General features: G+C 52.8%; 1 protein-coding gene and 10 non-coding genes across 11 annotated transcripts; 4 read left to right on the forward strand and 7 right to left on the reverse strand.

Moving 5' to 3' along the window:
- Positions 1-28,209: 28,209 nt before the first annotated feature.
- TRNAK-CUU lies at positions 28,210-28,282 on the reverse strand. The gene has a single exon. It is a non-coding gene; the product is annotated as a tRNA-Lys (tRNA).
- Positions 28,283-32,772: 4,490 nt separating this feature from the next.
- On the forward strand, positions 32,773-32,845 carry TRNAF-GAA. The gene has a single exon. It is a non-coding gene; the product is annotated as a tRNA-Phe (tRNA).
- Positions 32,846-37,272: 4,427 nt separating this feature from the next.
- Positions 37,273-37,354, reverse strand: TRNAS-AGA. Its single transcript has one exon. It is a non-coding gene; the product is annotated as a tRNA-Ser (tRNA).
- Positions 37,355-51,124: 13,770 nt separating this feature from the next.
- On the reverse strand, positions 51,125-51,196 carry TRNAA-UGC. The gene has a single exon. It is a non-coding gene; the product is annotated as a tRNA-Ala (tRNA).
- A 1,259-nt stretch (positions 51,197-52,455) lies between these two features.
- On the reverse strand, positions 52,456-52,527 carry TRNAE-UUC. The gene has a single exon. It is a non-coding gene; the product is annotated as a tRNA-Glu (tRNA).
- Positions 52,528-54,988: 2,461 nt separating this feature from the next.
- TRNAT-CGU lies at positions 54,989-55,062 on the reverse strand. The gene has a single exon. It is a non-coding gene; the product is annotated as a tRNA-Thr (tRNA).
- A 1,917-nt stretch (positions 55,063-56,979) lies between these two features.
- On the forward strand, positions 56,980-57,606 carry LOC123360922 (peptidyl-prolyl cis-trans isomerase A). Its single transcript, XM_045001286.1, has one exon. It carries the CDS (start codon positions 57,019-57,021, stop codon positions 57,517-57,519), a length of 501 nt encoding a protein of 166 aa, XP_044857221.1. The 5' UTR covers positions 56,980-57,018; the 3' UTR covers positions 57,520-57,606.
- Positions 57,607-82,410: 24,804 nt separating this feature from the next.
- On the reverse strand, positions 82,411-82,604 carry LOC123360925. Its single transcript, XR_006576095.1, has one exon. It is a non-coding gene; the product is annotated as a U2 spliceosomal RNA (small nuclear RNA).
- A 6,587-nt stretch (positions 82,605-89,191) lies between these two features.
- LOC123360923 lies at positions 89,192-89,355 on the forward strand. The gene has a single exon (XR_006576093.1). It is a non-coding gene; the product is annotated as a U1 spliceosomal RNA (small nuclear RNA).
- Positions 89,356-110,696: 21,341 nt separating this feature from the next.
- On the reverse strand, positions 110,697-110,770 carry TRNAI-AAU. Its single transcript has one exon. It is a non-coding gene; the product is annotated as a tRNA-Ile (tRNA).
- A 112-nt stretch (positions 110,771-110,882) lies between these two features.
- On the forward strand, positions 110,883-110,955 carry TRNAA-UGC. The gene has a single exon. It is a non-coding gene; the product is annotated as a tRNA-Ala (tRNA).
- Positions 110,956-136,843: the final 25,888 nt, after the last annotated feature.

A 136,843-nucleotide genomic window follows, 5' to 3' on the forward strand; every position in this document is an offset into this window, starting at 1 on the left:
GACTTTGATGTTTCCTTCCACAGGCACACCATTTACTTCCGCTACCTCCTCCCTCATGTTTGCATATAACGGATCATCGGCCTGGTCCTGCCCAAAAGTCTCACGTGCAGTACCGAACTGACCTAATTCTAGGGGGCCTATTTCTACTCTTCCCCCTGGGGTGCTCCCACTTGGGCTAGGAACCGCCTCCGAGTCTTCCTTGGCCTGAATTATCTCCTGGTCTCCTGAGCGGGTTCGCCTACCCACAAGGGAAGTTTTTTGATTCTCTGCTAGAATCCTGGTCCCTAATCTTTTATCTGCCCTTTGTTCTCGCCTAGACTTTCGGGGTTTCCCAGGGGCTGAGAATAACTCTGGAGCAAATTCGGCAAACATTGGGGTGAGGCTATCTGTCGTTGCCTCTGTCTCAGCCTGGGGGTTGCTACCCTCCCCTGGCTCTATTGGGGTAAGTAAGCTCTCAAACCCGGGGAAGTCTCTACCAATTAAAACAGGGTAGGGGAGCTTGGGGACCACCCCTGCAGAAACCCTGGTAGTATTCCCCTGGATCTCAATCCGTACCGGAATTGTAGGGTAAAAATTCACAGTGCCATGTATGCACGTTACCCCTGTGGTTTTGGCCCGGGTTAGTTGGTCTGTTCCCACCAACTTCCCTGAGACCAGCGTGACAGCACTCCCGCAATCTATTAATGCTATGGTCTTTATACCATTCATTTTTACTTGTCTGGTATATCCATGTGAGGTCATTGTGACCCCTACCAGGCCGATTAGGCCACATTGCTCCCCGTAATCCCCCAGATTACGCTGCGTAGGTTCTTTCTTGTTGGGGCATTGGGCTGCTATATGCCCCAATTCCCAACACTCATAACACCGCCCCCTTACTCCGGTTGTCACCCTCTGCCTGGGGCTATTTGGCCGGCCCCCCACCTCTTTTCCCAACCCCCCAGGTCCCTTCCTGGCCTCGAGCCATTCCTCGGTGTCTTTCCTCCCAGTTACAGTTCTCCTATAGTTCTCAACAGCCCGGGGCCTTGGGTTTGGGGTTGGCTTCCTGGATTGCCGTGTCTCCCTGCCTGGGATCTAGAACAGTTCACGGGCTGCCAGCTGTCTTTCCACGAGGGAGACCAACTCATCATAGGTAGAGGGATCATTCTGGCCAACCCAAGACCTAAGACCTGGTGGTAGCCCCCTCATATACCGGTCCAATACCAGGACCTCCATCATCTTCTCAGAGCTAAGGGCCTCAGGGCGCAGCCATTTCTGGGTCAGGTGTATCAGGTCAAACAAGTGTGATCGGGGTGTCTTGTCCTCCGTATACCGCCACTCATGGAACCTCTGGGCTCGCAATGTCGTTACTCCGAACCTGGCCAGGATCTCTGCCTTCAGCTGGGAGTAATCTGCTGAAGCCTCTGCAGCCATATCGTAGTTGACCTTCTGGGCTTCCCCACACAGGAATGGGGAAAGGATACCAGACCATTGATCTCGGGGCCAGGCCTCCCGCAGGGCTGCTCTTTCAAAAGCCAGGAGGTATGCCTCCACATCATCCTTCCGTGTCATTTTCTGTAGGCAATGGCTAGCCCGTATGGTCCGGGTCCCTTCACAGTTGCGATTCTGCTCCAAAAGGGCCTTCATCTGGTTCACCAGGTCTTTCAGCAGGGCTTGGTCTTGAGCAGCCTGACTCATCAACAGATGATTGGTCTCCTGCTGCATTCTAGTCGCCTCCTGTTGGGCGATTGCTTGGACCCGGGTAGCCTCCTGCTGGGCCGCGGTGGCTTGTATAAGGGCCTTGACCACGTTGTCCATCTTAAGGAGGGGAACGTTTTGCCTAACCCTGGTCTAAGTCCCCAGCGCACAGATCCCACTCCTGACACCACGTGTGGCAAATTGCCGGTACTGTTATGCTGGGTCTCGCGCTCTCTCTTCTTTGGGGAAGGTGCAGGGCGCCATTGCTTGCCTCTGAATCGGTATTTTAGTTACCCCACTAGTGTCCTTGAGGAGGGGATTGGAGAGGGAGGGACTTGGGCCCGCCCTCTTCTCCAGGTCCCAGCCCAGGGGCCCTGAGGTTAGTGGTGAACCACTTGAACTGGCGGTTCCTTCCCCTGGGCCACTTCCCTCTCCTGCCCTTCAGCTTGTGGAGGGGCTTCTTGCCCTCCTTCTACACAAGCCAGGTGCCCCTTACCTAGGGTTTTTGGATTTCTCAGCCCACTGCAGCACTCCTCCAAACTTTCCTTTTGTCTCTCTTCAAAACTGCTCTCTGCTCCAACCAAACCTTCCTGCTCCAACTCCCACACTGTCTGACTGAAGCAGGGGTTTTTATCACCTGACTGACTGCTGGTGCTCTAATTGGCTTCAGGTCCTCTAGTCCTGTTCCAAACCTTCCTCCCCTTGCAGGGAATAAGGCTCCCTGCTAACACTCTCCTGCTGCCCTCTGGCCATGCTGTATCACAATACCAATATGATGAAATTGCAATGAATCGTGCTATATATACCATGTAAGGAGTCAGTGAAAATGTTATGAGTTTCCAAGTATGATAATCTTGTTTCTATCTTTGTATTGTGAGTTACAGATATGTAGGGTATATCTGTTTTCCAGACTTGTGTAGTGTTTCTGAGTGACACCCCCAGACATATTGGCATCAGCGCTGCCCAGCCTGTTCGATGGCCCAGCCAGGGTCATCAGCCATACAATGAACCCATGGAAAGGATTAAGGGGATACACCTATTGAGTCAGCAAGACATGCAGGGTTATGCCTGTTGTGGCAAATTGCCGTCACTATTATGATCGGTCTTGTGCTTTCTCTTCTTTGGGGAGGGGCAGGGTTCAGGGCACCATTTCTTGCCCCTGAATTGGAATATTAACTGCCCCACTAGTGTCCTAGAGGAGGGGAGTGGAGAGGGAGGGACATGGGCCCGCCCTCTACTCCAGGTCCCAGCCCAGGGGCCCTGAGGATAGTGGTGAACCACATGAACTGATGGTTCCTTCCCCTGGGCTACTTCCCGCTCCTACCCTTCAGCTTGTGGGGGCTTCCTGCCCTCCCTCTGTACAAGCCAGGTGCCCCTTACCTAGGGTCTTGGACTTCTTAGCCCACTGCAGCACTTCTCCAAACTTTCCTCTGCTTCCCTCCAAACTGTTCTCTGCTCCAACACCAATCCCCTCTGCTCCAACTCCTTCCCTGTCTGATTGGAGCAAGGGTCTTTATCAGGTGACTGACTGCAGGTGCTCTAATTGGCTTCAGGTGCTCTAGTTAATCTATAGCAAACTTTCTTCCCTCTACAGGGAATAAGGCTCCCTTCTAACCCTCTCCTGCTACCCTCTGGCCACGCTGTATCACACTGTGTACTGAGAACTCCAAGGCTTTTCCATGCCATGTGCTGTGAAGCTTGTGTTTGGGACACAGGAATTAGAAGCCACTTGGCAAAAGGAATATAAAGGGCAGCTGCATCATCTCCATTTTGTCTTCAATACCTTTTCCTACCTCTGGAGCAACTTCTCTACAAACTGAAGGCTTGAACAAAGGACTGAATAATGTGGACGTTTACCAGAGAGCCTTTCAAGCCAGAAACTCACCAATACTGCTAAGAACCAGATGTATAGATTTCTGAATGTGTCTGACTGTTTTCCCATTTAACAACTCCCTTTTTCTTTCTTTCTTTTATAATAAACCTTTAGTTCAGATGCTTTCTTGCTTATAAACCTTTAGTTTAGATGTCAGTGATTGGCTGGCATCGTAGTATTTTGAGTAAGATCCAAACCTATACTGACCTGGTAATGTGGCTGACTCTGGGGTCAGAAGAACACTTTGTTTATGTGAGCCGGGTTTTTAAATAACCTCTCACTGTGCTGGACCTAGGTGCTGATTGGGAGCCAGAGAACTGGGATGCAATAAAGGGGGCCGTGTGATTTCTTTTTTCAGTTTCTCGATAGCCAGTGTGGGGGATCAGAAGCACAGTTTGTGACTGGTCGGTGAGTTTAACTTCTGTGTTAACCACCAGTTTGGGGAGCCTCTGCTCTCCCTTTTTCAGCCTACCATGGTCTTGGCATTTTCAGTGAGGACTAGCCCAGGCACACCGGGTCACACTAAGTATTAAAGTTAAATTAATAGAATGTTTTTTATGAGAAAGTTTTATGAAATCAACGGAACTCCTTTGTTTTCTTTCATCTGAGCAGGGTTTCCGTTTTCCAAACCTGATGTGATCTCCCAGCTGGAACAAGGGGAAGAGCCATGGGTCTCAGACCTGCAGGGTTCAGAAGGAAAACAGACCCCGAGATCTCCCTGCAGAGGTGAGGAAACATTAAACCAACTCTGAGTGTGCAAGTGCCTGAAGGAAACATCTGGGATGCCCTACAAAGCCCTTGAGAGGTCTCTCAGTTCATTATTGTTGCCGGCAGGGGTCATATCCTCAGGGTAACTATAGCTCATGGCTTCCCGTAGATTCTAGCAGACACCAGGCAGTAGCTTCCTCCCTTCCCCCTGCGTATTTGGATGGCATTTGAAAGCCAGATTGATCCCCTCCTCTCTCCTGTTTTGGGGAAGAGTATGGGGGAGTTCAGTTTGTGATTTTTATTTGTCCTCCCTCCAGCACTTAGTTTGTTTTGGCTTTTCACTTTTCATCCCTGTTTGAGGTTTCTGTCTCTATCACAGCAGGTGATGCAATGGCATGTGAGAAAGAGGAGCAAAATTCTCAGCAGAAAAATGTTCAGCAAGCGGATAAACACAGAGCATTATTGCAAAGATCAAAAAGCCATGTGTCCAGGAGTCATGAGGAGGAAAAATCCTGTGAGATTCAGCACAGACCAGAAAGAGAACAAGGAAACCAGCTGGGGGTGAAAATGGGTAAACGTATTTCCTCTCAGGGAACTCAGAAGGACCTCAAGGAAACTGCAACAAAGCAGGAAATCATCATTGGAAAGAGAAAAAATACATGCACAGAGTGTGGAAAAAACTTATGTGACTACTCAGCCCTTCTTGATCATCAGAGAATCCACACAGGGGACAGGCCCTACGAATGCCGTGAGTGTGGGAAAAGCTTCACTCACAGATCAGCCCTTTCTGTTCATCAGAGAATCCACACAGGGGACAGGCCCTACAAATGCAGTGAGTGTGGGAAAACCTTCACTCAAAGATCAACCCTTTCTGTTCATCAGAGAATCCACACGGGGGAAAGGCCCTATGAATGCCGTGAGTGTGGGAAAAGCTTCACTCACAGATCAGCCCTTTCTGTTCATCAGAGAATCCACACAGGGGACAGGCCCTATGAATGCCGTGAGTGTGGGAAAACCTTCAATCGCAGATCAGACCTTTCTGAACATCAGAGAATCCACACAGGGGAAAGGCCCTATGAATGCAGAGAATGTGGGAAAAGCTTCACTCAAAAATCAGCCCTTCTTGCCCATCAGAGAATCCACACAGGGAAGAGGCCCTATGAATGCCGTGAGTGTGGGAAAAGCTTCACTCACAGATCAGCCCTTTCTGTTCATCAGAGAATCCACACAGCGAAGAGGCCCTACGAATGCCGTGAGTGTGGGAAAAGCTTCACTCAAAGATCAGCCCTTTCTGTTCATCAGAGAATCCATACAGGGAACAGGCCCTACGAATGCCGTGAGTGTGGGAAAACCTTCAATTGCAGATCAGACCTTTCTAAACATCAGAGAATCCACACAGGGGACAGGCCCTACGTATGCAGTGAGTGTGGGAAAACCTTCAAACGCAGCTCAGACCTTTCTAAACATCAGAGAATCCACACGGGGGAGAGGCCCTACATATGCAGTGAGTGTGGGAAAAGCTTCACTAGCAGCTCAGACCTTTCTAAACATCAGAGAATCCACACCAGGGGAAAGGCCCTATGAATGCAGAGAATGTGGGAAAACCTTCTCTTGGCACTCAGCCAATATTAGCCATCAGAGAATCTGCAAGGGCAATGAACACCATAAAAACCTCTAGGGCTATCAATTTTTTTTCTTTAATACTTTTCCTGATTCCCACATAATAACTTTTTAAATCTGTTTGAACTGTTTGCAGCACCGTTATCCCTCAGCTTGGCCAGATGAGTGGCCCATTTATGCCTTTTGTAGTTTGCCTTATTTTGAGGTGGGTCCATTTGTCCTTTCTATCAACTCAATTATCCCACAAGTAACTGGAGTGTGCCCTTCCTATGAGGAACCAGGGAGCGTCACATTTATACCATTCCTCCTATTGCAAAGATATTGTTAGAGTCGCCAGTGATACAGATTGTATCTTTGCCAGTTGTTCTCACATTGCTCTGGGTTGTGCTGAAGAGCAGTTACATTGGGAATTTTTCATATTATAGTTAAATAAAGAGGAGCAGGGGAAAAAAGTGTCATTTCAGCCTCTGTGACACTGGAAGGAGAAGGGGTGGTTCAGAGATTCCCTCCTTCCTCATCACTCCAGAACTGTTACATTTTGGCTTCTCTGTGCAGGGTTTATTTTCATCACATTCTATCCCTCCACTTCTCAAAATGTCATATGAGGAAGAGTTCTCAGCTGTCTGTGCTTGGAGATGGTGTTTTGATTTCTTTCCTCCTATATCAGAGTCGCTATGACTGGAGCTGAAAGTGTCAAAGACCTGGAAGGGGAATTTAAATGGATCCCAAACATAGTGTGATTATTTGGCATTTAAATTCCAGGTTTCATCTATTGGTAAAGCCACTTCTGGCAAGAGGACTATTTTGTCCCCCTGTAAGCGTCCGGTGTAGGGGGCTCAGCCCTCTCAGGAGCGGCCAGGAACCAGGCTGCCTCACTACACGGCCTAAATCCCCAGTTCAGTCTCCAAAGGTCCAAGGGCTCAGACCCTCAGGCAGGGCTGAGGAAAAACAAACAGTCAACGCCCAGCCCCTCAGTCGGGGCTGGGCAGCAAACAGCAGTTCTAGGCTCAGACCCTCAGGCAGGGGCTGAGCACACACAGTCAGTAATTTAAGCCCAGGCCCTCAATCAGGGCGGGGCAGCAAATCAGCAGTTCTAGGCTCAGATCCTTGGGCAGGAGCTGAGCTACACCAATAGTTCAGGGCTCAGGTCCTTGGCAGGAGCTGAGCTACACCAATAGTTCAGGGCTCTGGTCCTTGGCAGGAGCTGAGCTACACCAATAGTTCAGGGCTCTGGTCCTTGGCAGGAGCTGAGCTACACCAATAGTTCAGGGCTCTGGTCCTTGGCAGGAGCTGAGCAACAGCAATAGTTCAGGGCTCAGGTCCTTGGCAGGAGCTGAGCAACCAGCCGGTAAGTCCAGACTTCTGTCTGAGCGCTGGGGTGAGGGGAAGACTGCCACCCGTGAGTGGGGTGGCAGGGGGGACACAGGCCCACCCACTCCACTGTGTCCCAGCCCGGGGCCCTAACAGCGGCAGTTAGTCTGCTGCTGTGTCGGTGGGGTCCTGACCGCAACACACCGACATCGGCTCACAGTCTGCTGTAGCCAGACTGGGGTCAGCTACCCCCGGGCTACTTTCCATTTCCCCCTCCATGGGTACCTGCTCAGTACTGGTGTCCGGCGCTGGGTCCCACACCATGGGCTCCTCGCCGTGCTGAGAGCCGGCTAGCTCGGGCTGCTCCTCAGGACTCGGGTCGGGGTTACGCTCGGGTAGCTCCTCGGGGTACCGGGCTCGGGGAAGGCTCGGCCAGTCCACTTCAGGATACCGGGCTCGGGGAAGGCTCAGCCAGTCCACTTCAGGATACCGGGCTCGGGGCGGGCTCGGTCCAGCAGGAGCTCGGTCAGGAGCATCTGTCCTCCCCGGCCGCCGGGCTGCAACTGAGCGCTGGGCCGGGGCTTTTATACTTCCTGTCCCGCCCCTTGACTTCCTGGGGATGGGGACAGGCGGCCGTGGCTCCGCCCACTGTGGCAGCTGTTCTGGCTCCTCCCTCTCAGGAGCGGCCGGGAACCAGGCCGCCTCACTACACCCCCATTATGGGATGCTGGGATACTTACAATTTTGTAAATAACATAACTGACTATTGAGAGAGTGCTGAGTGAAGCTGCTTTGAATGGACCAGAGGAGAATGTGATGGGAGAATCTCTTGTCCTGATTCTAAATAATCAGATGTAACCTGCTCTGGAATGTCTCTTGATACTTTCATTGTCATGTATTCTGTCTCTCTGTGATGTGGGTTTCTCTCTTTTCTGAAGGCTGTTTGCTCACCCAATTGGATATTAGTTCAGTTCGATAGGACGTAGCTCAGATTTATTGGAGAATTTAAGACAAATGACCATTTCCTAAAGTCCTCATTTGTCACTTCAGCTTTGCTTTTTCCCCACCCCTCCATGATGACACAGAGAAAGTTCAAGTGCAGTTCTGTCAACAGTGGAGAACTCTCCAATTTACTGCACATGCTAACAAAGAAACAGCAGTGATTTAAAATCTCCATTCGGAAATGGTGAACAACAGCAGAACCTCAACTAACTGAAGGAAGTGCATATGAGCACAGTGTAGTTCAATTATTTACGTCAGTATTTTCTCAGATGATTTGGGGAGAGAATTCCACATTAAGTGATTTTTAACTTGGCAAAATGCCCATGTATTTGGTTCCCGAAGCATTTTTGTAACCCATGCCCCACAGAAGATCTTTCCTATTCGGAATGCTCCCCTTCATGATGCAGATGTTGAGGAAAGAGAAGTGGTATTTTTGTTCGATTTATCCTTAATAGATGCTCAAAATGTGTATAAAATGAAATCAATGTTGGAAATCTAATAGCTGCAGAAAAATAGTTCTTTTTAAATAGAAATTCTAGCTCTGGTAACGAAGATTCTGATCCAGGCCTGTATCCAGTCCCTTGCCTGGACCTGTGTCACCAAATTAAAGAAAAGCTGGGCACATTTCTGGAAGCCGTTGCTTATGACACTGCTGAGATTTTGAGTGGTTTTGTAAAGGATTCTACTTCTGAGAAGTGTAAATTTACCCTAAAAAGGGCAAGGAAACAAAGGGCATCAGGAATGTATGCTTTTTCGGATGAGGCAAGAAAAGGGAGTAGCATTGTCCCCCTTGGGTAGCCCCTGTTCAATTCCAGGTCAGAAAGCAAAACTCTTCTGCAAGAATATCCAAAAAATATTGTGTTTCACTTCACTTCATAAGTACAGGTGTGTAGCAATTAAATGATGACCCTAAAATTTCATAAAAGCAAAGAACGCTGAACAAAAAGTGTGGGAAATATGGCTGTATCTGAGAAAATGGCTTGGAATGAAGGAAGACAAAAATTGATCGGTCGAGAGAAAAGGCCCTGTTTCCCCCTAGTTTGGAACTTCTCTCACAACTACTGGAATAGAAAAGCTAAACAAATGGTGTTCTGTTGTTGCAAAGGAGATTGAAGTGAGCCATTTTCTCCAGTTAAAAGAAAATGGTCATGTCAGGAGTGGGATTTGAAACCACGTCTCTATGCAGAAACCAGAACACACAAGAGATAGGAAAAAAGAGTCTTAAAACTGGCACTTTGGACCAGTCCCCAATCCTAACGCTACAAAGAATGTGACTTATCAACCCTAGTTTTCATTAATATTTGATGACACTCTTTAGGGAGGCCAAGATGGCACATCTCTTTCAACTCCTAGAGACCTTCTCCAGCACAGCTGATTTTTAGGCACACTCACCCGGACCTAAAGTTACACGTTTCCTGGAGTTCCATGAGTTCTGCGATGTTGGAATCTCCCTGCTCACGTTTTAAGCGAACAAAAGATGGGTGCTGGCATTCTGAGACCCTCAAAATCCTGGCCTGGGGGCCAGACAGTTAAGCAACCAGCATCCACAACCTCTACTATGATAGCATCCTGTCTGGCAACAACTCACTTATCAATAGCTGGAGTCTGAAATCCTCATTTCTTTCTTGTTCTATCACTGTAGTCTCCACTTTCCTATTGCTTGTCTGTATAATCTCTGTCTGGTTCTGTAATTGTTTGTCTGCTGTATAATTAATCTGGCACAGCCCAGGGGCGGGGCAGCTCCTGGGGGCTGGGATCTCTGGCCTGGAAACCCCCTGGCTGCAGGCCTGACTATAGGCTGAATAGGTGCAGGGTTGCAATGGGGCAGTCCAGGGGAAAGCAGAGGCGGCAGGTCCAAACCCCTTTGCCTGTGATGAGTGGCTCATACTGCAGTCTGCCCCAGTGAATGGGGGCTGGATGGAGACTGGGCAGTAGCCAAGACTGAGGTGACGTGGGGATAGTGGGTGGGGGTTCCCCTGGGAGGGGGAGACCCAGAACTGTGGGGGTACTGCCAGGGGGTACTGCCAGGGTAAAAGGGGCACCGGGGTCCTGGGAGGGACAGGGGGCCAGCTGTGGTAAGGCGGATCACCGGCCTGCAGAGGGCGCTCTGACTGCTGGAGAGCTAATTCCCAAGACGACCAGCAGGAGGTGCCACTGAGTGAGTCTGCCCCCGCTTTCATTGGGGAAGAATGAACATGGTTTTTGTAAAGGAAAATCATGCCTCACGAATCTACTATACTTCTTTGAGGGAGTCAACAATCATGTGGATAAAGGTGATCCCATGGATATAGTATACTTAGATTTTCAGAAAACCTTTGACAAGGTCTCTCCCCAAAGGTTCTGAATCAAAATGGGATAAGATGGAAGGTCCTTTCTGGGATAAATAACTGGTTCAAAGGCAAGAAAGAAAGGGTCTGATTTTCAGAATGGAGAGAGGTAAATAGTGGTGTCCCCCTGGGTCTGTACTGGGACCAGCACTGCTCAACATACTCCTGAGTGATCTGGAAAAAGGGGTAAACAGTGAGGTGGCAACATTTGCAGATGATACAAACCATCTCAAGTTAGTTACGTCCAAAAGAGAGTGCAAAGTGTGACAAAGGGATCTCACCAAACGGAATGACTGGGCAGCAAAAAGGCAGATGACATTCAATGTGGATCAATGCAAAGTAATGCACATGGGAAAACATGATCCCAATTCTACATCTAAACTGATGGGGTCTAAATTAGCTCTTACAACTTAAGAAAGAGATCTTGGAGTCACTGTGGATATTTCTCTGAAAACATCTACTCAATGTGCATCGGCAGTCAAAAAAGCCAACAAAATGTTGGGAAGTCCTTAGGAAAGGGATGGCTAGCGAGACAGAAATATAATATTGTCTGTGTATAAATCTGTGGTATGCCCACATCTTGAATACTGGAGCTGGTCCCGCATCTCAAAAAGATATATCGGAATTGGGAAAGGTACGGAAAAGGGCAACCAAAATGATTGGGGTATGGAACAGCTTCCATGTGAGGTGAGATTAATAAGACTGAGGGGAGTTTTCAGCTTGGAAAAAAGATAACTAAGTGGGGGCTAGGATAGAAGTCTATAAAATGATGATGGGTTTGGAGAAAGTAAATAAGGAAGTATCAGAGGGGTAGCTGTGTTAGTCTGCCTCTGTAAGGAAGTGCTATTTACTCCTCATAACACAAGAACTGGGGTCACCTGATGAAAGGAATAGACAGCAGGTTTAAAACAAACCAAAGGAAGTATTTCTTCACCCAACACACAGTCAACCTGGGGAAACTTTGCCAGAGGATGCTGTGAGAGCCAAGACTATAACAGGGTCCATCAAAGAACTAGATAAGTTGATGGAGAAGAGGTCCATCATTGGCTATTAGCCAGGATGGGCAGGGATACAAAACCATGCTCTTGAGGTGTCCCCAGCCTCTGTTTGCTGGAAGCTGGGAATGGGCCACGGGATGGATTGCTTGATGATTCCCTGTTCTGTTGATTCCCTCGCGGGCACCTGGCATTGGCCACTGTGGGAAGACAGGATTCTGGGCTGGCTGGACCATTGGTCTGATCCAGTATGGCCGTTCTTGTGACCAATAGAGGGCAGTCCCCACCAGCAATATTTATATTTGGTGCACTGAAAGGGCTAACTTTCCAAAGCTGACCCAAAGGTTTAGTAAAAGTGTTTTGGAGAAAAACACTAAACAGAACAATGCGAATGAAAACTGGGAGCTATTGTTTAAGGAGCTTGTTAGATGGGGCATAAGCCACATTGCCTAATTAGCTGAGCTTGCAATGGCCTTCCACTCAACTCCCTGACATTTCTCCGTCTGCAAATGTGGTACCCATTTTAAAACCTAGGTCCAATCAATTGCAACATGTCAGGGAAGATTCTAGGCATCAATGATCTGATCATTGGGTTGATGGTGGTGAACAAGAGATTCCCATAGGGCTCCCTCTTCCCAAGAGCCAACCTCATCCTCTCTCCCCTTTCTGCTCCCGCATCCTCTGCAAACTTTCAAAGACAGATGACTCGTGATGGCCTTTGCTCATGGGGATCTTGCCTCTTGGTCAGGGGTTCGGCTCTTTTGGGGGGAAGGATGCAGCAGATGGCATGGGGGGGAGCCCAGGGCCTCCCATGGGCTCTGACCCAGGCCACTCTGAGGACAACACTTCTTACCACCCGCTATTGTCCTAAGTTCACAGTTTATCACAGGAAGCTCTGAAGGGTGTCAACTCACTGCTTGGTACCTCTTCTCAGCCGGGCGTGGCATGGCAGCTCTCTCCTTAGGGTGGCAGCTGCCTCTGTTATTCTGACAGATCCAGGTTGGTGATGAGGTGGTGGGCAGGATTGAACCGCGGGCCTCTGGAGCTTAGTGTGTGGGCCTCTACAGCATGAACTAAAAGCCACCCAGCTGTTAGCAAAGGCTGTATAGAAGACATGTTTTATTGCTCCCTCTAAGTGATCTCGGTGCCACTAGCTGGGACACCCCACCACACCCTGGAGGTGTGTGGGTTACGTACTTCCCCTAGCTGAGGAAGCGCATCCTGAGCTTTGGAGAGTTCCCAGCTGTAATCCCGGACGACCCCTGTAACGATGCGACCACTGGCAGGACACTACTGGGAGTATCAATTCAGGACAAATTGCTTGGAGCAGGGCAGTCACAGCCCGAGGCTTGGTGCCCTTTACTATTAAAGCACGTTACAGCAGCCATGCAGAGAGGACTTTGGTTTCATCCCACTGTCCAATCGGACGTCATACAAGCAATTCCCTCAGCTATTCCAGTTCCATTGTATCACCACCAGCACCGCTCCTTATGGGGATGAATGGTTATGAAAACCAATACCCCAGTAAAAGAAAATGGGTTCTCTCAAAGGACCCCAAAGGACCAAGCCCCAGATGCAGGTCAATAGACGAGTCAGATCTTACCCACAAATCACGCTCTTGCAAATCCTTTAGCGTTATGGAAAAATTGATCCATGTGTTGTGTTTTCAATCAGATCAGCCTGAGGCCTTTTATTGATTAGAAGCACGCAGGAGAGAACCGTTATGGAAACGGCCTCCCCGAAGCTGGTTACAGATAGCCTTATAAAGCTTAAAACCACAGTCATAATATGCAAGTTACATACATAATTTCCTTATTATTTTGCTAAAAAAATATTGCAAAGTTAATGCTGATTGGAGCAGGAGTAAATTTCTTCCATATTAGGCTTTTCCTGTTCTTACTTATCTGTTCTATGCGGTTACGTGTTGACAGTAGGGGATATTACAAAATTGTTTTTCAGTCGGGGACTGTTAGGACTTTCCACTGTCTCCTCTGTGCCCCCCTACTTGGCTTGTCTGGCCGGCCCTGGCAGCTTGACATGAGGCCTGGGCCTACAAGGCCTTGGATAACACTGGATTTTCCCTTACAGCATCTAAAATATAAAGGTTTATTCATAAAAAGAAAGAAATATAGATGAGAGTTAAAATTTTTAAAGGAATTAATTACACACAGTAATGGCAAAGTTCTTGGTTCAGGCTTGTAGCAGTGATGGAATAAACTGCAGGTTCAAATCAAGTCTCTGGAGTCCATCCACAGCTGGGATGGGTCATTCAGTCCTTTGTATAGAGCTTCAGTTTGTAGCAAAGCCCCTCCAGAGACATGAAGCAGGACTGAAAATAAGATGAAGACGAGGCATCAGCCTTTTATAGCCTCTTGCCATGTGGTCTTTGCTTTCTTTGTCCCAAGGACACACTATCCAGCATGTGGCATAGAAAAACCTTAGAGTTCTGTCCATAGGCAGGTCCCTGCAGACCTTGCTGAGTCACAAGGCGTATCTGCCTTCTCTCAATGGGTCGATTGTATAACTGATGGTCCTTAATGGGCCATTAAGCAGGCGAGGCAGAACTGACACCAACTTATCTGGGGTGTTCCCCAGAAGCAGAGCACAAGTTTGAAGTACGGGCAGCATAGAGCCAATATTCATAACGTCAACTACAAAAATGATACACATCTAGAGATGGCATCATTATAATCAGCCAATCAGAACCTCTCCATAGACCTCTTACACGACAACCTTTCTACAATATTGGCTGCAAATATAGAACAGTGGCCACAACGGTGATCTATACAGTTACAGATTATGTCAATAACGTCACAGGAGGTGACACGGCATCAGTGAGACTGATACTGAAATACTGCCTCCAATTTTGGTGTCTTCATTTGAAAAAGATGTGAAATTGGAGCTGGGGCAGAAAGAGCCACTAAAGGTTCTGAGGGCTGGAGAAAAATGCCTTCTAGTGAGCTATTGAAAGAGCTCAACCTGTTTAGCTGATCAAAAGAAGATTGAAAGGTGACTTCATTGAAGTGTTGAAGTGCCTTAATGGAGAGAAAAGATTGGGTATTAAAGGGCTCTTTAATCTAGCAGAGAAAGGAATAACAAGACCCAATGGCTGGAAGATGAAAAGAGGCAAATTCGTATTACAACTAAGGCACAAAGATTCAACAGCGAGGATGATTCATCACAGAAACAAGCTACCAAGGAAAGTGATGGATTCTCCATCTCTTGATGTCATTTCATGAAGACTAGATGCCTTTCTGGAATGTGTTTGCTCCAAAAGTAGCTCTTGTGTCCTACAGGAGGCCTGTGATACACAGTGGGTCAGATTAGATGCTCTAATGGTCTCTTCTGGCCATCAAGTCGACTAATTTCTGAAAAACTGAGTGTAGCATTGAGAGCAGCGTCTGATGTTTCCCTGTCTAGCCGGCTTGCTGCCTAGAACGAACGCTCCTTGAGTGGGGTGATCCACAGGGAGCAGCTCAAACCTGCAAAGTGCCTGGCCAGCGGCAGGACATTAGCCCAGCAAGGGAGGGGTGTGGCAGTGACATCACAAAGGCCTTTGGCAGGACCTCAGCCTATTGGTCCGAGGTGGTGACCTCAGAGAGAGATGCTGACATCAGCCAGGGAGGACCGGGGCGAGGGGCCAGGGAAACCTCAGAGACCCCTGTGGCTTTGCTCCAGCAAGTCTCCTTCTCCAGGTCTCTCTCTGAGGACTGAGAGAGTATTTGGGTTCACGGACGTGAGCACCAGGAGGAACCTCTTTTGAGTTTTCTCCTTCCCTTTTAGTGATTTTACTAGAAAACAGCCGTCCCTGTTTAGAAGGTAAGAGCCTCCTGTAGGTTTGAAACCTGTTCAGTCTGATCCATCTGGTGACAGTTGAATTCTAAGCATGGAAAACACGAATTTAAAGAGGCAGAATTTTATTGCGCACCTGGGATTTTGTCCCTTAGAATCACTGGGGACATTAGGGTTTGTCCTTTTTGTTTCACCTTTTCCTCCATCCATCCCTCCCTCCCTCCTTTCTCTTCTTCTCTTGCTTATTTTGTTCTTTCTCCTGTTCCGCTCCCAACACCAGGAGGGAGGGGTGTGTGTGTGTGTGTGTGTGTGTGTTGCGGGGGAGGGCTCTGCAGCTCCCACTGTGGGAGGGCCACCCAAAAATGTGGTGCTGAAATAGTGCTCAGGTAGTCAGGGCCAGATTAACCTTCTGTGGGTCCTGGTACCAAACATATTTGCAGGCCCCTATGTAGTCACTATGGGCTCTGAGTATGGGCCTGGTGGGGCAGTGCCATTGGTGCTGTAGGATACCCGCTACTGAACCTCAGAGACATTTTTCATTTTGATCACACACCCCTACATGACTATACGCATTGCCATACACAGCTCCCTCAGCCCCCGGGTTTTCTTATTGAGCTGTACACCCATGTGGGTTTACCAGTGTCCACAGTGAGCAGAACTTTCATAGTGATCAAGGAAACTCCCCACAGATTTATCTCCTTCCTCATTCAGACCTTCTCTAGCCATGTCTCCAGTACCCCCCATGTCACCAGTCACGGCATGTGGTCCTAGTCTCAGCTCAGTTCTAAAGCCAGCAGATACCTGATCAGTTCTGACAGATCCCCCCCTCAGCCCCCATCCTGCCATGTGAGCAAGCCACCTGCAAACACCATCTCCCCAAAGTCAGGACTTAGCCCTTGGGAATCTGAAGCCACCAGCCTCTCTCCCTCTGCTCCCATCTACATGCTAGTCTGCTACCTGGTCACCCCCACTTCTCCCCATACTTGTTTCCTTTCTACTTTGGACATGCTCCCATCCAGCTGGAAGCTCCCTCTGCCAGCCTGACCTGCTCCCTCTTTCCCTGCTCCCCTTGACATTCCTGTCCTACTGGTGACCTCTGTTCCTTGAGGTTAACTCCAGTGACTTTAGCTGCTCTAGCTTAATGGCCCCAGTAGTCACAGAGCCACTTGTAGCTTCTCTGGCTACGGCCTTGGGGCCAGTTCCCAGATGCCAGCCTTAGCCAGCTGCAGCTACTAGCCGCAGGAGGGCTGGCAATGCCAGGGCTGAGCATGCTTGAACCTTGCAACGGCAGCACTAGGGACTCTAAATCCTCAGCGCTGGCCCTAGGCAGCTGCAGACTCTGCAGTTAGGCACTTCCCTCCTCTAGGCCATGGCTTTAAATGCCTGAGATTCCCATCACCTGCAGCAGAGGCCACCAATTCCCACGCCCCCCTCAGCCAGCACCTAGTCATGCAGAAAGTGCAGCCTGAGTGATTTTGGAGGCTGGGGTGGCAGGAGGTTCCCGTCCCTGAGCAGCAGCTCCGCAGCAAGCTCACGTGCTTCCCAGTTGAGACATTAGCCGTTCCTGACAAGGCTTGTCTGTGTTCTTTTTTTTTTATCTCATTGTTAGGTGTGAGAAGTATGAACTGTTCAATAGGTTCCATTAGTTGGTTAATAAGATGTTTATGAAGTAAATCACTGGCTTTAAAATAAGATCCAATCTTGAGCATATGAACTATTGACCCCTGGACTCCATCTCTGAGAGGGGACTTGTTTACCATCAGGACACAGGCTCAAACCAGTCCAAACCGGGTTTTCCCGCCAAAACCAGCCCTCAGCGTTCCATCTCCTCAGCACTTTTCCTGCCACAAAAGTGATATAAGGACGTGCTCAGCGCCTGCGCAGGGCCGTCCCCCCCAGCGATGGCCCGTCCACGGTCGGGTCTTCCCAGGGCTCCCGAGCCGGAGAGTGACGAATCCCCTCGGTCCCGCCGTGAGACTGAGGAACAGGAGGCCTGTCACCCCCATTCCTGCCGTCCTGCATTCCTGGTGTCCAGCCTCCCACGGAGCCCCCGGGAAGTGAGAGACCCCGGGGGGGGGGCACTGGGGCTGGGCAGGAAAGTGACTCTGCCCCGGGGAACCTGGGAGAAGCCTCAGAGCTGCCTCAGCCCCAGTGGAGCTGCATCAGGATCCGCCCCCGGCACCGCTGGGATTTGGGGGGCAGAGACTGGGGCCTGGTGGGGGGGGATCCCCTGTGGTGGTGGGGGAGATGGGGGGTGTCAGGCAGGGGGGGGAGAAGCTGGAGTTGTAGGGAGGGGAAGGTCGGTGGGATGCGGGGGGGTTGAACTGTCTCTGGGCAGCCAGGAAATTCCCAGTGGCGGGGGAAGTGGTGGGTGGGCGAAGGGGGGAGGGGGGTTAATTGGATCCTTCCCCTGTTTGTGCCACTTGCCTCTCGCCCCCGATACAAATTCTCTCTAGTTCTGCCCCTTTTCTCTCTCAGTATCTCACACGGGCTATAAAATCTGGGGCGATTTCCCCCCTTTCCCCTCCAATAATCAGCTCTCCCGTCTCCCCCGATTTCCCCCGTTCTCCCCATGAGGCCTGGTCCACACTAGGACTTTAATTCGAATTTAGCAGCATTAATTCAAATTAACCGTGCACCCGTCCACACCTGGAAGCCATTTAATTCGACATAGAGGGCTCTTTAGTTCGAATTCTGTACTCCTCCCCGACGAGGGGAATAGTGCTAAATTCGACATTGCTATGTCGAATTAGGCTATGTGTGGACGGAAATTGAACTTAGTAGCTCCGTGAGCTATCCCACAGTGCACCACTCTGTTGACGCTCTGGACAGCAGTCCGAGCTTGGATGCTCTGACCAGCCACACAGGAAATGTTCCGGGAAAATTTGAATTCCTTTTCCTGTCTGGCCACTTTGAATCTCATGTCCTGGTTGGACATCGGGGCGAGCTCAGCAGCACTGGCAACAATGCAGAGCTCTCCAGCAGAGGAGTCCAGGCAATCTCAGAATAGAAAGAGGTCCCCAGCATGGACTGACCGGGAAGTCTTGGATCTGATCGGTGTGTGGGGCAATGAGTCTGTGCTTTCGGAGCTGCGCTCCAACAAACGAAATGCAAAGACCTACGAGAAGGTCTCCAAAGCCATGAGAGACAGAGGATACAGCCGGGATACAACGCAGTGCCGCGTGAAAGTCAAGGAGCTGAGACAAGGCTACCAAAAAATCAGAGCGGCAAACGGACGCTCCAGAGCCCAGCCCCAGACATGCCGGTTCTACGAGGCACTGCATGCCATTCTCGGTGGGTCTGCCACCACTGCCCCACCAGTGACCGTGGACTCAGTGGATGGCATAGTGAACCTGGACAGTTCCTCCTCGATGTTCGCCGATGGGGAAGATGAGGAAGGGTCTGTGGAGGACGGCGCAGGCGACAGCGAACACAAAACCGCTTTCCCTGACAGCCAGGATCTCTTCATCACCCTCACAGAGATCCCCTACCAACCCTCCCCGGCCGTTAACCCGGACTCTGAATCAGGGGAAGGATCAGGCGGTAAGTGCTCTAAACATGTAAACATTTATTTTTTATAAAACAGGTATAAAAAAATAGAAATACTATATATAAAATTTTCAATGAAAAACTATATGAAAAGTAGGTCCACACATATAGGGATTGAACAATAATCCTCCAGGGACAATTCAAGAAAGGTCTCATTTAGGTCCTCGAAAAGCCTCCGCAGGAGGTTCCTGGGGAGAGGTGCCTTGTTGGGTGCTCCGTGGAAGCACACTCTTCCGCGCCAGGACATCCTTATGTAGATGGGAATCATCGCCTCGACAAGCATGGCCGCATATGGTCCTGGTCTCTGCAGGGCTTCCCTTAGCATCCGCTCTTTGTGACTCCGAGGGACCCGCATCAGGGTGATCTCATTCATGAAATGCTGCATCTAATTAGGGCAATTAGTGTATTGTTACTGTTGTGAATGGTTGACTTTTACTTTGCATAACAATGACCCTCGCTTAACAGCCACATGTTGTAGGCCACATAGGAAAAGCATACATTGATCTTTCCCGTGCACTGGCGGGAGTGGCTGGAAAAGGGTCAGAGTATATGATTTCCAGATTGCCTTTAGCAAGCCCTGCAGAGAGCCCTCTAGAAGGGGCTCTGTGCATAGATATCCCCAGCGAATTGCATGGGCGCAACACAGGCTCTCGAGTCACAGCAAATTGCAGCCGGAGCAACCTCCTTGCCAATGCCAATAGCCTTTTGATCAACTCCAGACTGAGGATTTGATTCTCTCTAATGCTCTGCTGGAAAGAAGCCTTTTCCTTCACAAGCAATTACTTGGATTGTCAAGGGAGGTCTCTTCTGTTTCCTAGGAAGACACAGGAAAATGTGAGCAGAGGAGACAACAGCTATAGAACAAGGCACCATTGGAAGTTGAACCCAGGTGCTTTAGCCAGCTAAGCCATGGTGCCTTCCCCAAAAGAGCCTTTGCAACCACTACACTTGATAGTCCAAGACTACACCTTCAAATTCCAAAGTACAGACATTCCCCATTTCCTTCAAGACTTGCAGACTTTTTGCTGTCTGGCTCTCTGTGCATGGAAAGCCACAGCTGAGCTGACAGAGGGCTTCTAACATGTGCTTCTCCCACAAGCTGCCATGATCAGATACTGATTAGTGCTCTGTGTTTCACTCACAGCAGCTTCAGCTCAACTTGAGTCATGGTAACCTTTCCATCAGCTCCAGATTTACCACTTAACACTTTCCACAAGACTTAGCTGCAAGGAAGGGTCTCTGTGTCTTGAACAAGGATTGTGCAGTGAGGTCTTTTCTTTTCATGAGAAGAAATAAAAGAAAGGAGCCTGACAGAAAAGCCAGGTTCTGCAAGGAAGAACTGGCAGGCCAAGCCAGGATCTCCTGGTGAGTAGGACGGCTCTTCAGCCAGCTCTTCCCAAAGATCACTATCCAGAGGCCACTTCCCACAGAGACTGATTATGGTTACAGACCCATCCTGAAATTAGAGCAGGATATTTTAAAGCTTATTCTCACAGTAAAGTAACACAATTCAGCCATGTTGGCACAGAGGAGAAAGCACTCCGTCATTTCATAGTTATTGCTACTGATCTCACTGACAAACTTCCTTTTCTCGGGGCTGCTCCCAGCATTTTAGGGAGTTTTCCTCTTCTCCCTTCCAGCTGTGGTGATGGGACTGCAGCAGCTCCCCGGATGGCCGGCTTTGCTCCTTCACTTCTTTGGCTGAAGCTGTGTTTGCCACCAGTTTAATCCATAGCTGAGACCTCAGGTACCAGCAGCTAGTTACAAAAGCTTAATTCCCATCACCATCAGTGGGAGGTTATCCAGGGCTGCCAAGGCTGCAGGATTTGGCCCATGGACAGTCAAGGTGCTACAGCAGCTACATTCTTACGTGGTGAGTCCTGCAGCCTATTACCAAACTGCTCTGTCATAGTCTGCAGGGCAGCTTGACTTTTTGAGACTCTGGCAGAAGGGAAACCCTGGAGGAGAGAAGGAAAATGTCCTCAGCAGTCACAGCCAGCAGGAGCAGCAAAGACTGAGTATCAGACACACTTTTTCACCAGGACAGTAAATGTGCACGACCCCCTGATATATTCTCAGTTCACTCCCCTTCCCAAGGAAGCCCTATTCTGCTCTATTACACTCTCATGGGATGAGAGGGAAGGTCCTCTCATGGGTAAATAACTGGTTACAAGGTAGGAATAAATGGTGAGTTTTCAAAATGGAGAGAGGTCAATAGTGGTGCCCCCCAGGGTGTCTGGGATAAGTGCTATTCAACATATTCATAAATGATCTGGAAAAAGGGGTAAACAGCGAGGTGGCTAAATTTGCAGATGATCCAAAACTACTCAGGAAAGTTAAGTCCAAAGCAGCCTGCAAAGAGTTACAAAAAGATCTCACAAAACTGGGTGAAAGGGCAACAAAATGACAGATTTGTTGGTAAATGCAAAGTGATTCACATTGGAAAACATAATCCCAACTATACATATAAAATGACGAGGCCAAAAATAGTTGTTGCCACTCAAGTGAGGGATTTTGGAGTCACTGCGGATAGTTCTCTGAGAACATCCACTCAGTGTGCAACGACGGTCAAAAAAGCAAAGAGAATCTTGGGAATCATTAAGAAAGGGATAGAGAATAAGACAGAAAATATCATATTGCTTATGGCCCCCCACATGCATTGGCCTCCCCTCAGGCAGGGGGCTTATAGGCTCTTCTGCCAGTTGGTGTTAGCAGCAGCAAGGGCTGGGTTCAATGTCTAGGGGAGGAGAGCAGCAGAGAGGGAGAAGAAGAGAGAGTCCCGAGAGGGAAGCAATGAGAGCAGAGTGCAAACCAACCAGCTGAAAGTCTCACAGGAGTCCTGAAATATCAGTAGCTCCAGGTCCCATCAGGGCTGCCCGGGGGGGGGGGTAAGTGGGGCAATTTGCCCTGGGCCCCACAGGGGCCCCCACAAGAGTTTTTTGGGGCTCCTGGAGCGGGGTCCTTCACTAACTCTGGGGGCTCTGGAAAACTCTCGTGGACTCCGGGCCCCTGGAGATTCTTCAGCTCTGGGTCTTCGGTGGCAATTCGGCGGTGGGGGGTCCTTCATGAATGAAAAGTGACTTCACTGAAGTGTTGAAGGGCCTTAATGGAGAGAAAAGGTTGTGTATTAAAGGGCTCTTTAATTGAGCAGAGAAAGGCATAACAAGACCCAATGGCTGGAAGGTGAAAGGAGACAAATTCATATTACAACTAAGGCACAAATATGCAACAGCGAGGATGTTTCACCACAGGAACAAGCTACCAAGGAAAGTGGTGGATTCTCCATCTCCTGATGTCATTTAATGAAGACTAGATGCCTTTCTGGAATGTGTTTGCCCCAAATGTAGCTATTGTGTCATACAGGAGGCCTGTGATATGCAGGGGGTCAGATTAGATGCTCTAATGGTCCCTTCTGGCCATAAATTTTACTAATTTCTGAAAAACTAAGTGTAGCATTGGGAGCAGCATCTGATGTTTTCCTGTCTAGCCGGCTTGCTGCCTAGAACGAACGCTCCTTGAGTGAGGTGATCCACAGGGAATAGCTTAAACCTCCAAAGTGCCTGGCCAGGGGCAGGACATTAGCACAGCAAGGGAGGGGTGTGGCAGTGACATCACAAAGGCCTTTTGCAGGACCTCAGACTATTGGTCAAAGGTGGTGGGGAGGTGGTGACCTCACAGAGAGATGCTGACATCAGCCAGGCAGGAGAGGGGTGAGGGGCCAGGGAAACCTCAGAGACCCCTGTGGCTTTGCTTCAGCAAGTCTCCTTCTCCAGGTCTCTCTTTGAGGACTGAGGCAGTATTCGGGTTCACGGACATAAGCACCAGGAGGAGCCTCTTTCGAGTTTTCTCCTTCTCTTTCAGTGATTTTACTAGAAAACAGACATCCCTGTTTAGAAGGTAAGAGCCTCCTGGAGGGAAGGTGTGTCATGAAGGCATCACAGTTCGGATGCCGGTGCCCCCCCAATGTAAGGAAGTTCCCACCATCCTGCTCTGTGTTCACAGGGCGGGAGAGAGCAGCATCCACGGCAGTGATTTGCTCCTGGTTGCCGGAGCAGAGCAGCAGGCTCAGCTGTGAGAACTTCCCAGAGCGATGAAAGGGGAGGGGCCCATGGCTCATTAGCAGGAATGCAGGGCAGGCGAATTCACAGCGGGCATTGTGGGATACTGGAGGAGGCCAGTTATGGTGATATAATGAACAGCAGTGTCCACACTGACACTCTCTCACTTTAAGTTTGCTGCAAAAAGCTCTAGGCTTCTCATCGAAGTCGTTTTATTTTGTCACCAAAACAGGGCAGTTTTGTTGCCAGATGTGGCATTGCAGTGTGTGCACCAGCCACAAGCTGCCGACTGAGAGAGTGTTGTGTGTTTTTCACACACCTGAGCAATATAATTCTGCTGAAACAACTTTGTAGTGCAGACCTGGCCAAAGATTCACTCACACACAACTTGTAAGGAAAACCTCACCTGCTCCTCTGCTTTGCAGAATCCAAACACAAGCAAAGCTTGTCAGGCCCCAGTGGCAAAGGCAGGGAGTCAGGTGTGGGCAGACAGTATATTTTAGCCACCCACAGGTACCATGGCTTAGCTGGCTAAAGCATTTGTTTTGTAAACAGGAGATCCTGGGTTCAATTCCCAGTGGGGCCTTGTTGACTGGTTGTTGGGGCACCTGCTATTGGCTACTGTCAGAAGACAAGGTTCAGCGCTAGATGGGCCTTTGGTCTGGCCCAGTGTGGTTTTTCTTATGGTTTAAATAACACTCACAGGCACTGATAATAGAGTTACTGAACGTTTGGGAGTTACGAGCGGGTAGGTCAGTGCTCCAGTCCCCACACAGATGACCCCCACCCCTTCCTCTGGGACGGGGCAGGTCTGAGCTCTCACACCAAATGGCTCATTGGGGCTGATAGAATCTGTGAGCAGCTTGTTTAGTTTTCGCCAAAGGTTGAGTCCTGCTTTGTGCACCGTGTGTGAGAATGAAAATCCTAAACTGCCCTGTCCCTGCCAGCAGGTATATGGGATCTTGGGGAGCAATTACCAGACGGGTGGGGTGCAAAATAAACTTTATTAAGAAAATGCAAAAACAGGGAAAATTTAATAGTGAGGGGTGTGGGGTTTGTTAAGGTAGACAATTGGGGAGGGGTTTCTTTTGGTGAACAGTATAGGGGGTTTCAATAGTGGGGTACAATACAGTTGGTAAACAATTAACACTGAGGTATAAATGTAACAGGTAGCTAACAATTTCTGTGTAAAAAGGTGTGTCACAGCAGCATATAACCAACTAACAGTTATGGAAAAATATGTTAAATAACAAACAATTTTAGGTAAAAATGTGTCACAGTGGTGTAAATATAGAATGTGAGGTGTATCAGAGAGGAAAAAAGTAACCAATGGGGTTTTATGCTAGATTGGGATGGGGGAAGAGGGGCACGTGGTGGAGCAGAGGGAGATTTAAACTTAGAGAGACACAGAGAACAGACAGACTGTAGGGAGTCAGAGGGACACAAAGAAGCTGGGGGGGGGGGGTATGGTTGCAGTAGAAAGACAGACTTAACCACAATTATGCAAAACACAGTAAAATCTTATCTATGATCTAACTTTACCAAGACTACACAAATTAGCAAGTAACAAAACACAATGCAACAATTCTCTAAGCCTAACTGACAGAGTATAAAGCTAAACCTAACTTAACCTAATGAGTGCACCTTATACTAGGGGGTGGTTCTTTAAGGGTGTGGCTGCAGCAGTGGAGCAACTACAAGTGAGCTGCCCAGGATAGAATCCAGGGAGGCACAGGTTTATTTCTAGCAGCAAAGGAGCTGCAGAACCAGAAACAGATTACAGATGCAGACCAAGGAGTTAACTTGGGTCTGTCTGTTGGGGAAAGAAAAGCCAGCAGCTAGAACAGGGAGGGTCTGCAAGAGAGAGTTCTTACCAATCCCCAGGACAACAGGAGAGGCAGGCACAACAGCAGCATCAGAGGACACAGAGAGGACTCAATTCGTTCACAATAATCAGGAGATCTCCAGGCAAAATTCGTTGTTCGTGGGAGGGGAGTTTAAAAACAGGGGTACGCTCAAAAACAAACGAGAGCGGGGAGAGGGCCTCCCAAAGACCCCTAGCTGATCAGACCAGGTGGCAAAGCAAGGACCTTCTCCGAGGTCTGCTTAGAAAATGTCTGGTTATATAGGCAGACTTAGGCAGTTTCCCGCCAGTAACTTTGATTGGTCCCCCTTGTTAGAGGGGAGGAGAGAAAGCAGGCAAAGGTCTTCAGGTGTGCACAGACGTGTCTGAGCTAGTCCTAAGTCACAGGCATGACTTACATGCTCAGCTATGTGGCCATATAAGGTCTTGCATTCTTGGGCAGTGCCCCCTACACCGAGCCCAGGTCTGAACAAAGGAGGCAGGGGCCCACCCCCACCTGAGCAGAGCAATGGCTCCGGTTAGTCTGCAAAGGCCATTCCACTGAGCAGGGCCAGGCTATGACTCTTGCTAGCCCCATGGCCGGGGGGGCGGCCACACAGAGAGGAAAAAAAAAGGAATGCAGCAGGGAGGCAGCTGTAACAGACACAAATAAGGCACAAAAATTCAACAGCGAGGATGTTTCACCACAGGAACAAACTACCAAGGAAAGTGGTGGATTCACCATCTCTTGATGTCATTTAATGAAGACTAGATGCCTTTCTGGAATGTGTTTGCCCCAAAAGTAGCTATTGTGTCATACAGGAGGCCTGTGATATGCAGGGGGTCAGATTAGATGCTCTAATGGTCTCTTCTGGCCATAAAGTCAAGTAATTTCTGAAAAAGTGAGTGTAGCATTGGGAGCAGCGTCTGATGTTTTCCTGTCTAGCCGGCTTGCTTCCTAGAACGAATGCTCCTTGAGTGGGGTGATCCACAGGGAGTAGCTCAAACCTCCAAAGTGTCTGACCAGGGGCAGGACATTAGCACAGCAAGGGAGGGGTGTGGCAGTGACATCACAAAGGCCTTTTGCAGGACCTCAGACTATTGGTCAAAGGTGGTGGGGAGGTGGTGACCTCACAGAGAGATGCTGACATCAGGCAGGCAGGACGGGGCGAGGGGCCAGGGAAACCTCAGAGACCCCTGTGGCTTTGCTTCTCGAGGTCTCTCTTTGAGGACTGAGAGAGTATTCAGGTTCCCGTACGTGAGCGCCAGGAGGAACCTCTTTTGAGTTTTCTCCTTCCCTTTTAGTGATTTTACTAGAAAACAGACGTCCCTGTTTAGAAGGTAAGAGCCTCCTCGAGGGAAGGGGTGTCCTGGGGGTGTCACAGTTCGGATGGCGGTGCCCCCCCCCACCATGTAAGGAAGTTCCCACCACCCTGCTCTGTGTTCGCAGGGCGGGAGAGAGCAGCATCCACGGCAGTGATTTGCTCCTGGCTGCCGGAGCAGAGCAGCAGGCTCAGCTGTCAGAACTTCCCAGAGCGATGAAAGGGGAGGGGCCCATGGCTCTGTAGCAGGAATGCAGGGCAGGCGAGTTCACGGCGGGCATTGTGGGATACTGGAGGAGGCCAGTTATGGTGATATAATGAACAGCAGTGTCTATTCTGTCACTTTAAGTTTGCTGCAAAAAGCTCTAGACCTCTCATCGAAGTCGTTTTATTTTGTCACCAAAACTGGGCAGTTTTGTCGCCAGACGTGGCATTGCAGTGTGTACACCGGCCACAAGCTGCCGACCAAGGGAGTGTTGTGTGTTTTTCACACACCTGAGCAATATAATTCTGCTGAAACAACTTTGTAGTGCAGACCTGGCCAAAGATTGACTCACACACAACTTGCAAGGAACACCTCACCTGCTCCTCTGCTTTGCAGAATCCAAACACAAGTAAAGCTTGTCAGGCCCCTGTAGAGATGGCAGGGAGTCAGGTGTGGGCAGGGCCGGCTCTGGCTTTTTTGCCGCCCCAAGCAAAAAAAATGGGGTGGGGCCACCGGAGCAACAAAACAGGGGGGAAAAAACGGCACGGGTGGAGCGGCAAAGTGGGGGTGTGGGGGGAATACGGTGCGGCTGAAGCAGCAAAGCGGGGGGGACACGAAGTGGCTGGAGTGGCAAAGTGGCGGGGGACAACACAAAAACGGTGGGGCTGGAGCAGCAAAGCTGGGGGGGAGGGACACGGCACAGCTGGAGCAGCAAAGTGGGGGGCGGGGGACAACACAAAAATGGTGGGTCTGGAGCAGCAAAGCAGGGGGGTGGGGGGGAAAACAACGGCGCGGCCGGCAAAGCAGGGGAAAAACAAAAAAAAACCCTATAGGGCGGCCGGAGCCAGTGGACTCCCTGTGCTGCAGAGTGCGCGCCCGGTCTAGTGGGGGGGGGGAAGGGGAGGGAGCGGAGGGAGAGAGAAGGGGGGGGCCAGCGCTTCAGGGGGGCACTCACCACGCGGCCCCGACTGCCGCGCCGCCTGGCACCCTCACTCCTTCTCTAGACTAACCAGTCCTAATATACTGTAACATGGTTATATTCCACCTCCTTCACTGGTTACACCCAACAAAATTAATTATACAGCAGACAGAAACAATCACAGACCCAGACAGAGACCATGCAAATAAACATACAAAACAATACAGAAGGGAGGATTTCACAACTACATCTATACAGACATAAGGGTTTTCCAGCTGTGTTTATTGATAAGTGAGTTCTTGCCGACAGGATGCTACCAAACTAAGTTTCCCTTTCTCTGGAGGTGATAGGAATATCAGGGCAGGATTGTATTCCTAACAGCCCAATCGCACCTTATTTCAATGTGACTAGTTGGGAATGTGAGGATGTGACCATACACTTCCCAGCTTATGGCTGCCTTTGCTGCTTAGCCAAAGAACCAGGCCTCAGACTGTCACCGTAAGAGAAGGCCATTACACAGACAGACAGTGATTTTTTTATTCTTTCTTTTATATCTTTATAACTAGCTAAGTGATAAAAATACACCTAAATTCTTAAAGTACAGGCCTTTGCAGACAGGCCTGAATCTCTGTATCCTAACAGTCCTTGAGGTCAGGCAGCCTCTGGGTAAGGGGGTGGGGACTCAGATCCTTCCACTGGCCAATTCCACCAGGGTCATGTATAAACCAGGCAAGTTCCCCACAATAGCCAGACCAGATGCCCCCTGTACACTTGCGCTCTGTCCTCATTGCTTCTCTGTCTCTCTTCCCCTCATCTCTGCTGCTCCCCCTCTGGGCTTTCTCAGCACCTGGCCCCACAGTGCTTCCTGGCAGCCAGAGACTGCGCTTTCTGCACCTGCAGCCTCTCTCCTGATTGCTAAGGAAAGGAACCATTCCAGGAAATGGCCACAGCTTCTGGGAATCCCTGTGTGGCAGTGAACAGAGTTTGGCTCCTGGCAACTTAAAAGCCAAGCACCCAGACAGGGGCATGAACCCTGGACCCTCAGATTAAGAGCCTGATGCTCTACCAACTGAGCTACCTGGGCTTGTTAGGAAACATCTTCACCATTCACCACAAGAGTGATTATCCCAGTGTGCAGGCAAGAGTGAGCAGGCAGGCAAAAGAGAGGCAAAAAAAGTCCCAGGAACCCCTCCTCTTTTTCTGCACAGCCACTGCCTGTCAGCAGGATTCCTCCTCCTCCTCAGGGAGACTAAATCTCTGTACCTAGACAGCTGGTCCATCTGCTGCACCTCAATCCCCCAAGCCCGAGCCTCCCTGCCAAAGCCCTGCACCTGGCCCCATACAATTAAGTCTCACGTGTCGCTGGGAACTTAACTTCTTGTGCCCAGAGCATCTCGGGCCCCTCAGCAGATGACCTGAGAAACACAGTGTCTGGCTTTTCCAAAGAAGAGCTTAGACCCCCTCATCATGTGGCCTAAAGGATAAGGCATCTCCCTGTGGATCGGATGATTCAGGATTTGAGTCCCCTCATGGTTGTGCTCACTTTGTGCTGCAAGTCCTGCTTTCTTCACAGCTGGAACCTCTTCTTGGTCGCTCAGGCCAATGCTCTGGCTTCAGCTAGAGCCCCGGGAAGGAGTTGGGGGTTGGGTGTCACAAAGGCTGGGGCATGAGCCCCAGGTGCTTCCAGTCTCACCTTTGCCCTTCCTGACTTGCCAAAGAAAATGGACGGCTCCACTTCCAAAGTCAGCACCATGAGTGGGAACGGTAAGAGGCCCCACCAGGGGGGCTGGCCCTGCTTTCCTACCTTCTTCTGATGTTGGCCACAGAGCATCAGCAGCCGCCCCGCATTCTGGTCTGTGGGTGGCCTTCAGTGGGGTTCAGCACAGCAGGGAGCAGGCTGGCCCTGTGGCTGTCTGCTGGCCACACATAGGCATGGTCCTCTCCTCCTCTTGCCCTGACCTCCGCTGCTTTTAAGCCTTCCCTTGGAGCTGTCAGCACCAGCCGCCTCTGCTCTAGGTGCCCAGAGGAGGAGAAGTGCTGGGCTCCCACCTGCCCAACCCTGCTTCCTTCAAGCACAGTGGCAAGTGCCAGACTTGTGGGCACCAGGTGAAGCCGTGAGAATCCCAACCCTCAGGTGTCAGTTCTAGAGCCCTGACCCATCCAGCAGGAGGGGAAAAAAATGCTCTTGCAGAGCTGGAGACAGGGAAGTGGAGCAGTGTGAGCTCCAGGGCTTTACCACAAGGTCCCACTGAGATTTTAACTCAGATTGCAGGATTCAGAGTCCTGAGTGCTGCCCGTTACACCATGGGACCAGCTCATACTGCCTTCTCTGCACACCACTGACCCTCATGGGGCCGGCTCATGTAAGGGACTGTTGGCCCCTTACTAAAGCTTAGTGGGGGTTTTGGTTGGCTAGTTCCCAGTCCCAATAGAAGGGGGAAGGGCCAATGGGAAATCAGGCCCCTGAGACTGACAGTCCCCAGGGGCAATGGGGAGAGGCCAAAGCTCCAAGTTAGCCGCACTGACAGGCCAGGCAGTGTAATGAGGGAGTCACCAGGCCAGGGGGTCCCATCCTCCGTGGGAGCTGGAACTGCCTGGGCCAGAGTGGGGCAGAGCTAAGGAGAGAGCAGGAGCCCGAGAAGAGCCGGGGAGCAGAGCTGGGCAGGTGTAGTGCCAGAAACTGCTCCCTGTAGGACTTTGCTACCTGCAGCAGCTAATGAGACCTGAGGTTGTTCTTATTTGCTGACTTGTCCTAATTGGCTAAAACTTGACAGTGGTGGGGGATGGAAGCATAAAGGCTTCATCCTCCAAACGACCCTGCCTGGTGTCCATCTGTATCTATTACCTCTTAACACCGGATTGTAAAAAATAGAGTGAGGTCATTTAAACATCATTTATTTTGCAGCTTCATTTACTGTGCTAACAATGTAGCATCCTGACACCGATACTTCTGCCCACGTGCCCTGTGGGTTGCATTCATTTTAGTGGGACGCGGGACATGTGGAGTATAATTTAAACTCTTATTTTCCTTATGGTTTCCCTGCAATATACTTCTCTGCTGGTGCAATTTCTGACCATTGCACATCTATTATATTTATTACAATAGCACAAGTAAGTCACACAAGTGACATAGTCTAAGGGCTTGGCTACACTTGCAAGATAGAGCCCATTAAAGCAGCCCCGGGTGCCCTAACTCCTGAGGTGTCCACACTCGCAAGGCACATGGAGCACCTGGGCTCTGCAGCTGGAGCGCTCCTGGTAATCCACCTCCATGAGAAGCATAAAGCTTGCTGAGCCCTGCTGAAACGCCCTGGCATCAGGGTGGATGACGTGTTGCATCACTGCACTGTGTTTGGCCTCAGGAAATGTCCCATAATCCCCTGAAGTCAAGTGCCCACTCTGGTCATTGTTTTGAAATCGGCTGCAGGCATGCGGATATCCCCTTTCAAAGCTCCGTTTCTGACAGCCGGCTGCTTATCTGCTCCGGGACAAAGCAACCATTAGTGTGGAATGCTGCTGTTGTGAATGTGTGTGAGAGAGGGGGGTCTGCTGCTGTCCGAACACACAAGACAGCATGCTGACACACTCAGCCCCCCACACACACTGCCGCTCCCCCGACGTACACACAACACACTCTCTGTCACACTCCATCCCCATCCCCCATTTGAAAAGCACGTTGCAGCCACTTGCACACTGAGATAGCTAACACACTGCACTGCTCTCTGTGGCATTGCCAGAGCTGCTAATGTGGCCACTCCAGTGCACTTGCAGCTGTCAGTGTGAACACACGGCAGCGGTTTCCCTGCTGTGGTTTAACTCCCAGCTCTCTACCTCTGCAAGTGTAGCCAAGCCCTAAATTTGCCAGACGAACCAAACTCAGTAACTGCCCTCCACCACCACGTGCAGTGAGTAGGGGCATGGTGAAGCACACACCACACTTGCTGGCTCAGCCTTGTGCATGGTGGGGTGGCCACCTCCCCGTTGATGAGACCTGGTCCCACCATCTCCATGGAGCTCCAGTCTGCCCTGCTGCCATCCCTGTCTGTGTTGTCTTCTCTAGCAGTTGACTGGAAGGTGAGCACTGGCTGCATGCCATGTAGCCGTGTTGTCTCGAAGGGCGAAAGCAGGAGGAATGGTGCCTTCATAGCCCACCTAATATTCCATAACATAGTTAAGGAAAATATTTCTCAATGAATTCTCAGTAAAAGGTCAGTAGCAGCCAGTGTCCGCATCAGTCTACGAGCATTGGTATTTTCTTGAAATTTGTCAGACCAATCTATCTAACACCTAACACACATTTGAAGTTCTTCTTTTCACACTGTTGCTCATTCTCAGGTTCTGCTTTGTCTCCAGACAGATCCATTCTCTTTCAGGACCGCCTTGCTCTTTCTGTCTGTGTCACTCACTGAGGTGTTGGAGTAAACACTCCCCTTCCTTCTATTCTCAGACAAACACTAGTATTAAGTGTTTGCTACTCATGGGTCTAGAAAGGATTTGTCAAGTGGAAGACGCTGTTTCTGGGGGATTGCTCCCAAGATCCACTACTTTGGGTTCAAGCGTCTCCCAGCTTCCTTGGGGAACATAACACCAAGGCTTTGTTGCAATATACAAGGAAGAAGGAGTTTTTCTACCCCAGCTGAGACTTGAACCCACAATCTCTAGCTTAGGAAGAGCTCTCTAGCTTCTCACAATCTCTAGCTTAGCCTTATCCATTAGGCCACTGGGGCCCTGAAAAGCAGGAGAAAGAAGGATGGAAATTCCCTCTCAGGATTGCACATTCCTCACATTCACTCAGAAGCCAAATACCCATTTAATGGCCTTACAGAAACATCTGCATCCCCTGGCAGCGAGGCACCTGGGCAGGTCCTTGACAGAGCTGAGCACCACCTTTCTGCCAGCCATCTTTAGAGAAGAACCCCACCCTAGCGTCACCCCTCCCTCCTTCAGCACCTCCACGGCTGTGGCTGTGAGTGGCAGTAGGATGATTAGGGGGCAAATCCGGGGCTGGAAGGGGGGTAAGGTCGGCCTGTAAGGAGGAACCAGGTGGGGCAGACCCAGGGGGAGGCTGTGGGCTGCTGGTTGGTTGTTGGGATCCAAGCTCTAGATCAAAGCTGCACAGTGACCTGACACCCAGGGTTATAAGGCCGACACAGTGACCCCCTTACTGGCCTCGGTGACCCCCAAACCCTTGTTACTAAGGGCATTGAGGAGTCTCTGTCCATTAATAACTTCTGGGAGCTCCCCAGCAGGCTGCGGGCGTCAGCCGCCTCCTGCCTCACAGGTTAGACTCTTGGCGCTGTGCCAGCCGCCCCCTCGCTTGCAGGCCCAGTGTGAGAAGCAGGAGGCCTGGTGCTGGCAGAAGAGGGTTTTGATTAATCAACCTCTGTGTTATGGGCACAGGACACTTCCACTCAGTAGCATAGCTGGGGGGGAGCAGGGGGAGCAGCTAAGGGCGCCGGGTTCCTCCGGTGGGGGTGTGGAGCAGCCGTTCCTTTTCCTGTCCTTTTTGTGTGCAACTGCTGACAACAACATCCCAGACAGAGAAGCAACAGGCCAAAATACTACCACACAGCTGCCAAAGTAGCTCAGTTGGGAGAGCGTTAGACTGAAGTTCTAAAGGTCCCTGGTTCAATCCCAGGCTTTGGCAGGCCCTTTCATCCCTCTTTGCCCAGTGGTGGCTTGTTTTCTGGGAGCACAGTGGTCCCTGCACCCAAGGTGAGTGCTTGGGCTCTGCAGTAGGAAAAGATATTGTGGGCTTCTGCTCCTAATTGGCTGGCCTGACATTTAACAATGAGGGACAGGAGCTATCTCTCCTAAGTGAGTTATTGGTGGACCCAATATGGCAGGAAGAGAGTGCTAGAGGGGGTGCTAGGCGGTGACAGGCAGGAATAGGGGATGGAAACTCTTCTGTGCAGCTGAGGGAGGGCAGTACCAGGGAAGGGGCATGTGTGAAAGTGGCCATGTGGAAGGGAGTTGGGGGCCCAGGAGGAGGCACTTGATATTCAGTGTCTTGGAGCAGCTGGGCTTGGACATGGTGGGTGTTCAGGAAATGCACATTAACAACTCTAGGGTAGCTTGATGGGCAGAGGGTGATTGGGGGAAGGGCCCATCTCTCTGGTCCTCCAGGCCAGGGAAGAATGATGGGGTTGGAGTCTTGTTCTTCACATTCGCAGTGCGAGTACAGAAGGGGCTGGAGCTCCAACCAGGGAGGGCATTATTGGTGGCTTTGTGCTCCATGGCACTGGTTACTGCTATATTAGTGTGTATGGTCCCCAATTAAGGCATGAAAGGGAAGTTCTATGAAGGAACTGGCTCCCTTCTTCTAGACTGCACGGTGTTTGGTGTCGGGGGGGATTTCAATTGTTGCACCGGCCTGAGGACTGCTGGTCCTGTTTTCCCAACCGTCAGAGGAAACTCTTCTACGATGAGCACTACCTGGTGCAGGTCTATAGCGAGGTCGGCTTAGAGAACGTGTTTCTGCACAGTGAACCAGTGGAGGGTGGGCAGTAACCTCCTATTCCTCTGACCCGAGCTCACACCAGCCGCAGAGGGGATACACCTTTCTGCGGGGACAGGCCAGGAGTCGCATTGACCGGATTTACATGAAGGAGAGCACGTCGACAGCCCAGTGCAGGGTGGTGCCAATGGACAGTTCGGATCATGCAGCTCTCACCGTGTGCTCAATGTGGGCAATTCCCTGACCCAGGGCAGAGGATATTGGAAGCTGAACATCCAGAGCTTGCAAGATAAAGGAGGAGGGGGGTGAGGCCTGGAGGTGTTGGCAGAACGGGAAAGCATCAGAGGGTTCTGTGGTTACCAGGGGGATTGGTGGGAGTCGGTGAGGGAGGAGTTGGCGGCTTTGTTCCGGCGGCTGGGGAAATACCACAACATTAAAGAAACCAACAGTGCAAAGTCCTGCAGTGTCATCTGTGGGATTTCCACAAGAGCATCCAGGCAGGGGAGCCAGTCAGCCTGTGACTGTACGACCGGATCAAGCGACAGCTGCCCGAGTTCCAGGAGATGAGGCTGCAGTTGGCTGATATGAGCGGGAGCATCGAGTGAAGGGAGGAGCAGACTCCCCTGACATTTTTGCAGCCTGCAGGGAATGGAGACAAAGCAGGGGGATGCAGGGACTCAGGGCAGGACCCACGGATCCGGTAGAGCAGGACCACAGTCGCTGGAGGAGGAGAGAGAGTCCCGCGAGAGGAAGCTGTTGGTGGGAAGCAGTAAGTGCAGAGTGCAAAGCAGCCAAGAGTCACAGGGGTCTAGAAATTGAGCTAGCAGCAGGTCCCATGGTGTAATGGGCAGCACTCAGGACTTTAAATCCTGGAATCTGAGTTCAAATCTCAGTGGGACCTTGTGGCGATACGCTGCTTTGCTACAAAGTACTGGAGCCCCATGTGTTTCTCTCAGGGTGAACTGGGCTGAGTATTCTTTCCCTCCTGCTGGGTGACTGATGCCCACTGGAGATAGGTCTTTGGTCTGGCTAGTTCAATGGGCGGCTATCGGTTGGGGGTCCTAGAACTTAACAGTCTGGCTAGAGATTCCTGTGGTTTGACCATATGGTTGTTTCTCGCTGCTTCACCTGATGTCCACAACTTTGGTCCCTGTACTTGCAGCTGCCACACTCTTCCTCTTGCCCACATGGCATTTAAAGGAAGGAGTTCCAGGGCCAGGCTTCACAGTCAGGGCTAGGCAGGAGGGAGGCAGAGTCCCAGGCTGGAGCCCAACACACCTCTCCTGCTCTGGGCACCTGGGGTGTTGTTCCCCCCTGTTCAGGCACCCCTGGGGCCCTGCACTTCACACAGCTCTCCCTGAATTCAGCTGTTAGTGAGGGAGCCTCACTGCTAGCGCAGACTGGGCAGTTTGTTGCATGAGAGACACTGTCCCAAAGCAGGACTAATGCTTAAATCTGGTTACCAGTGATTTCAGACCAGTTGGTCTGCAGCAAGACTCTCCATTGAGTCTTAACCAGCTCTGTTATTACACAGGGAAGAACAAAAGGGTCAAATGGGGCCTGGAAGCCTTAAGAAGAATCCACCCCACCGAGTACAACACTTGTCGCTACCTGCTCTCAGCCCCATTGAGAATGTTTTGGGGTCAGTCCTCGCCTGTATCAACCTAGGAGTCTCAGAGAATCCTAATTAACAGGTGCTCTAGTGGTGCAATTGGTTAGCACACAGTACTTATAAGGCAGTGCTGAGAGGAGCTATGCTGAGGTTTTTGAGTTCAAACCTCACCTAGAGCACTGGTTTTCATTAACCAAGTGGTGTCACCCCCTTATTTGCCCCTGTGGAATGTAGAATTCCAGCCCTGGGGACCCTCAGGAGGGGGCTAATAAAAAATGCCCCCTTCACTTATTACCTCCTCTCCAGGTCAGAATCTACCATCCTTTCTCCCCCCCAGCCCCTGTGCCAGGATCCCTCAAGCAGAGCCTGGAGTCCTGCCCCTGGCGTCTGTACTATTGACAAAGACTAAGTGACAGGGACAAAACACTCAAATCCCGCCTGGTGCGGGGAGCCAGGTTTGCTCTTCAAATTCTGTCGTTGGTACATTTCCAGGCCTGGGAATGTCCCACAACAGCATTGAATGGGAAGCTGCCTGCAGAACAGTTACACTGCACAGAGCTCCTGTGGAGGAGGGGTGGGAATTAGTAACATTTTGAGGATCGTTTGGGAAATGAGCCTTTGCTGACAAGGTTTGTCTCTGTTTATATTTCACCTTCAGGTGTTATGTTGAGGGATCTTTAGTGTATTTTTGTGAGGTTAATAACTATCTCCTCAACTTTATTTACTCAACTTAAAAATTGGTCACTTGATTTTTGCATCTCCCTGTGAAACTACAACTGACACGTGTGGCTTTCTACAGGGGGTCATGATGTTAAAGTTGGGGAATTCAGTCTCTGTACTTTGGGGGGGGGGGATTGTTACTTTTTTACAGCTGCCTCACGACCAGGCACACCGGGCTGTTAGCTGCACCCACTGTCATTGCCAGGGGCCCCTGCTGAACCCTGGGCGGCTGCACTGCAGTGCTGCGGTGACTGCAGGTGGAGAAACTGCTGTGGAGCAATGTAGACCAGGTGCAGGAAGGAGACGGGGTAACTATTCTCATTCTGAACTGCACAGTTTTCCAAATTTGGGACTAGATTCATGGATTCTTAGACTTAAGGTCAGAAGGGACCATTATGATCATCTAGTCTGACCTCCTGCACAATGCAGGCCGCAGAATCTCACCCACCCACTCCTGTAACAAACCTCTGGCCTATGTCTGAATTATTGAAGTCCTCAAATTGTGGCTTAAAGAGCTCAAGGTGCAGGGAATCCTCCAGCAAGTGACCCGAGCCCCATGCCGCAGAGGAAGTCGAATGTCTGAGACCAATTCTAGGGGAAGGTGAACGCAGAGCAATGACACTGGAGATGCCCAGACCTCCATTGGGGGCAGCGTGGAAATTAATAATGGGAAGATCATTTGTGAAATTAGTCGTCACTGACAAGATTTGTCTCTGTTCCTATTTCACGCTATGGTGTTAGTTAGAGGAATCAGTACAGATTTTTACTATATTAATTAAACACTTAATTTTATTTAATCAAGCCAAAAACTTAGTATCACTTATTTTTTCTCTGTCCTAGCAAGAATGAATTGAATTTTGTGACTTTCTGGAAAGTGCAGCGAGATTAAATGTGGGAAATTCAGTCTCTGTGTTTGTGAGCTCATGTTTTCCTGTCACAGGTCAGTGCCTGCATTGAAATACCCCAAGGGATCTAAGGGCTGGTGTACGCTGGGCACTGAACTGGCAAAGCGATGTCTCCCAGGGTGTGACCCCCCCCACAAACCCATATAGTTAAGATGACCTAAGCCCGGGTTAGATAGTGCTAAAGAAAAGGAAGAATTGTTCTGTCCATGCAGCTATTACAGGGATGGGAAAATCCCTCCAGTCACTGTCTACTCCAAAGTGCTATAGCAGTGCCAGAGCAGCCTTTTAAGTGTAGACAGAGTGAAACTAGATTTAGCTCCAGTTCGCACTCTGGATGCTCAGGCACTAAGACTACAAAAATAATAACAGTGCAGTGCTTGCGTAGTTGGCAGGATTCAAACCTGCACAGGGAGACCCCAATGGATTTCTGGTCCATCGCCTTAACCACTCGGCCACAACTACTCAATGTGCATGTATTTCACTACATCATGATTCTGTTCTCACTGAATTGTCACTTCAAATTGTTTGCTCAGACCAGCTTCCCCAGCACACTCATGGCTGCATTAGTGTAAGTGTGTCCTTGGCTGAACAGCGAGAATTCCTGCCCATTTCCCTTCCGGTTGGAGCAGGATGAGAGTGTGTTTGTGTGAACGACATTGCTGTAGATTGTTGTTCATTCCCCACTCTGACAATTCAGACAGTCCCTTTCCTAGTCAAATCTCCAGCACATCGTTCCAATAGCAGGGGGCAGGATTTCTCTGGGGCACTTAGGGCTGGTGCATGAACTCAGCCTTGCATTCCACCCTTGATGTTTCATGGACTAACAACAGCAGCAGAAAGAAAGAGCGGAGCCAATATCTGCCTGGCAGGGATGCAGGTGCCACGTCCCCTCTGTCTGACTGTCGCCATTGCAGGAGAGAAGGGTTCACTGGAATTGAATGCCCTGGCTCAGACCAGAGACACAGGGAGGTTTTGCTGTTCATGGACCTGTGCAAAGGAAATTTTGTCTCTGTGTGAAACTGAGGTCGGAAATGAAACGTCCACATGGTAGCCCAATGCTCTAGGGAATGTGGGTGACGGACTCGGGCTGAGAAATGATTTAACAGGGGTTTGTATTTATTGACCCGATTAAAATCTATGGCTAAAAGGCAGCCACTGTTGTTAGTACTTGTACCTGTGTAGGGACACCCCAGTGGGTGTCAAGTCCATTGCCTTCACCAGGGATAGTCGATTATTTTATCAAGATACAAATTTCTTGGTCAAGGCCTGTACTCCAGAGAAAACAATACACTGCTGATAAGCAGAAGTACATCAAAAGATTTTGCAGCCACCATGTGCATAACTATGATGTGTCGTGTTTCACTCTTTATATCTGGCGCCACCTCCTTTCCCTTTAGCCTTGTAGTTGACCAAGGGCAAAGCTGAACATCTCCTCAGATACCAGGGAGTGTTTATGTCCATTCCTGCGAGCTACACAGGGGTTTGATGTTGCTGCTTTCAGTCCTCTGGCTCTGGCGGGATAAGGAACAATTCAGGCTGTCACTGAACTGAAGGAGGAAGATCAGTTTTTGACAGGGAGAGGGACGCCTCCTCTTAAAGGGGTTTGTCTGGCTGGCAGCCCTGGTCCCCAGGTCTCGCCCGTGGGGCTCCAGAAGTTTTGGGACCAGGTCACTCCCTTGGCCCCACCTGCTCCCCACAGGGGCCTCAGCAGTGCAGCGGAGCTGAGCAGCATCTGCCTGCTCCCTCCAGTGGCTGCCGGCCCCTCCGCATGGCAGGGCAGGGTGGGGCTGTGCCTCCGCATGCTGCCCCCACCCTGAGCCCTTGCAGCCAATGAGATGCTTTGGGGGCGGTTTCTGGGGGCAGCAGCACATGAAGGCCCCCCAGGCCACCCCGCCTTGGAGCCCCAGGTAAGTGCTAACCCTAACCCTGACCCCCTCCCAGAGCCTGCACCCTCCCCCCTCCCCACATAGCTCTTCCCACTCCCAAACTCCCTCCCAGAGCCTGCTCCCCACTCCACACAACCCTGCCCCCAACTCTCTCCCACAGCCTGCACCCACTCCCTCCATGCCCCCAGCCCCCAAACTCCCTCCCAGAGCCTGCACCCCCTCCCCCTTCCCACACACCCCCTCCTGCCCGCCCCAATCTCCCACCCAGAGCCTGCACCCCCACCCCTCCTCCTGTTCCCGCTACCCCCTGCCCCAGCCCAGAGCCTGCACCCAGCACCCAAACTCCATCCCAGAGCTTGCACCCCAGAACCCCTCCCCCACCCAAACTCCCTCCCAGAGACCAGCCTCTCACCCCTTCTGCACCCAAAATCCCCCCAGAGCCTGCACCCCTCCTGCATCCCAATCCCCAGCCCAGGGCCTGCACCCTAGACCTCCTCCCCACACACCCAAACTCCCTCCCAGAGCCTTAGGCAGGTGAGGGGCAGAGTTTTGGGGGCAGGTTCTGGGCAATATGAGTGACATTATTGGCCCACTGGGAGGACTGGAGGACTGGCACCGGCCCTAAGGTAAATTGAGGTTGAGACCCTGCTTTAAGGGATTGGAGCAACGCTGGAGAAACTGACGGGCAGGGATCTGGGGAGCTGTGTGTGCCCCAAGGAGAGTTGTTGTTGTGCTCTGGTGACACAGAGTGGGGGTGGGGAGTTTGTAAGCTGTGGTGTTTCTACAGAGATAAAGTTTACTAACCCCCAGGTTAAAAACTGGTCCTGCTCTGGGCTATACCTGACATTCTCTGTTGTGAGGGTAGGTCAGTGGGTGAATGTTTCCCTGCAGGGTAATGGGTTCCTAGTTCCAATCCAAGTGATTCCCTTTAAAACCTTTTCGAATGAAAATCGATTTCCAGACCTATCTCCAGTGTGCTCAGGAGTTCGCTGAATGGGGGCAGGGGGCTTGAAATGAATTTAAACACTCAGCATTTTCCTGTGCAAATGAATAAAGACCTAGCAGAGCTGTCCAGCAGCTGAAATCAGTTCCAGTCCTCGGCGTCTCTAAGAGGGACACTCGGTAGCTGAGGCGTGTGGGACACCTCTGTGGTGAGGACAGGTGAAAAAATGCTGGATTCAATGAAAGCTGAGCCCATAGGAGGGGAAGGTGAATGGCAGCACCACACAGGGTCATAACACTCAGACACGGGGCTTCACTGTCACTGCCCCTGTGTTTTCCATTATTTCTATCCTAAGGAACACACCCTCCCCCTCCCCCACACACTGTCACACAGAACCTTCTCCCCTTGAACCCCATCCCACCCCTCCCCCTCTCCCCCACACACACCATGGGACACAGCCTCTCGGTGACTCACCCAGATGGGGACTTGTCTCTGCATCTCCCCAACAGGGGAGCAGAGAGCCGAAAGGGCCACAGGAGACCAATGGAGCTAGGCAGGGATAGAAAAGACTTCCCCTCCCTTTTCTTCTCTTCTCTTCTCTTCTCTTCTCTTCTCTTCTCTTGTATCCGAGGGGTAGCCGTGTTAGTCTGGATCTGTAAAAGCAGCAAAGAGTCCTGTGGCACCTTATAGACTAACAGACGTTTTGCAGCATGAGCTTTCATGGGTGAATACCCACTTCGTAGGATGCAAGTAGTGGAAATTTCCAGGGGCAGGTATATATAAGCAAGCAAGAAGCAAGCTAGAGATAACGAGGTTAGATCAATCAGGGAGGATGAGGCCCTGTTCTAGTAGTAGAGGTGTGAAAACCAAGGGAGGAGAAACTGGTTCTGTAGTTGGCAAGCCATTCACAGTCTTTGTTTAATCCTGAGCTGATGGTATCAAATTTGCAGATGAACTGAAGCTCAGCAGTTTCTCTTTGAAGTCTGGTCCTGAAGTTTTTTTGCTGGAGGATGGCCACCTTAAGGTCTGCTATTGTGTGGCCAGGGAGGTTGAAGTGTTCTCCTACAGGTTTTTGTATATTGCCATTCCTAATGTCTGATTTGTGTCCATTTATCCTTTTCCTTAGAGACTGTCCAGTTTGGCTGATGTACATAGCAGAGGGGCATTGCTGGCATATATTACATTGGTGGAAGTGCAGGTGAATGAACTGGTGATGTTGTGGCTGATCTGGTTAGGTCCTGTGATGGTGTTGCTGGTGTAGATATGTGGGCAGTGTTGGCATCGAGGTTTGTTGCATGGATTGGTTCCTGAGCTAGAGTTACTATGGTACGGTGTGCAGTTACTGGTGAGAATATGCTTCCGGTTGGCAGGTTGTCTGTGGGCGAGGACTGGCCTGCCACCCAAGGCCTGTGAAAGTGTGGGATCATTGTCCAGGATGGGTTGTAGATCCCTGATGATGCGTTGGAGGGGTTTTAGCTGGGGACTGTATGTGATGGCCAGTGGAGTCCTGTTGGTTTCTTTCTTGGGTTTGTCTTGCAGTAGGAGGCTTCTGGGTACACATCTGGCTCTGTTGATCTGTTTCCTTATTTCCTCGTGCGGGTACTGTAGTTTTGAGAATGCTTGGTGGAGATTTTGTAGGTGTTGGTCTCTGTCTGAGCTGGACCAAAGACCTATCTCCAGTGGGCATCAGTGACCCAGGCGGAGGAGAAAAAACCCATCACTTTAGCTCAGCCAGGGAGAAGATAACTGTTGAGCTTTAATGGTTTGCAGCAAATCAACATATCTCCAGAAGGTCCCACTGAGATTTGAACTCAGATTCCAGGATTCAAAGTCCTGAGGGCTGCCCATTACACCATGGGACCTGCTGCTATTTCATTTGCTAGATCCCTGTGACTCTCATCTGGCTGGTTTGCACTCTGCACTTATTGCTTCCCACCAGCGGCTTCCTCTCGCAGGACTCTCTCTCCTCCTCCAGCAACTGTGGTCCTGCACTATCAGATCTGTGTGTCCTGCTCTGAGTCCCCGCATCCCCCTGGTTTGTCTCCATTCCCTGCAGGCCGCAAAAATGTCAGGGGAAGCCACCCCTCCCTTCACTCGGTGCTTCCGCTCATATCGGCCAGCTGCAGCCTCATCTCCTGGAACTCGGGCAGCTGGCGCTTGATCCGGTCGTAGTCACACACTGACTGGCTCCCCAGCCTGGATGCTCTTGTGGAAATCCCACAGGCGACATTGCAGGACTTGGCACTGTTGGTTTCTTTAATGTTGTGGTGTTTGCCCGACTGCCGGAACAAAGCCACCAACTCCTCCCTCACCGACTCCCACCAATCCCCCTGGTTACCATAGAACCCTCTGATGCTTTCCCGTTCTGCCAACACCACCAGGCCTCGCCCCCTGCTCCTTTATCTTGCAAGCTCTGGATGTTCAGCTTCCAATATCCTCTGCCCTGGGTCAGGGACAGGGGCAGCTCCAGGCACCAGCGCAGCAAGTTGCGGAGGGCGGCCTGCCAATCGCTGTGACAAAACTGCAGGAGGTCCCCTGGTAATGCGCATTAGGCGATGCCTGCGGAAGCTCTGCCAGTCCCACGGCTTCAGCGGCAATTCGGTGGCGGGTACGCCGAAGGCGCGGGACTGGCGGACCTCCTGCAGGCATGCCGCCGAATCCGCATTACCAGCGGACCTCCGGCAGGTGTTGGGATAGATCTGTATAACATTATATACTAATGTTAGATGTGTAGAAAGTGTGACTAGAAAGGAGCAGTGTGACTGTATTGCCCGTGGGAGCCAGCTGAGGTCACTCAATCAGGGTGAACTGCAAACAAAATGGGGCAGACAAACCCCAAACGCTGGTGGTTATTCTAATACTTAGATTTACCAACCAGCACAAAACAGCTTCTGTAGCACCTCAATGGTTTCTCAGAAGTCCAAACAACGCAGTTCCCTTAAAGTGCCCAGCCTCAGGCCTCCGTCCGGACACACACGTCAGATATGATGATGATTCCTGAAAATCTGATCTCATCATATAAAAGAAAAGGTTCTTCCAATCCCAAAGGATCAGCCACATACCCAGGTCCAATTATAACTTAGCTCTTACCCAAAATACATGCTATAGCCAATTCTTATTAACTAAGCTAAAATTTATTAAAAAAGAAAAGAGAGCGAGAGAGTTGGTTAAAAGATCAATATACAGAGAGACTTGAATTCAATTCTTGAGGTTCAGATACACAGCAGAAATGAGCTTGTAGTTGCCAAAAGTCCTTTTAGAAATGGGTTACAGTCCAATGTCCATATTCAGGGTGACTCCAGTCGGTGACTGGGGATCTCAATCCTTATGGCTTAAGGTTTCCCCCTCTTAAATCCCAAAGCAGATCTGAGATGAAGCAGAATCATGTCCCAGGGTTCTTATACATTTCCAGCAGCCTTTCAGCCTGAGAAAACAACAGGCTTAACTCTTTCTCCCAAACATCCTGGCAATTAGCACAGGGTAATTTACCCATTAAACACTTCAGATCCAGGTTAGCACAACCTTCAAAGAGACACAGAGACAATAATACTATTTCACTCAAGTATCATCATAAATATTAATATTCCTTTTTTGATCTTTGAATTAAAACTACAGCAATAGACAAGACTTGTTTGCTGACATCACAAGCCCTGAGCAAACATCTCCCCTTCTACCTCTAACAATGCAAACTTGCATTTCAAAGCTCTGTTCATTTATAGATCTTCCTAACCAGTCCTTAAGGTTCACCCATGGGTCAGGTCAGTCCGTGATGTGAGTTAATTAACTCTTTCTGGCCCTTTCACCTTTCAATGAAATATTATATTATACTCATAACGTCACAGGAGGTCAGGAATGGGATGGCAGGGGCTGCGGGTCGGGAGTGAGGAGCACTGGTAGAGCTGGAGGTAGCCCAGGGGGCTGCAGGTCGGGAGTGAGGGGCACCGTCAGAGCTGGAGGGAGCGCAGGGGGCTGCGGGTTAGGAGTGAGGGGCACTGGTAGAACTGTGAGTCTGGAAGTCAGGACTGGGATAGCAGGGGCTGGGGGTCAGGAGTGAGGAACACCAACAGAGCTGGAGGGAGCCCAGAGGGCTGCGGGTCAGGAGTGAGGGGCACCAGCAGTGCAGTGACTGGGGAGCTCAGCGGGGAGGCCAGGGGGCTGCAGGTCGGTAGTGAGGGGCACCAGCAGAGCTGTGAGTCTGGAGGTCAGGACTGGGATAGCAGGGGCTGTGGGTCGGGAGTGAGGGGCACCAGCAGAGCTGTGAGTCTGGAGGTCAGGACTGGGATAGCAGGGGCTGTGGGTCGGGAGTGAGGGGCACCAGCAGAGCTGTGAATCTGGAGGTCAGGACTGGGATAGCAGGGGCTGCGGGTCGGGAGTGGGGGGTGTCACAGAGTCCCCGGGCGATGCTCTGGAACTGCTCCCCACAAAGTCAGGCAGGACTCTGGGGAGCCTCCTCTCCCTTGGAGCAGACTGTCTGCAGGGCAAGAAGCTCACACGGCTTCACCTCCTGGGTCTCTCCTTGGAGCATTCAGCATCCTCTGCCCCTCTGTGCGCTTCCCACAGCGAGTCCGCCCAGGCGGGGTCCTGGGGAAGCCAGGGGGTCCTGTCCCCCCACTGCGCAGTCAGACGTGACTCTCAGCCAGCCAGTAACACAGAGGTTTATTTAGATGACAGGAACACAGTCCAAAACAGGTCTTGCCGGTACAGACAACAGGACCCCCTTTAGTTCGGTCCATCTTGGGCCCCAGGGAGGCCACAGCCCCGTTGGGAGGCCCGAGCCCCATGGGGGCTCCTCTCCATTTCCCAGCCAGCTTCCAAAACTGCCAACCCCCCCACCCCCTCCTCTCTGGGCTTTGTCTACTTCCCAGGCAGGAGATCACCTGATCTCTTTGTTCTCCCCCATCTTTAGCATCCCCCTGCAGGGGGGGAAGGCCTGGCCATTAGTTGCCATGGAGACTTCGTCACATGACCCACTCTAGATGAAGTGAGGCAGAGTTTGGAACAGCCCGGCTGAGCCCGGCAGTTTTCTCAAAATATCTGCTGTTGTAACCGCATGTCGTGTGGACGTGCGAACCCCAAATGTATCAAACATGAAAGACACATAAGGCCAGTTACGGGGAGGTTTCCATGGCCAGGCCTGAGGGTTAAGCAGCTGGGCTCTAACAGCTGCCTCCTCAAAAGGAAAAGGGACCTCAGCACCCATAAAAATAACTGGTTGCAAAAATCAATCGTCCTGCATCCATCACCATTTTAAATTCTGACCCCTCCTGCCCGACGTATCTTTGTTTAGCAACCAAGCAGATTGGGGAACTCTGTGGCTGTTACCCTCTAACTCTGTAGAAGGCTACACATTTTGACTCAAGCAATATTCCTCTTGAAAAAAATTATTTTAAAGTTTATCAGAATAAATTCCATTTGAAATAGAAATAATTACAGTCTACGCTGGGGCTCTATTTTCATACATGCTATTTCTCTCCCATGTTCCCCCACTCTAATTCCTTTGGAGTGAAGTTTTACTTTTCAAGATTAGCCTCCATTTCCGATATAGTAGGAGGGGCAGGGAGAGAACTAGAAGAAAACCTGAATTATATTGTAACACTGAAAGTTATCACATAATCAGCCTCTTACTTTACACTAATTAACTTCATGTTTAATTTCATTGTCGCTGGTAACAATTCATTCAAAGATTATAAAATATAAACCTATAGGCCAGTTTTCTCTTAATTCCCATTTCCACCCAGTGAGCTTTGTGTGAAATCACATTCTGCAATAATCTAGGATCCTTCCATTTCTGTGAGTTCATTTCACCCTGGGTCTTCTCCCAAAAGTGTGGGTGGAAGGGCTCTCATGCTAGTGGGTAGGTTGCATCATGAGAAAACCACCTGTGCTCTATTTCCACACTTTCTAATCTTTCAAAGTAGCAGGAAGTAGAGAAGTGATACAAATGCTTAAGACTTAGGCCTGGTCTACACTAGGAGGTTATGTCGAATTTAGCAGCGTTAAATCGAATTAACCCTGCACCTGTCCACACAACAAAGCTATTTAGTTCGACATACAGGTCTCTTTAGTTCGATTTCTGTTCTCCTCCCCGACGAGGGGAGTAGGGCTAAATTCGACATGGCCATGTCGAATTAGGGTAGGTGTGGATGGAATTTGACGCTAACAGCTCCGGGAGCTATCCCACAGTGCACCACTCTGTTGACGCTCTGGACAGCAGTCTGAGCTCGGATGCTCTGACCAGCCACACAGGAAAATCCCCGGGAAAATTTGAATTCCTTTTCTTGTCTGGCCAGTTTGAATCTCATTTCCTGTTTGGACATCGTGGCGAGCTCAGCAGCACTGGCAACGATGCAGAGCTCTCCAGCAGAGGTGTCCATGCAATCTCAGAATAGAAAGAGGGCCCCAGCATGGACTGATCGGGAAGTCTTGGATCTGATCGCTGTGTGGGGCGATGAGTCTGTGTTTCGGAGCTGCACTCCAAAAAACGGAATGCGAAGATCTACGAGAAGATCTCCAAAGCCATGACAGAGAGAGGATACAGCCGGGATGCAACGCATTGCCACGTGAAAATCAAGGAGCCAAGACAAGGCTACCAGAAGACCAAAGCGGCAAACGGACGCTCTGGATCCCAGCCCCAGACATGGCACTGTATGCCATTCTCAGTGCGGCCGCCACCACTACCCCACCACTGACCGTGGACTCTGAGGATGGGATAGTGTCGACGGCCGGTTCCTCGGAGATGTTCACGGACGAGGAAGATGAGGAAGGAGATGAGGAGGACGAGGCAGTCGACAGCGCTTACAACGCTGATTTCCCCGACAGCCAGGATCTCTTCATCACCCTCACGGAGATCCCCTACCAACCCTCCCCAGCCGTTAACCTGGACCCTGAATCAGGGGAAGGATCACTCGGTAAGTGCTTTAAACATGAAAACATTTATTTCTAACAGAACAGGAATATTAACTATGCGAAAAGAAGGTCAATATGAACGTGGATAGAACAGAAATCCACTTCGGAGATCTCCACCAAGCTCTCCTGGAGGTAATCGAAAATCCTCCGCATGAGGTTCCTGGGGAGAGCGGCCTTATTGGGTCCTCCGTGGTAGCACACTCTTCCGTGCCAGGCTATCCTCAGGTACTGTGGGATCATTGCCTCGCTGAGCATGGCGGCATAGGGCCCTGGTTTTTGCTGGCTTTCACGCAGCATGTGGGCTTTATCAGTGGCAGTGATCCTCAGCAGGGTGATGTTGCCCATGGTGACCTGCTTTCAATTAGGGGAATGTTAGGATTGGGACTGCTTGCCTGTTCCTTTACATAACTGTAACCGGCGGTTTACAGCCACGCGGTGGAGGCAGGACAGGGGCAGCATACAGGGATCTTTCCCGGGGACAGCCGCGAGGGGCAGAGTGCATACTTTCCGGATTGCCGGCAGCAGGAACTAGCCAACGCTAGGAGCATTGCTTTGACCGTGAAAGGAGGGCACTGCTATAAATTAAGTTTTAAGCAGCCAAAAGTCTACGGCTTACCATGTCTGCCTGCTACACAAATTCTGCTGTCCTGCCCCGCTTGTCTGATCTCCACTGAAAGGCCCCAGGCACTGAATGTGACGGCCGAAAAGTCGTCCTTGTCCTCAGTGCGCATGAGATAGGTGCTGTGCATGGTCTTGTTCACAGAGACAGACTAGATTATGTTCATTGTTTGCAAAAATGTATCTTTGTAAGGAATTCACTCCCTTTTTCCCCATCACACAGCTGCGGCTGTCTCCCGACCTACCCCGACATCCCCCTCCCAGAGGCTGGCGCAGATTAGGGGGTGAAAGAAAAGGACACGGGACAAGATGTTCAAAGAACTTATGGGCTGCTCCCGAGCCGAGGCGGCCCAGCAGACCCAGTGGAGGGAGAACATTTCTCAGTACCAGCGCTCACAGAGCGAACGGGAGGACAGATGGCGTCTGGAGGACAAGCAGGCGACTCAAACACTGCTTGAACTAATGAGGGAGCAAATGGACACGCTCCGGCACCTTGTGGATGTTCTGCAGGACCGGAGGCAGGAGGACAGAGCCCCACTGCAGTCTATCTCTAACCGCCCTCCCCCGCCACAAAGTCCCATACCCCCCTCACCCAAAGTACCAAGAAGGAGGGGCGGCAGGGGCCGGGAAAACTGTCACTCCACCCCTGCACAGTGCTCAATTACAGGAAGGCTCTTATTCCCTAAATTTTGATAAGTCCTTTCCTTCCCGCCTCACCCAAGCCCCCGTCCCAGTTTCATCCCCTAAGTGTGTAGTTGATAATAAAAAATACTTTTCTGTTAATTACTGTTTCTGTCATGTTCTTTTAGAGGAGACTGTGTTTGAAGGGGGGGAAGGGGGTTGGTAATTGGACAGGACAGTCACCTTTACCAGGGTAGAGACACGGGGGCAGGTTCAGCAGCAGGTCACACACACAGTGCAGTCACTAGGCACCCTGGTCAGTCCGGGAGGTGGTTTTCATGTTCTGTGTGGGCGGGGGGGCTATGTGACTTTGTGGCGGGGGAGGGCGGTTAGAGATCTTATGCAGCGGTCCTTATCCTGGATCACAGAGCCACACAGCAGGGGATCTGTAACCGTCCTCCCCCGCCACAAAGTCACATAGCCCCCACACACAGAGTCCCGAAAAGGAGGGGTGGCAGGCTCCATTGAAACAACCAGTCCGCCACTGCAGACCGCTCTAGGAGCAGGAGCCTGTCATTCCTCGAGTTTAGAAGCGGTCTTTACATCACTACACACCCTACCCAGCACAGTCTGCGTCCCAGTTTCAACCCTTTACCGGGAAATCAGTAATAAAGAAAACGGTGCTAATTAACAAAGTTCCATGTATTTTATTTTTAAACGTGTGTTGGAAGGAGGGGGGAACGGGGTATGTAACTGCAGAGGATAGTCAACATTAACTGGGTAAAGAAACGGGGGCAGGTTCAGCTTCTCTGTAAACAAACTTAATAGTCACAGGTTACCCTGCTCCTTGAGGAACCTTGCTTTCATAGCCTCCCATATGCACAGCGCTTCCCAGTGGGCTCTTCTAATCACACAGCTGTCTGGCTGGGCGTAATCAGCAGCCAGGCAATTTGCCTCAACCTCCCATCCCGCCATAAAGGTCTCTCCCTTGCTCTCACAGAGATTGTGGAGCACACAGCAAGCTGCAATAACAATGGGGATATTGGTTTCGCTGAGATCTGAGCGATTCAGTAAGCTTCGCCATCTCCCCTTGAGACATCCAAAAGCACACTCCACCACCAGTTTGCACTTGCTCAGCCGGTAGTTGAACAGTTCCTTGTCACTGTCCAAGGCACCTGTATAGGGCTTCATGAGCCAGGGCATTAGCGGGCAGGCTGGGTCCCCGAGGATCACTGTAGGCATCTGCACATCCCCAACAGTTATTTTGTGGTCCGGGAAGAAACTACCATCCTGCAGGTGTCTAAACAGACCAGAGTTCCTGAAAACATGCACGTCATGAACCTTGCCCGGCCATCCGACGTTGATGTTGGTAAAATGTCCCCTGTGGTCCACCAGTGCTTGCAGCACCATTGAAAAGTAGCCCTTTCGGTTAATATACTGGCTGGCCTGGTGGTCCAGTCCCAGGATAGGGATGTGAGTTCCATCTATAGCCCCACAGCAGTTTGGGAATCCCATCGCGGCAAAGCCATCTATAATGACCTGAACATTTCCCAGGATCACTACCTTTGAGAGCAGTAGCTCAACAATTGCGTTGGCTACTTGCATCACAGCAACCCCCATGGTAGATTTGCCCACGCCAAAGTGGTTCGCTACTGACCGGTAGCTGTCTGGCGTTGCAAGTTTCCAGAGGGCTATGGCCACTCGCTTCTGCACACTCAGGGCTGCTCGCATCCGGGTGTCCTTGCACTTCAGGGCAGGGGCCAGCAACTCACACAGTTCAAGGAAAGTGCCCTTACGCATCCTAAAGTTTCGCAGCCACTCTGTGTCATCCCAGACCTGCAGCACTATGCGGTCCCACCAGTCCGTGCTTGTTTCCCGGGCCCAGAATCGCCGTTCCACAGCATGAACATGACCCATTGCCACCATGATCTCCACGGCGCGGGATACCGTGCTGTGTGAGAGGTCTGTGCTACTCTCTGACTTCATGTCCTCACCACGCTGCCGTAGCCTCCTCGCCTGATTTCTCAGCATCTGACTGTGAAAAAGGTGGACGATAGAGTGCGAGGAGTTGACAACGGCCATAAGTGCAGCGATGATCACAGCAGGCTCCATGCTCGCAGTGCTGTGGCGTCCGCGCTGTCACTAACAGGAAAAGTGCGCGAACTGTTTGCCCGCCAGCGGGATTGACGGTTGAATGACAACAGTTACCCAAAACCACCCTCGACACATTTTTCCCCCCAGCAGGCATTGGGGACTCTACCCAGAATTCCAATGGGCAGCGGGGACTGCGGGAACTGTGGGATAGCTTCCCACAGTGCACCGCTTCCAATGTCAACGCTTGCCCCGTTAGTGTGGACTCACAAAGTCAAATTAGTGTCCTTAGTGTGGATACACAAATTTGACTTTGTAATATCTGTTCCAGAAATTCGATTTAAGTAGAATCGAACTACTCTGGTAGTGTAGACATACCCTTAGTCTATAAGGTGCCACAGGACTCTGTCTCTTTTTATAGATCCAGACTAACACAGCTACCCCTGTGATACTCAAAAAGACAGTGTCCCCTGGTGGGTGTAAATCACTGACCTCTCTCCTCTCTGAGCACTGACTGCCCCTCTGTTTCCTTGCCTCTCAGTCTGAGCAGATGGGACCTTTCCCTCCAGTGCTGGAGGATTCACCCTTCTCATCTACCCTTGTCCCAAGCAGCACAGCAGGTGGGAATCTTAAATGTACCAAGGTGACTTAGGAGCAGAAACCCCCTGTCAAAGTTAGACTCAGGACTCTCAGTTTATCAGACCACTCTGTTTTATTAGCACAGCGCTCTGCTAATAACACCCAGATAATGTGAGCACCATGCAAGACACAAACTATCTTATTTATACAGATAAAAGGGCAAGCACTTAACAAGATAACAAAGGAAGCAGAATCTGATAAGTTTACCTGGGCTAAGCATGCATATCTTATTTCCTTACTAAGTATTACCGATCTTCTGCTAATGTTTCGCCATTAGCACCATTGTTTATGCCTAATGTTTCTTTTCCTGTCACCTGTATTTCAACATTTCTTATTTCTGCTTAAAGGTACATACAACATTTCTTTAATCCATTCTTATTTTTACAGTATAATTCATTGTACTTTCACACACCCCTGACCTTCCATGCAATTGGCACTTGCCCCTCACTGAGGAGGACTGAAACTCCTGCAGGGAGACTGCTGGGCCACATCCCCTCTGGCCATGAGCAAAGCATGAAAATAAGAATCTGGAGATGCTGGGGATTGATTCCAGGGCCTCATACATGCAAAGCATGTGCTCTACCACTGAGCTACATCCCCAGATGGGCTGCAGGTTACACTCAGAGCTGTCCTATGTCCAGAGCATCCAGTGGCCTAAGAGCAGCCTGGGAGACACATTCCCTGCTCTGAGGGCAAAACCTGCTGTCCTGGAGGCTGCTGGTTCTTAGGGTCACTTTGCAGCAGGGCCAGATTCGATGTGTGGGGCAGAGAGAGTGGGTGCCCTGGGCTCAGGGTGCAGAGATACACTCAGCCCTCTCCCCTGCATTGGGTGGGGGGTGCTGCCACCTCCTGCTGGAAGGTAATGGGAGGGGAGGGGCTGCTGGTGGCAGCAGTGCTGTGGGGAGCTCCAGGTGTTTCTAGGATCTGCTATTGCCACCTGCCTGTGAAGTCCAGCTTTCCCCAGCACATTCACTGCGGTGCAATTGGGTCACTGTTTCCATGGCTGAACACCAAAGAATCACTCCCAGTTTCCCTTCTAGCTGCAGCAGGATTAGCCTGTGTCAGTGGTTAATGAGGTGGATCTAGTCGTAGATTGTTATTCATTCCCCACCTTGACAATTCACACAGTCCCTTTCCCACTCAAATCCCCAGCACCTCAGTGATCCTGGTAGCAGGGGTTGGGGCCTGAGATTTTCAGGGTCATTTTTCCCCTCCACCTGGAGTGAACTCAGCTTTTCCCCCATCCCAGACAATCCATGAAATAACAACAGGGGCATAAAGAAAGAGGGGAGGGAACATCTCACGGCCAGGGCTGGATGTGCCCAGGGCCCCCTGCTTGTCCATTGTTTTCATGGAATTTGGCCCCCTGCTTTGCACAAGGGACGGAGAAAGATCTTGCTGTTCCTGTGTCTGTGCAAGGAAAATTGTGCTTCCCTAGGAAAGAGAGGTGGGAAATGGCCCCATGATGGAACAATAGCCTCAGGATTCAGACCTAAGGACTCAGGCTGAGATCTGATAGAACTGCACTCATCTGGGATTTAACAAATTGTCTTTCATGGAGCAGGGCCAGTTCCAGTGTTTTTGGCACCCCAAGTGGAAAAAAAAAATAAAAAAGCTGCAATCAATGGCAGCTCTACCGCGGCCACTTTTGGTGGCAAGTCCTTCCCTCTGAGAGGGCCGAATTGCCGCTGAAGCCTCCTCTTTCCATTGGCCGCCACAGGCACCTGCTTGCTGCGCTGCTGCCTGGAGCCAGCCCTGCCACGGAGAGACTGGGAAGATGGGGGAATCAGGAGAATAACAAGGATTTATTTACATTGCAAGTGAAGAAAGAACAAACCTTTCTTGGTTTAAGGTCACTTTTCCCTGACTGGGGATTGAACCCAGGCCTTGGCAGTGAAAGTGCCAAATCCTAACCACTAGACCACCAGGGAGGTGAGGATGTTGCTTTTCTTCTCACTTATACTACACTTTCGTAGGCTACTTTCTACCCACTTTCTGAAACTGCTCCATTGTCCATTCCCTGAGGGGCTAGGAGCAGAGAGTGCAGGAACCCCTGTGCTCAGGGTCACAACCCGAGCCCAACCCAAGTCACTGAAACAAACTCAAATGATGCTTCCTCCAGCAGGATCACAGAGACACACAAAAAAACCCCATGAGGAACAATCCTCCTCTGCCTTCATTTACCCCATTGCAACCCTCTCAGCAGCCCGCTCTTGCGGGAAGGACTGAGCTGATATGAGCGCTGGCATAGAGACCAAGGGAGGGGTATTGCTCCCCCTTGGTGTGAGCTGATCACATTCTGACTCCATGTAACGGGGCTCTGAGCTTTGCCATCTTGTGAGTTCTGAGTGCTGAGCCCCCCGGACCCTTCTGCTGGGAGCATGGGGACTTCTCTGGGCACTGAAATGTTTCAGGGGGTTGAGCTCAGCCTTGCATTCCATTCCTGATGTTTCATAGACTAACAGCAGCAGGATAAAGAAAGAGCTGAGCCAATATCTCACTGTCAGAGGTGAAGGTGGCCACGTCCCCTCTGTCTGACCATCGCCATTGCAGGAAAGAAGGTTTCAATGGAATCGAATGCCCTGGCTCAGACAAGAGACACAGGGAGGTTTTGCTGTTCATGGATCTGTGCAAACGAAATTGTGTCTCTGTGTGAAATTGAGGAGGGAAATGAAATGTTCACATGGTGACCCAATGCCCTAACAAATGTGGGTGAAGGAGTCGGGCTGGAAAATGATTTTACAGGAGTTCGTATCAATTTATTGCCCTGATTAAAATCTATGGCTAAAAAGAAGCCACTGTTGTTAGTACTTGAACCTGTGTAGGGACACCCCAGTGGGTATCAAGTCCATTCCCTTAACCAGGGATAGTCGATTATTTTATCAAGATCTAAATTTCTTGGTCAAGATATAGTCAATGTCTAGACTCCAGAGAAAATAATACACTGATGATAATAAGAAGAATTTAGAAATAATTTGCAGTCACTATGGGCATAACTATGATGATTGTCTCGTGTTTCACTCTTTATATCTGGCACCACCACTGCCTTTCCCTTTAGTCTTGTAGTTTACCAAGGGTAAAACTAAACATCTCTTCAGATACAAGGGAGTGTTTGTGTTCATTCCAGTTAGCTACACAGGGGTTTGATGTAGCTGCTTTCAATCCTCCGGCTTTGCACTGATAAGTAACATTTCAGGGTGTCACTGAACTGAAGGAGTGAGATCATTTTTTGGCAGATTACGCCGCCTCTTAAAGGTGTTTGTCTGGCTGGCAGCCCTGGTTCCCAGGACTCTCCTGAGGGAAGAAAGTTTCTGTGCAAAATACTAAAACTTTTAACAGAGAGGAGGGAAAGGCGATGGCCACATGATGGGTCCAGTATGTACGACAACATGGTTCTTTTATGTGGGATGACTCTGAACATTGACTGATCTCCACTCCCTTGTGTTTGAAGAGATGTTTAGTTGTGCACTTAGGAACCTATAAGGCTGAAGCAATGTTATGGATGGTGACACTACGATTGAAGGGTTATTTAATGTTGTAGAAATTGTTAAAAACACTGAGCTTAAACTGGAACTGCCTGTTATTAAAGGCTGGTTTCCCCACATCAGTTCCATAAGCTCTGCTAGAAACACCCTGGGTTCTCTCATGCCTCGGTGGGAACTGCAGGGAATCGTCCCCTGCTGCCCTTGGCTCCAGGCTGGTTTTCCTGGGGAGGGGACGTGGAATTGATTTGTTCGCTGTTGAGAAGGGAGCTGGGCCAGTTCTCAGGGAACGAGAACTCCCAGCATCTTCCCAGTCCAACCCAGGCTGCTGCCCTGTCCCAGCCTCTGTTCCCCTGGGGGCCCTGCGTGTTTGACTCAAGAGCAGGCCGGGAGCAGCAGCTGAGGCAGAGGACAGCCTGGGCCAGGCAGATAAGAAGGAGTTTAGCAAGCAAAAAAGGTAAAATGGCAGGGGAGTGTTACCTTGGACTCGACGGCATTTCTCCATTGGTCTGTCTGCTTGGGGGCAGGGACAATAATACGTCCTGCTGCATTCGTTATTTCAAAGGGAGGTTTAGGATTTTCATTCTCACACACGGTGCACAAAGCAGGACTCAACCTTTGCTGTAAACTAAACAAGCTGCCCACAGATTCTGGCAGCCACAATGAGCATTTGGGTGAGAGCTCAGACCTGCCCCTGTCCCAGAGGGAGACAGGGGTCATATGTGTGGGGACTGGACCACTGACCTACCCGCTCCTAACTCCCAAACTTTCAGTAACTCTATTGTCAGTGCCTGTGAGTGTTATTTAAACCATAAGAAAAACCACCCTGGGCTAGACCAAAGGCCCATCTAGCTCTGAATCTTGTCTTCTGACAGTAGCCAATAGCAGGTGCCCCAACAACCAGTCAATAAGGCACCACTGGGAATTGAACCCAGAATCTCCTGTTTACGAAACAGATGCTTTAGCCAGCTAAGCCATGGTGCCTGTGGCAAAGAAGGGGCTAAAAGACACTTTCTGTCCCCACCTGACTCCCTGCCATCACCGGGTCCTGACAAGCTTTGCTTGTGTTTGGATTCTGCAAAGCAGAGGAGCAGGTGAGGGTTTCCTTGCAAGCTGTGTGTGAGTGAATCTTTGGCCAGGTCTGCACTACAAAGTTGTTTCAGCAGAATTATATTGCTCTGGTGTGTGAAAAACACACAACGCTCCCTCGGTTGGCAGCTTGTGGCTGGTGTACACACTGCAATGCCATGTCTGGCGACAAAAGTGCCCTGTTTTGGTGACAAAATAAAACGACTTCAATGAGAGAGCTAGAGCTTTTTGCAGCAAACTTAAAGTAACAGAGTAAATGCTGCTGTTCATTATATCACCATAACTGGCCTTCCCCAGTATCCCACAATGCCTGCTGTGAACTCGGCTGCCCTGCACTCCTGCTACAGAGCCATGGGCCCCTCCCCTTTCATCGCTCTGGGAAGTTCTGACAGCTGAGCCTGCTGCTCCGCTCCGGCAGCCAGGAGCAAATCACTGCCGTGGATGCTGCTCTCTCCCGCCCTGCGAACACAGAGCAGGGTGGTGGGAACTTCCTGTAGGGGGGCCACTGGCATCCGAACTGTGACACACCCATGACACCCCTTCCCTGGAGGAGGCTCTTACCTTCTAAACAGGGACTTCTGTTTTCTAGTAAAATCACTAAAAGGGAAGGAGAAAACTCGAAAGAGTTTCCTCCTGGCGCTCACGTGCCTGAACCCAAATACTCTCTTAGTCCTCAGAGAGAGACCTGGAGAAGGAGACTTGCTGAAGCAAAGCCACAGGGGTCTCTGAGGTTTCCCTGGCCCCTCCCCCCTCTCCTGCCTGGCTGATGTCAGCATCTCTCTGTGAGGTCACCACCTCCCCACCACCTTTGACCAATAGTCTGAGGTCCTGCCAAAGGCCTTTGTGATGTCACTGCCACACCCCTCCCTTGCTGTGCTAATGTCCTGCCCCTGGCCAGGCACTTGGGAGGTTTGAGCTACTCCCTGTGGATCACCCCACTCAAGGAGCGTTCGTTCTAGGCAGCAAGCCGGCTAGACAGGGAAACATCAGACGCTGCTCCCAATGCTACACTCAGTTTTTCAGAAATTAGTTGACTTTATGGCCAGAAGAGACCATTAGAGCATCTAATCTGACCCCCTGCATATCACAGGCCTCCTGTATGACACAATAGCTACTTTTGGGCAAACACATTCCAGAAAGGCATCTAGTCTCCATTAGATGACATCAAGAGATGGAGAATCCACCACTTTCCCTAGAAGACATTTTTCTCCAGCCCTCAGAACATTTGGTGGCTCTTTGCTATTGAACGAGCTCAACCTGTTTAGTTTATCGAAAGAAGATTGAAAGGTGATTTCACTGAAGTGTTGAAAGGCCTTAATGGAGAGAAAAGATTGGCTATTAAAGGGCTCTTTAATCGAGCAGAGAAAGGCATAACAAGACCCAATGGCTGGAAGGTGAAAAGAGACAAATTCATATATTACATCTAAGGCACAAATATTCAACAGCGAGGATGATTCACGACAGGAACAAGCTCCCAAGGAAAGTGGTGGATTCTAATTCTAATTCCTTATGAATATTCTGTGTGTTTGTGTCTGCAGGGGAGGAACATGCTCTATGCCCAGAGGACTTTATTCCTCCCGCCTGCAAGGACAGAGGGGATGTCAAGGAGTTGCTTCTTCAAACCCCCCCCCCGAAAGGCCCTTCTTAGGAAAGGCAAAATCCTGGAGAGAAAGAGTAACACTGAACAAGACTCCAGAAAGACAGGCTTTTATTATCACAGTGAGAAGTTTTTCACCTGACCAGGGACTTGAACCCTGGACCCTCAGATTAAAAGTCTGATGCTCTACCAACTGCGCCTGCTGTTGAGGAGGAGCTACTGCCGCTCAAGGCCCCCCCTTCACGCGACGCGCCATGGCCGCCAACCCCATCGTGTTCTTCGATATCGCCGCCGACAGTGAGCCGTTGGGGCGCATCACCTTCGAGCTGTTTGCAGACAAGGTTCCAAAGACAGCAGAAAACTTCCGTGCCCTGACCACTGGGGAGAAAGGATTTGGTTACAAGGGGTCCTGCTTTCACAGGATCATTCCTGGATTCATGTGCCAGGGTGGTGACTTTACATGTCATAATGGAACTGGTGGCAAATCCATCTATGGTGAGAAGTTTCGTGATGAGAACTTCATCCTGAAGCATACAGGTGCTGGCATTTTGTCTATGGCAAATGCTGGCCCCAACACAAATGGATCCCAGTTCTTCATCTGCACAGCTAAGACTGAGTGGTTGGATGGGAAGCATGTTGTCTTTGGCTGCGTCAAAGATGGGATGGAGGTGGTGAAGGCAATGTCTAGCTATGGAGCAAAAGACGGCAAAACAAAGAAGAAGATCACCATTACTAACTGTGGGCAGCTGTCATAAAATTCCTTTTTGTCTTAACCAACCATTCCTTCTGTAGCTGGGGCTAACATACCATGGTGTTTAGCCCCTTGTAATCCTTGTGTTCCTGACTTACTGCTGCATTTCTATTGAGTTTCATTTCCCTTATCTTCACAAGTCTAGCTGCACTGCAGAGTTAAGTTTATGATTATGAAATTAAAACAAGCTAAACCACAAAAAAAAAAAAAAAAAAACTGAACTAGCCAGGCTCACATATGAAAAGCACAACTTGGTGCAGAGGTGAAGCTAGTCAAGAAAAAGCGAGACAACCACAATAGGGGAAACCTGCTGCTCTCTCTCTCTTCCCAGCCCTGGCCTGGCCTGGTATTAGAGCTGGTTAAAAAGACGGGAAAATATCGGCATCTACCAGCCATTCATAGCTGTACAAGACTCAGGCACAATACAGAGGTGCCCATCTGCAAGTGCCGAATGGTTGGATTGGCTAATGCAGCCTGTAGACATCCATGACACACTGGGATATAGAGCCAAGTGTCCATCACCATCATTATTTCAAAGGGATAATGATAATGGTAGCAAGGTTCACAACTGACTCAGCAGTTGCATACAAAGGTGCATGTTTGGCAGCAAAGTGGGGGTGTGGGGGGGGATACGGCGCGGCTGAAGCAGCAAAGCGGGGGGGACACAATGTGGCTGGAGTGGCAAAGTGGCGGGGGACAACACAAAAACGGTGGGGCTGGAGCAGCAAAGCAGGGTGGTGGGGGGAAAAACAACGGTGCAGCTGGCAAAGCAGGGGAAAAACAAAAAAAACCCTACAGGGCGGCCGGAGCCAGTGGACTCCCTGTGCTGCAGAGTGCGCGCCCGGTCTAGTGGGGGCGGGGGGAAGGGGAGGGAGCGGGGGGGAGAGAGAAGGGGGGCGGCCAGCGCTTCAGCGGGGCACTCACCACGCGGCCCCGACCGCCGCGCCGCCTGGCACCCTCACTCCTTCTCTAGACTAACCAGTCCTAATATACTGTAACATGGTTATATTCCACCACCTTCACTGGTTACACCCAACAAAATGAATTATACAGCAGACAGAAACAATCACAGAACCAGACAGAGACCATGCAAATAAACATACAAAACAATACAGAAGGGAGGATTTCACAGCTACATCTATACAGACATAAGGGTTTTCCAGCTGTGTCTATTGATAAGTGAGTTCTTGCCAGACAGGATGCTACCAAACTAAGTTTCCCTTTCTCTGGAGGTGATAAGAATATCAGGGCAGGATTGTATTCCTAACAGCCCAATCGCACCTTATTTCAGTGTGACTAGTTGGGAATGTGAGGATGTGACCAGACACTTCCCAACTTCTGGCTGCCTTTGCTGCTTAGCCCAAGAACCAGGCCTCAGACTGTCACAGTAAGAGAAGGCCATTACACAGACAGACAGTGATTTTTTATTCTTTCTTTTATATCTTTATAACTAGCTAAGTGATAAAAATACACCTACATTCTTAAAGTACAGGCCTCTGCAGACAGGCCTGAATCTCTGTATCCTAACAGTCCTCCAGGTCAGGCAGCCTCTGGGTAAGGGGGTGGGGACTCAGATCCTTCCACAGGCCAATTCCACCAGGGTCGTGTATAAGCCAGGGAAGTTTGCCACAATAGCCAGACCAGATGCCCCCTTTACACTTGTGCTCTGTCCTCATTGCTTCTCTCTCTCCCTTCCCCCCATCTCTGCTGCTCCCCCTCTGGGCTTTCTCAGCACCTGGCCCCACAGCGCTTCCTGGCAGCCAGAGACTGCACTTTCTACACCTGCTCCTGTAGATGTGGCCTCTCTCCTGATTGCTAAGGAAAGGAACCTTTCCAGGAAATGGCCACAGCTTCTGGGAATCCCTGTGTGGCTGTGAACAGAGTTTGGCTCCTGGCACACAAGGCAACTTTAAAGCTGGGTACCTAGACAGGGTCTTCAACCCCGGGCCCTCAGATTAAGAGCCTGATGCTCCAGCAACTGAGCTACCTGGGCGTGTTGAAAAACATCTTCACCGTTCATCACAAGAGTGAGCAGGCAGGCAAAAGAGAGGCAAACAAAGTCCCAGGAACCCCTCCTCTTTTTCTGCACAGCCACTGCCTGTCAGCAGGATTCCTCCTCCTCTTCCCTCCTGTGCCTCAGTGTGACTAAATCTCCACACCTAGACAGCCGGTCCATCCGCTGCACCCCAATCCCCCATGCCTGAGCCTCCCTGCCAAAGCCCTGCACCTGGCTCCAGAGAATTAAGTCTGGTGTCTCGCTGGAAACTCGACTTCTTGTGCCCAAAGAGTCTCGGCCCCCTCAGCAGATGACCTGAGAAACACAGTGTCCGGCTTTTCCAAAGAAGTGTTTAGACCCCCTCATCATGTGGCCTAAAGGATAAGGCATCTCCCTGTGGATCGGATGATTCAGGATTTGAGTCCCCTCGTGGTTGTGCTCACTTTGTGCTGCATGTCCTGCTTTCTTCACAGCTGGAACCTCTTCTTGGCCGCTCAGGCCAATGCTCTGGCTTCAGCTAGAGCCCCGGGAAGGAGTTGGGGGTTGGGTGTCACAAAGGCTGGGGCATGAGCCCCAGGTGCTTCCAGTCTCGCCTTTGCCCTTCCTGACTTGCCAAAGAAACTGGGCGGCTTCACTGCCAAAGTGAGCACCTGGAGTGGGAATGGTCAGAGGCCCCACCAGGGGGGCTGGCCCTGCTTTCCTACCATCTTCTGATGTTGGCCACAGAGCATCAGCAGCCGCCCTGCGTGCTGGCCTGTGGGTGGCCTTCAGTGGGGGTTTGGCATGGCAGGGAGCAGCCTGGCCAGGTGTCTTTGTGGCTGTCTGAAGGCCACATATAGGCATGGTCCTGCTCTTGCCCCACCCTCAGTTGCTCTGTAGCTTTTAAGCCTTCCCTTGGAGCTGTCAGCACCAGCCGCCTCTGCTCTAGGTGCCCAGAGGAGGAGAGGTGCTGGGCTCCAGCCTGGGACTCTGCCTCCCTCCTGCCTAGCCCTGACTATGAAGCCTGGCCCTGACCCTCCTTCCTTCGAGCGCCATGTGGGCAAGAGGAAAAGCACAGTAGCAAGTGCCAAACTTGTGGGCATCAGGTGAAGCCATGAGAATCCCAACTCTCAGGTGTCAGTAGCCAGTTCTAGAGCCCTGACCCACTGCAGCCGTCCCACCCAGAGACCTGAGTCACCCAACAGGATGGGAAAGACTTGTTCTTGTACAACAGGAGACAGGGAAGTTGAGCACTGTGAGCTCCAGGGCTTTACCACAAACCAACACAAGGTCCTACTGAGATCTGAACTCAGATTGCAGGATTCAGAGTCCTGAGTGCTGAGAAAGCCCAGAGGGGGAGCAGCAGAGATGGGGGGAAGAGAGACAGAGAAGCAATGAGGACAGAGCACAAGTGTACAGGGGGATCAGGTCTGGCTATTGTGGGGAACTTCCCTGGTTTATACACGACCCTGGTGCAATTGGCCAGAGAAAGGATCTGAGTCCCCACCCCCTTACCCAGAGGCTGCCTGACCCCAAGGACGCTCTTTCTACTCTCCTGTGTGGCAGAGACCTCGTAACCCCGACAAGGCTGGGCCCAGGAATCCTGGGGGGTTTGATGACCCCCAATCTTGTCATGCTCACTTGAACAGGGCTACGGTGTCCCCACTCTGGGCACTTCCCTGACCCACTCCTCTCTGCATGTGCTTCAAGCGAACACTATTTATTACCCAGCAATCAATGTAAAACATAAGGAAAGATGGGAAAGGAAAACACGTCACCCTGTTCTGTGGCGCAGGGAGATCACAACCAGCATCTCTGGAGGGTCAGGGCAGGTCACAGTCTCTCCCTCACATGTCCCAGGCCTCCTCCCCAGGCCCTGGCTGTGCTGCAGGGACACCACGGGCTGGACACTTGCTCTGGCAGTGGCCACATGCTCTAGGTGACAGGACCCTTGTTTCCAGTGTCAGCCCCCATGTAGGGGATATGATCCCCCCACCCCGAAAAGTCTGGCCTGCAAGATCTCTTGACAGGTGGCACCTCCTTGCACTGGGCCTTCTGCCCAGGGTCCCCCTCGCTCTCCCACGCTGCTCACTGCACCCACCTCCAGCCCCAGTGCTGCTGCGGCTCTGCCTCCAGCTCCCTGGGCTGCTCCTCTGGCTCCGCTTGCTGCAGCTCTTCTCCCAGCACAGATCTGCTCCCTGGGCAGCTTCTACGGCTCGTGCTGCTGCGGCTCGGCTCCCAGCACAGATCTGCTCTGGTTCTCCCTGGCTGGTGCAGCTCTGCTCCCCGGCTCTTCTCGGGCTCCTGCTCTCTCCTTAGCTCCGCCCCACTCTGGCCTAGGCAGTTCCAGCTCCCACGGAGGATGGGACCCCCTGGCCTGGTGACTCCCTCATTACACTGCCTGGCCTGTCAGTGCGGCTAACTTGGAGCTTTGGCCTCTCCCCATTGCCCAGGGGACTGTCAGTCTCAGGGGCCTGATTTCCCATTGGCCCTTCCCCCTTCTGTTGGGACTGGGAACTAGCCAATCAAACCCCCACTAAGTTTTAGTAAGGGGCCAACAGTCCCTTACATGAGCCAGCACCGTGAGGGTCACCAATGTGCAGAGAAGGCAGCATGAGCTGGTCCCATGGTGTAACCGGCAGCACTCAGGCCTCTGAAACCTGCAATCTGAGTTCAAATCTCAGTGGGACCTTGTGTTGGCTTGTGGTAAAGCCCTGGAGCTCCCAGTGCTCAACTTCCCTGTCACCAGCTGTGCAAGAGCAAATCTTTCCCCTCCTGCTGGGTGACTCACCCACTGGAGCCAGGTCTTGGGTTGTGATGGCCAAAATTGGTTGGGACTCTAGAACTTGTTACCCTGATGCCTGTGGTTTGACCAGGTGCTTGGGATTCTTGCTGATTCACATGAGGCCCACAAGTTTGTCCATTTTGCTTGCAGACACATGTTACCTCTTGTCCACCTGGCACTTGAAGGAAGGAGGGCCAGGGCCAGGCTTCATAGTCAGGGCTAGGCAGGAGGGAGGCAGAGACTGGAGCCCAGCCCCTCTCCTCCTCTGGGCACCTAGAGCAGAGGCAGCTGGTGCTGACAGCTCCAAGGGAAGGCTTAAAAGCTACAGAGCAACTGAGGGTGGGGCCAGAGGAGGAGAGGACCATGCCTATGCATGGCCAACAGACGGCCACAAAGACACCCAGCCAGCCTGCTCCCTGCTATGCCAAACCCCCACTGAAGACGTGCTTAATCCATTTGCTGATCAGGAGGAAAACTTGTCAAAATCTGTGTGCGAGGAGAACCCGCTTGGCTCGGAAGGAGCGAGGAAAAAGAGCCAGTAAAAAAAAAATAACTTGTGAGGGAGCAAGTGAAAAGAACGTGAAAGGCAGAGAAAGAAATAAAGGGAGAGAAAAAACATTAGAAAAAGAAGGAAAGAAAGCAAGAGCGTGAAAGGTAGCGGGGAAAAAAGAAAGCAAGAACATACAAGCTAGAGAAGGAAAGGAATGAAAAAGAACGAATGAACCACAAGCGCTAGTTGAAGCTGGAATGGGAGAGTCAGAGAAAGGACAGACTGACCTGTTAAGCAAGGTTGCACCCCAGATTCTCCATGTTGGGGGCACAGGCCTCCCATTTCCATCCTGGCCCTGCTTGGGGGGACCATCCATAGGTGCCTATTGGCACCCCCATGCTCTGAGGAGGGGGCAAGCCCCCCCATACCCACCCCTCCCCAATCATGACTCCCTTCCTGCACGCTCCTGGGAATGGGGGAAGGGGGGGAAGGCGTGTGCTGAGCAGCACCGTGGGTGTCTCTCTCTGGGGCGAAGGAAGAGGATATTTTTTGTACCAGAAGGAAAGAGCAGGGGGCAGGGGCGTTTGTGGAGCCGGGGCGCACACCAGAGACAGGAACTGAACACAGCCCAGTGTGAGCCCAGTGCCAGTTGGAGCTGAGATGCCCGCTCCTGGAGGACCATCTCCAGAACCTACCTTGATGGTGCCGTCCATCACCGCTCCCACATGGAGCTTCCCACCTAGACCTCCCTGGACGAGGTGAGGTGATGCATTGGCAAAGGGGGCGGTTTGAGCAGGGTTCTGTCTGTCTCTGTGTGTGTGTGTGTGTGTGTGTGTGTGTGTGTGTGTGTGTGTGTGTGTGTGTGTGTGTGTGTGTGTGTGTGTGTGTGTGTATATCTAATTTTAGGAAGTGAAGGCACAAACTGCTGGGGGTGGTTTCCTGTTGGTGTGAGCTTTTTTTTTTTTCCTCATCTTCTTGTTTTAGGGCTAGGGCTGGGTGGCTTCCTGCGCTGCCGTTGTCAAGGGCAGCGGCACAAGGGGCTCAGGGTGGAGAATCGGTGGGGGGGAAGGGTGCACGGAGGTCACAGGAATAAGAATCACATTTAGCCCTTGCACGGCAATGGTGGTGCACTCACGCACTGCCACACCTTTTAGTATCATGATTATTTATCTGAACAACAGCAGCACCTACAGAGACCGGGGCAGAATCAAACCCCGCTTGTGCCAGGGGCTGCACAGACACAGAGACAGTCCCTGCCCCAGCTGACATTAGGCCCCGTTGGGCCAGGCGCCGCCCAGACACAGCGAGAGACAGGCCATGCCCCAGAGAGTTTACAGGCGCCATACCCAAAAAGTGGGAGGAGAAACAGACCCAGTGTCACACAGCAGCACTAAGAGTAGAACCCAGGAGTCCTGGCTCCCCAAAAGGGCGGGAGTGGGGTCTAGTGGTTAGAGGAAAGGAAGATGGGTGTCAGGACTCCTAGGTTCCAGTCCCAGCGCTGGGGTTAGAGTGGAGTCTCGTACGTTAGCAAAGGTGGGGCTGGGAGCCAGGACTCCTGGGTTCTTCCCATCTCCCCCCGAACCATCTTGCACAGCAGGAGGGGGCTGGGCAGGAAGCGGTGATGGGGTGAAAACTACCAAGAAATGCAAATCCTAGAAGAAGCCTGTGCCAGGAACCAGGTGGTACAGAAACCATGGCCCCATCCCCACCTCTGATCCCCCCTTGGCTGGCACTGGATCGTGCCCCCTATGCCCCCAATCTGCCTCCTGTGAGCCCTGGAGGGCAGGGAATAGCCATGGTGCTGGGCCCCCCATCCAATTGAAGTATTCAGTGTCACAATGACCCAAGGTGTGTGCCCAGAATGGGGATGGGGTGTGTGTGGGGGGGTGGATGGATGGATTTCTGCATGTGTTTGTATATGTGTGGTTTTCTGCAAGGGTTTTGTGTGTGGGGGGTGTATTACAGCTGTGGGTGTTGTGTTTCTGGCTGTGCAAGTGTGTGTGTTCATGTGGCTGGATTTGTGCATGTGTTTGCATCTGTTAGCAGTTGTATTGATGTTGGCTGGATTTGTGCGGGTGTTTGTGTATATTAGCAATTGTGTATGTGTGTGGCTGGATTCATGCATGTGTTTGTCTATGTTTGCAATTGTGTGTGTGTGTATGTGTGCATGCTCTGCTGCCCTCTTTTGGTGCAACAACCGTTTCTCTGTATGTCACAGCCCCCATACCATCGACCCCGGTGGTGATTTCCCCATGTTACAAGGGCTGGCCGGCCTGACCCTTCTCCCCTCTGCGGAATGTGGCGGGGGCTGCAGCTCACCCCCTGGGGGCAGGAGTGCCAAGGTGCAGGGCACTGGGCTCTGATGCACCTGGAGAGCAGCTCAGGTGAGGTGGGGCAGGGCATGTGGTGTCCGTTCTGCGTTGCCTGGTGCTGGGCCATTGCACAATCCCCAGCCACGCCGCACAGCGCACCCCGAGAGGGGGCAGGGGGCCAAGCAGACGATCCAGCACGAGGGGGAGAGGATGTGTGGTTGGGGGGAGGAAAAGCCTTGGGCTGCACTGGGGGAGAGCAGAGCAGGGGTGACACCCCAAAAACCTGCAGCAAAGGGATGGACAGGTGGGGTGGGTGGATAGAAGAGGCAGCGAGACTAAAATCTAAAAGGGGCGTGTGGGGTCTAGTGGTCAGAGCGGGGGGGGGGCGGGTTTGGTGGGTCAGAATTCCTGGGTTCTATCTCCAGCCCTGGGAGGGGAGTGGGTTCCAGTGGTTAGAGTGTGTGTCGGGGGGGAGCCAGGACTCCTGGGTTCTCTCCCTGGCTCTGACTCTCTCTTGTACAATCCCTCGGCAGTTACCCAACTCGCCAGCGTGTGGGAGCGAGGGGCTGGGGCCGGGTTGTGACACAGCCCAGAGTCCCGTACTGCCCCTTTGTTACCCAACCCGGGGCAGGGTGGGGGATGGCCTGGGAGACCCGCTAAGAAAGGCGCTTCTGGTGGGTTTGTGTGTGGGTCACGCTGCCCCCGGCTGGATAGACCCCTCTAGGTCAGAACCAGTCTCAGCCCGGGTCAGACCCTGGGAGCTCAGCCCCCTCTGTCACCAAGGCCATGTCTATTGGTCTCCTGGAAAGGTCTATTCTCATGGGTAGCTGTCCAGTGGCAGTGAGTTCCACAGGCCTCGGCACACGCTGTGTGGGGCAGGAGGTCCTTGTGTTGGGAGCAGTGGGAGTGAACTGTGCGCGGTTGTGTCTCTGAGCACAATTGCGAATATTCTGGTGTGTGTGTGTGATTGTGAGTGTGGCTGGGGGTGTGATTGTTTCTCTCTTTGGGGGTTGGGCTAGCATGCCCCTCTGGGTGTGTTGTGTGTGAGTGCTCTTGGGACTGAGAGTCCCTTTGTGCGTCAATGTGTGTGTGTGTGTCAGTTGCTGCAGGATACAAAATCCTGCAAAGCCACCACACGTGTACACACACATACACACACACACGAGAGAGCAGGGCTCAGCCCCGCCAGCAGGGGGCAGCAGGGACACACACGTCTCTCCTGGGCCAGCTTGGACAATTTCCCATCACGACCCGGCACAGTGCTGGTGCCCCCACACGGGGGTGGGCAGCGACCGGGCGGGGGGGGGGCAGATGTGCTGGATTCAGAAGGAAGCACTTTGGGAAAATCAGTCAAGGCCCTTAGCAGAGCTGGGACACAGACCCAGTGACCCCTGCACCACCCTGGGAGGGGAGTGGGGTCGAGTGGTCAGAGCAGGGAGGGGGCTGGGCACCAGGACCCCTGGGTTCTATCCCTGGCTCTGGGAGTGGAGGGGGTCTAGAGCAGGGGGACTGGGAGCCAGGACTCCTGGGTTCCATAAAGGAGACTGTTTTTCCCTGTGCTTCCCTCCCTAGAAATCCCAGCCCAGCCCCCTAGTGGAGAGTGAGTGGGAGCCGGGGAAGTTGCTCTCCCACTTCAAAAACATGATTCAACCTCCCCTCCACCATGGGCAGTGACATCATGGACCTCCCCCTCCCTCCCCAAGGCAAACAATAGAAGCCCCGCTCACCAGAGAAGGGAAGGGGGTCTAGTTACACCCACAACACACCCACTCATGGTTGCAAAGAAACCCCCAGAAACCACTGCTAGGACAGGATCTGCTGCTTTCTTTTCACCATGAGCTGCTCCCTGCCAGGCACCACACCCCATTCACACCCCTTTGGTCACTATGCAGCTCAGTAGCAATCACTGCCCCGAAGTGACTCCGGCGCAGGCACCCACAGCACGAACTCCCCACACCGGATTCTGTCCACACGCAGAGAATTCTCTCCGCCAGGCTCCTTCGGTTCCTCTCGCTGCTCCCCGTCCTGCCGCCAGACACTGCTCATCTGCATAGCCCCGCCCATGGACACGTGACACCTTCTGTCGTTTTGGTCTCCAGTGAATGAGTCGCCTGCAGAGAGTGAACACGTCAGCGCACGTCACAACCCCAGCGCACGTCACAGCCGCTGGGCGGGGATTGTCTGTGAGCCCAGCGCTGGGGGCGGGGCTTCAGGGAGAGACCCAGCCCCATAGACAGCCTGGGGCAGGGAGACATTGAGGGAAGGGATGAGGGGATGGGGGAGAAGGGGGGAGGGAGAGACCCAGCCCCATAGACCCGTAGGGGCAGGGGATATTGGGGTCAGGAGGGGAGAAGGGGGATTAGCAGAGACCCAGCCTGGGGTGCAGGAGAACTGGGGTGGGGTGGAGGGAGACATGTCGGGTGGGGGTCGGGGGTGTGAAATGTTGGTCCAGGGAAACTGAGTCACTCCCAGGACATCATGTGCAGGGGGGAGCACAGGGGCAGGGAGAGAGCCCCAGCCCCACAGAGGCCCAGAGGGATATTGGGGGCAGGGGAGGGGATGGAGGGGAGAGAGACCCAGCCCCGTAGACCCCCTAGAGGCAGCGGGATATGGGGGGGTAGGAGAGGGGATGGCAGAGGAGACACCCATCTCCATAGACCCCCAGAGGCAGGAAATGAGGGGAGAAGGGGGGAGGGAGGGATCCCGCCCCATAGACCTGTAGGGGCAGGGAGATATTGGGGGCAGGAGGGGAGAAGGGGGGTTAGCAGAGACCCAGCCCGGGGTGCAGGGGAAATGGGGTGGTTTGGAGGGAACTGGGGAGGAGAAGAGACACAGAGCAGGACACATGTTGGGACAGGGAAACTGACTCACTCCGAATACATGCGGAGCAGGGCAGGGCAGAGGCAGATCATGCTGGTCCCAGGGTAATTTCGGGGGGTTCTGATTCCCCACTCAGCTGGGGGGCTCCCCTCTGGGCTGAGGAGCCCTGGGGTGGGGCGGGTGCAGGCAGTGGTGAGCTGCAGCCGGTTCGCACCGGATCGCGTGAACCGGTTGTTAAATTTAGAACAAAAAAAATTTGTGGGACAAACTGGTTCTAAAAGGGCATTTAAATTTAACAAGCGCTCCCTCCCTGCTGCCCGGCCCCAGCTCACCTCAGCACTGCCTCCACCTCCTGCCATGAAGCTCCTCCTTGCTTCTCCTCCCCCACGGCTTCCCGCGAATCAGCTGTTCGCGCGGGAAGCCTGGGAGGGCTGAGAAGCAAGCAGGCTTCCCCGGCCCAGGAAGACGACGCTGAGGTAGGAAACTGGGGGCGGGGGGCATGTGCCCCAGCCGGTCCCCGGCCGCGGCCCGTCCCTGCCTCCCCGGCCGCGACCCTCCCTGGCCACCCGGCTCCGCGTCCCCGACCACCCGGCCGCGCCCCCCCCTCCCCGCGTCCCCGCCCGACCCTCCCCGGCCACGGCCGCGTCCCAACCCCCCCCGCATTCCCAGCCACGACCCTGCCTGGCCACCCGGCCCCGCCCCCACCCCATCCCCGGGTCCCCGCCCGCGTCCCCCCCCCCGCCCCCGCGTTCCCGGCCACGACCCTGCCTGGCCACCCCCGTCCCCGGGTCCCCACCCGTCCCCGTCCCCGCAACGACCCTCCCCGGCCCCGGCCGCGTCCCGCCCCCCCGCGTTCCCGGCCGCCACCCTGCCCGGCCCCCCGGCCCCCGTCCGCGGGTCCCCGCCCAACCCTCACCGGCCACGGCAAGGCCCCGCGTCCCCTCCCCGTCCCCGGCCGCGACCCTCCCCGACCCCCCCGAACCCCTCCCCCCGGCTGCCCGGCTCCGGCCGCACCCCCCCCGGCCCTGCCGTGCCCCCACCTACCGGGATGCCCGGCTCTGGACACGGCCCCCCACCTCCGGCCCGGCCTGGCTCTGTGGCTCCAGCCGCCCCTGCTGTTTTGCCAGGGGGCTGGGTTCCGGCAGCAAGGGTCTGGGCGTGGCGGCGGCCCCGGCTGCCCGGCTCCAGCTCTGGCCGCAGCCCTCCCTGGCTCCACCCGGCCAGCCACCTGGCTCCGGTCGCCGGGCTCCCGCTGCATCCTCCGGCTCCGGCCGCGCGACTCCTGTCCCGGCCCAGCCACGTCCAGGCAGCGCGGTAAGGGGGCAGGGAGGGGTGTTGGGGAGAGGGTAGGGGAGTTTGGAGGTGGGGGGTCAGAGGGCAGGGAACAGGGGGATTGAACGGGGGCCAGGGTCCTGGGGGGGCAGTCAGAAAGGAGCAGGGGTTGGATGGGGCGGTGGGAGGCAGTCAGGGGCAAGGGTTCCAGGGGCAGTCAGGGGACAGAGAGAAGGGGGGGTTGGATGGGGCAGGGGTCCTGGGGGTCCATCAGGAATGAGAGGAGGGGTTGGATGGGGCGGCGGAGGGTACTCAGGGTACAGGGAAGGGGGGTGGATGGGGCAGGGGTCCCTGGGGGGGGCATCAAGGAACGCGGGGGGTTGGTTGGGGCAGGAGTGGGCGGGGGGGGCATGATTCCTCCTGGGGTGAGGAGGGAACCGGTTGTTATGACTTTGGTAGCTCATCACTGGGTGCAGGGGCTGTGTGTGTGTGTGTGTCAGGCTGGGGGAGCTGCCTGGGCAGAGGGGCTGGAACCGGGGCGGCTCCAGGCACCAGCACACCCAGCGCGTGGTTGGGGGGGGCAAGCTGCAGGGGGGGGCTCTGCTGGTCACCGCGAGGGCAGCAAGCAGCCCAGCCCCTCCCCCACTCTACCCCCCTCGCCCCCCTCCTCTCCCAGAGCTGGGGGGAGAACCCAGGAGTCCTGGCTCCCAGCCCTGCCCCTCCCCCTATTTCCATATGGCTCCATCCAACAGCCCCCCTCCCCGGTGGGGAGAGACGAGGCCAAGGGAGAAGCAGGCTGGGGGGGGAGAGGTGCTGGGGGCACCGCGCTGCGGGGGGGGGGGGCAGGGCCGGGCCAAGACCCCCGGACACGCGAGTCGCCTCAGGAGCCGGAGGGGGGCGGGGATGAGGAGTTGCGTTGGGGGGGAAGGTGTCAGGTGGAGGACGGAGGCGCCCCGGCGCAGGCTGGGAGTTGTAGTTCCTGGCTCGTCTCAGACCGGAAGTGACGGTCGGTTGCTCAGACAACGTGCCCCCTCCCGGTGCACTCTGGGAAGCGTAGTTCTCTCTCTCTCTCTCACACACACGCGGCCTCTATTGGAGGAGGGGCCGTAGCTCGTCACTTCGCCGCGCCCCTCCCCGCTCCCTGATTGGCGGAGAGAGCGCGGGACAGAGACTCGGCGCGGGGGGGGAGGCCCCGGTTCCCTCGCCCCGAGGCTGCGCTGCCCCCCCCCGCCCCGGGGGCGCTGCGGCCGTTGGGATTCGACTCCCGCGTGAGCCCCCCTGGCTCCAGGCAGGGACGTCCCGTTACCTGGGTGTGGGTTTCTGGACTAGCTGTGGCTTCAAGGGAGATGATGTTGCCATTTGTGGGAGCTGATCATCTCTCTGGCCAGGAGTGGTGTGTGCTCCCTAGCAGAAGGTTGGATCCATGAGGGTGACTCCCTGTTCTGAGTTTCTTTCTTCCTCCGAGGTTTCTCCCTCTGTGTTGGCCAATTTACACTCAAACTCTCTCTCTCCTTTCATGGACACCTGTCATGTTCAGTTGCCTTCATCCTCTTCCTCTGCTCCTCCTCCCCCAGTCTCCTATGGGCTCAGCTGGGTCTGTCTGCCCACGGGCAAGGTCTCTGCCATACTGGGAAGGATGTGTCCTGCCTGCCAGGATAAGGGGGTTGCTCCTCCCACCCCCTATCTTCAGGGAGACCTCATTGCTGTCACTGGGTCACAGCGTGAGTGGCCAGTCATGTCCTTGGGGCTGTGGGGTCTGAGACTGAGAGGGGTGGGCTCGCAGTCATGGCTTTGGGCACAGGATTAGAGATGCCCAGAACCCCCCTTATCACCCGCTAGCTCCATTACTGCATCACCCAAAAGCCTCGCTCAGGGTCCACTATGCCTCCTTGTGCTGGGCACTGCAGGGCCAATCAGAGGGACAGCAGGATGCATGAGGAAATAGATGAGTGTGTGAGGCAGATGGGTGAGGGGGGTGTGGGGCATACATTGGGGACGGATGGGGGGTTGGGAGTTGGACGGACAGCAGGACAGATGGAGAGCTGCAGGGATGGATGGTGAGGTCACAGGCTGGACTTGTGATGGGTTCAGCTCATGGCCGCTGGCCCTGTCATCTCCTGCCCGCATCTGCCCGTCTGACTCTGCCCCTGTCTCTCACAGGCAGCACTCAGCAAGGTCTGGCCTTGTCGTTACACTGGTGCCTACATCCAGTGCGCACCTGTGTGTTATGTGCTCCTGGAGAGCTCAGGCAGGGACAAGCGTGCGGCTCACGGCTGCTGAACCAGCTACTCCAAAACTGCCACAGATCTCCCCCTCCTTGGGCAGCCAGACCCTGGCCGGGGGGTTCCCTGTCCCTCCTCGCTGCCAAAGCAGCCTGCTCAGCACAGAGACCGAGGTCACCTGCCTCCACCCAGCCTCTAGCTGGAGCTGCTCCAGCCCCGAATTGCTGGTATCCAGCCTGGCCGGAGTTGGTGCGATGTCCTAGCGGAGTCCGTTCCTTCTCCCCGGTAGATGACGATTTTCCACACTGCAGTTAGTTGCTCTTTCTCTGCTTCCCCATAGCCCCTCCCCAGTGATAGTGACCCCTGCTGGCCAGGCACGGGACTGTCCTGTAGGTGCCTTCTTGTAGGAGCAGTGACTCCTGGTGGCGAGGGGCAGCAATGCCTGGCTTGTATCCCCCCTAGCATTGCTGCAGCGCCCCCTGGTGGCCACTGAGGGCAGTTGCCTATGTGACCCCACCACTGCCATTGCGCCTGTGAGCGCTGGTGGGTAGGTGAGGCAGGGCCCTGTATGTACATCAGCCATTGGGGCAGTGCCCTCTGCGTATCCCACTCTCATCTCGGTGACTCGTGTTGCCCAGGTGGGGCAGTCCCCTATGTGTATTTACTCCCCCCAACCCCTGCATTGGGCCAGTGAGCACTGGTAGCCAGAGGAGTCAGTGCCTGAGGTGTGTTCTTCACCTCCCCCAAGGTGGCAGGGTGCCTGGGTGGCCGTGTCAGGCAGTGCCCTGGGTATCTTCCAACCCCTTTGTGGCAGTGAGCCCTGCTCCTGGTGTGCGTCACTCCCCCACTAGGGATGTGCACTGGTGGCCAAGTATGGCAGTGCCCTGTGTGTAGCCCCCTCTCTCCCTGCCCCCGCCCCCCAGGGTGACCAGATAGAAAGTGTGAAGAATCGGGACGGGGTGGAGGGTAATAGGCACCTACATAAGAAAAAGCCCCGAATATCGGCACTGTCCCTATAAAATCGGGACATCTGGTCACCCTATCCCCTCTACCCCTGTGCCAGGTATGGCAGGCACTGATCCCTGGCATCCCCGTGGGGCAATACCCTCTGTATATCCCCCAATTGGGGCAGTGACCCCTGCTGGTCAGGTGGGGCAGTGCCCTGTGTGTGTGTCCCCCCTATGTAGGTAGTGACCCCTGGTGGCTAAGTGAGGCAGTGGCCTTTGATTTCCTCTTCTCTCCCCAGCCCCCTCTCTCTCTGGGGTAGGGCCCCCAGTTGGGGCACTACCCGATGTGTGTATCTACTAATTGGAGCAGTGACTGCCCTGGTGTGGCAGTGCCCTATTGGTATCTCCCTCCCCCTCTCCCCACACCATTGTGGTAGTGGCCACTTCAGGCAGTGGCCTGTTTATCATCCCCCCACACCACCACCACCACCACCACCGTTGCAGCAGTGCCCCCTGGTGGCCATGTGCAGCAGTGCCCTGCATGTATCCCCCCCATTGCTGCAGTGACCCCAGGTGCCCAGTTTGAGTAGTAGCCTGTGGGTACCTCACTTCTTGGGGCAGTAACGTGTGGGACCAGCTAAGACAGTGCACAGTCTGTGACGTCTGGTGGCCACGTAGGGCAGTGGCCTGTATGTACCATCTCCTCTGGAGCAGTGACCACTGGTGTGTTGGTGCTAAGATGCAGCTACCTCTGGGTTTCATAGTGGGGATCTTTACAGGACAATGGGGACAGGCCCCCCGTTCCAGGAAGTAGGGGAATGTCTGGAGTTCGGGGCAGAGCGTTCCACCTTCTATTGAACTGTGATGCTCTGAGCACCTTTCCCCTGCATGAAGAAGACCCTGTGTGGCTCCAAAGCTGGTCCAGTAACAGGTATCACCTCACCTGCCTTGTCTCCCTGGTATTCTGGCCAGTGTCCAACTTCCCCTTCACTGTTGGTCCTCAAACCTCCTCCAAGCAACCCCCCCCCCCCAGTCCCTTAAGATGCCAAACCTCCCCTGGAGCCCATCCCTGGGGGGGGCACCCCACTTGAAAATCCTATGGCACGATGGGAGTGGTAGTGTCCACTGCCTCCATCTCCCACCAGCCAGGACAGGCCCCACAGCACCATGGGAGTGGTCGTGTCTCCTGCTTCCATTTCTTGACAGCTGCTGCCAGGCCCGGCACAGACTTCCCGTTTCTGGTGCGAGTCCGGCAGCAGATGCTGCCATGAGGCGGTGCTGGGAAGGGTGGTGCTGGTGTCAGGAGAAAGCAGGAGGAGCAGGTGGGGTCTGTGGTACTGCGGGGAGGTGCTGCCCTTGCTGTGAAAAGGCCCCGCCCTTAGGGGAGATGTCATCTCCCTGCCCTGCCACGCTCTGCACCAGCCCCTGCTTGTCACGGGAGCAGGGCTGGCTCCAGGCACCAGGGTAGCAAGCAGGTGCTTGGAGCGGCCAATTCAAAGGGGGGGCCCGTCCGGTATCGGGGCAGCACGTCTGGGTCTTGGGCGGAAATTCGGCGGCGGGTCCCTCATTCCCTGTCTTAGGCCTGGTCTACACTAGGACTTTAATTCGAATTTATCAGCGTTAATTCGAACTAACCGCTCAACCGTCCACACCAGGAAGCCATTTAATTCGAACTAGAGGGCTCTTTAGTTCGAATTTGGTACTCCACCCCGGCAGGTGGAGTAACGCTAAATTCGCACTTGCTAGCTCGAATTAGGCTTGGTGTGGATGCTAATCGAACTTAGCAGCTCCGGGAGCTATCCCACAGTGCACCACTCTGTTGACGCTCTGGACAGCAGTCCGAGCTTGGATTCTCTGGCCAGCCACACAGGAAATGACCCGCGAAAATTTGAATTCATTTTCCTGTCTGGGCGGTTTGAATCTCACGTTCTGGTTGCACATCGGGGCGAGCTCCGCAGCACCTGCAACGATGCAGAGCTCTCCAGCAGAGGAGTCCGGGCAATCCCAGAATAGAAAGAGGTCCCCAGCATGGAGTGACCGGGAAGTCCAGGATCTGATCGCTGTGTGGGGCGAGGAGTCTGTGCTCTCGGAGCTGCGCTCCAACAAGCGGAACGCGAAGACGTTCGAGAAGGTTTCTAAAGCCATGAAAGACAAAGGATACAGCCGGGATGCGATGCAGTGCCGCGTGAAAGTGAAGGACCTAAGACAAGGGTATCAAAAAGTCAGAGCGGCAAACGGACGCTCCGGAGCCCAGCCCCAGACATGCCGCTTCTACGAGGCACTGCATGCCATTCTAGGTGGGTCTGCCACCAGTGCCCCACCAGTGACGGTGGACTCCGAGGACGGAATAGTGTACCGGGACAGTTCCCCCTCCCTGTTCGCCGATGGGGAAGATGAGGAAGGGTCTTTAGAGGACGGCGCAGGCGACATCGAACCCACTCCCGCTTTCCCTGACAGCCAGGATCTCTTCATCACCCTCACAGAGATCCCCTACCAACCGTCCCCGCCCGTTAACCAGGACTCGGAATCAGGGGAAGGATCAGGCGGTAAGTGCAACACACGTATAAACATTTATTTTTTATAACATTGTTATAGAAAAAATAGAAACAGTATTTACAAAATTCTAAATATTAAACTATAATATATATTAAATTATATGAAGAGAAGGTCCACACAAATGGACTTTAAAAAATTCTAAATATTTACAATTTAAAACATTCTAAATATTAAACTATAATATATATTAAACTATATAAAGAGAAGGTCCACACAAATGGGGATAGAAAAATAGTCCTCTAGCGACATTTCTACGAAGGTGTCATTCAGTTCCTCGCAAAGCCTCCGCATGAGGTTCGTCGGAAGAGGTCGCTTGTTGGGCGCTCCGTGGAAGCAGACTCTTCCACGCCAGGACATCCGAATATACAGTGGAACCATCGCCTCTACTAGCATTGCTGCATATGGTCCTGGTCTGTGCAGTGCGTCCCGTAACATGCGGTCTTTCTGGGCACGAGTGACCCGCCTCAGGGTGATCTCGTTCTGCAAATACTGCATCTAAGTAGGGCAATTAGTGTAGTGTTACTATTGTTAATGGTTTACAATTAGGTTGCATAACAATGACCCTCGCCTAACAGCCACGTGCGAGAGGCCACAGAGAACAAGCATGCATTGATCGTTCCCGTGCGCTGGCGGGAGGGGCTGCAAAAGGCTTATCCTTTCTGCTTTGCACATTGCCTTTAGCAGGAGAGCACAGCTAACCAGTAACTGATAAGCACTCTGTACTGTAAGGCTTACCAGGACTTTGTGCAAGAGGGATGCAGCTGTCTCTCCTCGCTTGTGCGCTATCCAGTGCAATGGCGCCGCCAATGAGAGCGTATTCCGAAATCTCGGACTAGTTCTGAGATCTCCTGAGACTTGGTTCCCTCTTTGGTCTTGTTAACTGAAACTGACTAGACTGTGTTTACTGTTGGCAAACATGTATGTGTTCAAGGAAATCACCTACTTTTTCACATCACACAGCTTCGGCTCCTTCCCGGACTGCCCCGCCATCCCCCTCGCAGAGGCTGGCTCAGATTAGACGCCGAAAGAAAAAGACAAGGGACGACATGTTCCAGGAACTGATGGCCAGCTCCAGAGCGGAGGCGGCAGAGCAGAGACAGTCGAGGGAGAGCCTGTGTCAGCAGCATCGCACACACCTGGAACGGGAGGATAGGTGGCGGCAGGAAGACCAGCAGGCGACTCAAACGCTGCTTGGTCTAATGAGGGAGCAAACGGACACGCTCCGGCGCCTTGTAGATGTTCTGCAAGACCGCAGGCAGGAGGAGAGAGCCCCCCTGCAGTGCATCTGCAACCGCCCTCCAACGCCAAGAAGTCCTGTCCCCCCCTCACCCAAAGTGACAAGACGGAGGGGCGGTAGGGGCCGTGAGAACTGTCCCTGCACCGCAGCACACCGATAATGTTAGAGACAACTGTCGCGCTGTAAATTTGTACAAGATCTTTCTTTACAGCATCAACCAGTCCCAACTCCAAGTTCAACCCCCCCCCCTGTGTATTACATTATTAAAAGCGGTTTGGTGTTACTGACTGTTTCCGTCACGTTTCTGGTGTCAGAAGACTTTCTGTTGTTCTGTGGGGTGGGGGGGAATTGTAATGTCACTGCATAGCCCACAGTGCCATGCTACAGACTTGGCTGCAGGGTCAACTGCAGGGCACACACAGACTGCAGTCACTAGGCACCAGGGACAGTCTGTGTGGTGTATGCTGCCCCGGGTCTTTCCTTGATGTGTATGCTTGTGCAGGGTCCTGGTGCCTGACATCCCCGAATGTAAAGGCAGGCTTCCCTTCACATGCATTTGGACCGTAGTCACGATCCTCCCCGGTGCCCCGAGCCCCAAAAAGAGACCTCATCCAGGGGCAGATACTCACCCTTCCCCCACACCCCTCACCCCTTCCAACGCCCAAACCCACAGCCGTCATGGTAACCCCTATCCAAGGACGGCACCCCTCGCCCCTTCCTGCAAACCCACCCATCAGTGCACACCTTAACCAGCACAGAATGCTTCCATGTTTCAACGAAGAAACAGAAATGCAAAGTCAACGAAAGATTTATTATTAATTACTAAAACATGTCCTTAGTTTTAAAACGTCCTTCGGAAGTGGGGGAAACTTGGTTTATCATTAGGCTCTCTTAAAATCAAGTGGACAGTCACAGGTTACCCTGCTCTGCGAGGAAACTCGCTTTCAAAGCCTCCCTGATGCATATCGCTTCCCGCTGGGATATTCTCTCAGCACGGGTGTCTGGCTGATCGTAAACAGCACCCAGGCGATTTGCCTCAACCTCCCAAGTGGCCAAAAAGGTCTCGCCCTTGCTCTCACAGAGATTGTGGAGCACACAGCAAGCAGCAATAACTACGGGGATATTCTTTTCGCTGATGTCCGAGCAAGTCAGTAAGGTCCGCCATCTCCCCTTGAGACGTCCGAAAGCACACTCCACCACCATTCTGCACTTGCTCAGCCGGTAGTTGAAGAGTTCCTTTTCAGTGTTCAAGGCGCCTGTATAGGGCTTCATGAGCCAGGGCATTAGCGGGTAGGCCGGGTCCCCGAGGATCACTGTAGGTATCTGCACATCCCCAACCGTTATTTTGTGGTCCGGGAAGAAAGTGCCTGCCTGGAGGCGTCTAAACAGACCAGAGTTCCTGAACACATGCGCGTCATGAACCTTGCCCGCCCACCCGACGTTGATGTTGGTAAAACGTCCCCTATGGTCCACCACAGCTTGCAGCACCATTGAAAAGTAGCCCTTTCGGTTAATGTACTCGCTGGCCTGGTGGGCTGGTGCCAGGATAGGGATGTGAGTCCCATCTATAGCCCCACCGCAGTTTGGGAATCCCATCGCGGCGAAGCCATCTATGATGACCTGGACATTTCCGACAGTCACTACCTTTGAGAGCAGTTGCTCAACGATTGCGTGGGCTACTTGAATGACAGCAATCCCCACGGTAGATTTGCCCACGCCAAAGTGGTTCGCTACTGACCGGTAGCTGTCTGGCGTGGCAAGTTTCCAGAGGGCTATGGCCACTCGCTTCTGCACAGTCAGGGCTGCTCGCATCCTTGTGTCCTGGCGCTTCAGGGCAGGGGACAGCAAGTCACACAGTTCAAGGAAAGTGCCCTTACGCATCCTGAAGTTTCGCAGCCACTCTGTGTCATCCCAGACCTGCAGCACTATGCGGTCCCACCAGTCTGTGCTTGTTTCCCGGGCCCAGAATCGCCGTTCCACACCATGAACTTGACCCATTGCCACCATGATCTCCACTGCCCGGCGTACCCTGCTTTGTGAGAGGTCTGCGCCACTCTCCTCACCGTGCTGCCGGAGCCTCCTCGCCCGGTTTCTCAGCATCTGACTGTGGAAGAGGTGGACGATAATGTGCGAGGAGTTGACAACGGCCATAAGTGCAGCGATGATCGCAGCGGGCTCCATGCTCGCAGTGCTGTGGCGTCCGCGCTGTAACCGACCAGAGAAGGGCGCGAACAGATTTCCCGCCGGCGCTTTCAAGGAAGACAGGGAGGGCGGGATTGACGGTTCAATGACGACACATTTTTCCCCCCAGCATGCATTGGGGGGAAATCCCACAATTCAAATGGGCAGCGGGGAGTGCGGGAACTGTGGGATAGCTTCCCACAGTGCACCGCTTCCAAAGTCGAAGCTGGCCCCGTGAATGTGGACTCAGAAGTTCGAATTTGTGTATTTAGTATGGATACACAAATTCGACTTATTAAGGTCGAATCCACAAATTCGACTTAAGTAGATTCGAAATAGTCCTGTAGTGTAGACAAGCCCTTAGTCTTTGAGCTGCCGCCGAATTGCTGCCAAAGAGGAAGTGGGGGAGGACTCGCCGCGGAACTGCCACAGAAGCAGCAGTGTGGCTGAGCTGCCGCCGAAGAGCCACAGCTTGTCCTTTTTTTTTTTTTTCCTCCTGCTTTGGGCAACAGAAAAGCTGGAGCTGGCCCTGCACAGGAGGAGCAGGCTCCAGTCTGCGGAGCTGCAGCAGGGAACGTGCAGCCCAACACCTGTCAGGCACCCCCGTTCTCCATGCCCTAATCCCTGCTGCCCCCCCCCCCCGCCATCAGTTATAGAACAGGAGGCAACTTAACTTCTGCTCATTGTTCCCAGTGGGTATTGCAGCCCTTAGTACAGAGGTTTGTTCTTTAAACATGGGGTCAATCTCCTGTGGGGTTGGGCCACAGGAGAGCCCCATGCCCCTTCCTGTGCTTCTAACCCTGCACTGTTCACCCTGCGTCCTCCCCCACGCCCCTAACCCTGTGTCCCCCTCTGGCACCCCTAACCTCTGCACCCATAACCCTGTGCTCCCTCCAGCACCCCTAACCCTACATCCCCAACCTCTGGTGCCCCTAACCCTGCACCCCCTCCAGCACCCTTACGTCCCTCACCCCTAACCCTGTGCCCCCTACACCGCTAACTCTGTGCCCCCCAAACCCTAAACCTGTGACCTCTGGCACCCCTGTGCCCCTAACCCCTGCACCCCTAACCCCTGCCTCCTCCCGCACCCCTAATCCCTGCACTGTGCCCCCTCTTCCCCTAACCCCTGCACCTCCTCCTGTGCCCACTCGGGGAAACTGACCTGGATGCACGGAGTAGCTGCATTGCTGCTCGCTCCCCCCGCCGCCCCTGAACACTGCTCCTCCGCACATCGCTAGGGGGCTGTGAGAGGGGGAGCAAGGAGCGACATCAGGGCTCCCTGCCTCCAGGTCACCTTCCCCACCTGGGCTGCTGCTCTCTGTCCTCCCCTTATGCAGCCCAGGTGGGGAAGGTGACCTGGAGGCAGGGAGCCCTGATGTCGCTCCTTGCTCCCCACTCACAGCCCCCTAGGGGGGCACGGAGGAACATTGGGGGGAGCAGTAGCCGCTCATCACCGCTATCTCCCCCTTCTCTTCCCCTCCCTCCCCGCATGTTCCTATGCCGGGAGGGAGCAGTGAGAAATCTGGGCACCACCCCAAGCAGCACTCCCCTGCCAGCCGGGAGCAGTTTCTGACTTTACACCAGCAGCACACACCTCTCTGCCACCGTACAGCACCGCCCTTGACCACGGTACCCCTGGGCAATTCCCTGGTGGCACCCACCCCTAAGGCTGGCCCTGGATATGGGCTTCAGAGGGAGTGACCAGACCAGGCGGCCATGGAGAGCTCCAGCCCCTGTTCTCCCCTACCAGCTTCTAGCAATCAGAGGCCAGGGACATGCTTCCATGCTGATGACAGGTACTGCTCGATAACGATCCAAAGTACAGGGGCGGCTCCAGACCCCAGCACGCCAAGCGCATGCTTGGGGCGGCATGCCGCGGGGGGGCGCTCTGCTGGTCCCGGGAGGGCGGCAGGCGGCTCCGGTGAACCTCCCGCAGGCGTGCCTACAGAGGGTCTGCTGGTCCCATGGCTGGGGTGGAGCATCCGCAGACACGTCTGCGGGAGGTCCACCTGAGCCACGGGACAGGTGACTGGCAGAGCCACTCTGCTTGGGTCAGCGAAATGGCTTGAGCCTCCCCTGCCAAAGTACATTCATATTCCTCATCTGAGTCAGATGCCACCAACCGAAGATTGATTTTCCTGTCTAGTGGTTCAGGTTCTGTAGTGTCTGCATCAGCGTGTTGCTCTTTAAGGACTTCTGACAACATGTTTCACACCTCGTCCCTCTTGGATTTTGGAAGGCTCTTCAGATTCTTAAACCTTGGGTCGAGCGCTGTAGGTATCTCTAGAAATCTCACGTTATACTTTCTTTGTGTTTTGTCAAATTTGCATTGAAAGTGTTCTTAAAGTGAACAACATGTGCTGGGGCATCACCCAAGACTGCCATAAAACGAAATATATGGCAGAATGCGGATAAAATCATGGAGCAGGAGACATACAGTTCTTCATCAAGGTCTTCAGTCACAAATTAACGCATTATTTTTTTAACAAGCGTTATCAGCATGGAAGCATGTCCTCTGGAATGGTGGTTGAAGTATGAAGGCATATGGATGTTAGCATATCTGGCACGTTAATATCTTTCAACACTGGCTACAAAAGTGCCATGAGAGAGCCTGTTCTCACTTTTAGGTGACGTATATAAGACACGGGCAGTATTATCTCCAGTAAATGTAAACAAACTTGTTTGTCTTAGCGACTGGCTGAACAAGAAGTAGGACTGACTGGACTCTAAAGTTTTACATTGTTTTCTTTTTGAGTGCACTTATGAAACAACAACAAAAAAATCTACATATGCAAGTTGCACTTTAATGATAAAGAGATTGCACTACAGTACTTTATATTTTACAGTGTAAATATTTGTAATAAAACTATGTATAGTGAGCACTGTACACTTCGTATTCTATGTTGTAATTGAAATCAATATATTGAAAATGTAGAAAAACCAAAAAATAAATTTAAATTAGTATTCTATTGTTTAACGGTGTGATTAAAACAGATTAATCATGATTTTTTTAAAGTTAATTGTGTAAGTTAACTGCGATTGACAGCCCTAGATTTGAATTTTTCTGTCCCATGCAGGACAAGCTGCGTGCAGGGAAAGAGCCTGGGGGGAATTGTGCTGGGAAATTATTTCCTGTTCTGACATGTCCCCAATTGCCCTTTTTGCCCTAACAGGCTGCAGCGCAACATCCATGTTTTGCTCCAGCTCATTCCGTCCTTCCAGGGGCCAGGGAAGGGAAATGGCTGCAGTGGAGCCAGTTGAGGGAGGGATTATCAGGGAGTTGCTGGCGGGTTCCCTTGGCGGGGAGAAAGGGCAGTAAATACATAGGGGGTGGGAACTTCCAGGAAGGTTGGTCTGTGTGGGAGAGGGCAGGAAATCCCCAGGGTGGGGGAAGGGTGGGGGACAGGGTGTGACAAACCTGCTGGGATTTGTTTACTGTGAGGCTGCAGCATTTCTCAAATGTGGCCACCAGGGGCTTTTATTGTGGCCACAGCCTCCTGAGCTGTAATTGAGGTGCAGTCAGGGGCAGCAAAGCAGCGGCTCTTCCCCCGGGCTGCCTGCAGGGGCTGGTCCCTACCCCCTTCCCAAGTCATAAACACTGCAGGAGCAGGCAACCAGCGGGAGTTCCCCTCCTCCCCACGTGTGGTGGGGCTCAGGCTTCAGGCTTCTGCTCTGGGATGGTGGGCGACAGGCTCAGTCAAGATACATGGAACGTAGGCTGGATGGGGAGAAGTCTGTGTAACTCATCCAGTTATTGATATACATGTGACCTCGAATATTACCAATCTGTGTTCCCCCCACAACCAACCATCTCTCAAACAGACCCTCAGTCTGGAAAGCTTTCGTCCCTCATGTTGTTGAAAAGACTCACAGCAAACAGAAGAATCTCAGCTTTTAAAACAATCCTCCAGCAAGACAAAGAAACTCACATCTGTAGACTCAGAAAACACTCCCAAGAAATTTTAACAATATGTTGTTATGAAGAAACCAAAGTGCTAAAGAGACCTGATTTTTCAACTACTTTAAAAAAATCTTCTCAAATCAGCATCTTTAGAGTGAAACTTTTTCTGCTTTTCTAACCAGAAGATTCTCCCCAGAAGGAGAGGCACCAGTCCTGGAGGCACTGCAATACCAGGTCAATACATGGGATGGACAGAGCAAGCTCTTATTCCAGCCCCCTGTTTCAAAAACCAATTTAACATACAGTCTTCAAATAAAGGACCTATCAGATATTAAATTGATAAGAACAGATGCAACTTAGATAATTTTTTACCTCAAGGTTCCCAAGAGACAGACAAGGTTTTCATCTTGAGACCAAAAGACCAAAAACATCAAGACACTTGATCACAGCCTTGGATAGACCAAGAAACTACTAATCTCACCTAAGCTCAAAAAGACGAGAAGTTTTCAACTAGCAATAATCACACTTCAGATTAACCTCATTGGGATGCTGAGCATCTCGGATGCTAGGCAGCCACTCTTCCCCCACTGCTTTCTATTTCAGCACGAGGAGCTCCCGGACGCACACCAAACACCATTCACGACACTTTGATAACTAGGTAATTCGAAGTGATGATCACTTCCGCGAAATGACTCCACTGGAAGAATTCAAAGCAAGAGCCCTTAACACACAGTTCTGTTCAAAGACAGAGAAGTCTTTGAGCCTCCTTCCTCTTGCTGGTTTCCCTATATGCTCCTAATTTGCATAAACCCACCCACTGACCTGTGACTAACAATCTCTCACTGTTAACTCTTACAGCAAAACAGGCCAAAGAAAGCCTATGCAAGCGCTATACCGCAGCCCCAATGCTCTTTTCTGCTCCTTCTCAAACGTACAGTCGTCAGGCACACACAACTGTTTTGCTCCATACCAGTCCAGTTTCTTGTCTAACCACTGCACACACATGGTATAACCCTACCCTGAGCTGATTCCCGACTTTTGCTCTCAATCCAGGAAAACGAGTATTGAGAGAGAAGCTGTGCAGGGAAGTCTTCCTCAACTTGCACTTCACTCCCCAAGGGCCTTTCGGGGTCTTCTATGGACTTCAGGTTCCATTTGATTGCCAAGGTTTATGGTCTTATTAATTAGCCATCTCCTAATGCAAGGATGTTACATGTCAGCCTAAAGATCGATTTTCCAAAAGAGCTGAGAAACAGAACTAAAGCTGAGCACGAGGTGCTACATTTCCATGAGCATCCAGAATCTGACTGTGCCCTGCCAAGTTCAATGCTTCCGAAAGAAATCAGAAAATAAGGAGCCCGTCAGGTCCCCCTGCTAGCACCCAGATCTAGTCAATCTGCTGGGAAATAAGGAAAAGGCGATGAATAAAGAAGACAGGAAATGAAGAGGTTTGTCGAACGGGTTTCTGTCCAATTTACCATCTTCTCAGCTACCGATCAAAGTTAAAGACCTAAAGTCGACCTATCGGCATAAGTACAGATGGTTGGATGGAAGTTAAAAGGAGCTGCTGTGGCAAGTGTTAGGAGCCTGCAAGCAGCATGCAGATCATTTAAAAACGCCACAATTAGAGGCTGCGACAAAGTTCCTCCTCTACCTTGGTGGGTCCTGCGCTTATTGGCAGATTTGCTCACCTCAGTGATCTTCTCCTCTGGTGGAACCCATAGTCTGGGTCAACTCCTCTTGTGTTTGATCAGGAGTTGGGAGGTTTGGGGGGAACCCGGGCCCGCCCTCTACTCCGGGTTCCAGCCCAGGGCCCTGTGGATTGCAGCTGTCTATAGTGCCTCCTGTAACAGCTGCATGACAGCTACACCTCCCTGGGCTACTTCCCCCTGGCCTCCTCCCAACACCTTCTTTATCCTCACCACAGGACCTTCTTCCTGGTGTCTGATAACGCTTGTACTCCTCAGTCTTCCAGCAGCTACACCCTCTCCCTCTCCGCTCCTTGCACCTCTTGCTCCCAGCTCCTCACACGCACACCACAAACTGAAGTGACTCCTTTTTAAACCCAGGTGCCCTAATTAGCTCTGCCTTGATTGGCTGCAGGTGTTCTAATCAGTGTGTCAGGGGTGCTGAAAGCCTGTGAACTGTACCCAGGTGTGTTCACAAGCAATGTGAAAACGTGCAATTCCCGCTCACACTGCACAGGGACAGCACAGCTCCGGGGTTCTCTGGAATCACACAATAATGCTGGCTTTGTTCTCACAGCATCTGGAGCTTTGCACAGTGAGACATGGGGGTGCTGCAGCCCCCGCCGCAGCCCTCGGTCCCGCCCCTCTGCTTCTCTGCAGAGAACTTGTTATGCCATGAGGGTGTGCAGGGAGACTGTGCAGGAGACCCAGGCCCACGCGCTGAGCACTGCAGCTCCAGTGCTGTGTTCGGGATTCATTGCTACTCTCTGATAAAACTACCCCAGGCTCCTCTGTCCAACTAATATTTGTCCGGGCTCCCCGGCGCTGTTAGTATCTGTCCAGAGCTCTCGCCAGCCCTGCCCCAGGAGAGCTGGGCACTCGCCCTGCTCTAGGAGAGCCAGGCAGGCACTGAGCACTAGACCGTGACCCTAGGCCAGTGGTGCCAGAACAATCTGTATAGTGGGGGGTGCTGAGCCACTGAACCAACTGTAACCCCTGGGTGTGATGGAAACCACGTCAAGCCAGGGGCTGCTGCAGCCCCCCCAGTTCCAGCCCCTCTGCCCAGGCAGCTCCCCCAGCCGGACATACACACACAGCCCCTGCACCCGCCCCACCCCAGGGCTCCTCAGCCCAGAGGGGAGCCCCCCGTCTGAGTGTGAATCAGAACCCCCCAAAATTACCCTGGGACCAGCATGATCTGCCTCCGCCCTGCCCTGCTCCCCACTCTGCATGTATTCGGAGTGAGTCAGTTTCCCTGTCCCAACATCTGTCCTGCCCTGTGTCTCTTCTCCTCCCCAGCTCCTTCCAAACTAGCCCATTTCCCCTGCACCCCGGGCTGGGTCTCTGCCAACCCCCTTCTCCCCTCCTGCCCCCAATATCTCCCTGCCCCTACAGGTCTATAGGGCTGGATCCCTCCCTCCCCCCTTCTCCCCTCATTTCCTGCCCCTGCAGGTCTATGGGGCTGGGTGTCTCCTCCCCCCTTCTCCCCCCATCCCCTCATCCCTTCCCCCAATAGCTCCCTGCCCCAGGCTGTCTATGGGGCTGGGTCTCTCCCTGAAGCCCCGCCCCCAGCGCGGGGCTCACAGACAATCCCCGCCCGACGGCTGTGACGTGCGCTGGGGCTGTGACCTGCGGTGACCTGCGGAAACAATCACACCCCCAGCCACACTCACAATCACACACACACACCCCAGAATATTCGCAATTGTGCTCAGAGACACAACCGCACACAGTTCACTCCCACTGCTCCCAACACAAGGACCTCCTGCCCCACACAGCGTGTGCCGAGGCCTGTGGAACTCACTGCCACTGGACAGCTACCCATGAGAATGGACCTTTCCAGGAGACCAATAGACATGGCCGTGGTGACAGAGGGGGCTGGGCTCCCAGGGTCTGGCCCGGGCTGAGACTGGTTCTGACCTAGAGGGGTCTATCCAGCATGGCCCACACACAAACCCACCAGAAGTGCCTTTCTTAGTGGGTCTCCCAGGCCATCCCCCACCCTGCCCCAGTTGGGTAACAAAGGGGCAGTACGGGACTCCGGGCTGTGTCACAACCCGGCCCCAGCCCCTCGCTCCCACACGCTGGCGAGTTGGGTAACTGCCGAGGGATTGCACAAGAGAGAGTCAGAGCCAGGGACAGAACCCAGGAGTCCTGGCTCTCCCCCAACACACACCCTAACCACTGGACCCCACTCCCCTCCCAGGGCTGGAGATAGAACCCAGGAATTCTGACCACCAACCCCCCTCCGCCGCTCTGACCACCAGACCCCACACTCCCCTTTTAGATTATAGGCTCACTGCCTCTTCTATCCACCCACCCCACCTGTCCATCCCTTTGCTGCAGGTTTCTGGGGTGTCACCCCTGCTCTGCACTCCCCCAGTGCAGCCCAAGGCTTTTCCTCTCCCCAACCACATGTCCTCACCCCACTCGTGCTGGATCATCTGCCCCCTGTCCCCTCTCGGGGTGCGCTGTGCAGTGTGGCTGGGGATTGTGCAATGGCCCAGCACCAGGCAACGTAGAACAGACACCACACGCCCTGCCCTGCCTCACCTGAGCTGCTCTCCAGGTGCATCGGAGCCCAGTGCCCCACACCTTGCCCTCCTGCCCCACAGGGGGTGAACTGCAGACCCCGCCACACTCCGCAGAGGGGAGAAGGGTCAGGGCAGCCAGCCTTTGTAACATGGGGAAATCACCACTGGGGTCGACGGTATGGGGGCTGTGACATACAGAGAAACAGTTGTTGCACCAAAAGAGGGCAGCAGAGCACACACACACACACACACACACAATTGCAAACATACACAAACACATGCATGAATGCAGTCACACACACTTGCTAATATACACAAACACCCACACAAATCCAGCCAACATCAACACAACTGCTAACAGATGCAAACACATGCACAAATCCAGCCACATGAACACACACACTTGCACAGCCACAAACACAACCCCCACAGCCACAAACACCCCCCCCGCAACCCCTCACAGAAAACCACACAGACACATGCAGAAATCCATCCATCCACACACACACTCCATCCCCATTCTGTGCACACACCTTGGGTCACTGCAACAATGAATACGTCAATTGGATGGGGGGCCCAGCACCATGGCTATTCCCTGTCCCCCAGGGCTCACAGGGGGTGGATTGGGGGGGGGTACAGGGGGCATGATCCAGTGCCAGCCAAGGGTGGGTTAGAGATGGGATGGGGGCCGTGGTTTCTGTACCACCCGGTTCCTGGCACAGGCTTCTTCCAGGATTTACATTTCTTGATAGTTTTCACCCCATCACCGCTTCCTGCCCAGCCCCCTCCTGCTGTGCAAGGTGGTTCGGGGGGGAGGGGAAGAACCCAGGAGTCCTGGCTCCCAGCCCCACCTGTGCTAACGTACGAGACTCCACTCTAACCCCAGCGCTGGGACTGGAACCTAGGAGTCCTGACACCCATCTTCCTTTCCTCTAACCACTAGACCCCACTCCTGCCCTTTTGGGGAGCCAGGACTCCTGGGTTCTGTCCCCAACTCTGGGAGCAGAGTGGGGTCTAGTGGTTAGAGCAGGAGGAGCCAGGAGTCCTGGGTTTTACTCTCAGTGCTGCTGTGTGACACTGGGCCTCTGTTTCTTCTCCCACTTTTTGGGTATGGAGCCTGTAAACTCTCTGGGGCATGGCCTGTCTCTCGCTGTGTCTGGGCAGCGCCTGGCCCAACGGGGGCCTTGATTCTGCCCCGGTCTCTGTAGGTGCTGCTGTTGTACAGATAAATAATCATGGTACTAGAAGCTGTGGCAGTGCGTGAGTGCACCAGCATTGCCGTGCAAGGGCTAAATGTGATTCTTATCCTTGTGACACACACACCCCGTGCACCCTTTCTCCCCCACCCTGCCGGCTCCCTGATTCTCCACCCTGAGCCCCTTGTGCCGCTGCCCTTGTCAACGGCAGCGCAGAAAGCCCTAGTGCCAAAAGAAGATGCGGGGGGGGAAGCTTTGCAAAAATTGGTCACACCAATAGGAAACCAGCCCCAGCAGTTTGTGACTTCACTTCCCAAAATTAGACAGACAGACAGACAGACACACACACACACACACCTGCTCAAACTGCCCCCTTTGCCAATGCACCACCTCACCTCGTCCAGGGATGTCTAGGTGGGAAGCTCCATGTGGAGCTGCCTGCCAGCAGGGCCGCCCAGAGGATTCCAGGGGCCCAGGGTCTTCGGCAGCGGGGGGCCTTTCCATTCCGGGACCCGCCGCCAAAGTGCCCCGAAGACTCGCGGCGGGGGCCCGCCCGCTGCCGGATTTCCCCCGAAGTGGGACCCGCCGCCGAAGTGCAGCCCGGTCTTCGGCAGTAATTCTGCGGGGCACTTTGGCGGCGGGTCCTGGAACGGAAGGGCCCCCCGCTGCCGAATTACCGCCGAAGACAGAGGTGAACTTCAGGGGCGGGTCCCGCTCCGTCTTCGGCGGTAATTCGCCAGCGGGGGGTCCTTCCGCTCCGGGGCGGAAGGACCCCAGCCGCCGGCGAAGACCAGGAGCAGAAGAAGCTCCTGCACCCGGCCCGGCAAGAGTTTTCCAGGGCCCCAGAGCCAGTGAAGGACCCTGCTCCAGGGGCCCCGAAAAACTCTGGTGGGGGCCCCTGTGGGGCTCGGTGCCTGGGGCAAATTGCCCCTCTTGCCCCCCCTCTGGGCGGCCCTGCCTGCCAGTGCACTCAGCCTCACTTGGCAGGTCACAAAAGGGATCGAGTGGCCGTCCAGTTTCTGGAGAGTGGCTGACAACACCCGACCTTCTGCCCTGAGGAGAAACTGAGGTGAGACAAGGCAGGGGAGGTCATTCCTGTATGGGACCAACTTCCGGTAGGGGGAGAGAGAGAGGGAGGGAGAGAGAGCAGCCACACGCAAGCTGCGCTCTTTCCCAAGCAGCAGGTGGGCCACGTGATCTCTCTGCTGGCCTGGTTGCCCGGGGCGGGACCCGGCTACCACTACAGGGCAGGCAAGAGCGGAGGCCCGGGCGGGCAGGGGGAGGGGCCCGAGCGGAGGGGCGGAGCCACGTGAGCAGGTATGCAGATCTGTGTGCGAGCAGAGCATTGTGGGAGCGGACACAGGCTGCCAGGCAGGGCCCGACTTTGGCACCGGGAGCTCGGCGTGGGGAAGGGACGGTCTCCGGGGGCCGCGTCGGGGCAGCTGTCGGCAGTGGGGGCCGGTGTGGGCGAGGCCGGCGGTGGGGGGGCGCGGCGGTCCGCCCCGTGTGTTATAAGTGTGGGGCGAGCGAGGGCGGGCGGCGGCCGGGCAGCAGGCACTCATACTTACCTGGCAGGGGAGATACCATGATCATGAAGGTGGTTTTCCCAGGGTGAGGCTCATCCATTGCACTGCGGGTGTGCTGACCCCTGCAATTTCCCCAAACGCGGGAAACTCAACTGCATAATTTGTGGTAGTGAGGGACTGCATTCGTGCTCTCCCCTGCTGATTGGTTTGAACAACAGGAAACCGACAGTGGGCTGTTTAGGCTTAGTGCACTGCAAAGCAGACTCTCAGGAAAGCAGTTGTTATTCTGGGCCTTTGGGAGTGCTCTTTTCCACAGGCACTGTACTTCTAGGCATCTTTGTCACACGTTCCTCCTTGTAAGCAAAGCTCAGCTCTGAAACTTTACTTGGGTCTTATAAGGCTCTCTGTGTTCTTGGTTTTCCCTGGTCTTTTGCAGCTGATCTGCTCTCTAGTCTACTTTTGGGGGGCTTGGACCGGTGCCTTCTTTGGCTCTAAGGGGAACTGCCTGCCTGCTCTGCTTCTTTCCCAGCTTGTAGCTTCTTGCCCGGCCCTTCTTCTCGGGCTCTTCCTCCTTTGACGGGAGGATGGCCTGTCCAAAACGCCTGTCCCACCTGGTCTCCTCGTCCAAAAGGCAGCCTCGCCCCCTGCCCTGGGGCCGCTTTGGCTTTCGCTGTCTGTTCCTGTCTCTGTGCTACGGAGACTAGGCTGTCACAACCCCATGCTGGAGGAGGGCTTTCCATCGCTTGAGGCCCACCCACCGCCTCCCCGAATGCCCTTTAGCTACGCTGCGGGTTAGGGCGGCGTGGCCGTGTCGCCCAGCAGCGGGTTTTCCCTTTTGCACACCTCTGACGGACGGAGCTGTTTTGACTTAACTGTTCAGCACGCACCGACCCTCGGGCCTGGGCTGCACGGGGAACGTAAATCGGCGCGGCTACGTCAGTCCGCGCCTTGGTCGGAAGAATTCTTCCGTCGACCTAGCTCCCGCCTTTCGGGGAGGTGGATGGCCGGCACCAACGAGGAAAACCCTCTCCAGGACCCTTCTCCGGGAACAGTGCCCTTCCGTTTGGGGAGATTATGCTGCTTTAAAAAAGAGAAAATTTTTAACTGCCTTTCTCTGAGGCCAGGTTGACTTTGTATTGCTTCCCTCGTGGCTCCTTATAGCAGTTGCGTTCTGAAATCTTTAGGCTTTGACTTCATTTATGATGAAATCTTGCTGTAACTTTATTCTAATTTTCAATGAGTAACTAGACCTGAGCTGTTTGGTGTGTTAGGGGAGGATTGTTTAAAAACCTGGGATTCCACTTTCGGCTGCCTTTCCATTACATTTCCTCTGAAAGCCCACCGAAAGCCTCCACTTCCCACATAACTCTCTCAAACCTGCAGTCATCAGGCATACAGAAGATGCTTACAGTTTCACTCCATACGAGTCCAGTTCCTTGCTGTTTCCTGTCTAACCACTGCACATATATAGTATCCCCTCCCTACCCGGAGCTGCTTCCTGGCTTTTGCACTCAGGACAGGAAAACGAGAATGGAGAGGTAAGCTGTGCAGGGAACTCTTCCTCAGCTCGCACTCCACCCCCCAAGGGCCTTTCGAGGTCTTCTACGGATTTCAGGTTTCATTTGATTTCCAAGGTTTATGGGCTCATTAATTAGCCATCTCTCCTAATGCAGGGATCCTACGGGTCAGACCAAAGATCGATGGCCAAAAAAAGAGCTAAGAAACAGAAATAAAGGTGAGCGCTAGGCGTTACATTCAGATGAGCATCCAGAATCTGACTGTGCCCTGGCATGTTCAACGCTGCCGAAAAGAAGGAGCTCGTCGGGTCCCTCTGCTAGCACCCAAATCTGGTGGCTAGTCGGTCTGCTGGGAAATAAGGAAAAGGAAAAGAATTAAAGGAGTCAGGCAATAACAAGGAAATGAAGAGGTTTGTCCAACAGGTTCTGTCTGATTTACCGTCTTCCCAGCTACCCGTCAAAGTTAAAGACCTAGCCCAGTATCCTGTCTGCTGACAGCGGCCAATGCCAGGTGCCCCAGAGGGAATGAACAGAACAAGGAATCATCAAGTGCTCCATCCCCTGTCGCCCATGCCCAGCTTCTGGCAAACAGGGATACCTAGCTAGGGATACCGTTGGCGAAGCGCCATAGATGGACGTATCCTCCATGAATTTATCTAGTGCTTTTTTGAACCCTGTTATAGTCTTGGCCTTCGCGACATCCTCTGGCAAAGAGTTCCACAGGTTGACTGTGTGGTGCGTGAAGCAAGACTTCCTGTTGTTTGTTTTAAAGCTGCTGCCTATTAATTTCATTTGGTGACCCCTAGTTCGTGTGTTATGAGAAGGAGTAAATAACTCTTCCTTATTTACTTGCTCCACGCCGGTCATGGTTTTATAGACCTCCCTCGTATCCCCCTTTAGTCGTCTCTTTTCCAAGATGAAAAGTCCCAATCTTATGAATCTCTTCTTAGATGGAAGCTGGTCCATATCCCCTCATCATCTTTGTTGTCCATTTCTGAATCTTTCCCATTCCCATATATCTTTTTTGAGATTGGGGCAACTGCATCAGCATGCAGTATTCAAGATGTGGGCGTACCATGGATTGATATTGAGGCGATATGATAGTTTCTGTCTTATTACCTGTCCCTTTCTTAATGATTCCCAACGCTCCGCTGCACATTGAGTGGATGTTTTCAGAGAACTATCCACAACGACTCCCAGATCTCTTTCTCGAGTGGTAGCAGCTAATTTAGACCCCATCGTTTTATAGGGATAGTTGGAATTATGTTTTCCAATGTGCATTACTTTGCACTTATGAGCACCGACGTTCATCTGCCATTCGGTTGTCCCGTCACCCAGTTTTGTGAGATCTCTTTGTGGCTCTTGGCAGTCTGCCTGGGACTTAACTATCTTGAGCAATTTCGTATCATCTGCAAATTTTGCCACCTCACTGTTTAGCCCTTTCCGCAGATCATTTATGAATAAGTTGAACAGTACTGCTCCCAGTACAGACACCTGGGGATAAGAGAGGGCAGATCCTCTTCTGACACTGGCAGACCAGGTGCCCCGAGGGCTTACTGAAAAGTGACAAACACATGGCTGGAAACTAGTCTTGCTCACCTGTTTGTTAGTGTTGTTAAAACAGGCATTAGCTTTATAAAAACGTGTTTAGAGTTTATGACAAGCTCGTGAGTTGCTGCAGGCATTATTCTCACCTATAATAGCCGTAGCCATGTTGTAAGGTGATATATAAGCGTTGGCACTAAAGCTGTAAACCCCCTTGCCGCCGCCCCACCACCAGTCAGGAGAGAAGCATTACCAAGTGTGAAATGCTAGTTTACCCGAAGAGGCGTCATCTCCTTTCCAACAAGAGAAGGCCTTGACTGAGACATCAGAGAAGCCACAGTGGATCATCCGTGGACAAAAGACTTCGTTGATGGCTCCCCCTCACACATCTACGAGGAGGCAGAGCCCTGCACAAACACTTGCCCCCATCAGCTTGAGCTCTGGGGGAATGGAATAAAAATCCCTGTCAGGAAGAAACCGTTGTTCCCACCCGATGTTGCTTGGACTTCAGGGAGACGGCACACTTTCTAAGCATCAGCAAGGTATCCCGGCTGTTTGGCTAGGGGTTAGCCCTAAAGAACATACAAAGCTTGGCACCTGGATGGCAAGATAGAGTCAGAGTGCCCAAGGAGTCTGTTTGTTGGTCTCTTGCAGGTGCTACTGATGTCCTTTCTGCTGTCCCTGGTGTGGAAAGACAGAGGCGGTTTTGAATCTCTTCAAATTGTTGTTAGTGCTGCAGTTGCTTACCCTAAGCTTATGCCGTTAGATCTCTTTCACGGTGTATTTTGGTCCTGAGAGGTAAAAGGTGTGTTGTTATGGAGTGAGATAGCAAACGTCAGTTGCAGAGGTGTTGCATGTGCCCCCTCTGGTCCCAGAGTCCAGAATTTCCATAAACCCACCCACTGGCCTGTGACTAACAATCTTGCTCTGCTAACTCTTCCAGCAAAACAGGCCAAAGAAAGTGTATGCGAGCGCTGTACCACAGCCCCGTTGCTCTTTTCGGTTCCTTCCCACAGAACTTTTGCTCCATACCAGTCCAGTTCCTTGCTGTTGCTTGTCTAACCACTGCATGCATGTGCTATACCGTACCCTGAGCTGATTCCCGGCTTTTGTGCTCAATACAGCCTGGCCCCTCTGTGGCGCAATGGGTCAGCGCATTCAGCCGTTAACCGAAAGGATGGTGGTTCGAGCCCACCCAGGGATGGTGCTCAGCCTGTGCTGCTTCCTTGCTTCCCCGAGGCCTGTGGGGGAGCCTCAAAGGTCCCATTTTGCTGCCTCTTGGCCTCAGTGCTTTCAGCTGGTGGTCCAAAGAGCAGGCTGGATGCCATTCAGAAACCCATCTGCCAGCAGCCGTGCCGGAGGCTCAGGCTTAATCCTCAAGGCCGAGCACAAAAACTTTCAGCCGGGAACATTTCGCTCCCTTCCCGCCTCCGCCCAAGCGGCAAGGGAGAAGCGGAGGAGACAGGCCGGCTCAAAGACGCCTCCCTCCCACTTCCCTGTACGCTGTGCAAAGCTCTTGGCCCGCCTCATGCCTCGTCAGGAAAGCGCGGCCATGCGGCCCAAGCCTGAGTCACGTCCGCAGCCTGGCCCGCCCCGGCTGACGGCGCGCAGAGCCACGCGAGTCAATGGCAGGTCGAGTCGGGAGCCTCGGCTCTTTCCCCTGACAGCCACACACACAGCGCTGCCTAGCGCCCCCAGAGCCTCCCTCGTGTTCTCTCGCAGCAGCCGCCTGCCAGGGTGGTGGGAAAAGGGGACCAGGAAGCACTGCAGCCTCCTTCCAGGACAGGAGGCCCTCACCACGCCTAGGCCTGCCTCTTGCCTTCAGCCCAGGCAGCCAGAGGTGCCGGGGAGCTCCCTGGCAGGCCGCTTCGCCTCAGCCACCTCTTGCCTCATGGCCTAGGCTCTTGGTGCTCTGCTGGTCACCGGCTTGCTTGAAGGCCCAGAGGGAAAAGAAACAAGCGCACGCGTAGCGGAGGATGGTTTCGATCCATCGACCTCTGGGTTATGGGCCCAGCACGCTCCCGCTGTGCCACTCTGCTGCTTCTTCACACCCTCCCCCTGCCACCTAGCCGCCCCTATCCGGATTAGTGCCTTACGCGCCCTCGCTCTGGCAGGCAGATGCGCAGGCTGCTAGGCAGCTGCCCTGGTCACAGGATTTTACAGCTTCTACAGGGTAAAAGGGATCTATTTGGGGTTTGGACCCCATTGGGAGCTGGGTAGCTGAGTGCCGGAGACGGGAGCACTTCTTAAACAGTTTTCAGTTACGCTTTCAAGCTTGTGGGGGACGAGGTTCAGCCTTGGATCCGTGTCTGCAGCAGGCAAGCGCCTCTGGCTCAATCGCCACCCCCGCCCCCCGCTGTATTAGCAGACTAAAAACCGGAGCAAACGCACACGCCTTGCAAAGGAACAGGAGCCGGGATCTCGAACAAAAGTCAACATTTTATTAAGATGACGTTCAAAGAAAAAAAAAGTGTACAGTACAGAGTTTCGGCATAGAAGTTTCTGGTGCTCAGGGAACAACGTACAGCTTACCCAAGGGGTGCAAAGTTCGGTTTAAGATCGGGTGGCATAAGGAATACGTAATCTGCAATAGCCCTGACGCGGGGGGGGGGGGGTAAAAGGTTAACGTACAGATACTGAGTTAGGAGGGTATGTTGTCCATATCAGGGCTACGTTCGGGTGTGGAGTATAACGAGCGGTTAGATGAGGATGGATTGACCCGCGTTTGGTGAGTTTTAACGTTCGGTGTTTTGGAATCTTTGCCACAATCTAGTTGAAGCAGGGTCAATATGAAGTCTGCCCTGCCATCTGTTGGTGATGTGTTGTCAAGGCATTTTGGGGCTGATGTCATTTGCATGGTTACACCCACCTCAGATTGCATGATGGGAGTGCTTGTCCAAACGGTCATTTCAGCTGCTGCGATATCCCCAGTCTCTTTGTTATTGGGGCAGGAGTAATCCAGTGTATTTTCCTGTTGATTTTGGATCAAGGACAGAGTAACTGTACCTGGCATTTGAGGCCTGAGAGCGTCACCCTCTCCTGAAAAGTACTCACCATTAAGGGGTATGGATTCCTAACGGCCGCTCGTGGTGGGAGGTAGAAATGGATGTTTGTTGGTGTCTTGTAGGTGGGACTGATGTCCTTTCTGCTGTCCCTGGTGTGGAAAGACAGAGGCCGTTTTGAATCTTTTAAAATTGTTGTTAGTGCTGCAGTTGCTTACCCTAAGCTTATGCCGTTAGATCTCTTTCACGGTGTATTTTGGTCCTGAGAGGTAAAAGGTGTGTTGTTATGGAGTGAGATAGCAAACGTCAGTTGCAGAGGTGGTACATGTGCCCCCCCTCCCACACACCCAGTCCCAGGATTTGCATAAACCCACCCACTGTCCTGTGACTAACAATCTTGCTCTGCTAACTCTTCCAGCAAAACTTTTCTACCAGGTTCTCTTTCAGCAGTATATTTCTACCAACTTTAGCTTTTAAGTACCCTCAAAGACAACCTGTTTAAGTATAACTAAAATTGCTACTTCTGCATTGAAGATTTTTAGTGTATGCTATAACACATTTAAAATTGAATAATAATTAATTCTATTTTTAAACTAAAAAGAGAAGAAAACCATAAAATGTGTGTTTAGAGATTGCTAAAGAATCCCCTTGTGCAAAACACAAATATTGATTTTCAATCTCTTTTGACTTGTTATTGTTTGGAACCCATGTGCCTTGTCTAAAGATTTTTATGTTGGTTTGGGTGAGTTCTAAAATCAAGAACTGCTAAGTACCGTTCTACTGTTCTTCATTCATGTCACCAGGATTACTACACTTAATTACTCTTGCCCTAATAAGAAAGAGTTTGGAGATCCCACAGCAGCCAAAATAACCATTTGGACAAGCACCCCCATCATGCAATGCGGGGTGGGTGTGACCATGCACATCAGCAACTAAATGCCTTTGCATCACATCACCAACAGATGGCAGCGTAGAGTTCATTCTGACCCTGCTTATATCCTCCCCCCAGACAAGAATTGGTGGTCCTGATAAATCACACTCCCTGTTATACCAACTCATTGGTATTGAATGCTGAAGTTATGGCTAGCAAAAAAGGAGGGGGTGCTCCATGGGGCAGGGTGGGAGAAGAATGGATGTTATGGGGGACAACAAAGGATACTGGTTCCAGAGCCGCAGAGCCTGCCTCACCTCACCTCAGCCGGGGGAAAGAGTCACACTCACAGGTGAGCTCCCTCCCCAACCCCTCCCGCTCCCCTTCCCAGAGACCCCACCAGCCAATTCCCTCCCTCAGACTGTGCTGCATTCGGCTCTCTCTAGGACCCAGCATCTCTGCCCTGTAGCATCCAGCTTAGCCCTAACACAGAAGTCAGTTGATTGTTCTCTGTCCATAGCTGAAACTGAGCACCGGACAAGTAGTCTGGAAATTTCTCAGTCGTGGCCCATTTCAAGGCCAAGAACTGCAGCTGGTGGATGGGATAGCGAGTTTTGCTATCAGACAGTCCTCAGCTGGCAAAGGCCACAGATTTACATTTACCTTCCACTTCCTGGTAGGAGAGTGCTCCTATACCCTCCAAACTGGCATCAGCATGCAGGATAAACCGTTCGTTTGGGTCAGCAAGGACTAGGACTGGCACATGAATCAGGCAAATAATGATTTCCCGTAAAGCCCTGTCTTATCTCTCATCCCGCCATGTCCCCAATGGAGAGGAGAGGAGCCCCTCCCCTGTCCCAGGCCAGGCACACCAGATCTGTGGGGGGAGATGTCCATGGCCCAGCCCAGGTGTGCTGGAGCTGCTGGGGAGAGAAGTTCCTCTCTCAGCCCAAGCGCACCAGAGTTGATGTTGCAGTGGGGGAGAGATATCTCTCACCTGGTTCTTAGATGCTCTGATGAGAGGGAGCAGGAGGAAGATTTTTCTTCTCCTTGCATTTCAAACCCTTCACCCCCCCCCAACCACTTTCTGCTCTAGCCTGATCTCTCTCTCATGTCTCCAGGGCCGTCCTTAGCTATAGGCAGCCGCCTAGGGCACCACTAGCTCTGGGGGCACTGCTCTGCTGGGAGCCTGGACAGATGGGAAGCAGTGGAGCCGGGGTGCTGGATCCTAGAGAGAGCCGAATGCTGCACAGTCTGAGGGAGGGGATTGGCTGCTGGGGTCTCTGGGAAGGGGAGGGGGTAGGGGTTGGGGAAGGAGCTCACCTGTGAGTGTGACTCTCCCCCCACCCCCGGCTGAGGTGAGGTGAGGCAGGCTCTGCGGCTCTGGAACCAGTATCCTCTGTTGTCCCCCATAACATCCATTCTTCTCCTGCCCTGCCCCATGGAGCACCCCCTCCTTTCTCCCTCCTCCCCAGGAGCATCCCGCTCTCTCCCCTCCCTCCCCTCCGTCAGGGCTGGGTTGGGTGAGGTGCTGGGGGGTAGGTGGGGGGAGGAGGCTGGCTACCTGCTGAGGAATGAAAGTGAAAGTAACTCACTTCCTGGCCGCGAGCCAGGATTGGAATGTCACACAGGGCTGGGCTGGGGTTAGCCAGAGTGACCAGACAGCAAGTGTGAAAAATCAGGACGGGGCTTGGGGTAGGGTGAGCAGATGTCCCTATTTTATAGGGCCAGGCCCAATTTTGGGGTCTTTTTCTTATATAGGCTCCTTTTACCCCCCACTTCCACCCCCTGTCCTGATTTTTCACACTTGCTCTCTGGTCACTCTAGGTGGGGGTAATTGGTGCCTATATAAGACAAAGCCCCAAATATCGGGACTGGCCCTATAAAATCAGGACATCTGGATCTGGTCATCCTAGCTGGGGAGCGCCTCTCCCCCGGGCTGGCAGCTGCCAGCGATCCACCTCATCCGGGGGGAGCTGCACAGGGCAGGATGAGCTGCTGTGGCTCCATGGGTGACCTGTCCCTGAGATCAGATGCTGTGCTAACTTCACCATGGTCCGTAAGGCTGGTGGTGGTGCCCATTGGCGTGTGATTGGACCTGAGGGTTTACTGCTGCTGTTACCACTCTGCACCCCAAGAGGTGGATTTTGGGGTGTACTGCAGCTGTTGGACCAGCAGGCTGGGGGGTGAGCCAAGCATGAAAGCAGTACTGTGTTGCCATTTAGATTGTCATTTAACAACTTTGTTTGCCAAAAATTCTTGCTAACAATCCTGAATCCAATTTCAAAGTTTTTTTTTTAAAAATCAATATCTTAGCCAAAACCAGAAAATTAAGTTGTTGACAATTATTAGTGACAGGTTTGGTTTGAGGTAGGGAGTGGTCCAGTTTTCATCAGAGAAACAAAAACTGTTGACTGACTTTCCTATAGCCTGTTACTCCTGATAAGAGCCCTCCAGCAACTGTAATATGCTCGTCTCCTTACTAGTGTATAAAGCAGGGGTCGGCAACCTATGGCACACGCACCAAAGGTGGCAGGTGAGCTGATTTTTGGTGGTACGCAGCGGCAGGCTGAGCGGCTCAGCCCATCACTGCTCTGGGGTTCCGGCTGCTGCCCTATTGCCAGCTGGGATACCGGCCGTCGGCCCCACTCAGCACCTGCTGCTGGCCTGGGGACCCCCAAGGAACCCCAGGCTGGCAGCGGGCTGAGCAGGCCGGCTGAACCACTCAACCTGCTGTCAGCCTGGGGTTCCATTCATTCAGCTGGCAGCGGGCTGAGTGGGCTGGTGGCGGGCTGAGCAGGGCCGGTGGGGGGTTGAGTGGCTCAGTCTGCTGCCAGTCTGGGGTGCCGGCAGCACTCAGCCTACTGCTACTCCGGGGTTCCGGCTGCCTGCCCCTTGCCAGTCAGGAGCCCAGCCGCCGGCCCCACTCTGCCTCCTGCCAGCCTGGGTGAGCAGAATCCCAGACCAGCAGCAGGCTGAGCAGGGCCTGGGATCCTTGTCTAGGGTTCCAGCCACCAGTCCCGCTCAGCGTGCTGCTGGTCTGGGGTTTCATTTACTCAGCTGGCAGTGGCCTGAGCAGGACCGGTGGCCAGGACCTCAGATAATAACAATAGTTTATTTATATAATATAGACATAGAGAGAGACCTTCTACAAACGTTAAAGTGTATTACTGGCATGAGAAACCTTAAATTACAGTGAACTTGGCACACCACTTCTGAAAGGTTGCCGACCCCTGGTATAGACTGACCATATGTTGTACTAAGATTCTCCTGCTTTTTTTTTTTTCTTCCTGTGAGTCAGTATAGCTTTTGCCAGCCCAGAAGTTGGGCAGCCAATGTTTTACGTTTTCACAATGTTTTCTCCAACTTTCATAATGTAAATACATAGTTAATATGAGTTTAAAAGGCCAGGGACACTTCCTTGTGAAGAATCTGTACAGCAGATCATGCTAGAGCTGTGAAAATGTCAGTTTTTGATGGAACTTTAGAGGCAGTGATTTATCATGTATTTTATCATGTGAATGTGCTGCTATTGCTAATGTCTTTCCAAACAAAAATAAGGCACAATAGGACTTCTGTAACATTTCTGTGCTACCTTAATCTAGATGAGATGATTCTGTGCTGACTTCATTTTAGTCACTTTGTGCTTTACCTAGCAGTAAAACTAGGGTTATATTTTCCCACTGTTTGGAAACCCAGCTTATTAAACTGATTTTGCAGCCAAAAAAGCCAGAAAGATTGCTTTTAATTAAAAACAAATCTTTGTTTCAATACCTCTTTATATAATTTTCCAATAAAATTTTGACAAATTAAAAAATTTATATTATTTGCATCATTCTGTCAAATCAGAATTTTTTCTATAGTGCTACTTTTTTAGTGCTAGTGCATCAGCATTACAGTGTGCTTAATTAAGTTAAACTGGTTTTAATAACGTGAATGTGGCAAGTTTTCCAATACTGTATGCTTATATTTGTGTTGCTAAGAGCAGATCAGGCACAGGGGCACCAGTTTAATAATCTCACCTAGGGCACCAGAAATCCTAAGGACGGCCCTGAACATAAGACTAACACGCCTTGCCTGGCTAGTTACTTACAAATTTGAAACATGAGAGACTGATTCAGAAAGATTTGGAGAGCCTGGATTGACGTCTGGTCCCTCTCAGTCCCGAGAACGAACAAACCCCAAAACAAAGAACACAAAACAAAGCCTTCCTGCCACCAAAATTTGAAAGTATCTTGTCCCCCTATTGGTCCTTTGGTCAGGTGTCAGCCAGGTTTACTGAGCTTCTTAACGCTTTACAGATAAAAGAGACATTAACCCTCAACTTCTGTTTATGACAGGGGCTTAAGCAGATTGTGTGTTGCATTGTTGAAGAGGAGCCCCAATCACCCAAACAGGAAATTGTAACTTCAACCTTGAGAGTAAGAGCCACAGGTGCTGCCAGCTGAGCTAGCCAGGCCGCCTAAACGTATTAACCCCTTTCACCGCAAGAGCAAAGACCGGGTACTTCTGTGCTTCTCAGCAGCTGGGAAAAAGCCTCTTGGGAGAAGTATCTCCTGCCCCACTGCCAAAAGGAGCCCTCTGAGTGGGAACAGTCGGAGGCCCCACCTGCTTTCCAACCACCTTGTGATGCTGGCCGGCCGCAGAACGAATGCTGGTCTGTGGGTGGCCTTCAGTGGGGGTTCGGCATGGCAGGGAGCAGGCTGGCCGGGTGTCTCTGTGGCTGTCTGCTGGCCACTCATAGGCATGGTTCTCCCCTCCTCTTGCCCTGCCCTCGGTTGCTCTGTGGCTTTTAAGCCTTCCCTTGGAGCTGTCAGCACCAGCCGCCTCTGCTCCAGGTGCCCAGAGGAGGAGAGGTGCTGGGCTCCAGCCTGGGACTCTTTCTCCCTCCTGCCTAGCCCTGACTGTGAAATCTGGCCCTGGCCCTCCTTCCTTTAAATGCCATGTAGACAAGAGGAAGAGTGTGGCAGCTGCAGGGACCAAAATTACGGACATCAGGTGAAGCAGCGAGAAACAACCATATATTCAATCCACAAGAATCTCTAGCCAGACTGTTAAGTTCTAGGACCCCAACCTATAGCCGCCAGCACATTGAACCGACAGACTAAAGACCTACCTCTAGTTGGCATCAGTCACCCAGCATGAAGGTAACCAAGCATATTGGGGTCCAGGGCTTTGTAGCAAACCATCATATCTCCAGAAGGTCCCACTGAGATTTAAACTCAGATTGCAGGATTCAGAGTCCTGAGTGCTGCCTATTACACCATGGGACCTGCTGCTGTTTCATTTTCTAGACCCCTGTGACTTTTGGCTCATTTGCATGCTGCACTTATTGCTTCCCACCAGCAGTTTCCTCTCACAGGACTCTCTCTCCTCCTCCAGCGACTGTGGTCCTGCACTATCAGATCCGTGGGTCCTGCCCTGAGTCCCCACATCCCCCTGCTTGGTCTCCATTCCCTGCAGGCCGCAAAAATGTCAGGGGAGGCTGCTTCTCCCTTCACTCAGTGCTCCCGCTCATATCAGCCAGCTGCAGCCTCATCTCCTGGAACTCGGGCAGCTGTCGCTTGATCCGGTCGTACAGTCACACGCTGACTGGCTCCCTAGCCTGGATGCTCTTGTAGAAATCCCACAGGCAACGCTGCAGGACTTGGCACTGTTGGTTTCTTTAATGTTGTGGTGTTTCACCAGCCACCGGAACAAGCCGCCAACTCCTCCCTCACCGACTCCCACCAATCCCCCTGGTAACCACAGAACCCTCTGATGCTTTCCCGTTCTGCCAACACTGCCAGGCCTCGCCCCCCTGCTCCTTTATCTTGCAAGCTCTGGATGTTCAGCTTCCAATATCCTCTGCCCTGGGTCAGGGAATTGCCCACATTGAGCACACGGTGAGAGCTGCGTGATCCGAACAGTCCATTGGCTCCACCCTGCACTGGGCTATCGACGTGCTCTCTTTCACAGAAATCCGTTCAATGCGACTCCTGCTCTGTCCCCACAGAAAGGTGTATCCCCTCTGCGGCTGCTGTGAGCTCGGGTCAGAGGAATAGGAGGCTACCACCCGCCCTCCACTGGTTCCACTGTGGAGAAACACGTCCTCTAAGCCAACCTCACTACAGACCTGCGCCAGGTAGTGCTCATCATAGAAGAGTTTCCTCTGACGGTCGGGAAAACAGGACCAGCAGTCCTCAGGACGGTGCAACAATTGAAATCCCGCCCCAACACCAAACACCGTGCGGTCCAGAGGAAGGGAGCCAGTTCCTTCATAGAACTTTCCTTTTACGCCTTAACTGGGGACCATACACACTAATATAGCTGTAACCAGTGCTGCAGAGCACAAAGCCCACCAGTAATGCTCTCCCTGGTCAGAGCTCCAGCCCGTTCTGTACTCACACCACGAATGTGAAGAACAAGATTCCAGCCCCATCATTCTTCACTGGCCTGGAGGACCAGAGAGATGGGCCCTTCCACCAATCACCCTCTGCCCATCGAGCTACACTAGAGCTGTTAATGTGCATTTCCTGAACACCAACCATGTCTATGTCCAGCTGCTCCAAGGCAATGAACGTCAAGTGCTGCCTCCTGGGCCCCCAAATCCCTTCCACCTTCCACACGGCCACTTTCACAGATGCCCCTTCCAGGGCACTGCCCTCACTCAGCTGCACAGAGGAGTTTTCATCCCCTATTCCTGCTTGTCACTGCCCTGCAGCCCTCTGGCACCATTCCTGAGGGCCACCCAGCCTCACTCACCCTCTTCCTGCCATATTGGGTCCACCAATAACTCATGTAGGAGAGACAGCTCCTGTCCCTCATTGTTAAATGTCAGGCCAGCCAATTAGGGGCAGAAGCCCACAGTATCTTTTCCTACTGCAGAACCCAAGCTCAGGGACTCACCTTGGGTGCAGGGACCACTGTGCTCCCAGAAAACAAGCCACCCCTGCATAAAGAGGGATGAAAGGACCTGCCAAAGCCTGGGATTGAACCAATGACCTTTTGATCTTCAGTCTAACATGCTCCCAACTGAGCTATGTTGGCAGCTGTGTAGCAGTATTTTGGCCTGTTGCTTCTCTGCCTGAGATATTTTTGCAGCAGTTGCACCCGAAAAGGACGTCACTGTGAGCGGCCCATGAAGACAAGACTCGCTTTTGCCTGCCTTGCTCAGCTTGACTTGCTGCCTCACCCTGTTCCTGCCCTAGTGCCCGGGTTGATCTGGTGGTGGAAGGGGACTGGGGGCCAGTGGCGCGGGGAGGAGGTTGAGCTGGACCCTGAGCTAGATTAGACCCTGGCGGTGAGAGTCTGGCCACCACTTGCCGCCCCACCCTGTTGTCCTGGCTTCCCCCACTGGGCATCATTTCGGGAGGGAAGTGGGGCTTCTGCCTCCCCTCCCCGATTTTCACACCGCAGAGGAGTGCGAACAGGAAAACGAACGGCTGCTCCACACCCCCACCGGAGGAACCCGGCGCCCTTAGCTGTGGGGAGTAAGAAGTGGCTGTTGGCTGACAGGGCCTGGCCCCGAGGAGCTGGAACAGCAGCTGCCGCCTCCCCCTCGGCTCCAGGCTGTGGGAAATGCTCATTGCCTGGCTCCATGGGCGGATGCTGCTCCGTGCTCTGGAGGTGATGCAGCCAAGGGTGCCTCACCCAACACTGAGATGCAGCCACCTCTGGGGTGGGTTGCACAAGTCAGCAAATGAATTTGGAACAGGAAACGCACTGAAAGGACCAAGGCAGCTGCAGGAGGTGGAGAAAACCAGAAGCCCTGGATCCCAGCCCTGCCCCTCCCCCACTCTACTCCCTAACCTCCACTCTCCTCCCAGAGTTGGGGGGAGAACCCAGGAGTCCTGGTCCCCAGCCTTGCCCACCCCCATATTTCAATATGGCTCCATCCAACAGCTGCCCCCCCCCAATTGCAGGGCAGTGCCATGGGGCACACCAGGGCCTGCCTGTTTGCATAGGACGGGCGACGCCAGTGCCCCAGGGTGGGGAGAGATGATGCTAAGGGAGAAGCAGGCAGCAGACACCCCCACGACAGAGAAAGAAGTGCTAGGGGGCGCCGTGCTGCAAGGAGTGAGGGGGGTTGGCAGGGAATGGGAGGATCTCCCCTCACAGCAGGTGCATCTGTCTCCCCCGCAATTCCTCCCCAGCCCTACCCCGGCCCAGGCTAATCTCTGCCTAGCTACCAGGGTTACATTTGGCCTGGATTCCCCAGCTGCTGGGGGAGGGGTGTGGGGCTGGGGAGCATGAGCCTCTATTCCCCCTTCCCCCGACACAGCTGCATGGGAACTGACCAAAGGAGCCTGCAGCACTGCTGCCTAGAGGAAACTGAGGCACCAGCCAGTGACAGACACATCATGGCTCTCCTCATCCTCTTTTCCATATACAACCCGGGGGGGGGGTAAACTCAGGGCAGTTGCATAGTTAACCTGTGGAACTCCTTGCCAGAGGCTGTTGTGAAGTCCAAGACTATAACTGGGTTCAAAAAAAGAACTAGATAAATTAATAGAGGACAGGTCCATCAATGGCTATTAGCCAGGGTGGGCAGGCATGGTGCCTGTAGCCTCTGTTTGCCAGAAGGTTTTCTCTGCAAATCTCAAAGGTTGATATAAAATACCCTAAACGTTTGGCCCACTTCTCTCTAGTTGTCTATTTCTAATTGAATATGCCCTGAGATTTTCCCGTCTCTCTAATTATAAAATGCTAACAAAATCTCAGATTTGCACCTTTTCTCAGATTCTTGAACATAGCTTGGGGGGGCAGGGCTGGGCTGGCAGGGGCTGCGGGTCAGGAGTGAGGGGCACCGGCAGAGCTGTGGGGGGCAGGGCTGGGTTGGCAGGTGCTGCGGGTCAGGAGTGAGGGGCACCGGCAGAGCTGTGGGGGGCAGGGCTCGGCTGGAAGGGTGCTGCGGGTCGAGAGTGAGAGGCACCATCAAAGCTTGGGTGGGGGCAAGACTGGGTTGGTAGGGGGCTGCGGGTCCAGAGTGAGGGGCACCATCAAACCTGGGGGTGGGTAGGGCTGGACTGGCAGGGGGCTGTGGGTAGCATAGGGGGCAGGTTCGTATAATTTTTGGTGGGGTCCAAAATGGTGGTTCCCCCCCCCCCGCTCTCACCCTGTAAGCTGATATAAAATGAAGCTACAATGCGTCAGCACCACAAGATTACAAGGGTCAATTAAAAGTGGAAAGTCAGAAGCAGCACTTGCCTGCTTCAATATACGGTATTAAATTTTGTTGCACCTGTTGTGACAAAGTGGGAATGTTCTTAATGTTTTCTCTGAATACTGTGTGGGTGCCTCAGTTTCCCCTGCAAAGTGCCAACTGACGGTGTTGGGGACAAAGAGATCAGGTGGCCTTCTTGTCCGGAAGAGACACAAAGGCCAGATGAGGGAGTGTCAGTTTGGAGGAATTATTTCAGCTCAGTGCTAATGTGAACACGAGGACAAACGGATATAAATTGTCAGTTAGGAAATTGAGGCTTGAAATTAGACGAAGGTTTCTAACCATCAGAGGAGTGCAATTCTGGAACAGCCTACCGAGGGAAATAGTGGGGGCAAAGGACCTCCATGACTTTAAGATTAAGCTGGATAAGTTTATGGAGGGGATGGTACGATAGGATAACGGGTTTAGTCAATAGGTCAATACCGTGCCACTGGTAATTAGTACAAAGGGTGAATGTTGGGATATTGTTAGCCCTTTCCAGAGGGTCTGGCTGGAGAGTCTTGCCCGCATGCTCGGGGTTCAGCTGATCGCCATATTTGGGGTCGGGAAGGAATTTTCCTCCAGGGTAGATTGGCAGTGGCCCTGGAGGTTTTTCGCCTTCCTCCGAAGCATGGGGCAGGGGTCGCTTGCTGGTGGATTATCTGCTACTTGAAGTCTCTAAATCACGATTTGGAGCATTCAACAGCAGAGTCAAGGGAGAGAATTAGTTCAGGAGTGGGTGGATCAGCTTATGTGGCCTGCATCTTGCAGGAGGTCAGACTAGATGATCATAATGGTCCCTTCTGATCTTGAATTCTATGATTCTATGGAGCTGGCTGGGGAAATCGGGAGAGGCCCAGAACTTGGGTCTGGGCTCCCCACCCCTCAAGATGGACCTGACTGAGGGGTCCTGTTTTCTGTACCTACAAGCTCTGTTTTAGACTGTGATCCTGTTGTCTAATAAAACTTCTGTTTTACTGTCTGGCTGAGAGTCACATCTGACTGCAGAGTTGGGGTGCAGGGACCTCTGGTTGCCCCCAGGACCTGCCTGTGCAGACTCGCTGCGTAAGGCACACAGTGTGGAAGGGCTGAATGCTCCAAGGTCAGACCCAGGAAGGTGTGAGCTTCTTGCCCTGGAGACAGTCTGCTCAGAGAGAGGAGGCTCCCCCAGAATCCTGACTGGCTTTGTATGGAGTAGTTCCAAAGCATCACAGCATCCCCTTCCACACCATGCGCTTCCCGGAAGTCCGCACAGGCACTGACACTCCCTCCTCTGGCTTTTGTCTCTTTTCCAGGCATTAGGAGGCCACCCGATCTCTCTGTTCTCCAACACCTTCAGTTGGCACCTTGCAGGAGAGCGTCCCAGGCCACCAGGAGACAGGGTTGCGGCCATTCTCTGTGCAGATGGCATCACACTGGCCCTCTAGGGCTCTACAACAATCACACCCCCTTTCCCACCATCTAGATCCTTGAGAAATGCACAGGGGAAACTGAGGCACCCACACAGTATTCAGAGAAAACATTAAGAACAGCCCCACTTTGTAACACCTGTATACGACTAGTTATACACTTTAAAGGGGTGTAAAATAGTCAAGTATTGTGCTAAACAAAATGATACTCCAAACTGACCACCAAATTTAAGTTGCACGTTTTTCCCCTCAGGTGAGGGCTCTGGGGTGGGGCTGGGGATGAGGGGTTCACAGTGCAGGAGGGTGCTCAGGGCTGGGGTGCTGGGGGTGCAGAGTTGGGGATAAGGAACTTGGGATGCAGACAGGCTGCCCCAGGGCTAGGGCCAGAGAGGACTCCCCGTCCCCGTTACCGGCAGCCGCAAGCTCCAGGGGAGGGACCCATCCTCCCCACCCCCTGCAGCACACTCACTCTGCACCACAGTCACTGCACATGCTCCTAGGGACTCTCTCAGGTCCAGAAAGCCCACTCCCCTCCCCTGTGGTGGGTACCGGGTGTCACGGAGTCCCTGGGCGATGCTCTGGAGCTGCTCCCCACCAAGCCAATCAGGACTCTGGGAAGCCTCCTCTCCCTTGGAGCAGACTGTCTGCAGGGCAAGAAGCTCACACGGCTTCACTTCCTGGGTCTCTCCTTGGAGCATTCAGCATCCTCTGCCCCTCCGTGCCCTTCCCACAGCGAGCCCGCCCCAGCGGGGTCCTGGGGAAGCCACAGGGTCCTGCCCCCCCACTTTGCAGTCAGACGTGACTCTCAGCCAGCCAGTAACACAGAGGTTTATTCGATGACAGGAACAGGGTCTAAAACAGAGCTTGTAGGTACAGTGAACCGGACCCCTCGGCCGGGTCCATTCTGGGGGCAGTGAGCCAGACCCCCCTTGTCTGCACTTCACGCCTGGTCCCCAGCCAGCGCCAGACTCCCAAACCCCCTCCAGCCCCCACTCCTCTCTGCTCAGTTCCTTTCCCGGGCCAGGAGGTCACCTGATCTCTTTGTCTCCAACACCTTCAGCTGGCACCTTTGCAGGGGAGGAGCCCAGGCCATCCGTTGCCTGGAGACAGGGTTTCGGCCATTCTCTGTGCAGACAGCATCACACTGGCCCTCTAGGGCTCTACAACAATCACACCCGCTTATCCCACCATCTAGAGCCTTGAGAAATGCATTGGGGAAACTGAGGAAGCCACACAGTATTCAGAGAAAACATTAAGCACATTACCACTTCGTAACACCTGCATACGACCAGTTACATACTTTGAAGGGTGTAAAATAATCAAATATTGTGCTAAATACAATGATACTCCAAACTGACCACCAAATTTAAGTTGCATGTTTTTCCCCTCAGGTGAGGGTTCTGGGGTGGGGCTGGGGATGAGGGGTTCACAGTGCAGGAGCGTGCTCGGTGCTGGGGGTGCAGGCTTTGGGGTGGGGCAGGGCTGAGGATGAGGAACTTGGGGTGCAGACAGGCTGCCCCAGGGCTAGGGCCAGAGAGGACTCCCCACCACCACCACTGGCAGCAGCAAGCTCCAGGGGAGGGACCCCCCCTCTCCCCCCTGCCCCCGGCAGCACACTCACTCTGCATCACAGTCACTGCACATGCTCCTAGGGCCCCTCTCAGGTCCAGAAAGCTCACTCCCCTCCCCTATGATGGGTACTGGGGGGAGGTTGCCATCACAGGTGGCCTTCCGTGTTGCTGCCCCTCACCATAACTTCACTGTGGATGGGGGATGGGGCTGCCCCTTGCCCAGCATGGGGCAGAAGTGGGGTCTGCAGGGTGGTGGCTATGGGGGTGGGGGAGCAGGGTGTCATAAAATTCACCCAAGCCCCAGCTGCTCAGGTCTAGGAAGCCTCCCTCTCCCATCCCTCCTGTGGCGGGTGGGTTGGTGGGTGCTGGGGGAGGGGCCATTGCCTTCACATGTGGCTTCCTGCCTCCCCTGTGCAGCCTGCTGCGCCTCACTGGTGGTAGGGGATGGGGCTTTCCCGTCCCCAGCGTGGGGCAGGAGTGGGGGGGGGCTGCAGGGTGGTGGCTGGGGCGGGGACAGAGAGGGCAAGTAGGCACAAAATACACCCAAGCCCCAGCTGCTCAGGTAGGCCTATGAACCCCCTCCCCCATCTGCCCTGTGGTGGGGAGGGGCACTGCCTTCACATATGGCTTCCTGCCTCTCTGACCCCTGCTGCAGCCTGCTGCCCCTCACCACAGCTTCCCTGGGGGACGGTGAGAGGGGGTGGGGCTGCCCCTTCCCCAGCACTGGGCAGGAGTGGGGGCAGGGGCTGGGGGGAATCATAGGGACAAACACTCACGGAAGCCCCAGCAGCTGCTAAGGTGAGTAATGTCCGTCTCCTGGCTGGAAGTCCCTTCGCGTCTCCTTCAGGTAGGGGCAGGGGAGGGGAGGACTGCCAGGCACGGCACGGCCCCCTCCCCTCCTGAGGTGCTACAGCACCAGCAGCTTGCACTGCTCTTATGCTGTAGCCCTTAGGCGGCGGCGGCAGCAGCAGCAAGGGAGAGAGGCGCGCGGTGCGGGCTCTTTACATTCAGGCAGGGAAGCTCCAGGGCAGGGAGCGGGGGGGAAGCTCAGCCCTGGCGGCGGCGGCAGCGGGGGGGATGAGATGTGGGGGCAGGGGGGGGCGCTCCAAGCAGGAGAGAAACCTAGCTCCAAATATTGGTGGAGCAGAGCCCCTGACAGTGAATATTCCTGGGGCTTTAGCCCCAGGAGCCCATATAAGTTGGTGCCCCTGGCCTCCATGAGTGCCGCACTCTGACCAGCTGAACCAGGCAAGAAACGGGAAACTTCTCAAGGTCTTCCCCTGGTGTGGGCTTGGATGCGAAAAGCACCTGGCCGTTCATCAGCTGTTGCAAGAAGTGTGCAGAATAGGAGTAGCGATGGGGCTGTAGCTTTCCACAGCATCTCAATTTCGGCAGCTTTCCATTCCCCTTTTCTGTGTAATGTCCCTCCCACGGGTTTCACGTGCGGAGCTGTACGACTCCGGCAGGGTGGCCATTTAGAAATATTTTCCTTGCTTTTTTTTTTCGCCTGGCCCCAGCGTTAGGACCGTCTGGGTGTTTCAGTGGGTGTGTTTTCCCATTGGGAGGCATTTGGAAGTTTGGAAGGGGAGCCGAAAGAGGCGTCTTTTTCACAAGCAAGTTGGCTTTCTGCACAGGTAGGGCCCTTGGCCGTAAAGCTTAGCTCCGTCAGTGCGTCTGCATGGGGTTCCTCCAGTGCCTCAAGAGCCCGTGCTAAACTCTCTCGCTCGGTGTGGGCGTTTGGCTTGCGCCAGTCAGAGTGCCGTGCCTGCGACTTCCCAGGGCCGGCTCCCGTGAGGCGCGCATAACTTGGGAGGAAAGGGGTAGAAGAGGAAGCAAGTGAAGCTGACTTCGAGTGGTGGTGCCCCTGGGCGGAGTGGTCCTCCTGCTCCTTCCTGTCGGAGGGGTGGGCTTGGGGGGTCTGGCTGTGGGCGGTGGGAGGGTGGTGTCCAGGGAAATCCCAAAGGTCACCCTGCGCCGGCGGAGTGTGAAGCCTCTCCCCTAGGTTGGGGTGCCGAGTATTAAGCCTTCCTCTGTGGCTTGGGCTGGGGAGCGTGATCCGGCGTCGGGTCCATTTGGGTGGAGCTGGCGGATGGCAAGAATTCGGGCCATCAGGTCAACCCTCCGTGGACAATGGGGGCGAGCCGGCAGGCCTGCGATTTTGGCTTCGCGGGCGGGCAGCTCAAGCCTGGCCTCCTATGAGCCTGGAAGGCAGCCGGACGGGCTCACCCGATTCCTCCCCGGGCCCAAGTTCCTTTCAGGCAGCAGGTGGAGCGAGGAGCCCAGGGAGGGGAGACCAAGGAGGTGTCCGGAGCCTTGTCCTGCCCTGCGCCCGCGCCCAGCAGGGCTCTTGCCCGCTCCTGGCCCACCTGGTTTTGGCCTCTGCCACCCCTAGCAGTCAGCCAAAAGAGCAGAAGCCACCCTCTCCCTCCTGCACCCGGAGTGGCCAGCATAGGGCTTGAACCCATGACCTTGGCGTTATTAGCACCACGCTCTAACCAGCTGAGCTAGCTGGCCTATGGGGTCCTCTCTCTTGCCTGACCCTTTTGGAAGGAGTCACCGGCTGGCACGGGGAACGATGTGGCCTCCGTTAGCGAATGAATGGATCAAGACGCAACTTGCCAAGGTAGGGGAATTAGCTCAAGTGGTAGAGCGCTCGCTTTGCATGCGAGAGGCAGCGGGATCAATGCCCGCATTCTCCAGCGGCAAGGCAGCCACGGGACCTTCTCTTGCTCTTCTTTTAGAAGCCATGGACAGTCAGCCGGCTCAGCTCCTCCAGTGGCCTCCATCCCTCTCCCCGCTGGGCCTCCCAAAAGGCCAGCCCTTGCGGAGCACAAAGTTCTTCCACCCCGGCCCTTCTCCCCCTTGCGCTGACTGTGAGGCTGGAGACAGCTGGGGGAAGTTAACTCAAATAGAAGAGCATGGGAGAAGTAGTCAGACCCAGACACACAATCTCCAGCCTACTCTGCTCTGCTCTGCTCTGCTGGGCTGGGCTCTAGTGGGGGACCTGCACCTTTCTTTCCGAGCTCTCACTGGAGCACAATCCCTTTCCTCCTCCCTCCCTGCTAGTCTACGCCAAGCTCATTGGCCGGGAGGGAGAGCCACTCAAATACAGAATTACTCACATCCCAGGGGTCCATGAAGAGAATGAGGAGATGGGCGGGGTGGCACGCGATACCAGCTCAGCTGAGACTGTGAGACCACGCAGCCTCCCGATCTCAGGCAGCATGGCAGCCGTGGAGCAGAGCAGAGCACGCAGACAGCTTGGAGACAGCCCAAGCGGGGAAGGGCTGCATTGGTCTGGAAGAAGGAGTCAGTGGCTGTCTATCCTGGCGGAGGCAGGGTTGTTTTGCTGTATGCTGGGCCAGGGGCCAGGGAGTCTGCTAGAGTTGCTGAGCTGGGCCTGCTCCTGGCTTTGCTTGGGTTAGAGGAAAGTGGTGAAGATAGGAATGGCCCTCCTGGGTGAGACCGATGGTCCAGCTAGGCCACTATCCCGTCTTCTGACAGTAACCGATGCCAGGCGCTTCAGAGGCAATGACCAGAGCAGGCAATCATCAAGTGATCTATCCCTGCGTTGTCTTCTGAAGTTTGGTGCTTGTTTCAGGGGCTAACTCTCAGCCCAGACACACTCCAGGGAGGGAGCGTTGGTGTTTGTGCCGAGGAGCGTGGCTGGGACTCGGACCCCCTTCCCCAGCTCTGGGTAGCGCCCCGCCCCCATTTCAGGGTGTGTTCTGCTTAAGGCCACAGAGCCCTTGCCTTTTTTTGCCCGGTGCCTGAGAGTCAGGCCAGCTGCGGGGAATTAGCTCAAGCGGCAGAGCGCTCGCTTTGCATGCGAGAGGTAGTGGGGGACGCTGCCGGCATTCTCCGAGCCTGTCGACTAAGGGCTCCTGATGAGCGTGGTGGACGGGAGAGCCGGCCATCTGACTTTTGGCCTTGCTGCCCGTAGCGGTCAGGCCAAAAAATCAAAAGCCTCCTCCCCAGGCCCACAGCCACCCAGGGGCTCCTCTGCACCATCTTGCCTGAGCCAGTGGAAGTGGAGCCTGGAACTGAGCTGATGCACTGTGCGCTTCACATGGAGGTTAAAACACGGGGCACAGATCTTTGAGCACAACCCCCGTCCTGAGGAATGTGGGGGGGGGCTGCATAAAGAGAGACCGGCTCTCCCTGGCGGGGCTGCAGCGGCTCTTCACAGGGGCAGTCCCACTGCCAATCGGTACCAGAGTTTTGAAAATCTCCCTTCCTGGGCTGACCTGGCTCCCCTCTCTCTAGGGGGACTGGCGGCCCCAAACTTCCCAGAAACCAGCATAGCGAGGCCAACCTGAGCACAGACACCTGCTCAGCACCCCGGGGTGCAGCCCTGAACTCCAGCAATCAGCTACACTCAGCTGCCCACCTAAAAAGCGTTACACGCAGGAGCCTTCGTGCCCCGCGTGTTCAGCTCCCTCCCAGCGCCAGCTTTAAACTCCGCTGCTCAGTTCTAAGCTTTGGCCACACGGGGGCAGCCTGGAGCTCAGCCAACGCCTCCCGGTGCTGGTTGCATTTCCCGCTCCTCCTGGCAGGTTCACACCCTGCAGGCAGATCTCTGAATCGGAGCCGAACCATTCCCCAAATCCAGTGCTTTAGCAGCAGCTTTGCTAGGAAAGTGCTGACGTCACCAAGTAAAGTAAGAGCCAGAGCGCTGTGTCCAGGATCTTCTATTGGGCCCCTCACCGCAGGGCCGCCCAGAGAATTCAGGGGGCCTGGGGCAAAGAAATTTTGGGGGCCCCTTCTTTAAAAAAAATTGCATTACTATATTCTCCTGGTGGCCCTTGCGGGGCCCACGGCAAATTGCCCCACGTGCTCCCCTCCACAGGCGCCCCTGGGAAAAATAAACCTTCCGCATTTCGGCACAAACCCAGTTTTGAGAAAACTTCTTTACAAGGTATCACTGGTTCTCAGCATCAGCTAGTGCTAAAAGGCATAAAGCTCATTAAAAGGGTTGGACAAATATTTTCCATCAAAACTTTTTCTGGATCGAAAACTAGGGGTTTTTAAAAAGCAGAAAAAAATCACGGACAATGTCTGCTTTCCTTCAAATTTTGTTGTGGTTTTTTTAATTGAAAAGCTGAAATTAGTCTGCCAAAACCTGACTATGGTTTGAGGTTTCAGAAGTGTGTGGCCAAATATTTGCTGCTTGCTGTGTTTGATTGTTTCTTTAAACAATAAAAAAATTCTGCTTAAAAAAAAATCCAAAACTTTTGAACCTCCTCAGCTTGTAACCAAACACCTGAGCCCATCCAGGCAGAGATTTTTCCAGGTTTCTGATACTCTGCTGGCTTCCTTGACTCATATCTGTCTCCATAACTTTGGGTACCGGGCAAATTAGTTGAAACAATAGTAAAGAATAAAATTGTCAGACACATAGAAAAACATAAACTCTTGAGCAATAGTCAACATGGTTTCTGTAAAGGGAAATCGTGTCTTACTAATCTATTAGAGTTCTTTGAAGGGGTCAACAAACATGTGGACAAGGGGGATCCGGTGGACATAGTGTACTTAGATTTCCAGAAAGCCTTTGACAAGGTCCCTCACCAAAGGCTCTTACGTAAATTAAGCTGTCATGGGATAAAAGGAAAGGTCCTTTCATGGATTGAGAACTGGTTAAAGGACAGGGAACAAAGGGTAGGAATTAATGGTAAATTCTCAGAATGGAGAGGGGTAACTAGTGGTGTTCCCCAAGGGTCAGTCCTAGGACCAATCCTATTCAATTTATTCATAAATGATCTGGAGAAAGGGGTAAACAGTGAGGTGGCAAAGTTTGCAGATGATACTAAACTACTCAAGATAGTTAAGACCAAAGCAGATTGTGAAGAACTTCAAAAAGATCTCACAAAACTAAGTGATTGGGCAACAAAATGGCAAATGAAATTTAATGTGGATAAATGTAAAGTAATGCACGTTGGAAAAAATAACCCCAACTATACATACAACATGATGGGGGCTAATTTAGCTACAACGAGTCAGGAAAAAGATCTTGGAGTTATCGTGGATAGTTCTCTGAAGATGTCCACGCAGTGTGCAGAGGCGGTCAAAAAAGCAAACAGGATGTTAGGAATCATTAAAAAGGGGATAGAGAATAAGACTGAGAATATATTATTGCCCTTATATAAATCCATGGTACGCCCACATCTCGAATACTGTGTACAGATGTGGTCTCCTCATCTCAAAAAAGATATTCTAGCACTAGAAAAGGTTCAGAAAAGAGCAACTAAAATGATTAGGGGTTTAGAGAGGGTCCCATATGAGGAAAGATTAAAGAGGCTAGGACTCTTCAGTTTGGAAAAGAGAAGACTAAGGGGGGACATGATAGAGGTATATAAAATCATGAGTGACGTTGAGAAAGTGGATAAGGAAAAGTTATGTACTTATTCCCATAATACAAGAACTAGGGGTCACCAAATGAAATTAATAGGCAGCAGGTTTAAAACAAATAAAAGGAAGTTCTTCTTCACGCAGCGCACAGTCAACTTGTGGAACTCCTTACCTGAGGAGGTTGTGAAGGCTAGGACTATAACAATGTTTAAAAGGGGACTGGATAAATTCATGGTGGCTAAGTCCATAAATGGCTATTAGCCAGGATGGGTAAGAATGTGTCCCTAGCCTCTGTTCGTCAGAGGATGGAGATGGATGGCAGGAGAGAGATCACTTGATCATTGCCTGTTAGGTTCACTCCCTCAGGGACACCTGGCATTGGCCACTGTCAGTAGACAGATACTGGGCTAGATGGACCTTTGGTCTGACCCGGTACGGCCTTTCTTATGTTCTTATGGGTTCATTTAGGTTAGAACATAAGAACAGCCTGGAGTCCTGCCCCTGGCATCTGTACTATTGACAAACTCTAAGTGACAGGGACAAAACACTCAAATCCCGCCTGGTGCGGGGAGCCAGGTTTGCTCTTCAAATTCTGTCGTTGGTACATTTCCAGGCCTGGGAATGTCCCACAACAGCATTTAATGGGAAGCTGCCTGCAGAACAGTGACACTGCACAGAGCTCCTGTGGAGGAGGGGTGGGAATTAGTAACATTTTGAAGATTGTTTGGGAAATGAGCCTTTGCTGACAAGGTTTGTCTCTGTCCATATTTCACCTTCAGGTGTTATGTTGAGGGATCTTTAGTGTATTTTTGTGAGGTTAATAACTATCTCCTCAACTTTATTTACTCAACTTGAAAATTGGTGTCACTTGATTTTTGCATCTCCCTGTGAAAATACAACTGACACGTGCGGCTTTCTACAGGGGGTCATGATGTTATAGTTGGGGAATTCAGTTTCTGTACTTCTGGGGGGGTGTGATGCTTTTTTACAGCTGCCTCACTGCCAGGCACACCGGGCTGTTAGCTGCACCCACTGTCCTTGCCAGGGCCCCCTGCTGAACCCTGGGCGGCTGCACTGCCGTGCTGGAGTGACTCTGCAGGGGGAGAAGCTGCTGTGGAGCAATGTAGAGCAGGTGCAGGAAGGAGACGAGGTCACTATTCACATTCTGAACTGCACAGTTTTCACTGCCAGCCCTACCGGTGCCCCTCAGTCCCAACGCGCAGCCCCCTGGTTCCCCCCCAGCTCTACCGGTGCCCCTCACTCCCGACCCGCAGCCCCCTGGGTTCCCCGCTGAGCTCCCCAGTCACTGAGCGGCTGGTGCCCCTCACTCCCGACCCGCAGCCTCCTGGGTTCCCCCCAGCTATAGCGGTGCCCCTCACTCCTGACACGCAGCCCCCTTGGCTCCCCACTTTGCTCCCCAGTCACTGCGTGGCTGGTGCCTCTCACTCCCGACCTGCAGCCCCCTGGGCTTCCCTCAGATCTACCGGTGCCCCTCACTCCCGACCCGCAGCCCCTGCTATCCCAGTCCTGACCTCCAGACTCACAGCTCTGCTGGTGCCCCTCACTCCCAACTTGCAGCCCCCTGGGCTCCCGCTGAGCTCCCCAGTCACTGCACTGCTGGTGACCCTCACGCCCGACCCGCTACACCTGCTATCCCAGTCCTGACCTCCAGATTCACAGCTCTGCTGGTGCCCCTCACTCCCGACCTGCAGCCCCTGCTATCCCAGTCCTGACCTCCAGACTCACAGCTCTGCTGGTGCCCCTCACTCCCGACACGCAGCCCCTCGGCTTCCCCCAGCCCTACCGGTGCCCCTCACTCCCAACTCGCAGGCCCCTGGGCTCCCTCCAGCTCTGACGGTGCCCCTCACTCCTGACCCGCAGCCCTTGCTATCCCAGTCCTGACCTCCAGACTCACAGCTGATTGCTTTGAGAGACTGGTAGTGAGTTGGGTGTGGTGGCTAGAGAACAGACAAAGTGGTTACTGGTTTATGATTTTCTGTTTGCTCCTTTCGGGTAAGGGAAATAGGGAAAGAAAAATAAGCAAACTAATGAAGAGTGAAGAGCAGAAGAAGCTGGAACTGCACAGGTTGCAAGTTGCTGCCCAGAAAGGCTGAACACTGGGCGCTGGGAAAGTCTCTGTTAACTAAGAAGCCCCCTGAGCTGAGTGCATCCCAGTTTCAGTGAACTGCAGAGGGGGTGTCTCAGCACAAGAAAACAGGAAAATGTCCACCAGAGAGGCAGCTACTTAACTAGAGCTGGCCAGACTGGAAGCAGAAGAGAAGGCAAAGGACCGGGAGTTTCAATTGAAGCTCAAAGAAGCAGAGGCACCTGTGCACAGAAGGGCTATGGAAGCAGAGGCAGCCAGGGAGGGAGCTGCTCACACAAGAGCCCTGGAGTTAAGAGACAGAGAAATAGAGGCCCAAACTGAGGCCCAGAAGCATGGACTGGCTGTTATGGAGTGGAAGAGACAAAACCCTCCAGCAGCTGGCTCCACTTCCCCAAAAATCCACAAATGGGAGTGACTATGTCCACAGTATGATGAATCCAGTGATATTGCTGAATATTTCATCACCTTTGAGAGACTCTGCACCTCTGTGAAATCCCTGGTGATCAAAAAATGGTCACATTGGTAGCCAAATTGACTGGAAGAGCTATGGACATATTGAATGAGATGCCTATTTATGATGCTACAAACTATGGTAAATGTAAGGAACTAGTTTTAAAACAGTTTCAGATGACACCTGAAACCTACAGGGTTAAATTCAGGAGTCTTAAGAGGGGATCTGGATTCAGTAATGTGGCTTATGTAAATGAAATCAGAGATTTGTTAGCTACGTGGGTGAGGGGAAAAGACATGACAAGCTTTGAAGGAATGTGTGATTTGGGCCAAGGGCAGGCATGGTTGCAGTGCACCCTTCCTTGCCAACACCTCAAACACATGCCTGAATTTAAAACCTTCTCCAAAGAGGCAGAACAATCTGCATCAGAGCACTTACGAGGGTACACAAAGGAATTGGGAAATGTAATAGACACTAAACAAGTTAAATTGTGTGAACAAAACCTGTCTGCCGTAGATTTGCTGTTAATCTGGGGGTCTTTTGGTACATCATCAAGACCAAGGAGTTAATACTAGTGGTAAACCCTTTAAAGATTTGGGACATACCTGATTTGTGGGGAAAAAAAAACTTTTGTACATGCTAGGGATGGTGACAAGACAGTCCCACAAGAATTGTTTCTTTTCAACTCATACCTGTAAATAGGCTGGAAGCTTGGCACAGCAGCAAAAGCATAACAGGCCTACGCTGCTGTGTGGGAGGGGAAACCGAGGCACATTGGTGGCTAAATGCCAAGACACCTACACGTTAACAGATATTGCTGTCTACACTCTGTTAGCAATGATACACCCCAACATGTTTTCAGGCAGCCGGGGACCAGGAACCCCATACCTTGCTAGACCACCCATGTAGGACATCATACATTTAAAGGTATTGAAAGGGGGTGTGACCAGAGACAAGCAGGGATTTTAGGTGTACCGTCTCCACCATGGACAGTGTCCAAGCCTCTGGCAGTGAGTTCAGGAGAAGGGTGTGACGTTGCACACACACCCCGATCCAGGCCCGCCCTTCAGCATTCCTGGGGAAAGACCAACATGGCCAACATGACTTTGGGCCAGTAGGTCAACCAAGGGGGCTGTCTCCTGGGTTTACTCGGAATTCTGCAGCTGGGCTGCAGCCAGGCACAGGAGGCCGCCCTCTTGGTTGACCTACTGGCCCAAAGCCACTTTGGCGGCATTGGTCTTTCCCCAGGAATGCTGAAGCACAGGCCTGAGGGAGGGAGACTCAATCCTCCTCCCTCTTGGTCAGGGCGGAAGAGGCGGCTGTAAGAGTGGTCAGGTTCCTGAGCTGGTCCTTCCAGCGTTTGGGGAGGGTGGAGCTGACTGGGGCATGGTGCTGGCAAAATGCCTCAGGGCGCTGGCGGGAGGAGCAGGCCAGGGCTAGGGCTGGGGAGAGAGAGAGAGAGACCAGCAGGTTTTCCCTATTGTTTCCTGTGCCCTTTTTCTTCCGTAGTTTCTCCTCTGCATGAACTTTCTCACTTTCACTGTGAGCCTGGCTAGCTCAGTTGACCAAGTGTCAGACTTTTAATCTGAGAGTCAAGAGTTCAAGTCCCTGGTCAGACACTCAACTATTCCCCAAGGTCTCAAAAATCCCTGTCTCTGGAGTCCTTCTTGATGTTATTTTTTCTCTTCAGGATTTTGCCTTTCCTAAGAAGGGGTTTTGTGTGTGGGATTGAAGGGGCAACTTCCTGACACCCCCTCTGTCCTCGCAGGCTGGAGGAATAAAGGCCTCTGGGCAGGAGCAGCCTTAGACTAGCTGCCAGCACCTGGCGCCCTAGGCGAACCCTGCAATCGGCACCCCCCCCTCCCCGAACCCCAAGGGCAGAGCTAGGCTGAGGTATTTTGGTAAATGGGGAAACATTTTGCCCCTTTTTTCCTTTTAATGTTTTTAAGCCTTTTTTTTTAAAACAGAGGCTTAATTATTCGGTTTGTCCATCTGTCCATGTTTCTTTCTCCATCCTTCTGGTTCTGGCTGCCCCTTACTGCAGCCATAACTTTGGTCTTGAACTTTATAGAGTAGTGAGGTACCTTAAGGGTTAAATGCTAAATCCCAAACCCAAACAACACCAGTTACCTGTGTCTGGCAAAAGGTGTCTGGCAGTTTTGCCACTTTGAATGATTCAAATGGATTTTCAGTGGCATTATTAAAAAAACCCAACAAAGCAGAACCAAACCAATTCACCTTGAACCTTCAAAACAAGAGTTTTACAAACCATGAGTGTCAGTTTAGGTCCTTAAAACCTTACCTCATCACACACAAAGTTCTCTTTTGCCTAACATCCCTTGCAGTGCGAGTACTCTTTTTTACACAACTGTACCCTGATTACACGGACATCTTGTACAATGAGAGACAGCCAGAGGCAGGCAAGTTAAGTGCCAATAGAAACCCCTGACATTCCTTTAGTGATTTTGATTACATTACCCAGTAGTCTAATAATTTTGATGAGATTATCTCTCGGCCTGCTGCCTGTAGCCGTCCCCTATAGACCATTTCTGTGGGCAAAGGGCCCATTTCCTGCCTCTGCCTCCTTAAGCTCGAGTTTTCCATGCCTAGAATTCAACAGTCACCAGATGGATCAGACTGAACAGGTTTCAAACCTCGAGGAGGCTCTTACCTTCTAAACAGGGATGGCTGTTTTCTAGTAAAATCAGGAAAAGGGAAGGAGAAAACTCGAAAGAGGTTCCTCCTGGCGCTCACGTCCGTGAACCCGAATACTCTCTCAGGGCTTGGCTACACTTACAAATTTGCAGCACTGCAGCAGGGTGTAGCCAAAGCCTACGTCCTCAAAGAGAGACCTGGAGAAGGAGACTTGCTGAAGCAGAGCCACAGGGGTCACTGAGCTTTCCCTGGCCCCTCACCCCTGTCCTGCCTGGCTGATGTCAGCATCTCTCTGTGAGGTCACCACCTCCCCACCACCTTTGACCAATAGTCTGAGGTCCTGCAAAAGGCCTTTGTGATGTCACTGCCACACCCCTCCCTTGCTGTGCTAATGTCCTGCCCCTGCCCAGGCACTTTGGAGGTTTGAGCTACTCCCTGTGGATCACCCCACTCAAGGATCGTTCGTTCTAGAAAGCAAGCCGGCTAGACAGGAAAACATCAGACGCTGCTCCCAATGCTACACTCAGTTTTTCAGAAATTAGTTGACTTTATGGCCAGAAGAGACCATTAGAGCATCTAATCTGACCTCCTGCATATCACAGGCCTCCTGTATGACACAGGAGCTACTTTTGGGGCAAACACATTCCAGAAAGGCATCTAGTCTTCCTTAAATGACATCAGGAGATGGTGAATCCACCACTTTCCTTGGTAGCTTGTTCCTGTGGTGAATCATCCTCGCTGTTGAATATTTGTGCCTTAGTAGTAATATGAATTTGTCTCTTTTCACCTTCCGGCCATTGGGTCTTGTTATGCCTTTCTCTGCTCGATTAAAGAGCCCTTTAATACCCAATCTTTTCTCTCCATTAAGGCCCTTCAACACTTCAATGAAGTCACCTTTCAATCTTCTTTTGATAAGCTAAACAGGTTACGCTCTTTCAATAGCTCCCTAGAAGGCATTTTTCCCAAGCCCTCAGAAAATTTGGTGGCTCTTTGGTCATCAGAGTCCTGAACTGTAGCTTGTTCTTCTGCATAGCACAGCTTCTGGAGAAGAGGGATCTGCAAATGTACATTCATATGATACCTTTGTTTAATTGATGAAAACATAAACTAGACACTTAGAGGATTGGAACTGATTTCAGCTGATGGACAGCTTTGCTAGGTTTTTATGCATTTGGACAGCGAAATGTTGAGTGTTTACATCCATATCCCCACTCCACTAATCCATCCATGAAACATGGAGCCAAACTCCTCAGAACAGCCTCCAGTGGTGCAATGGGTTAGTGCCCAGGACTTACAGAGCAGTGCTGAGTGGAGTCATGCTGAGGTTGTGAGTTCAAACCTCACCTACAGCACTAGTTTCCTTTAAGCAAATAGCTTCTGCCAATCATTTTGCCTGCAGAAAATACAATTGCAGCTCAGAAGACACCGAGGTCCCCTTGCTTTACAGAGAGCAGGGCAGATTCCACAGATCTACCAGGCTCTGCTCTCCACCAGCTGCCTGTGTCAGGAGGGGTCGAGCAGAGCCCAGAGCACCGGGCCCGACTCCCCCTCAGTCTTTGCTCCCCAAACTACCTGTGTGCTCACCCTCTTCGCTGTGAGACTCAAACCCTGCCTGGCTTTCTGTATGTCAGTGTGGTTTTCGTCTGTTGTGTTGATGTGCATGTGGGTCCTGTGTGATTTTGGTGGATGCCTTGTGTAGTTTTGTGTGCGTGGGTGTGTGTATGACTTTTGCATGCAGATTGTTTTTTGCTAAGTATTCTTTTGGTATGTGGTTTTTGTGCTTTCCTGTTGTTAGCCAAATAGGCTCGTTCTCCCTGGAGCTTTCCCAATTACCCCAAGGAGGCACGGAAGGACAGGAGGACGGTTACCAGATTCTTTATTCAGTCAGCTGAGCGGGTGTCTTTCTCGGCTCGTGCCTGAGAAGGAGCACGTCATACAGGCAAAAAGCATGTCCTTTTATACCTACGACCAAACAATGTAGCGTGTCGAATTCTGCTGACCTATGCGTTCTTTAATTCTGCTAACCTATGCATTCTTTAAGTTTGTGTCTGGTAGAAATTAGGGGCCATCTACTCGCCTTCCCCCCCCCCCTTTCCCCCGCATTCCTTCTATTATGGTTCCCCTCTCTTCACATCCTCTCCCATGGGCAGGCACATCTGTTTAACTCATTCCCTTTATAGGTATACATCATACATATTCTGTGTCCATGTAACTTTAGACATGGATAGCTACTAGAAAAACAGGCAGGGAAAATGATAAATATACGAGCACATGCTAACCTAAGCATATATTTGGCCCTTTTGTCTAACAATTCCCCCCTAAAAAGCAATTTGAGAGCCTTATGGTCCCCAATCCTCAGCCTTTATTGGCTGATACATAGCCACCATTTGTTGATGTATCATTCGATTTACCACTCGTCGGACCAAGGTAACTACACAGGGAGCGAAGCAAGCTAGGGTTAATAGGGTTGTAATAAAAAGCACAAAGAGAAGAAAACCTTCTCGCAGCCATCCTAGTTGCGGCAACCAGGACGTAAACCAATCCGTATTCCACCCACCCCAGGTTTGGACCGGGACGTGGGCTAACTTCCTCAATTCCTTTGTTATTTGCTTTACTGCTTTTCCATTATCATCTATTTGTAAGCAGCAATTAGACTCGTTTAACTTTGCACAGATTCCCCCTTCCTCTGCCAACAAATAATCAAGAGCTAGATGGTGCTGATAGATCACATTTCTCATCTGAGTGGACTGATCGGCTAAGAGATCAAGAGCCTCAGCCGTCTGATTAGTTATTATTTCCAGAATGGCTTGCAGCCTAATTATCCGATTTAAGTTGTAAATGGGCTCCCTTGCCCCTGCGATCCACTCATTTGGATTCCATGTAGCTGGTCCATAATGTTTTATAATTCTCTCAGGGGGCCATTCCTGAGCTCCCCACGTTTGGGAGCTTCCAGAGGTCAATGAAGAATCCACAGACCGCCTTTCCCTAATCAGATCATCATATACCTTAATTCCCAATTTGCCTCCCTGCACCTGGGGTAGTAGAAAGAACAAGGGCCTAATGTACCCGACATAACATATTCCTGACCAATTTGGAGGCAATCTTCGATAAGCGTATTGCCCACATATCCAATAATGGCCTTTTAGGGCCCATTTTCCTTTTGCAAAGGGGCCCTCCCAGGTTTCGGGGTCGTCTTCGGGGCCCGGCTCTTCATAGTATAAAGAGTTACCCATTTCTAGGGGACCCCCTAGGACGATGGACGTGCCGTCTGGATTACAATAGTCACATTTCCACGCCCCAGCCCCTTCCCTCCAAGCACAATTACAGCCAAATTTAGGGCTATTGGTCGTAGACCAGAAATGGTTAAAATGGGTTACCCGAGTTCCGTTAAGGTGCTGCCATGCCCACTGATACCAGCGTACCACATGGTCCTTACTGACAGTATTATCGCGCTGGCAGCTTATAAAGAGGGAATCAAAGAAATGATCCCCTGCTACTGCCTTACAACCCTCGCTGCGATGATGTTGGAAAGAACACTGTACCCAGCTATGATTAGTGAGTTTCACGTGGGTGTGATTCCATCGTCCTTGATATTTAGAACAATCGTACGTATGGCAACTAGGGTGATCGTAGCAGTCATATCCTAGGGATAGGGTCCAGTCACATCGGCTTTCTCCCACATGCACCCCCTCTTGTCGTGTCCGATTGAGACAAAGGATCCCTACTCCAGAAGAATAGAGGCGCCAAGGACTGCTATCCTCAGTCCAATGTCCCGTTCCATCATGGACTATACTCAAATTACTAATCCACCATTTAGCTTGCACTGGCTGGGCTACCCAAGGCCACTCATTCCAATCCCTTGGACCCCCACAAACCCAGCAGCTGCTAAGATTAAAGGAATTAGCTATTGTCTCCCCTAGTTGTACAAACCTATTCTCCCAATCAGAGTAACAGTGTGAATACATAAGCAATAGTATCAGTAATAAGTTCATTATCGTTTTTTCTTAAATAGTCCTTTTAGTCCGTCAAGTCCTTGATATTCCCAGACGGTGTCTTCGCCCGTGCCACCCCGGGCCTCCGGAGCCGGGGCGGACAGAGGGCTGGTGTCCTTGTCTGTTGAGTCGGTCTCCAGGTCCGGACTCAGGAACCGCTTAACCCGTGTGTGGTGTGTCCATTTGTCGCTCCCGAGAATTTTAACCGCGGCCTGGCTGATGAGCGAAACAGTGTGTGGACCGTCCCACCTCAGCGTGAAAGGGTCGCGCTTCCACTTTTTGATAAGGACCTGGTCACCGATCCGGAATGGATGCACGGTCTGGTCCAAGGGAAGGGCCTGGAAAGGCGCCGCGTATCGATGCAGCTGTAACAAAACAGATTGCAACCCGGAAACCTGTTTCCATAGTAAGTCATTTCCCACTTCCCAGGTTACGTCCTCCCGGAACCCTGGGATAAGTATTCGGGGAGGAAACCCAAAGACCAGCTCAAAGGGTGAAAGTTTAAGACCCTTTCGCAGGGCCCTCCGAATGCGGGTGAGGGCAAGTGGCAAAGCGTCGAGCCACTTTAAGTTAGACTCTGTGCATATTTTAGTAAGGGTATCTTTGAGAGTTCTATTCATCCTTTCCACTTGACCCGAGCTCTGCGGCCTCCAGGGTGTATGCAGTTTCCACTGTATGCCGAGAGCCTGGGACACCTGCTGGACCACTTGTGAAACAAAGTGGCTTCCCCTATCAGACTCAATTACTTCGGGGAGATGGAAGCGAGGAAGTATCTCTTGTACCAGGGCCTTGGTGACAGCCCGGGCCTGACAATGCCGGGTGGGGTAACATTCCACCCATCCGGTAAGTTGATCAACAAATACAAGCAGGTATTTATAGCCCCTGCAAGGGGGCACTTCAGCGAAGTCAACCTGCCACCTTTGAAAAGGGAACATAGCCCATGGTCGGCCTCCCATCGGGGCAGGAGGGCCACATCCCTTCTGGTTAGTTTGTTGGCAGACGGTACAGTTATTAACAATTCTCTGGGCCTCCATGTGCATACCTAGCCCCTTAAGGGATCTGGCGGCCAAATCAACCATTGCCCCAGACCCCAAATGTCCCTCTTTATGTAAGAGCCGGAAGATTTCCTGGAGTACTGGCCTGGGGACAAAAATCTCTCCCCCAGGCAGTCTCCACCATCCAGAGGAAACCTGCCGGCCTCCCGCAGCCTGGGCTTGACCTATTTCCTCGGCCGTGTATTGGGGAGGAGGGGTTTTAGCCTCCGTGTCCTGAACCATAAGAAGCCATAGGGCCCCATCTCGGGCGGCCTCCTTCGCGGCCTGGTCAGCCAGCTGATTATACCTCCGCTGTTCGGCCTCTGGGGCTTTCCCATGGGCACGCACATGTATCACGGCAACCCGGAGAGGGAGCATTAGGGCCTCGAGCAACATTTTAATGAGGCTCCCATGTGCAATCTTTTGGCCTGAGGCCGTAATGAATCCTCTTTCTCTCCACAGGGTCCCGTGTGCATGCACTACCATGTAGGCATACCGACTGTCAGTATACAAGTTAAGGGTTTTCCCGGCTCCCAAGCGGAGAGCCTCAATGAGAGCCACTAGTTCCGCTGCTTGAGCAGATAAGTTGGGGCTGAGTTTAAATTTGTGTATCCCTTTATCCTTAATCACCACCGCCGCCCCAGTAAATCGCTTGCCATTTACCACATAGCTAGACCCATCGACATATCCCTCAACATCGGGGTTAGGCCAGGGCAGGTCTGAAAGATCAGATCGGGGTTTGGTCTCTTGTTGTAAGACTTCAATACAGTCATGAATAGGACCGGCCTCAGAGGAGGCCTGGGGATCGGGCAGTAGGGTGGCCGGGTTAAGGGAACTGACTGTCTTAAAGGTCAGATTGGGAGCTAACAGGAGCCCCACTTCATATCTAGTATGTCGACTGGGGTTTAGATGCTTTTCCCCCGCACCAGTTCCCAGTATCTGAGGCACCCCGTGGGGGACCACAACTTCAGTATCTCCACCCAAGGTTAATTTTTCGGCTTCCTGAACGAGGAGGGCGGTCGCTGCTACGGCCCGTAAACAGGCAGGCCATCCCTTGGCGACGGGGTCAAAAACTTTTGAATAGTATCCAATGGGTCGCCAGGTTGGTCCTGACCTCTGGCACAGGACTCCAGCTGCCACCCCTCCCCTTTCATGTACGTATAGGGTGAATGGCTTTCGGGAATCTGGGAGGGCTAGAGCAGGAGGCTGAACCAAGGCTTCTTTAAGCTCTCGAAATGCTTTTTCCATTTCCTTGGTCCATACCCAGTGAAGCAAACCTTCCTTAGTCAGGGACTCATATAGTGGTCTGGCTTTTCCCCCATAGTCAGGGATCCAAAGCCGACAAAAGCCAGTCAGTCCCAGAAATGCCCTCAATTCTCGTGGATTCCGGGGCTGAGGGCTATCAAGTATAACCTGGATCCGTTCTTTACCCAAACTACGGCTCCCTTGGCAGAGGTGGTACCCAAGGAAGGTGACCTGCTGCTTAACTAATTGAGCTTTCTCCTTTGAAACTTTATATCCTTGTTCCCCAAGGTAATTAAGGAGCTCTATAGTGTGCCCCTTGCAGGCTGCCTCTGTCTCAACACTTAAGAGTAGATCATCACAATACTGCACTATGTTACATGCAGGGTGGTTAGCTAGAAATGGGGCCAGATCCCTTTTTAGCTGGCTGCCAAAAATCTCAGGCGCACAGGTAAGCCCCTGTGGGACAACGGTCCAGAGATATTGGGCCTTGTAGTGGGTGTCCGGATCCTCCCATTCAAAGGCAAACAACTTTTGAGATTCTAAATCAAGGGGAATGGAAAAGAAGGCGTCTTTTAAATCTATGACCGAGAACCAGCCGTGGTTTTTAGGTACTTGGCCTAAAATCGTATGGGGATTTGGAACAACTGGGTAGGGGGCTTCTATTAGCTTGTTAATCTGTCTCAGGTCCTGGACCAATCAATACTGTCCATTAGGCTTAGGCACTCCCATTATCGGAGTATTGTACGGGGATGTGCCTTCTCTTAGCCACCCACACTGCAGGAACTTTTGAATCAGAGGTTTCAGCCCAATCCGAATGGTTAACTTAAGGGGGTACTGTCGAATTCGGGCCGGGCTGCTTCCCTCCTTAAGGGAAATGTGTACCGGTACAGCATTCTTAGCTCGGGCAGCCCCTCCCCCCTCCGCCCAAACCTCAGAGTTAACCCCCGGCAGCTGGCTCTCGCCACTCTCCTGACATTCTGAGGAGTGATTTCTAGCACTTATGAGAGCCATCTGGTAATTAGAGGTTTGTTGTTTCGGGATCCTGACTTCCATTTTCCCATCCTCGAACGAGATTTCCGCCTGTAATTTAGTGAGGATGTCTCGTCCGAGCAGTGCTATGGGACAGGAGGGACTGCAAACAAACTGGTGAGAGATCTGTTGGTCCCCGACTTTTACTAGGAGAGGGAGAGTTTTCTCCAAAGCTGTAGTCTGTCCCTCAATCCCTTGAACAATGGCACGTCCCTGAGCTCTACCCCGGGGAGCCTTATTGAGGGGGAGTAGACTAAGGGTAGCCCCAGTATCGATTAGGGCTTCAATGGGGCGGCCCCCCACTTTAATTTTTACCGTGGGATCCAAGCTGGCAGCTTGTGCTGCCAGGAGGGGCCGCTGGGTCCCCCGGCCCCCCTATGGGGAAGATCCCTCCCCCAAAAGCCCCGTACTGCTGTAGTAAACGGGGGAGGGAAAAACCCTGTCCGTGTACTCTTTTCCCTTGGCATGTCGCCGGGGGCATTCGTTTTTCCAGTGTCCCTCCTCCTTACAGATAGCACATTGATTTCGCCCTAAACGGGGACCCTTTCCCCTATTCTTATTCGGTGGCCCTGATCGCCCTTTAGCCTTGCCCCCCTTCTCCTCATTTCCCTCCCTTAGGGCCAGTGCCAAGACGCGGGCCCCTTTCTTTCGTTCCTCATCGTCTCTGCGATCATAAACCTTCATTGCAATCTCTAAAAGCTCCTCTATATTTTTGCCCGATGCCCCATCCAATTTTTGCAACTTTTTCCTGATGTCCTCATAAGATTGTCCAATGAAGAGGGGAATCAATACCCGCTTTCCATTGGCATCGTCTGGATCAAGGTCTGTGTACTTCTTACAAGTGTTACACAGGCGCTCATAAAAGGCAGCTGGATTTTCACTCTTTTCCTGTCGAATATTATACAGCTTAGCCCAATTTGGTGTTTTTCTAATACAGCGCCTCATCCCCTCTACTATAGCTGCGGCGTATTCGCGATGCTTCCCTCGATTCCCATCGTCTTCATACTTCCAGTCGGGCATAGTCTCAGGGAGCATTGCGGCTATTTCAGCCGAGCTCTTTTCCCTGGCTCTAAGCCCCTCACGGGCTTTCGAGAGTACCAAACGCCTTTCCTCAGCAGTGAGCAAGGTATTTAAAGCGACTCTCATATCGCCCCAGGTAGGATTGTGGGCCGAGATCAGGGTTTCAAATATTGTCGTTAGCGGGGCGGGATCCTCTGAAAACGGGGGATTCTGGTGCTTCCAGTTATATAAATCACTGCTAGTGAAGGGAACATAAAGCATAGTGAGTTCACCGCCTGGGGTGAAAGTCTCCCTTAAGGGCATTGCGTACGCCGTGTTACCCTCACCCCTGCCTGGGGAGCGAGTAAGGGGCAGTTGAGTGTCCCCAGGTGCCGAATTAGATGTCAATCTCCTAATCTTCCTTTCTGGGGCTACTGCGGGGCTGAGGTGGAATGTCACCTGATTATCATGGCTCCGGGTGTGACTAGACACCGGGGAGCTTAAGGAGATTGGAGGGGGCTCCTGGTTGGAGGGGCCTGGGCTGCTTGGCCCATCCCTCGTCTCTACAGCTGAGGCACTACCCTCAGGGGGAGGGGGGCCAGTTATCGGGGCTGCCAGGACCGGGAGGCCAGGATACAGAGGGGGAGGGGGCATGGGATCAGGGGCAGAAGGAATTATAACTGGTGGGCAAGATTTCTTAACAGGGGGACCAGGCCTTTTAACGGGGGCACGGGCCATCAGAGTTTTAAGAGTCCGTGTTTTACATTTTTGTAACCATGGGGGAGGGTTGGCCACGAGGTCCTGCCAAATATCTATATAAGGATACTGATCCCAATTGCCATTCCGGGTCACAGTACTATGTACAGCCTGTACGATTTCTGGTTTAAGTGTTCCCCCCTCGGGCCATTCCACCCCAAGTGTTGCCCATTCCAGAGTACAGAACTTTATAAGACTGTCCTTACATAATACAATGCCATAATCAGCCTGGCGTCTAAACTCTTTCCAATTATTTAAAATACACTCTAGGGGTGTCCCAGGAAAGGTGCTTTGAGAGGACCCCATTATATTTTGACCTAATCTATTGGGGAGAGGGAAAGAAAAGAAAGAGTATCATTCATTCAGATTTCCACTGGGTCATGAGGTTCGGCTGACCCCCATTGCGATCAAGATATTCCGGTCATCAGGTTTCCCTTCGCAGAAATCTTGGGGCGGCTAGGATCAGCTTAAGTCCCAGACCTCAGCAGCACTCACTCCTTTCATACACAGGTTTCCTAACGGTCTGCTCGAGTGATTATAACTTCGGTCTCCAATATAACATTAATAGAAAGAACAAGAATACTGTTGTTAAAAACAGGATCAACCCCTGGGGTTGCTCTAAGTCCCAGTAATTGTCCAGAACAGCCCACGGGCTGGTGGAGTTAGTCATTGGCAAGTAATTACTTAACAAGGAACATTACACATTTGACATAACACATAGCATACTGCAGTCCACTATCCCATGCACGTGCTGCCTAGAGGGTTCCCGTGTCCAACTTACACTGCAGGGGCGCTCCTGTTAGGCATCATACATCAAACCCGACAGGCAAACGCACTTACCGCCTGGAGTGGCCGCGTCCGGCCGTTGGACTCCCCTCTGCTTCGTCCGCCCTGCTTCCGTGGCCTGTGGAGTTCTCTATAGAGGGGGCGCAGCCGTCCAGCCGATTGAGGCAACCTGGAGCTCGAGCAAACCACAGCCCGAGGTGGCCACTCTCCTGGGTCGTCCTCGGCCGCCGGTCAAGCGCCCCCTACAGGGAGAGAAGTCCCGGCGGAGTCGCCATTTGTTAGCCAAATAGGCTCGTTCTCCCTGGAGCTTTCCCAATTACCCCAAGGAGGCACGGAAGGACAGGAGGACGGTTACCAGATTCTTTATTCAGTCAGCTGAGCGGGTGTCTTTCTCGGCTCGTGCCTGAGAAGGAGCACGTCATACAGGCAAAAAGCATGTCCTTTTATACCTACGACCAAACAATGTAGCGTGTCGAATTCTGCTGACCTATGCGTTCTTTAATTCTGCTAACCTATGCATTCTTTAAGTTTGTGTCTGGTAGAAATTAGGGGCCATCTACTCGCCTTCCCCCCCCCTTTCCCCCGCATTCCTTCTATTATGGTTCCCCTCTCTTCACATCCTCTCCCATGGGCAGGCACATCTGTTTAACTCATTCCCTTTATAGGTATACATCATACATATTCTGTGTCCATGTAACTTTAGACATGGATAGCTACTAGAAAAACAGGCAGGGAAAATGATAAATATACGAGCACATGCTAACCTAAGCATATATTTGGCCCTTTTGTCTAACACTGTTGTGGGCTTTTGCTGTACTTTTTGGTGTGGATTTGTTCTATGTTTTGTGTGGCTTTTCCCTTATGCAGTGATGAGCTGCCAAAATAGTAACAACTGGTTCCCTCCTCCTCACCTCACGAAGGGGTCGTGCCCCCCCAGGGGGTCATGCCCCATCCAACCCCCCATGTTTTTTACACCCCCCCCGGTACCCCTGACCCATCCCCCCTTCCCTGTCCCCTGACTGCCCTTTGCAGCCCCATCCAACCCCTCCTCTCATTCTTGATGGCCCCCTGGGACCCCTGCCCCATCCAACCACCCCTTCTCTCTGTCCCTGAGTGCCCCCACCACCTCATCCAACCTCTGCTCCTTCCTGATTGCCCCCCGGGATCCTTGCCCCCATTCAATCCCCCTGTTCCCTGCCCTCTGACCGCCCTGACCCCTATCCACCCCCCCACAACCCACCTAATACCCCCTCCCTGCTCCCTGCCCCCTTACCACACTGCCTGGGCCGGAGCTGTGGGGCCCGACTCCCCGGGCCGGGCCGGCACCGGGGCTGGAGCCACCGGGCCCGACTCCCCGGGCCGGGCCGGCACCGGGGCTGGAGCCACCGGGCGCGACTCCCCGGGCCGGGCCGGCACCGGGGCTGGAGCCACCGGGCCCGACTCCCCGGGCCGGGCCGGCACCGGGGCTGGAGCCACCGGGCCCGACTCCCCGGGCCGGGCCGGCACCGGGGCTGGAGCCACCGGGCGCGACTCCCCGGGCCGGGCCGGCACCGGGGCTGGAGCCACCGGGCCCGACTCCCCGGGCCGGGCCGGCACCGGGGCTGGAGCCACCGGGCCCGACTCCCCGGGCCGGGCCGGCACCGGGGCTGGAGCCACCGGGCCCGACTCCCCGGGCTGGGCCGGCACCGGGGCTGGAGCTGCTCTGCCGGCACCAGGGCCGGAGCCTCGGGTCCAGAGCTGGGCTGGGTCCGAGCCGTGCAGCCGGAACCAGCCCGAGCCAGGGGTGCTTGGCTGGGGCACTCGGCCGGGGCCAGGGGGAGCCGTCCCGCCCGCACCCGGCTTACCTGCCTGCTGCTGCTGCTGCTTTTTTCAGGCTTCCCGTGAACATTTGATTCGCGGGAAGCAGGGGAGGGGGAGGAGAAGGAAGGCGGAGCATTCAGGGGAGAGGGGGAGGTGAGCTGTGGCCAGGGGCCGGGTGGAGAGCTGCCTGAGCCTTTATTAAATTTAAAAGCTTTTTTGAACCGGTTGTCCTGGAACAATTCTAATTTTAAATTTAACAACCGGTTCTTGCGAACCGGTGCAAACCGGCTGGAGCTCACCACTGTGTATATGGCTCTGTGTGCTGGGTGGGTTTGGTTTTTGTTTATGTCTGTGTGGGCCTGTGCAGTCTGTGATGGTCTCTTTCTCTCTATTTGTCTCTCTGTTTGTATCTTCATGTGTAAATTCACTGGAACTTTTCAAACTCTCAACAGCTTTGCCAATTTTCACCAGGAATTTTACTCATTAACAAATTCTCACTTGTTCCCTACCAGTCGGTGACCATTGCCCCAGGGGCCTGTCAGTCTCAGGGTCCTGATTTCCCATTGACCCTTCCCCCTTCTATTGGGACTGGGAACTAGCCAACCAAAAAAACCCCACTCAGATTTAGTAAAGGGCCAACAGTCCCTTACACAAACTGGGCCTGTGAGGGAGGGAGAGCTCAGTGGTTTGAGTATTGGCCTGCTAAACCCAGGTTTGTGAGCTCAGTCCTTGAGAGGGCCAATTAGAGATCTGGTATAAAAATCTGTCTGTGGATTGGCCCTGCTTTAAGCAGGGGGTTGGACTAGATGACCTCCTGAGGTCCCTTCCAACCCTGGTATTCTATGATAGGGTCACCAATGTTCAGAAAAACTAGCATAAGCTGGTCTGATGGTGTAAGGGTTGGCATGCTGGAATCTGAGTTCAAATCTCAGTGGGACCTTGTGGTAAATCCCTGGAGATCCAAGTGCTTTCCTGTCTCCAGCTGTCTAAGAATGAGTTGTTTACCTTGTGCTGAGTGACTCATACCCACTGGAGCCAGGTCTTTGGTTGGAATGGGGTCTAGAAGTGGCTATGGTTTGACTGGGTGTTTGGGATTTCTGATGCCCACAAGTTTGGCCCTTGTGCTTTCTACCACACTTTTCCTCTTGCCCACATGGCGCTTAAAGAAAGGAGTGTCAGGGCCAGGTTTCATAGTCAGGGAAAGGCAGGAGGGAGGAAGAGTCCCAGGCTGGAGCCCAACACACCTCTCCTCCTCTGGGCACCTAGGACAGAGGTGGCTGGTGCTGACAGCTCCAAGGGAAGTTTAAAAGCCACAGAGCAACCAAGGGCAGGGCAAGAGGAGAGGAGAACCATGCCTATGCGTGGCCAGCAGACAGCCACAGAGACACCCAGCCAGGCTGCTCCCTGCTCCCTGGCATGCCGAACACCCACTGAAAACCACCCACAGCCAGCAGCTGATGCTTTGTGGCCAACATCAGAAGACGGTAGGAAAGCAGGGCCAGCCCCCCTGGTGGGGCCTCTTACCGTTCCCACTCAAGGTGCTGACTTTGGCAGTGGGGCAGGAGATTTTACCCCAAGAGGGTTTTCCCCAGCTGGCAAGAAGCAGAGAAACACCCAGGCTCCCAAGGCGCTATGTAGCAACCCCCTCAAGCACAGGGACAGAGGCACACTTGGAAGAGGGAAACTGCTCCACACTCTAGCCCGGGCAGCCGCCCATTTTCTTTGGCAAGTCAGGAAGGGCAAAGGCGAGACTGGAAGCACCTGGGGCTCATGCCCCAGCCTTTGTGACACCCACCCCCCAACTCCTTCCGGGGGCTCTAGCTGAAGGCAGAGCATTGGCCTGAGCGGCCAAGAAGAGGTTCCAGCCCTGAAGGGAGCAGGACTTTCAGCACAAAGGTAAAACTGCACAAGCACAACGGGACTCGAACCCTCAATCGCCTGATCCGTAGTCAGACGCCTTATCCGTTAGGCCACAGGAACAAAAGCTTTCCGAACAGTTATTTGGAAAAGGCAGACACAGTGTTTCTCACGTCCTCTACTGAGTGGGGCCGAGACTCTCTGGGCACAAGAAGTCGAGTTCCCAGCGAGATGTGAGACAATTCTCTGGAGCCAGGTACAGGACTTTGGCAGGGAGGCTCAGGCATGACAGATTGGGGTGCAGCGGACGGACCGGCTGTCTAGGTGCTTAGATTTGTTCTCACTGAGGAGAAGGAGGAATCCTGCTGACAGGCAGTGGCTGTGGAGAAAAAATGGGATGTCCAGGCTGCTCCGGTCTCCTTCTTCCAGCTCCTCATCTGGCTGAGCTGCTCCACCGGCCTGGACAAGTCCTCTGCATGCTCAGCAAATAGCTCAAGAGCCATTTTTGCCCAAACCTGTGCTGGGGGGTGAGCGTCTGTCTTCCCTGTCCCATCCGCGCTAGAGCAGACCACTAGATTGAGAGAGACAGTCAACAACTATTAAGGCTAAGATTATATAAAGGGGGCTCAGAAAATTTGTGACTTTCAGAGATCTCAGTGACATTTTCCACCTCAGCCCTGGGGCAGCAAGACTGGAGCTGTCGGCTGGTGGGGGCCTCACAGCTATCAGCCACCAGTGTCGGAAGGGGCACCCACAGGCCCATGCCACCACGGATGGACCCCACAGCTCTCAGCTACTGTGGGTGGATCCCAGAGCTCCCAGCCATGGCGGGTTGTGCCGATTGGGTGTCCGCACTAAGCTCGGCATCAATATGGTGATCTCGGGGAAGCTTGGGCTCCCCAAGTTGCCTAAGGAGGGGTGAACCGGCCCAGGTCGGAAACAGAGCAGGTCAAAACTCCCATGCTGATCAGTAATGGGTTCGCGCCTGTGAATAGCCCCTGCAGCATAGCCTGGGCAAGAGAGTGAGACATGGTCTCTTTTTAGACACCTCCCCAACTCCCGCAGAGACTTTATGGGAGAATGGGAGCATCCATTGTGGGGATCCTGAACTGGTGGGAGGGAGGCACCATGTACCAGGGATCCCAAAACGCAGAACAGGGACACCCACACACCAGGTGTCTTGATTTACAAACTGCAAGTGATGATGAATTCACCACCTCCCTTGCGGAGCTTGTTCCACTAGATAATTAGCCTCACGGTTAAAAAATGGTCATTTCCAGTTGGGATTTTCTGACATCGACTGCGAGTCAATGGGGTCTTGTTCAGTCTTTGTCTGGTGAATTAAAGAACCCTTTAAATCACATATCCCCCCCTCCGGGGAATTTGTAAAACGAATTTAAACCAGTGATTAAATCGCCTCTTAACCTCCAGTCAATGAAATCAATTGAGCTTCTTCAGTCTCTCGCTGGAGACATTTTCCTTGTTTTTAAAGGCAAAAATCCTGATCTTTCCAATGGGAGCTTCTGCTTCAATGTTCAGTTTGGGGAGGGATTTGGCTGCGCTCAGAGATCTGCCCGCGGGTTACAATCTGCGATCCGAAGGGCCGAACGCAAACAGCGTTTAGATGGGACCGTTAGTGCCGCCCCCGTGTGGCCAAAGACTAGAACTGACCAGCAGAGTTTACAGCCGGAGCCTGGGACGCTCCTGAACAAACTGGGCACAAAGCCTCTCGCGTGGGATCCTCGCTGTGCAGCAGGAGGCGGAGGGAAGCTGATTATCAGGGCTCAGGGCAGCTCCCTGCCAGGCTGAGCCGGTGTCTGTGCTAAGCTCGGCATCAATCAGGTGATTCTGGGCAGTTCGGGGTCCCCGGGCTCCCACAGGAGGGTGAAGCAGGTCACCCCTGGAGCAGGTTAAAGCTGCAGGGTGACAGTGAGGTTGCTGCCCCTGTGAACAGCTGCTGTAGCACCGCCTGGGCAGGACAGGGAGAGCCGGTTATACCCCCCCAGCCTGTATCGGGGGATGGGAGCACTCACACTGTGGGGACCCACCCACCAGAGATCTGCTGGGGGGGAGAGTGGCACCCACACACCCAGGATCTTGTAGGGGGGGACAAGGGCATCCACACTCCGGGATCCTCTGCAGAGGGACGGACACCCACACACCCAGGATTCTGTATGGGGGGCAGAGGTACCCGGACACCTGGGCTCCTGGACGGGGAATGGGGGGCACCAAAACATCCGGGATCTTACCTGGGAGGACAGCGGTGCCTGCAGCTCGACATGAGACGGGGGCAGGGGAAGCAGGAGCATTTCCCAGTTCCAGGCTGTCCCCGTCTGGCCCAGGCATAGAGCTCACAAGCAGAGTTTAAAGCTCCAACTGCCAGGCCACAAAACAAACTGGGCTCTGTGGCTGGTGCCTGTGATCCTAGCTCCTGAAAAGGCTGAGGCTGGTGGATCACTTGAGCTCAGAAGTTCTGGGCTGCAGGGGGCTGTGCCGATTGGGGGTCCGCGCTAAGTTCAGCATCAATATGGTGATCCCGGGGGAGCTTGGGGTCCCCAGGTTGCCTAAGGAGGGGTGAACCGGCCCAGGTTGGAAACAGAGCAGGTCACAACTCCTGTGCTGATCAGTAGTGGGGTCGCGCCTGTGAATAGCCTCAGTGAGACACAAGCCTGGTCTACACTAGGCGTTTAAATCGGTTTTAGGAGCCTAAAACCGATTTAACGCCACAACCGTCCACACTAGGAGGCACCTTATATTGATTTTAATGGCTCTTTAAATCGGTTTCTGTACTCCTGCCCGACGAGAGGAGTAGCGCTAATATCGGTATTAACATATCGGAATAGGGTTAGTGTGGCCGCAATCGACGGTATTGGCCTCCGGGAGCTATCCCACAGTGCACCACTGACCGCTCTGGACAGCATTCTCAACTCGGATGCACTGGCCAGGTAGACAGGAAAAGCCCCGCGAACTTTTGAAATTCATTTCCTGCTTCCCCACCGTGGAGATCTCATCTCATCAGCACAGGTGACCACGCACAGCTCATCAGCACAGTTAACAATGCAGTCTCCTGAGAATCGAAAAAGAGCCCCAGCATGGACCGCTCGGGAGGTAATGGATCTGATCGCTATATGGGGAGAGGATTCAGTGCTAACAGAACTGCGTTCCAAAAGACGAAATGAAAAAGTATTTGAAAGAATTTCTAAGGCTATGACGGATAAAGGCCACAGCAGGGACTCCGTGCAGTGCAGAGTGAAAGTTAAGGAGCTCAGACAAGCCTACCAGAAAACCAAAGAAGCAAACGGAAGGTCCGGGGCAGGTCGAAAAACATGCCGCTTCTATGATGAGCTGCATGCAATTTTAGGGGGCTGCGCCACAAGTACCCCACCCCTGACCGTGGATTCCGAGGTGGGGGTTGTAATCTCTGCCATGTCTGAGGATTATGCAGACGGGGAAGATGAAGAGGAAGAAGAAGAGGAAGACCTCGCAGAGAGCACACAGCACTCCGTGAACCCCAGCAGCCAGGAGCTT

Source organism: Mauremys mutica, unplaced genomic scaffold, assembly GCF_020497125.1.
Source record: "Mauremys mutica isolate MM-2020 ecotype Southern unplaced genomic scaffold, ASM2049712v1 Super-Scaffold_100331, whole genome shotgun sequence".
Taxonomy (NCBI): Eukaryota; Metazoa; Chordata; order Testudines; family Geoemydidae; genus Mauremys; species Mauremys mutica.

Bases quoted from the DNA above. Each gene is read 5' to 3' on its own strand.
- LOC123360922 (XM_045001286.1), top strand. From the start codon at position 57,019: ATGGCCGCCAACCCCATCGTGTTCTTCGATATCGCCGCCGACAGTGAG.